Here is a 143,034-nt window from a genome sequence, read left to right as displayed (position 1 = left end):
GCATGTATTAGTACATCTTTTTTTAATAGATGAATCACATTCCAATGTCTGGATATACCACATTTCGTTTATCCATTCATCTCTTGATGGATATTTGGGTTATTTCTATGTTTTGGCTCTTGTGAATAATGCTGCTGTGAACATGCATGTACAGGTTTTTTGTGTAAATGTACGCTTTCCTTTCTCTTGGATATATATTGCTAGGTCACATGGTAATTCTATGTTTAACATTTTGAGGAACAGCTAAACAATTTTTCCAAAGTGGCCTCACCATTTTGCATTCCTACCAGCAAATATTCAGGTTTCCATTTCCTCAGATCTTCGCCAATGCTTGCTGTTGCCTGTCTTAGGACTGTAGCCATCCCACTAGGTGTGAAGTAATATCTCATTGTGGTTTTCATTTACATTTCCCTAATGATGAGTGATGTTGAGTATCTTTTCATGTGCTTGTTGGTCATTTGTATAACCTCTTCAAAGAAATGTCTACTCAAACCCTTTGCCCACTTTTTAATTGGCTTTTCTTTTGTTACTGAAACATGAGCTCTTTATATATTCTGTAAACAAGTCCCTTATTAGGCATATGATTTGGCAACATTTTCTCCCATTCTGTGGATTGTTGCTCTCATTTGCTTGATTTGTACATACTTCCCATCACTACTGTTGGTACTTTCATTTTTCCATTCACATGATTTTACAAGATGAGGTTAAGGTGCAATAAAATAATCAAGTACTTTCCCAGTCATTGCTGGGCAGATGGATATGGAGAACACCCATGCGGAAGCTGAACAGTTGGCAGATAGACAGTGCCACCCAGCCACCTTGTCATATGTCTTCCTCCTGAACATGCAGCAATCTGAATTCAGTGGGAAGCTTAGACATGTCAGCACGTAATGTATAAAATAAAAACCACCACTTATTGAGCACTTACTATGAGCAAGACATTGTGCTAAGTGCTTAATATTTATCACATTTGATCTTGACAAAAGCCTATGAGAGAGGTACTTGTATCATCTCTTATAGATGAAGAAAACTGAGGCTCTATAGTTTACATTGTCATTGATTCTACAGCTAATAAAGTGGCAGACCTGGGGTTCAAACCAAGGGCTTCTGAGTAGGGAGCCCTGCTCTTTTTCACAATGCCAAGAAGCATGATAGCTGTCAAGTGCCAGAATGCAGTCCACAGCCAGAGCCAGAGGAAGCCTTCATAGGTCCTCAGTGGAATGAGGAAAATAAGGACCACATCGTGGATTTTTCATTAAAGCTAAATTTATTCCATTTGGATGACAAGTTCCCAGGCTGAGGTCGAATCGGAGCTACAGCTGTAGGCCTACACCACAGCCACGCTGTATGTGAGCCGCTTCTGCAAACTGTACCACAGCTCACAGCAACACCGGGTCCTTAACTCACTGAATGAGGCCAGGGATCAAACCTGCATCCTCTTGGGTCCTAGTCAGGTTTGGTAACGGCTGAGCCATGACGGAACTTCTGGATGACTATTCTTTATTCTGAGTCTTCCTACTTTTTTGGTGTGCCTTATTGTCTGCTAACAGTACGAAAAGATGGTATCTTTCTTATTATAAGGGAAATGTAGACACACGGAAAACCATTCAAGTAGGAAAGGATTATTAACTTCGAATTCTTTCTACCTTTCCTCCCTTGACCTGCAGTCTCTACCATAGAGGCCACCACAATGACTACTTCCTCGTGTGTCCTCCATGTGTACATGTATGTATGTGTGCATAAAATTCTCTTGAACTACAAATGGAACTTATACTCTACATACTGCTTTCTATCTTTTTTCCCCACTTAATAACTAGCTCAGTGGAGTTCCCTGGTGGCTCAGTAGGTTAAGGATCTGGCCTTGTCATTGCTGTAGCTTGGGTTGTTGCTATGGTTTGATCCCTGGCCTGGGAACTTCCATGTGCCACGGGTGCAACCAAATAAATAAGTAAATAAATAAATATCTTGATATTGTTGAATATATTTAATTTATTGAAAAAGTGTTAACTGAGTCCCTACTCTGGTAGCCACCAGCACTGGAGAATTATTGTATGCACTGGAGCCACGGCAACAAATAATACAGACATGGTCCCTGCCTTCATGGAGCTTATAATGAAATGGGAGAGACAGTCACACAACCACAACAATAATAAAAGAGATGAATTGCATATTGTAATGAATGCTAAAGAAAAGACACTGAATAGAGAACAGAGATGGGCAAGGGGAAACCAGCTGCTCTTAATCAGGGAAGACTCTCTGGGGAGGTGACATTTAAATTTAGACTTGGGTGTTCTTGCAGTGACCCAGCTGAAATGAACCCAACTAGGGGCCATGAGGTTGCAGGTTCTATCCCTGGCCTCGCTCAGTGGGTTAAGGATGTGGCATTGTCATGAGCTGTGGTGTAGGTCACAGATGCGGCTCGGATCCTGCATTGCTTTGACTGTGGTGGAGGCTGGCAGCTGTAGCTCCTATTTGACCCCTAGCCAGGGAACCTCCATATGCCGAGGATGCAGCCCTAAAAGCAAAAAAAAAAAAAAAAAAAAAAAAAAAAAAAATTAAGACTTGAAGGATGGAGCCAGCCATAGAAGAGCAGGAGGAAGAGTATTCCAGGAAGATGGAACTGCCAATTCAAAAACTTCGAGGTAGGAAGGAGCTTGGCTAATTCGAGGAGCTTCAGGAAGAAAGACAGAGTTGAGGCAAGGAGATGGCAAGGGGCACTTTGAGAACACACTGGGAAGCTGGTGCACTGGGAAGCTGGCAAGGGGCCTTAAAGAGGGTGTGGTATGGTCTGCTTTGTGCAGAGGCTCCCTAGAGAAAGAGTGATTCAGGGACCAGGTCAGAGCCAGTGAAACACTTTAGGCAAAAGACGATGCTGGGCTGGAGTGGGCTGCTGGCTGCAGAAAATGAAGCAAAAGGGACAGATTGTAAATATCTACTGGAAATAAAAGAAGGTGCCTCGATGATGGGTTGGCTTGGAGTCGGGTGAGAGGAAGGGAGATCAAGGGTAGTGCAGGGTGCAGTTTATGGATTTGGGAGCCAGAGAAGGTTAACTTGAATGTCTTCTTGGTCTGTGATGCCTCTGGAGCTTTCCAAGCAAAGAGCTGAATGTTATCTGGAGCTCAGAAGAGAGGTCTCAGCTAGGATCTGTAAAGTTGGGGGTTATCGACCTGCGATTTTTTTCTTTTGGGCCACACCTGCGGCATGTGGAAGTTCCCTGGCCAGGGATGGACTACTCAGTGACCACACTGAATCCTTAACTGCTAATCCACCAGGGAACTCCTGATGTACAATTTTAAATATCTGGGGATAGGTATAAAGAATGTTATAGTTACTGACTCAAGTTGATCATTTTATTTGTTTATTTTGCCTTTTTTTTTTTTTTAAGGGCCACACCTGCAGCATATGGACGTTCCCAGGCTAGGGCTCAATTGGGAGCTGTAGCTGCTGGCCTACACCACAGCCACAGCAACGCAGGATCCCAGCTGCATCTGCGACCTGCACCACAGCTCATGGGAACACTGGATCCTTAACCCACTGAGCAAGGCCAGGAGTTGAACCCACATCCTCATGGTTACTAGCTGGGTTCATAACCTGCTGAGCCACAACAGGAACTCCAACTTGCTCATTTTAAAACCTAGCTTTTCTTAAAGGCTTTAGGTTCAACTTATAAATCTTGCTATTCCATTGCAAATCTAGTAATTTTTCATATAAAGATAAGAATAATCACTTTCACTTGTTCTTTGATTACTATTAAATTAATTCTTAAGTTTAGTAGATTCAGTCCTCAAACATTTAACAGACTTACAGCCTTAATTAATCAGATTTCCTTAGACATTTCAGGCTACAATTACGAATTTAATATGCCTGATTTTTTTCAAACACTTTAAATGCCCAACAGGGCAGACTTACACATCTAAACAGCCAGATCTTTCTAAGCACTTAAGCAATGGTTATAAATTAATTACCTAAACTTATAAATGTAGCAAGTCAGATTATCTGGGCCATTTCCAGGACTCTTAAATCCTACAGAAAGCAGAACAAAATCACAGAAGCATCTCTCCTGTATCCATTCCCTCAATATCTGAATATTTATTTATATCTGCTTTCTAAAGTTACAGATTTACTTCCCCAACAAGGGGATCAGAATTTTTTTCCCATATATTGCTACTTGGAACCAATCTATATAATAACATGGGAAAAGCTTATGATAAAACATTCCTTGAAGAAAGACTACAAAATTGTATGTAAAGGATGGTTAAAAGCATGTGTCATTCCCCCCCCCACCCCCGCCAACAAAAAAAATATGTAGAGGCTAGGCATAATTATGAGAGAAACCACAGAGTAATTTGAACAGGGAAAGGTTAATATAGAGATTTATTCATCAGAACAGGGGACTACAGTAAGGAGACACTGCCTGCTAAGAAGTAAAGAGAACTCCAGGTTCTCTTGTGGCACAGCAGTTTATGGGTCAAGGGTCACTGCAGTGGCTTGGGTCACTGCCCAGTTCTATCGCTGCCCAGAGGGAAAAAGAAGAGAACTCTAAAGAATACAGGAATAGCAGTTATAAGGAGCAGACAGAACCCCTGGGGCTGAGCAAGCATCCAAAAAAAGGCCCCCATCCCCCTCCACTGCCAGAGGGGTAGTGTGGGGGGAGTGGTGCTGAAGAAACTGTGTGTACTGCGGGAGTCTGGTGCTGGATGCAAATGCTGTTTTGAAAAAAATTTACGTGGGAAGTGGAAGGGCTCTTATCCATACCTCTCAACTTCGATACCAACATTGCACACTGCCTTGTATGGATACCCAGCTGTTTCCTGTGTGCATGTCTCAGCTCCCCTGCTAGAACATACACTCTTTTAAGGCAAGGATTCTATTTCATCTTCCTCCTGTGGCCAAGCCTGAAATGAATGTACACTATTTGCTCAATAATTTACTTTTGAATATATGAACGCTGAGGGAAGAATCCTATTAAACTTGCCTTTTTGCCATTAATTTTTTATTGTATTTTTTCCCTACTGTTAAGGGAAGAAATGCTTATTGGGGAAAATGCAAAGGTAGAATAAAAAGAGAAAAATATCAATCATATTTCCACCACCCCAAAATAATTACTGTTAGGACTTTGGCGTATTTCTTATGCACAAATAGTCGTTGTTTTTCTTTGTTGTTTTAAACGTAGATGTACACACACCATAACTCATATGCAAAGTTGTATCCTGCATTTCAAACTTAACATAAAGCATTTCTCCAACTCATCAACTCTTCATTGACGAGTCAATGGTGAATTGTCATATTTAGAACCTGTTCACACTGATGTTGAAGCTACCTTAAAGGTTGAAGGCATCATAAAGGGACTGCAAAATATCTCATTCTGAAGCTGTTAGGTTGTTGATTTAACCACTTCCCTTGTGGAACGTTCAGGCATTTACATTTTTTTTCCTGTTATAATTAATCCCATAACGAACATTGTTGTGTTTAAAATTTCCTCCCGCAGGCCAATTTCCTGAAATGGCTATCCCATATGTGAAATTACCAGGCTAGAGGGTACAAATACGTTTAAGGCCAGTGAGGAAAACTGAAGATCACAGGGCATTTGCTTCTCAACATGGAATCTGGTAGCTTCCCCTTTGCTACAAGACACAAACCAGAAGCCTCTTCAGTGCCTCCTAGTACCACCAAAATAGGGACACGTGCTTCCCTAACACTCCCGGTCACATTCCCTTTCACTCTCCTTCCCCCGCACAACCCCCGTCCCCACAAATGCTGCCCAGTCCTGAAAGACTGCAAGATCCTGGGCTAGTCTCCTCGGGCCTTTGGCCCTCACTTGTCCCCAGGCTACCAGTGGAGAGGTGGCCTGACTAGGCATTCTAGATTAGAGGCTCTTCCTGCGGCGCTGGGTGTGTGTGACGCCCTGAGCACCGAACCCCACGCACTGGGGCTCCTCAGGGCGCGGTCACCTCCCGGGTAAACCCGGAGGCTTAAAGCCATAGGAGCTACAGTTTACAGAGCTCCAGGGAGGGCCCAAAATACAGCAAGCACTTCCTCTCGCCGAGATTGGCCCATCCTTTCTGCATTTTCCTCCGCAGCTCCTCCTCTTACCGCGGTTCGCCTAGTCCACCCTCTAGACCTTATCTCGACTTCCGATTCTTCCCAGCGGAAGGGTCACCACAGCCCCTCGGGTTCCTTTCCCCCTCTCCTCTTTCCGAGCAGACCCAGCCAGTCCCTGTCTCCGCAGTGGGAGAGGGTCCGCCACCCACAAGCTTCTGACTATCTTTCAAGACCCGCCATCAGACACCCACCCACCTTCACCTCTTCCGCACGTCTTTCCTTGTATCTGCTCCGATTGTCCCCCTGTCTTTCCCGCCATGGCTGTCCTCTGTCCTGTTTCACGCACCCTAACTCCTGCCGCTCTGCAGGTCCTCAGGCCCTGGTCCTTCCGTTTTGCCCAGTCTGTCCCTCTCATGACAGTACCTCTCTTCCCTCTAGGTCCCCCCTCACATGCCCTCCGTGTATATGTCCCTCCGTGCCCCCGCCCACGTCTGTACTCTGTCCGCTCCCGAAGTGATCCTCTGTTTCCAGAGTCGGGCCCTCGGTCCAACCGGGACCCTGCTCACCATCCTCCCCGAGCCCGAAGAGTCTACGGCCCGGTTCCCCTCCCTCACCCGGGGAACTCTTCCCTTTTCCACTTTCTCTACTTTGAACCCATCCCAGCAGAGTCCAGGAAGTAGCCAGGCGCCGGGGACTGGCGGTGATGGCGCCCAATGGGACGCGCCAGCGGCGGCGGTGGCCCCGCCCAGATAGAGAAAGCCACCAATGGGCGTGCGGCGGCGGGACTTCCGCTGTCCCGCGGAGGGCGGGGGGAGCGAACTGTTGTGGTGCGGAGCGTTGGGCGGGCGGCGGCCAGGCGGCCCAGGGGCTGCCGCGGGACTCGGGGCGCAGCCGAGCTGCTGCAGGGGTGGGGCGGGCTCGACGCTCCGCGGGGCCCGGGCGCCGCGGGTTCGAGGCCGGGCCCCGCGCGGGGAGGCCGCGCCACCCCGGGAGAGCTGCCCAGTGGCGAGTTTGCCCAGCAGCCGAAAGAAGGCGGGAGCCGGCGGGGGCCCTCGGAACCCCCTGGCAGCCCCGGCCCGGGGTCCCCGGGGAGCGGCTTCTTCCTGGGACGTTCTCTCGGACGTCCTCGCCGAAGGGTAACGGTTCAGGGCCCCCGGCAGAAGGCGCCTCCGGGTGACTCCCGGCGGGGCCCTGCGAGCCGCGGGAGCCGACCCCGGCGCCGCGAGCGGAGAGGAAGGGGCTCGGCGGAGACGCGGGGCCGGGCACCGAAGGACCCGGAGCGCGTCGGAGCGGAGCGGGGCCTCCCTGGCGCGGGGCAGGGCAGCGCCTCGCCTGGAGACGGACTCTGGGACCCTCGAGAGCGGGGGCCTCGGCGACCTGCCCCGCGGGGAGCGCGGCCGCGGAGTGGCCTGCGGGGGACCCTCCCCCAGAGGGGCCGGCCCGGGGCGGGGAAATGAACGGCTTTAGCACGGAGGAGGACAGCCGCGAAGGGCCCCCCGCCGCCCCCGCCGCCGCCCCGGGCTACGGCCAGAGCTGCTGCCTCATCGAGGACGGCGAGCGCTGCGTCCGGCCCGCGGGCAACGCCTCCTTCAGCAAGAGGGTCCAGAAGAGCATCTCGCAGAAGAAACTCAAGCTGGACATCGACAAGAGCGTGAGTCCACCCCCGCCTGGGCCCCCGCGCCGGGCCGCTCTCCGGCCGCTGCCCGGGGCTGCGGGCGGGACTCGGGAGCCCTCCCCGCCCTGGGCCTCGCCGCCCTTTATCTGCACGCTGAGGAGTTGGACTCCGGCTTGCAGAGGCCGCTCGAGCTCTAACTGGGGCTCTGCCCAAATCCGGGAGGTTGGTGGCGGGAGGCTCGGAGGACCCTTCCCGCCCGAGAGGATCTGACACCAGTTTTTAGCTCGTTTATTTGGTTTAGATATGGGAGCAGGAAGAGGTGGCTTCATTTCGTTGGCCCCTGAAGGAGCAGGTATGAGGGAGGGGTGATGAAGGGAGCCGGCTCTCCTCCAACTTCTCCCTTCTTCCCGGATCCCTGTGATTCCTTCCAAAACGGAAAGGTGGCAGTTCCTTCCCTGTATGCGGCGGCCTCGGTTGCCGCAGAGGGTCACCAGGCTCGCCGCTCCGCAGGCTGCGGTGGAGAAATGGGATTTTCAAGGATGTGGCAGCACTAAGGCCGAGACCTGCTCTTGGGAGGTGGCTCTGGCAGTCGAAGTGACTGCAAGGAAGAAAATCCATGTTTATAGGGTTCACTTCTTTAGAAATGCCGGGGAGGGTGGGGTGGGTAATTTAAATTTGAATAGAAAACTTTTCCTGTGTGATTCCTCCACTTCACCAGTTAACTATTCTAAAGATGTGCCTATTGTCAACCAATTGAGAACTTTTTAGTTTGACATCTGTTGCTGCAAGTCTTCTGTGTCTGCCTGGTGATTAGGAATTGGAAATGAGTTGGAGGGGTATTTAATATTCGGGTTAGACCAGCTAAGTGCTTCACATCCATTCTCTTCTAGAACCAAAGTGTCTTCGCTCTTGGGGGGATCAGAGATTGTTCCTTAAACTGAAAGCACCCTCACTTGTCCACCTCTGATTTGAAACTGAAACTGAGGCTCAGAGATAGGAAGTGATGGTGCCAAAGTCACACAGCACCTGTGAGGCTGGTTAATTTCTTAACTCCATTGTCTGATTTACCTGCAAGCCCAATGCATAACTACATCTTTAATGAATAAAAAAAAATTTCCCTGCCCTTTCTTCTAGACTCTTCCCTTCCATCCCCCATGTTTTTTTTAACAATTATATTTGCAACTCTTGAATGGAAAGATGCTATTTTTAAATGATTGAGGGTGAGTTGATCGCTTTCTTACTACAAATCTCTATCAGTAAATGAATAAATGAATGAAAGTAATTCATCTGCGTGAACGACTGGCTAGACCCTACAGTGGCCTTGATTAGGACATGTATTGAAGTGAAATGCTTAATTCTAAGACAGGAATGAATTCATCCTCATGGAAACACTGCCCACCTACTGTGTAGGTTGTTGGGAGCCTTTACTTGAGCAGCTTATAATAATATTTTACAGTCTTAAAAAAGAAAAAGAAATTCCCTGTTCTTTCAAACCCACCATTCAAACAGTTGTGCTGCTGTAACTGAGGCTCCATTTTCCCGGTGACCCCACTGGAAAATCTTTGTCGGGTCATGTTGACCATTTCACATGTGCTGGAAGAGAGGCAGCCTGAGCCTGGCACTAGGGTTCCCAAAAGGTAATGCTTTCGAAGGAGTAGGGTTTTGAGGTGGAATCACTCACAGTTTGTTTCAAGGTGGTGTTGTAGAGTCATTAATTCTGAAAGGGATTCTATTTCATTCTCACAGGCTTGGGCAGGAATTCAATTCTAAGTAACTGCTGTGTTACAAGAATTTTTAGCTGTTGCAGAAAGTGAAACAGGAAAAAAAAAACCCTGGAGCCTTTTCCACCACCCTCCTCCCTTCCTCCACCCCCACCTCCCAAAGGCCATTGAGCTCTGAAATTTCTGAAAGCCAGTATGTACTTGAAAATGGTTAGGGAGGAATAATGACTATTTATCTTGTAAAAGGGTCTAGGAGAGAACCTTTTTAAATAATGGCACCTTAAATACAACTCAGTCCGTTTTAACTCCTTTCACGTAGGTGTTGGCAGTGTTCTGTGATTTATTAAGATGCAACATGCTTTTGGGAGTTCCTGACGTGGCTCAGAGGAACGAATCCGACTAGGAATCGTGAGGTTGGGGGTTCAATCCTGGCCTTGCTCAGTGGGTTAAGGATCTGGCATTGCCATGAGCTGTGGTGTAGGTTGCAGACGCGTCTCAGATCTGGCATTGCTGTGGCTGTGGCATAGGCTAGCGGCTACAGCTCCGATTAGACCCCTAGCCTGGGACCTTCCATATGCTGAGGATGCAGCCCTAAAAATCAAAAGCAAAAAAAAAAAGATATAACATGCTTTCAAACATCCCTTCACTTAACATAGATCTGCTTTTATCTGGAGAGAAAAGTGGAAGTGGAGAACAGTATGAGGAAAATGTTGCAGTAGGGAAAGGACCTGTGCCAGGGGTCAGAAGGCCTGGATGACCTTGGCCAGGTCATTTCCTCACTCTGGGTGGCTTCACTTTACCCCTCTGGAAAATGAGATGGAAGCCCAGGGAGTTTCCCTGGTAACTGGTATCTCGACCTGGAATCTCCCAGCCTCAGCTTTAGGAGTCTCTTCTTCTGCCCATTCTTTTTCCAAGTCTGTCACTCTGTGAATCTGAGGGACAGCTTAGTCTCTCAGCTTTTACATGTGGAACTAGCTAACATGAGAGCCAGCTTCCTATCAGGGATGTGGAGTGTGCTGTGAGTGTGCTTTCTTCCCTGATAAAAGCATGTCCAGTAGTTTGTACATCAATTAGACGGGGTTCTTTGAAACCATGACACATGCTGTGTCTGAAAGTCCTTTGACAGTGGAATCTGGCAAAGCTATTCCAATTTGTCACCATATGTAAATGGGACTTTTCCTGGCCTAAGCTGCTTGGAGGTGCAACAGCATTTATTGGATACCTGCAGTCTCTGCAAGACACCGTCACAGAATAAACTTAAAGCTACTCCTGACTCACTAATCCAACCACATGAAAGTACTAATTCGTCTGAATAAAAAGCACTTTTCATTATTTTCTCCATGAAAAGGCCTGAATTAATTACACTGGTTTCCTATCAGCTTCCTTTTATCTTTAAGCATTTGAGGAAGAAATTCAGAAGTCTCTCAAGAACATTTGTGCAACATCTGGTTCAGTGTCAACAACCCCAAGTCATTTACACAGGCATTCAGTTTGCTAGGTTTTTGAATAGCTCCTCCAGCCACCCCGGTACTTTATTCTTAATAAAAACATGTTCTTCCCATCTCAGCTGTTGTTGCCGCCTTCACTTACTATCACGCCTCCAGCCTGCATTAGAAAATCAGTGCTAGTTAGTATCCAGGTTCTTTTCTGTGGTTCCACTTTGTGACAGTTTCTGCACCTCTTCCCACTTCTCTGTGGATCACTTGTGTGATGATGCAGGAATTATAAATTGATACACAGAGAGAAAGTTGTTCAGAGAGCTGTCATCGTAGCTATTGTCAACGTGAAGTAGGATGTCCCGCCTACCCTTACCACAGTCCCTTCTTTCATGCTCCCAGGGCCAATGTGTTCCAGCTCGTTGGAAGTTCACAACTCCTCCAGATCTGAAAATGTTGCCTTACGCCCTTCTTCAAAACCCTGGGGGGCGAGGGTGGGGACTCCGTCTTGTCTGAATGTCTAAGCTCTTCTCATGGCCCCCACGCCTGGATGTCTCATGATGCTCCTACACAGGCAGTCACCTCCACCTAAGTGACACGCATTCTGCCAGCCTCGTTTGAAACTTAAGTCTTGGCTCTTCCCATCTGGGATGCTTCTTGTCTACCTACGACCTACAAAGTCAGGCCTCCCCCCGGGCTAGCACAGCTGCAGGGCCCTTGCCCTTGGCCACGTCGGCACCATTTGTTGTCCTTGCCATTCGGGGGGCTTGGTTTATGGTGCACCGCCTCGTGTGACGGTAGCCTTCTCTTGGAGGGGGTCTCCTTGTGTAACCCTGTAGTAAACTTGTGGAAATGATGGTTCTCCCGTCTGTTTCTCCACTGCCTCTCGAAGAAGAGAAGCTCCAGAATTTGACAGGTACCTGGTGCTGTTTCCATGGGAGTGACAACTCTGACTTTAATCTGCTTTCCATCAGGTAAGGCACCTATATATCTGCGATTTCCACAAAAACTTCATCCAGAGTGTACGAAATAAAAGGAAGAGGAAGACAAGTGACGATGGTGGAGACTCTCCTGAGCACGACACAGACATTCCCGAGGTAAAAGCCCGACACGGCAGCTTGAGAAGGCAGGAAGGGTGGGCTCTGATCTGATCCTTCCCTCGCCTGGGCTGTCTACGAGGTAACTCTAGTCCCCTGGTGTTGCTGTGGCTTATTTGAAAAGGGAATCGTAGAATCCCAGTAATATGGAGTCTGAGAGCTGGAAGCTTAGAAATCAGCTGGTCCAACTGCCCCACCGTATTACAGACACTCAGTCACACAGTTTGGGGGCTCTAGTCTAGTGCCCTCTCTAGTAAGCCGTGCTGCCTTTCTGCAAGAAGCCCCTGACAAGTGCTTAAATACAACCACCCTGTCCAGATTTGTTTAACTTTGTTTTCCCCTTAAAGTTGGAGACTGTGTGTCTGCGGATTGGGGGAAGTCACTTCCCTCTCTTTTCTGGTCTGTGAAATAAAGTGTGAGTTGTCAGGTTCTACCAGCTCTGATTCTTGCTCTAGGCTTGTTCCCAAAGACCTAGTCCAAGGTCAGTTACACTGGCCCAGAGTTTCTCAACCCTGGCACTGTCGACACTTGGGGCCAGATCATTCTTTGTGGTGGGGCTGTCCCATGCCTCATAGCATCCCTGGCTTCTGTCCATTAGGTACCAGGCACACCACCCCCTGAGTCGTGACCATCCAAAAATGTCTCCAGACATTGTAAGTGTCCTCTGAGGGACAGAATCATCCCCTGCCGAGAACCATTGCACTAGACCATAAGCCCTTGGCTTCTCAAACCAGAAGACTGCCTTTCCATGAAGGTGCCACTCTCTATTAAGCAAGGCTACAGGAAGGAATATCAGATTTTTTTCTCTCTAAATTGTTTTCACTTAAGACTCAGCAAAAGAAGAACCGTTTATAATGTACATTGAATATTTGACGCATGAATATTTCATAAGGCAACCGCCTGTTAGCACGCAGAGTGAAAATGACTGTGTGGGAATAGAAAGAGTAGGCGGGCCTTTGTCTGCAGAGGCCAAGGAAACCTTTGGAAATACGGTCCTTTCCCTCTGCCCCTCCCTGTGTCCCCTTTTCTAGCATTGGTGTACCGTATCTTTCTAATGCCTTTAGCATTATTATTATTTTACAAAGAAATGGATGTATTCACTTTCTAAGTGCTTTTCACCAAAAAAAAAAAAAAAAAAAAAGATTTGAGGAATGTTTGAAAAGAATGAAGGACTTTGGTCCCTCATATTGATCATTCATTTTGTTTTTTAAGTGCTCTCCACCTGCCTGAAGCAAGAACATCTCTTTTAGAGGCAGGTAAAGGCAGCCCAACTTTCTGGGCCTTCAATATTTCATGACTGTGCAGCTTTCCTCTCTTCCTTTGTTAGAAAAAAAAAAAAGAAAGGAGGGCCCTGTCCCCTCTGTTACCCAGTCATCGGCAGAAACCCTGACCCCAGCCTGATTTTTCCACTTGCTGCGGTAGCTCTGAGCTTCTCTGGAGGGATGTTAAGGATTCTCGTACTGGAAGGTTGCGCCTAGGGGAGAACGGTTTGAGAATAGCGGCGCTTCCCTCAGTCCTCCTTCATGCCCCTCTGTCCAGTCTGCCCAGCTCTGGCCTGTCTTCCTCCAGGATGTCCGTCTGCTTTTACCTTTGCCCTCTACGCCTGCTGCCTGCCACTAGCATCACCACCCCTCCTGAGCTCAACTCCACCGTCTCATTTCTGGATCATTGCCATAGCATCTTCCTCTGCCACACCCTTCTCCCCCCCTCCCCCCGCTCCCCGCCCTGTCCCAATCTTCCTACAAACCACAGCAGATCCAGCCCTGGAACAGCACCTCCAAGCTTGGATAGCTCCTGCTTGTCAAGACGTGCTCCTAGCCTGGCTTACCTTTAAAACCCATCATGAGTGCCTCTGACCCCCTAGCCCATCTGTTCCCCTCCTGGCTTTCTGCGTGCATGGCCTTCTCTCATTCCCTATTCTAGCTCTGTTCCTCTCTGCCTTTCTAAGCACTGCCTCTCCTTAGTGAAAGCTTCATCACTGCCATCAGCCTTCTGGGACCACCCCTCCCCGGCCAGAATTCTGTTTCCACTGTTCTGTCCTCCCAGCCTACTAGTCAGCAGTGGCCATTTCTAAGACTTCTTTGCAGTCCTCTCCATCCCCACCCTACCTGGTGTAGTGCTAGGCACATAGTGGGCTCTCGGTGCGGCCTGGCTGGTCAGGCGATGGATCATGTGTTTCTCCTCTTCTTTCTAGGTTGATCTGTTCCAGCTGCAGGTGAACACTCTCCGACGTTATAAACGACACTACAAATTGCAGACCAGACCAGGCTTCAATAAGGCCCAGTTAGCAGAAGTAGGTGGACAAAATTGCCCTCAGAAGAGGGAGGGAGAGCCAGCATTGCGCTTCTGACGGTGACCTTGACTCTCCCTACGGCTCTATGTGTTTGTTGATCACAACCCCTCCAGAGCTCTGGAAGCAACTTCCTCTTTCCTCTTTTACGCAGTTTGGAATCCCCCAGCTTTAGACCTAGAATGGCCTGGTTTCCATAAAAGAAACCAGGGCACAGAGAAAAGAAAGGACTTGCTTAAAATCACACAGCAGGTTGATAGGTTGGAATCTCAAGACTCCTGATTCGAAGTCCTGGGTGTTCTTTTGTTTGTTCATCTATTTGAATCTTGTTTTGCAAGATTCTTTCTAGATATGTTCCATTCTCCACATGGGGTGTGTCAGATTAATCACCCCGGAACCTTCACTCGTGTTCTCTAGAAGCTCTTTTTCTTTCTTTGTTTTTTTTCTCGCTTTCTTTTACCATGATGTTGGTAATGGAAGTATTTATTGTAGTGAAAGGAGTGCAAGAATGTTTTCTCCTGCGCTGAATCCTTAACACAGTTCTGGGCGTGGGGTGGTAGTGCTCCTTTGGCCTTTATTTTAATAGTCTGACATCGAGCCGAGTTACTTCCGTCCTCTTGCATTTGTGGGGGTTCCTCTCATCCTTCTTTTCTAAATGTGTTTTTCTGCCTTTTGTAGAAAGCTGGGAAAATGATGAAAAGAAAAATGCAACCCTACCATCCAGAGACAACTGCCCTGTAGTTCTAGTTCCCTGACTCCAGGTGTCATCTGTGCTATACACCTCGGGCCATCCAGAGATTTTCTTAAAGCCTCACTGCCCCACTGGTTGTTGGTCTTTCCTTTAGAGGTTTCTTGCTGACCCATCATTTTTTCACCAACCTCTTTTTTTTTTTTTTTTTTTTTTTTGTCTTTTTGCTATTTCTTTGGGCCCTGTGGCATATGGAGGTTCCCAGGCTAGGGGTCGAATCGGAGCCGTAGCCACTGGCCTATGCCAGAGCCACAGCAACGCGGGATCCGAGCCGCATCTGCAACCTACACCACAGCTCACGGCAACGCCGGGCCGGATTGTTAACCCGCTGAGCAAGGACAGGGACCAAACCCGCCACCTCATGGTTCCTAGTCGGATTCGTTAACCACTGCACCACGACAGGAACTCCCATCAACCTCTCCTTAACCATCCAGCGTCCGGAGAAAACATAGAAGCACATAAGCCTTTCCTACTTGAAGATAGCATTACCCACTTGCCAGTGTGTCATCCTCCCGCCCCCAGTGGGTGGGATGGGATGAGGTGGGGCAGGAGGAGACCAACATTCTCAGGAGCTGTTAAGTAAATCAGAGCAGCGGGTCTGCATAGTAAATGGTGAGTTTTTCTTCAGGTCTGATGTGTCTTTCAAGAGGTAGTTATGTACTATTTAGATGATTTGAGGGGTCAGACATTTAGCATCTGTTCAACTGGCTGCTTATTTGACACAATTTTTAAAAGACACTTTTCGGCCCGATTCCAGGACCAGAGAGGTTATGGCAGCAGCTGGCCAACCAGAGCAGTCCCGGTCTCTTCCTCCACAGGGAAGACCTTGAGCCTCTGCCATGATGGACAGTTGGCTGCCTCTGAAATAGAACTGCACCTTGGGAGTGTTGTGGGTTAAAGTGCTGCTCTTGGCAGCCTGGAAACCACATCACCTACACCTGGGAAGGCAGGGCATGCTGAGCTGCGTGGCATTGCAGGAAGTTGTGCAGGGGCCGTCACCGCCTCCATTGCTCTGGAAGCAGCTCGCCCTTTCCTCTTGTGCACGATGTAGAATTTGTGGCCCTGACTTATACACAGTTTAATGGGCTCTCTCTTTCCCCCTCCCCTGTAGACTGTCAGTCGACACTTCAGGAACATACCCGTGAACGAAAAGGAGACCCTGGCGTACTTCATCTACATGGTGAAGAGTAACAAGAGTAGACTGGACCAGAAATCAGAGGGCGGCAAGCAGCTCGAGTGAGCGTGAAGCCCGTCTCCGGGGAATGAGGTGTGATGCTTAGTGCACAGGTGACATCTGCTACATCTACACCCATAAAGACTGTTAAATTTTATTGTAAATAAAAATGTTTGAATGGCGAATACTCTAAATCTTTTCGGTCAGGAGGCTTGTATTCTCATGATTCAGCATGTTATACACAGACTTTCTTTTAAGGCAACTACTGGACTGAAAAAAAAGAGATCAGAATGAGAAGAAAAGAAACGCAGTGTACTACCACATTCAGCAAAGCATTAAGTCATTTCTGCCGGAAATGTAGACGGACAAATACTTTGGTAGGCACCTTGCAGTCCCACGCTGCCACAGGTGAGGTGTAGCCCAGGAACGGCGGCAAGGTGAGGCTGGCAGTGGAGGTGTGTGAGCAGGCCCACGTCTGCTGGGATCGTAGACACCCCGCTTTGTTGCAGGCTTTGTCATTTATCAGCAAATCAGCTTGACACTGGTCCCCTCACCGGCCCTGTGCCTTGCATACAGTAGGCACTCAGTCAGTATTTGGTGGCTGGTCCAGCTGTCACTAACAGTGCCAGTCTTATAACGATCTGCTTCCCACCTCTAGGTATTGAGACCTCTGCTGTTTCTGTTGCTCACCACTTAACTTCCAGAGTGCGGAGGAAGTCCTAATGCACCGACAGGAGGTTTCAGGGCAGACGAGGACAGCAGGGCAGCCTCAGGCGCCAAACCGCATTCGTGGAGGCTCCAGAAACACTGGTGCAGAGGCCTTCCCCCTTCCCGCCCCTGGAGTCCTGGCCCTCTGTGTGCCCTCCACGCTTCATTCTTCGGGGTGAAGCTATGTATTTGACTTGAGCCATTCTCCTGGGCCAGAAATACTTATCAAAGAGAGAGATTTAGTGGTTTGGGGCTCATGTTTTCTGAAGTAATACTTAGTTCACAACCACAAGAGGCCGCCAAGGACAATGTGATTCCTGCTCAGAAGCCCAGCTCTGGGATAGAAAATCTGACCGGCCGTGACTTCTTGGACTTGGGGGTCAACAGCAAATCATGGGTTTGAGCAACAAAGGTCAGTGCCATCTAATTTTCATTTTTGTGAGCAATTTGCCTCTCTTTTAGGGGGAAAGATTGCTAAAATTTATTTTTTTTAAAGTATTAGGAATTACCTGATTTTGTGTGTGTGTGTGTTTAAAGACGCAGATTCTCTATCCAAGCCAAAGTATCCTTTGAAAACAAAGCTTTATATCCAGAAGTATGCTTTTGCAAAATTTTCTAGTCATTGTGTTGGGGGCCAGAGGGTGTGGACAGGGGTTGGGAAGAAAAGGGAAGAAAGGACTTGAATTCTAATTTCTGACCGTCTCCACACATACTGTGGTCAGAAGTATCACTGTCTTACTCAGTTTTAATTCTGAGTTCTTAAGCCTTAAAGAATATGAGCAGCAGTGGACAACCTGGCCTGGTAGGGAGTTTGAATATCTCACAGGCGGCTGAGTCTAAGGGTCCACAGAGAGAAGTCAGAACAGCCGCGCCCCCAGCAGGGTGGTGGGGTGCCCAGAGGTCTTGGTGCTGTGGAGCATGCTTTCCCTGCACGGAGACGGGGCCACCACTCGCACTAAAACGCCGTGTGTCCCATTGCAGCTACGCTTTCACCAGTGTTCACAGTGCATGTCTAGCAGATTGCAGCCTTTTAAAATACGTATAAATGAACAGAGAGAGAGCAAACTCTAGACTGTGAGGGGGTCTTATTTTCATACACCTGACTGAATGGCACATCGGTGAGCTCTCTGCCTGTTTTTAGTCATTGAGATTCAGTACATATTTAGAGAGAGTCTCACTATTTACAGCGGAAAGCTGTTGGTGGGTAGGCATCAAGAAGGCTCAAACGCCTGTGGCTTGTGTTGGTTTTTCCCTGAGAAGCTGAGTTAGAAGGGCTTTGAAGACATCCGACAGCAAACCCTCTTTGCCATGGGCAGTGTTTTCTCATCAGGCTGGCCTTTGGGGGCAGATGGGGTTAAGGCATTGGTAGCCAGCTCTCTGGAAATGTCCACATCTTACTGAGGGGAAAGAAAAGTGTATCTTTCTGATGTTTGAACCAAAACTGTGGGTGTGTAGGTCATGGCACTGCTTCTTTAAAAGCAAATCTGTGTTCCCAGTCGAGAGAGACCGCAGGGCATTTCTGCACAAGAAGCTGTGGTGTTCGGCCCCATCTCTTCCTGTGTGTCTGTACAAGTGCTTTTTTCCCGCGTGGAGCCTGGGGAACCTCTCCCGCCTCAGCCGGATGCTGTGTGCACTCCAGGCCCAAGCCCTCTTCCCTCTAAAGAAGTACTTCGGAAAGTGGAAGTTGTGGGTGTCTTTTCAACCTTTGAAAACATGTCAGGTGAGAGAAAAGACAAAGCTCTCTGAACTTATGTTTTTTTCTTGTGTGCAGAAATCTGTTCTTTGATAAGACCACCAAGCCACTTGCCTTAGCCTCTTCTGCAGTTTCCCACAGCTTCATCTGCGGGCAGGAGAGTTCTGCCTGTTAGAAATGGTGGGCCCTCCAAAGCAACCGGGTCTGGCTTCAGGGAGCAGTGGGGTTTGGGGAGGGCGGCTTTGTATCTCACCTGTCAAGGACTCGCACTTCGCTCCACCTGTAACATTGCAGCATTGCCTTCTCTCCTCTTGGTGCTCCTGGGCGAAACTGGAATATAAACTCCAGAACTGGTGTTGGCGCCTTAAGAGCACGGCTCCTGCCTCCGTTCCGGCCTGGTGTGGTTCTTTCATACGCTCCGAAGCTTGTCACTCGGAATTGTCAATATCCTGCTATTCATGATGCTTCCTTTTTAAGGTCTTTAAAAAACAAGTGGACAAAACTTCTTATTTCAACAAATGAACCCTTAGGTTGGCAACAGTGTGTGAAAAAGATTTTGGCTGAATCCCTTGAAAGAAAGCAACTGAGAGATTCAAGATCGGTGGTGTTAAAGGAAGAGGAATTTCACTGATGTGATACAGCCGCCAAGTTGTTAGATGTTCCTGTCATGGCTAAACAGTCACAGCTAGTCTTCCAGAGAACAGATACTCAGAACTGTTTATAGCTGGAATGTTGCAGCTACCTTGGCATTTCAGCTGTTTATTTTGTGGGAGCTTTTTGTTAATATCCCGCAGGGCACCTGCCTGGTGGAAAGCAGAAAGTAGGAGAGGGCTCTCACCCTGGGACCCGACCACGGACCCCAGAGCTGTTGCTGCGTGGAAACATCTGAAGGCTCTCAGTCATTACCGTGACTGGCAAGATCCAAAAGTTGGGAAAGGGCCTTTAAGTCACCCAGTCCAGCCTCCCCATAGGTGCTGACATTCTGCTGACAACCGCCCACCAAGGGTTTGAGCAGCCTGGGCTTGAACACCTCTGAGGACAGAGAACTCACTACCTCCTGGGGAAGCCTGTTCTATTTTTGTAAACCTCTGGCTTTTCTGTGTTCTCCATAACTTCCATCTGAGTCCTCTGCCCAGTAGGGGGCCACGTTAGTTGGCCAAGGACCTCATTGCTGGCACTGTCCCAGGGCACAGTGCTTATCTTTTGGAAAGAGCAGCTAGCAGATAGATACCTTGGTGTCCTGGCTGTCTGTCCTTCCCCTGAGTATGGGCCCATTCAGTTCCTTGTTGGAGACGTCACGGAACCCCCATCAGGCTTGTTACACTCCCTTGACCTTGCTGAAGCTGATGGGGGAGGTCGGGGGGAGGAAGTGTTATCTGCCTGCTAAGACTTACCTGAAGACAGAAGAGGCCTTAGTTTTGTGCTTGGCTCACAAAAACCGATGCTCTCATCTCTAAGGAAAAGTTTTAGCGGGGAGATTTAAAAATGTGGTCATTGCTCTGTGTGGCGTCGAAAGGATACACGGCCACCGAGGGCTTGTATCTTAAGATTCCTGCAAGAACAACTTCACTTCATTGTTTTTATCGAGAAAACAAAGCTTAGGAACCTGGGGGGACCACATGTCTCAGGGTCAGAGAAGTACCGTATTTCCAAGCTGGAAAGTCCTTTAAGGTTGCCGCTGCCTAGTCGTTAATTTTTAGGGATAAGGAAACAGAAATTCGAAAAGATTTACCTGAGTGCGGTGGCACCACCTGGGCCAGCCTCTCCTCCTGACTTGCCGGGCACTCATTTCCAACTTGCAGCATAGCTGTAACCCAGCCTGAAATGAGCTGCCCTCGGATCCTGGAGACCTTGCCACTGAGCAGAGTTTTGCAAGGCCAGCATGGCTCTCAGGGACTGGGAACCAACTTGTAGGACGCAAGGTTGTGTGTAAAGACCAGGAAGGCAGTCAGGTGAGTTTGCCAAACCGTGGGAGGGGAGAATAGAAGTAGCCTATAATTTCAGACCAAGGTTCAAAAGTCCTGGCGGGAAATGTGGTGTTGTCCTAGAATCTAAATTCTCATGAAATACACTTGCTGTGTGGTCAGTGGCCGCCTTTCAGGTGGCCCTTGGAGGTTGGGTAATTCCGGTGACCCTGACTTGGACAGACACAGCTCTGTGGCCCTGCCATCCGCAGCCCTGTCCCTGTGAGGGAGAGAGGCCGTTGAACTGAAGGACAGGTGAACTCAGGATCATGCCCTGGGAAGCATGGTGCTTTAGGGGTGCCTTTGTAGTCCTCTCCTTTCATGACAGATTGTTTCCAAGCTTATGGTCAGGAAGGGTAAATTGATCCCATGTTTTGAGGTGGAATCCACCCAGGGGCAAGGTGGGCCCTTTCTTCGGGCCGGGTGGTCTACCCTTGTTGCTTCACCCAGCTTGCATCTTCAAGCACAAGCCTTTCGGTTGCTCTCGCCTAATGAACACATCTTCGCTGATGACAGAGGCTTGTACAGAATCCCTGTTTCACGTGTCTGTTATGTGTTATGCCCATCGGAGTGTTGGCGGGGGTGCGGTATGTTTTTATTTTTCCGTTTTGTAACTGCCTTATCGAAAAGCAAGTGCCCTTCCATTCCAGGCCTCCTCATATTGTACGTGTTTCCTGCCAAATCGGGGGGATCATTTGTATTTTAATTTTGTAATCTATGGCTCTGTACTGTTGAAAGGCTCTCGATTCTGTGGGGTCTCCTTGGTATGTATGTGACTTTTCATGTTGCAATATCACACAGATGGGACGGCCCGACTTTTGCTCTTAATAAACGATCTGAGTGAGAAACAAGAGACACACTCTGTGGTTCTCTTTGAATGTCCACTTGGAGTTGAGATGCTCTACTTGTGCATGTGGCCCTGGCTGTGCAGGACAGTGACTGACGACAGCAGTCCTTCCTCCGGTGCCACGTGCCTGCTCCCCCTTCCCCCTCCACTCCCTGGATGCACCGCACAGGTCCAGGTCACAGAGGTCTGGCCCTGGCCTCCCACTCACTCGTATGCCTCCCACTCACCCTGACTGCAGGTCGACCACCTGAGTCTTGCCCTGAGTGCCATGTGCCATACCAGGTACCCTGGCCACATAGCTTTACTCTAGGTCTCCAGTTATCCCTCTATAAGAGTTCCAGAGTTCCCGTCGTGGCTCAGCAGAAACGAATCTGACTAGCATCCATGAGGACGCAGGTTCGATCCCTGGTCTTCCTCAGCGGGTTAAGGATCCCATGTTGCTGTGGCTGTGGTGGAGGCTAGCAGCTGCAGCTTTGATTCAGCCCCTAGCCTGGGAACCACCATATGCCACAGGTGCGGCCCTAAAAAGGCAAAAAACAAAAACAAAAGTTCTGAGTAAATTGGATGGCGGGTTGCAAATTGAAATGCCGGGGGTGGGTGGGGATTAGTGTGCTTAAACTAGAAAACAGGTCCCTTCCAAGGGCAGCTGCCACTCAGCTCCAGCTTCCTGTTGCCCCAAAGGAATGCCAGCCCTGAGTGACTAGCTGTCAGTTTCTCAAGAGAAGCTGGAAATACAGAAAGAAATTCATATAAATATTCCAGTGTTTAAATGTCTCAAAAACTTATCTTTAACAGTGTAAGGACTCGCATTTCTTCACCTGCAGTAGAGCCCTGCTGCTTAAGGTTGGTCCATCATCCGAACGCTTATTAGAAATAGAGAATGGCTGCTCTGCCTCACCTGCCAACCAGCCACCAAATCGAAGGCCCCAGACAAGTCACATGCTAGTGCCAGGCTCTCTGAGTTGAGCTGGAGGCCCTAAGGCCTCTGGGATGAAGCCCCTTGCCCAGCCAAGCTGCAGACGCAGGGCTTTCATTTCCAGTCTGTCTCTAGTGTCACTTTACTCCACCTCTGTCCTCAGCAGAATGAAAGGGAAGAAATGCGACAAACATTTCGCTTCACGTTAGTGCACTAGAAGTAACGCGCGCTAGCTCTTAACGTTTTAAACAGCACCGAGCTTTACGAGTGCGAGTCCTCCCCTCAGCACCCTCACCCTCTCCTTCCACTCCCACGTAACTAAAGGTAGAGGGTGACTTTAAGGAGGCATTTTGGGGGGCAGAAGGGTGAGGAAGCTCAGCTGCCACTACGGGCCCATAGGGTCAGTGGTGGATTGTTGCTGAATCTTTTAGAGGATCCCTGAGCTGACTTCAGGAAGCAAAGGTCCAGTCTTCATACCATGCTGTCCCTTGATTTGAGGTATACCAGAAATCGTTCCTACCGCTCCTGTCTGCTGCCCTCCTTTTCTTTCATAGGTGACCACAGAGGGCTGCCTCTAACCCATCACACGCTGCGCCTCAGACAGGTGCTTTGTCACCAGGCTTCCCACAAACTGGCTGGCCTCTGCTGGAGTCATGATGGAAGGATAAACCGACATCTTACTGTAGCATTAGGACAGAAGTTCCACTAGGAACCAGATACCTTTTTCCAAAACAGACCTCTAGGATATTGACTATGAGATCCGTCGAGGCCCAGCCTTTCGGAAAGGCGGCGCTTGCCACCTTCCACCCTCATCCAGATCCCCTAAGAACTCTGTCACTATGCCGGTTCCTGGGCTCCCCTCCCAGATTCTCAGCATGAAAAGTCCAGGGGCTGAATTTCAGGAATATGAAATTTTAAAATTTTCCCAAGTAAGATGTAAGCTCAATAAAGTTGAAAAGTACTAATCTGATCCAGAGGCTTCCCAGTCCAGCAGCTTCAGCCTCATCAGGAATGCTGGTTCACAATTCCCAGCAAGACCTACCTACTTTTACAAAAACTCCTGGGGAATTTGCACATCAGGTTTCGAAACCACTGAGTCTAACCCCCTAAGGCCCGAGGGGGGAAAGTGTGGCTGTGTTCAGTCTCAGACGGCTCAGAAAGTCGAGAGCCCGAGCAAATGTAGTGACTTGCACAGCTGCAAAGACACTATTCAGACGAATGAATCATCAGAATAGATAATCTTCACTCTTGGGGGTGGGGGGTGGGGAGGAACAGAATGAAAATAATCTTTGGTTCCTAGCACGGTGCCTGGCATGTAGGAGGGCACTACAAATGTCTGGAATCGCTTCTTCTGTTTACTCAACAGTCTTTCGGTTTATAAGGCTCTTCCACGTCCAGGTAGAACAGTAGCCATCAAGTGCAGCGTCCATGCATCCAAACTCTGCACAGTCACAGCAAGTAGGAACCGTTACCAACTCCAGTTTATAGAGGCTAGATGCAGGCTCAGAGAGGTTGAGGAACTGCCCACAGAACAAAAAGCCCTCCTGGGGTTGGATCCAAGGGGCATCTGATCCTGGGGACACTTGTCAACTCCGCCGTCAAGAGTCAGGAACATCATGCGCTGAAGCCTTGCAGCCGCAGGAGTTCCCCTCGTCCTGGTCCACTGCATTCAGTAAACTTTAATGAGGAATTCCTAGAAGTCACTGAGACTCTAGTTGGGAAACGTAATAGGGTTTAATGGAGGTTAACAAGGTACATCCCGCTTTGTAGTCAGATTTTAGTTTACTAGAACTGAACAGAGATGAACAGACCCAGGAGGTGTAAAGGCACCTGTGCGAGTTAATGGGGTTAATGAAACTGTCAGAGGTCGGCCAAGAGGGGCAGAGCTGGAGCACGCCTCCGTTAACACGTCAACCTGGCTGAGGGCAGCAGACATGTATTAAACAGCAGGAGCCTACCCAGGCTTGCCTTGGGCACCATGGGTAGCAAGGAAAAGGAGGCCACAACCAACATGCCAACCAGGGTAAGTCCTAGTTGGTGGGATTTGGAATTGTACTTTCTGCCTTCTGCTTTCTTGGTGTTCTCGAAATTGTTTATTGTAGACGTGAACCATTTGCACCAAAACTGTAAAATAGCAAAGCAGTTTTTGAAGTGTTCTCCCATCACTTACTCTCTGCTTGCATGGTTTGTTACACATTCCTAAAACCTGTTGAAAACATTAAGAGAATTGAAACAACAGCAAGACGACCTTAAGTTGGGACATTCCTTACTGTTAATAGAGGGCTGTCATCTGCTACCTCCGTGGGTTTTTGTTGCACACCATGAAATAGTAACGTACAAAGTCACAAAGTGGGGAAGGCAGATCCTCCTCTTCCGCTTCCCAGACTAGTGCAGTTTTTTCACTGAGCACTTAGGGTGTGACAGGGCCACCATTAAGGACTTTGCTGTAAGTACAATTATTCTGTGTTATAGACGAACGTGAAATGGCTTGTCCAAGGTCCAAGAAAGTGGTGGGGGTGAGTCAAACCCAGGTCAGTGTGACACCAGAGCCTCCTGTGCCCTTTTGCCTACTAATGAGCTGATTTCTCACAGGAGCTTTGTTTAGAACAGTGAAGGACTGTCGAAGAATAGGGGACTGATTTTAAATTATTGTACATACATCAAAATTATAAAATAATACTTAATGACAGGAAGATATTCCTATCAGTTTAGAAATACAGATATGGATGCATGTATGTGTATGAGTATATATATGTGTGGATGTACATATCTATACATTGTATGTATACATTGTATATATACAGATATACAGATGGCCCTCCAGGTCCATGGGTTCTGAACCCAAGGATACAAGAGGCTAACTGTGCTAGCTATTTTATTTTACTTTATTTATTTTATCTTTTTAGGGCTGCACCTGCAGCATACGGAGGTTCCCAGGCTAGGGGTTGAATCAGAGCTACAGCTGCCTGCCTACACCACAGCCACAGCAATGTCAGATCCAAGAGATGTCTGTGACCTACAGCACAGCTCACGGCAGCTTTGGATCCCCCACCCACTGAGTGAGGCCAGGGATTGAACTTGCATCCTCATGGCTACTAGTCAGATTCATTTCTGCTGCCCCAAAACAGGAACTCCCATGTACTAGCCATTTTATATGAGTGATCTGAGCATCCACAGATGTTGGTATCTGCAGGGGTCCTAGAACCAATCCCCTATGGATACCAAGGGAAGACTGTACCTACAGTATGTGTGTGTATGTGTGTGTACAGTTATCTATTTTATTTGCCTGTAAAATAGAATAATAGCACACACACTTGTACTTGCACACACACATACCTGCATCTGTGACAATGGCCGTATCTGTAGGCATGTCAAAGCACCTATCTCCCAACTCCATGTATAGGCAGCCATCCTCCATCTGTATCTACGATTCAGAGCAAGGGCAAATGTCAGGAAGGAAAGGTTTTTCTAAAGATCAAGGGAGCTTCCTGGAAGAAGAGGCTTCTAAGCAGGCCCTTGAAGGAGTAAAGTTTTGACAGGAGACAGGTTGAAGGGAATTCCATTGCAAAGCCTCACATGTCAGAGCGACGAGCTTAGATTGGCATCAGCAAACCTGCTCTTACGAAAAACCAAACCCAGCAATGAAACCTGGTCAAGAAGATATCTGAGCTCTGCCATGAGCCAGGTGGCTGGGGGAATTTGGAAATGGACTTCATCTTCCAGGAGCTGGGAATTTCACAGGAGTTCATACCCCGACAGGGGTGGAAAGCAGTCCTGCTGAAATCCCAGGATCCATGAGGAAGCCTTGGAGCCTTTTGTGTTCTGATGAGGAAACCGGGCATAGTGAGCTCATGTCATCTTGGAGAAGCTGTAAGGCTTAGCATTACATTTGCTTAAGTTGGCTAAGGCAGCTAATGAGACCTCCTGAGGGCTCATGGCCACCAGCAAGATTGCACTGTGCTAAGAGAGCAGAGGAAGGACACCTATGCCTGGCCAGACCCCTCTGAGGCTCTAAGAGGGAGGGAGTAGAGCCAGGGGGTCAGCCAGCCATGTCAGTAAGCTACTGCCTGAAGTGAAATCATATATAATGAAGCTTAATGCTGCCCAGAGAACAAAGACTGAGAGACTCCAGCCTGCCTACGGGGTGAAGCTCAAGTAGTGAAGTTGAACTTGGATAAGGCAATTTAAACTGTCCAAGGACGTTCTACCATCTTCAGTGGTAAGGGCGATTCCTTTCTGGTTGCCACATTATTTTCAAATGCATACTCTTCGTGTTTCTATCCAGGAATACTTCCAAAACTGAATATGAAAAAGTGGTCAGGATGACATACCTGCAGCCATATAGCTATTATTTATTAAACACCCACTAGGTGCTGGACACTGGGCTAGAATAGGTGCTATTCATTCATTAGGTGCATGGTTATAACCTCACATAGACCTGCAAAGAAGCTATGATCAGTTTTCAGATGAGAAAACTGAGCCACAGAGAAGTTAAAACTAGAACTTTATAGTGAGCTGGAATTTGAACACACGTCAGCCTGACCTCCCATGCACAGTGCAGCCTCTACCATGGACAGAAATACTATATGCACAGTGTGGAGAGGATGGGAGGGTAATAAAAGCTGTTAGAGAAACTCAGGATCCCAGTGGTCTGGGGCATTGAGGGGGAAAGAGCCCACTGCATTCCATTAGCCCAGAGCATTAGTGACAGAAGGATTACCAAGAGATTATGTTTTGTTCAGTGGTTCCTATCCAAAGAAACAAAAAATGGGTGATGCATTTTGGACTTTACACAGTAGGGAAACAAAGACCCCTGCCCCAAGGTACCTTCAGAGGAGGAAGACTCAGAGATTTTAGACTGCAAAACCCTAATGTCTCTTGGGAGTTAGCCTCATGCCCAGGACGCCTGGCTCTGTGAACTCTGAGCCCCCTCGCTGCTCCTCTGAACTGCTAAAGAAAGCTAGAAAAAGTGTGCCCTGGGGCGCTGGGGTTACTGCCTAGGGGAGTCTGGAATCTTGGCTAATTTCTCTACACTGAACAGAGGAGGGGTGTGGCCACCAGGTGGCGCCCTCCCCTTAGTGGCAGCCGCAGGCCACCTGAAGGAAGGCGTAGGGTTATTTTCCCTGACCGGTGCTTGGCTCCTGTCTGGTAAATGCCTTGATTCAAACCATTGTGAAAATCTGGACAGTCGAAGCAGAAAGCGATCTCTGGTTCCACCCCTCATTTTACAGATGACACCAGGGCGAGTGGGAGCCAGGAAGTACCCAAGGTCACACAGTAGGCCGAACCCCTTCTCTTGACCTCTGGGTCTAATGCTTTTTCCACCACACTACTGTCTCGCACTCCCACAGACAGCTCCCACACTCCACCCTGGGACTGCTAAAATTCTACCCTGAGCCAGAGCTGGCTCTCAGGGCCCCTTCGCCTTCCCTGCCATTCCCTGTTGCTTCCTAACCAGGCCCTGGAGTCCAACCCCCACCGCCTCAGCAGTAATAATAGCTCATGTTTACCCCTGCCTACTCTGGGCCAGGCCAAAGTTTCCCAGTCATTATGTAATCATTGCTGGATCTTCACAACATCTCTCTGCAAGCTCTTCTGCTTTCCCTTTTACAGAAGAACACTCAGAGAGGTTAAGAAACCTGCCCGGTGTCACACAGCTCATCTAACCAGCTCATCTAGCTGTGAGTACAGGTCTGTGGGCCAGTCCAGACCTCACTGTTGACATTCACCCAGTCTCATACTATATTGTCTGTTTCAAAACACTGTCAAATAGCTTCCCATTTTTGCCTGACCACAGTTCAGTTTGGTGAGGAAAGGAAGTGTTAGCCCATCTTAGAGATTAGAACACTGCTCAAGAGGATGAGTGGTCACCCGACTCATAGGATCCTTGGATCTGGAACCCAAGGTCCCACCCCTGGGCAGGACACTCCACATCTCACTGGCCAGCCAACCTATATCCCTGCTGATGTCCCTGAAAGTCCAGGAACTCAGCAGTTAAAAGTGCAGGTTTGGGAGCCAGCCGGGTCTGGGTCTGCCTGCCAGCCCTGCCATGTAGTAGTCATGTGACTGTGAATAAATTATATATATGCCCTCAGTGGTTGTTGGGACAAGTAAATGAGCCAATATAGGTTGAGCACTGCTGCTGGGTACATAGGAAATACTCAGTGAGTGGCTATTTTTTTATAGTTTTTTAAATAATTCAATTAACTTTGTTATTTTTATACTCGTACAACCTGATTTTAGAACATTTCCATCCCAACCCCCCAGAATGGTGGCTGTTTATTGATACGATTAACTAAAGCTCCATATTTAATATTTCTGCTATGTGAACTATAAGACCTATGCTGTCCAAATGGTAACACTAGCCATGTGTGCTGGCTTTTAAATGCTTGAAATGTGGTCCAAACTGAGATGTGCTGTAAGATGAATAAAACTAAGGCTGATTTCGCTCAGTATGAAAAAAAAGGGGGGGTGTAAAATACCTCATTAATAATTAACTACATGCTTAAATTATATTTTAGGCATATTGAGTTGACTAGACATATAAATAATATAAAATGTTACTAAATTTAATAATAATTTCACCTGTTTTCCTTGATTTTTTTAATGTGGCTACTAGAAAAATTGTATTTACATACATGGCTCCCATTGATGTCTTGCATTAGGAGAAATGTACTACTATATTCATGGATCAAGAGCACTATACTACTGTATAGTACTACCTTAGACAGTTTTAAAAACTCAAGCGCTGCAGCCTGCTGCTCTGGGTTTACCTTAATGATGTGGAATGTAAGTGCTTTGATTCGGGAATCCACTCCCCTGTCTGTGTGCCCATAGGCAAGTCATTGCAACCTCCGTGCCAATCTTTCCAAAACAGGCAAGCAAAAGTAAATCCTCCATGCCTCCCAAGGCTATTGCAAGGATTCAATGAAACACTAAGTAGGTCTGCTCCCGACACCATGCTAAGAGCTCTGCATGCCTTATCTCATTCGACCCTCACAAACCCCAGGAGGTTGGGGCAGTGATCTCAGCCACTTTGGAGACGAGAAACTGAGGCTCAGCAGTGTTCAGTAACTTGTGCAGGGTCTCCTAGGCACTGTCAGATTCCACACCCTGCCCCAGAAGTAGAGGGGTTAAGTAGACAAGAAGAAAAGAAGTGCCACTCCCCGTGTGACCTTGGGCAGGTCCCTCTCTCCTGCCGGCTCTTTTTTTCCCCTTCCAGTAAAATGGGAGAGGGATTGCCCTGACGGGTAAGGATCTTTGGGGTCCCAGTGTAAGGGGCTGCTTTAACATTTCTCCTCGAAAGTCTGATGTCTTCCGTTGTCTATTCTGTGGGGATAAATGTGCATTTCTGTTTGTTTTAATAACATCTGTAGGAGCTTTATATAGTGTCTATGTCTGCTTACATTAGACGCTGTGTATTATAGTTAAGAGTCGTTCACTATTTCCCATATAACCCTTGTTTTTTATGGGTTTGGGAGAGCTCAGCTGTAAAAACTCTCTTGGCTGAAAAAAATTTTTTTTTCAAACATATTAGGTTTAAAGCAGGAGGCTGGTTTCAAACACTTTAGAGCCTGCATATTTTTCCTTAGCAGTCACTTTTCATTTAAAAATTAGACTGGCTGATTTCTTAGTTTTGTTTCTTTATGAAGATTTAGCAAAAACCATAAGCTTCACTGCTGGCTCCCTGAAAAGAAAGAAGGTCCCAGAGCCTTTTGCAAGAGAGCCTGGGCCTGAAGTCTGCAGACTGCCAGAGAGTCCCAGCTCAGTCTTTGACTGCTTTGTGACCCTGAGCTGTTCATTTCCCTCGCAGGGTCTTCCTTTCTCCTTCTGTCCATGAGAAGCATAATTCCTGCCCTTCTCCCTTCTCGTCTCGAAGGAGAAACATGTGCCTGTAGAAGTGAAAGTACCATGGAAAGGTGAATGCGCTATACACACACTATGGACTGCAAAGAACAACATGCTGAGTTTTTCACCAGCAGAAAGTAGGTCGTTACAGCCAGTGTTACAGTCAGGAAAGAACCTAGAAGTTGAGGAGCAGCCCCCTTCCTCATTTTACAGATGGGACCCACTCTGAGCCAGAGCAGAGGAAGCGGGTTCCAGGGCAAGGCTGCAGTTAGACGCCCGGATCCCTTCAAAACCCCCCTTCTCTCGTTCTCTACTTACTTTGGGGACCAAAGAAGATCAGAGAAGGAGAGGCTGTATTTGTGCACGTACACACACACACACACACACACACACACACACACACACACGAGATGCTCCAAGATGTGGGGAGAAACTAGGTCTCTGGAAGCAGACCGACCTGCCCTTTGATCCGAGCCCAGCCTGCCTTTTACCGTGTATGTGACCTTCAACAAAGTTCTTCACTGCTCTGAGCCTCAGCTGCCTGTGTATGAACCTCATACAAGCCTTGTGAGGCTGAAATGAAATAACACATGCTAAAGGCTTAAATAATTTCCTTAATAAAATTTAGCTTGTTATTACTTCATGTATTAATAGGTTTTAAATGTAAGAAAAAGCCGCATGTACTGTGTGGAAGTAATAAACCCTTCAAGACAAATATTTACTATTGTATGTTAATTGATGGTGATTATTAGGATTATTTCTTGCTCATTATTTACACCCACAGAGCCTAGCACAAAGTGAGCACTCAATTGCTGCATGTTGAATAAACAGTCTACTAAAGTAGTGGCCACAGGGGAAATTCGCAGGATATTGCAGCTTAATCTTTTATTGCAAAAGTAATACTTAGTCATTGTTTTATATACATAGCTAAGCAGGAGGAAAACTCAAAATTATCCTTATTCCCACAGCTCAGAGGTTGAGGTGTCAATGTTTTGAGGTACATCCTTCCACTTTGTCTCCATGAATGATATTTATTTATTTATTTTTACGTGAAGCCCGTCGCTATGGATAGTCTTTAGTAACGGGAGAGGGGTTTTTTTGTGCCCCCTCACTTCTATCGTGAACAATCTACGTATCAATTCCCATATTTTTGGTAAGGGCTGAATAGTAACCCACTGAGAGATTTATTTAACCAGTTCTGTCATTGTCACACTTTGGAGGTCCTTTCACACTTTTCACTCTTTAGTAAAACAGTCCTATAGTTAAAGTTTCGTAACATCAGTATTTCCTTGCCATAAATTCCTGGAATTTACTGTGAAGTTAGTGATCATTCCATTTTCTCTCCTAGATTTAAAAAAAAAAAAAAGAGAGAGATGTCCTTACTCCAAAGTTAATAATGAGGCCGCTCTCTGCCACAGCCAGGTGGAGGTAGGTGTCTGATTAAGCACGCTGCACCCTGGGAGAGAAGAAGCAAGTAAAAGGCGGTCTCTAAGGCTGCTCCACGGAGGGAGGGCCAAAGTCGGGTGAGAGGCCTGTGAGCCCTGAGCGGGGAGAAGAGCTGGACCCCCGAATCTGGAGCCCCGACGACGACGACGACGACGACACAGGCAGGTTTGTGAAACCCCGGGAGCAACTCGCAACTCCGTTCTGCTCCGGGGTTCGGTTTTTGCCGCTGGAGGGAGGGCCGGGACTGGGGCTCGGCGGGCGGGCCTTCTGGGCGTGGAGTAAGGCTTGGGGGAGATGGGAGGACGTCCGGACGGGCCCCTCCACGAGCACTGGCCCCCTGTCCCTGCTCACGAGTGCTCGGATTGAGACGGGACCCGGCGTGGTTGGACCGAATGCGAGGCTCCCCCTCTGTCTTCTCTAAGAGGGTCTGCGCCGGCCAGATGGGGTTTTCGGAGGAGGCCAAACTTGGCGCGTTGTACCCCTCGGTACCCTCTCTCCTCTCGCTGGCTACAAAAAAGCAGAACCCGGGTGCGCATTCTTCCCATGCCTAGGATACTTCGTCGTGCTAAAAATAGTCGAGGGCGGGGTGCTCTGCGTAGCGCCAGAGAATGGTTCGTAAATTAAACTCGAGTCCTGGGTTCGAATCCAGAAAAGGTCCCCTCCGCGCTGGCTGCCCTCAATCGGCTTGCTCCCTGTCTCAGTTTCCCCGCGCGTGTCTGCATTTCTAAAGGGCTCCTCAGCTCTTGGTAAGAAGAAGAAAAAAAGAAAACTCGATTTTTCTTTTCTGCTTCTCCCCGAGGGGCCGTGGGGCCCCAGGCCAGGTACTGAGGCCGGGGAGGGGTGTGCCGGACGGCTCATTACCGTGAGGTGTTGCCCTAGTTAAATCTCGGCCCGTTTGATCTGGCAGCGGGTGGCGAGAGGGAATAAAGAAAAAAGTAGGGGGGTCAGCGTAGAGAGAAGCTCACACCTCCTCGGCCGTTTCCTCGCGCCCATAAAACACCTTTTATTAACTCCTTCGCGTCCGGAAAGGCCCGCGTGGTCACTCAGCCCTGCCAGGGTGTTTACAGCCCAAACGAATGGGGTCCCGTATTCACCCCAATGCCAAGACGAGGCGCCTGGAGCACGCCTGGCTCCGGAGCTGCCCCTTCTCGGCCCCAGGCGAGAACACTCCAAGAGACACGCGCGCCTCCCGCGCTGCACGCGGAGGACGTATGCCAGCGCTGCAGACCGTGCACTCCCTCGGGCGATCGTGTGAGCTATTAGGAGACATAAAAGCGCTTAGCAGAGAGCCTCACAAACCAAACTGGTCTGTATGCTATTATTCAGGGACACATAAACGCCTACATTCCGCCCGCCCCAGTTCGGCCCAGCACGCACCCGAGCCTTTTGCTAAATGTACCCACTTTTATCTCCACACCCTGCCACAGGTGCTCACGTGGAGGCACAGAGGCTGGCTGTCCTGCATAAGTGCCGAATTAGCCTGCACAAACCGCTCCCCCATCCATTCGCACAAATCCATACGCTCTCACAAATACTTGAGCTCTTTGTTGCTAGAGAGAAACCTAAATGCCTCACTTTGACCACAGGCACTCACAAGCATTTTTCACTCACTTACGTATGAAAATAAAAGCTGCTACACCTTGCCGAGTCCTAAACTGTGTGCTGAGACCGTGTTAAGTAGACCCTCATTGCCCCGCCACGGGGCTCTGTGTGAGTTCTTGCACCATTGCATGTGCCATTGTAGGCTCAGAATTTCACATCCGTGAAAGTATTACCAAAAGCATTCCCCTCTTCCCAACGTCCCTTGCCCTCGAATTGCCATTCGTTTGTGTGACAGACCCCCTTCCCATTAGCCCCAAACCTCAGCCTGCAGACACTGATGTGCATACTATCCCATGGACAGGCCCAAATACTGACCCACATAAATCCTAGCTGGTCTCCTCTGTGTCTCATTCATTTGCAGTTTTCTTTACTGTGGGGTCATTAAAGCTATCCTGTACTTGAGTTCCCTTGTGGTTCAGTGGGTTAAGGATCTGGTGTTGTCACTACAGCAGCTCAGATTGCTGCTGTGGCACAAGTTTGATCCCTGGCCTGGGAACTTCCACAAGCTTCAGACGTAGCCAACAAAACAAACCAAGAAACTATCCTGTCCCCCCAGTATCTTCTAAGGAGAACTTTGCTCCTTGTTTCAGGAGTACATCCTTTGTCTATTCCCTTCCTTTGACTTCATTTCTAGTTTGGTTTGGCGTTTATCAAAAGAGAAGTAGGAACAGGAGACTTTCCACCCAGCAGAAATGATGGAGTCGGGAGGGGATACCTACTGAAATATCACACAGGCTTCTGCTGATTTCAGAAAATGTTTTATTAGTCAAAAGCATAGACACTGCTTTGGCAAAGGAAAGGGGCGGTGACTGGTCATACAGATTTGAGGTAGAAAAAGGGTGAGGATGGGGGATAAACAAACACCTGAGCTCAGCAGGCACGGTAGGTAGTTTAAATCCATAAAAACTTTTCAACATAGGGAAAAGCTTTTATTTAGGAAGGAAGGAGGGAAGGAAGGAAAGGGGGGGAAGAAAGAAACGAGAAAGGAAAAAAGAGGAAAGAAAAAAGAACGAAAGACGGAAGGAAAGAAAAGTAAAGAAAGAACATTTCCCTCGGAACTAAGAAGGGAGTGCAGTGACAAAAATAAAATAAAAACATCACGTCTGAGGGAGAAGAACAACAAAGGCAGCCCTCCGTCTTCCTGGTTTGGTTCTCTTTCCCCGGCAGAAAACTATTGATTCCTCTTATTGCATTTTAATTAGGAAGGAGAGCCCATAGAGGGTTTTGACTTGAAGCTGAGAAGAGAGTGAGAAAGAGAGCCAGAGAGCGTAGTGGGGAAGGCGTTAGGGGTTCTAAATTCGCCCCAGAAGGGTTGGAAGGGTACATCTTAGCACGTTTGGGTCCTGCAGTCTCTCCTTCTCCAATCGTGCAGCCAAGTGCCGCCCTCTCGGTTGCCGGTTGCCGTGGGGTGGGGTGGGGTGGGGGGTGGGGGTGGTTATATATATATTTCTCTTTCTCTTCATGTATTAAAAACAATTTCAAATGACATTGCACGTGTGATCCAAGTGTGTAGTTGCGGCCAGTGACCTGCCTGCTCGCAATCAAGGCTGGGCAGTATGCTCCCCTACAAGCCCCTGGCACCCAGGGCCTGGCACTCGCCACAGCCTTCCTCTTTTCCCGGAACTCCAGGGTCGGGCAGCCGTGGCGGGGTCCTCGGCGTGGGCCTCCGCTCACTGGTTTAACTCCAGCGCCCAGACTTGCTGCGGCCAGCCTGTGCGCCCTTTAATCCTCTTCTCGCCCGGGCCCAGGGCAGGAGGAAAGCCTTCGTGCTGCTGCTGCCAGAGGACACACACAAGAAAAGAGGCGAGAGAGACAGGTTTTAATGTTTCTGCTCCAGTCGCCAGGGTGTGGGGTAAAAGTGGGGTGGGGATGAAAGGTGTCGGGAGCAGTAACTGGGAGCCTTTAAATAAGTGACGAATTTCTGTTTGCAAAATAGGCAAACAGGCTCATAAATTTGCCTTTATGCGCTGAGTTCCTGGGGGCCCGGTTGGGCTGGGCAGCTTCTAGGGGTTTGGTGATGAGAATTTTCTGCCTCTGGTGCTGGTAGGTTTGGCTTTATGGTGACAAAGGGAGGATGTGCTTCCCCCCCGACGTGTCACACTGCTTTCCGACCTAGTTTAGTGCCTGGGCCCGGATACAGGGTTGGGTCCCTCCAACTGGCTCTGGGACTGGGCTCTCAGAAGGCTATGTGAAAGGAGGGGTAGGGGGGCCGTCAGCACCCCCCTTCCCACTACTTGAAGGAGGCTGAGACATGCTGGGGGTGGGGATATGCCCAATAACTGCTTCCAAGGAGGCGCCGCCCTGCCCAGGCCTGCATCTCCCCCAGCCCAGGGCAGCGGTTTAGAGATTCTGCGACTCTGGTCTTTCTGTCTCCCTAGGTGATCTCCCTAGTTTACCACAGCCCTGTGTGGGTCAGATAAAACCCAGGAGCTCTCTAGTCAATTCCAACATGCCTCGGCCCTGAGCACACCAACCTAGAGAAACGAGTTCAGTTCACTAGCCTGGGAACCACACTCTTCAGTGGTCCCAGAGCCTTGGGCCAGCGAAACCAAGCTCCAAAAAGGGTCACCTCATTGGAGAGGCCAGAGAAAGCCAAGTAGGGACCACCACCTCCAAAGCCAAAGAAGCGAGTGACTTGCTTGTGTGAGTTTGTACACAAAACCGCCAAGGTGGTCCTCAAAACCACCCTCGGGGAGGTGGAGCGGTGAAACTGTGCTCTGGACAGGGAGTAAACGCGAGTTAATAAGTCCTCTACTAGGTGGCCTTCCCCTCTTACCGGGCTCTGAGCCTCAGTTTCCCTATCTGTACAATGACAGAAGTAGACCAACCTCTCCAGCAAAGGCCCTTTGAAAACAGTAGCTGAGCCCATATGCATACATTCACATTCAGGCAAATGAAAACTACGAAATCCTAGAGCATTCTTAACCTGGCTTCCAGCAAAGCGGGGAGATGAATCGGGACCCCTTGCAACTGGAAGCGAAACATTATGTGTGCATTTTCTCCTGATCTGAATCTTCCAATTTTAAGAGACCCTACGACCCGGTAAAAAAGGGTTAAGATTCTGTCCTTATTCACCGTCTTACAAATGCTCTCCATATTACAAATCACTTCAAGGACGAATGTGCCTCCCTTCACGCACATCACCCCATATTTCAACCATCTCAGAACTCCCCACAGCCTCTCAAAATCGCAGGCACCACGACGCAGCCTCTTCCCCCTTCGCACTGGGCCCGCGGGTGCTCACCGTGCCCATGCCCTTCGCTAGGGCGCACAGACCCCCGGACTTACCAGCTCTCTTTTCCGCTTGCTCTCGCGGCCGCCGTCCGCCTTCTTGAGTTCGGCCTTGAAGGCCTCAGGGTCGCCGGCCTGTGCGTCCTTGGCCAGCACGTCCATCAGGTAGGCGATGTAGCTGGTGGCCAGGCGCAGAGTCTTGATCTTGGAGAGCTTGGTGTCCGCCGGCACATTGGGGATGCACTCGCGCAGCTCGGCGAACGCGCTGTTAATGCTCTCTGTGCGCCTCCGCTCCTTCTTGGGTCCTGAGCCTTTCCGCCGGCCCAGGCGGCCGCCAAGTGCCTCCAGCCGCCCGGGGCTCTGGCCGGGCCTCGCGTCCGGACCGTAGGAGGCGGCGGCTGCTGCGGCTGTGGGAGGTGGCCCTCCAGCGGGGAAGTCCGGGGCAGAGTCTGCGGGGCTCAGCAGCCAGCTCTGGAAGTAGGGCCGCTCCTGGTGACAGCGCGAGGCAGGACCAAAGAGGAAGGGCTCGTGGAGCATGGGGTGCGCGGGGTGCGGATGGTGATGGTGGTGATGGTGGTGATGGTGTGCGTAGCTGCCCACGAGGTTCATATTGGAGCGGGCCCTGGCCTGCGCCGCCAGCCCGATTAGCGCCGCCCCATGCGCCCCAGAGACTGCCGGGCCCACCCGTGGGCTCTGGGGCGGCGCTCTGGCGGGCACCGGCTTTGAGAGATTCTTGGGCAAGGCTGAAGATGAGACGCGCAGCCCGCCGACTTCCTGCCTGTTGCTGTCGCAGGCGAGGACGAGGAGGTCTAGAGCCCTGTTTAACCCTTCTGCGGCCTCCCCTTGAGGGTCTGGCTTATATAAGGCCGCGGCTTTGATGTCAACCTCTCTCTGGAGCCAATGGCAGGGGGGCGGGGCGGGGGAAAGGGGGGTGGCGGTCCCTGGTTTTAAGCTCTGCTAGCGCCACTAGACTCTAGGCCGCCTGAGGGGACAGGGAGGCGGCCCCGCCTTCGCCCCTCCCCCAGTTCCGGGCTTGGAGCGAGGCGAGGGCTCCGTACTTGAGCCACAGGCCTGTCAACGCCCAGGACCGCGTCTGCCACCCCCTCCCCTGGGCGCAAGGAAAGGAATCTAGAATCGCTAGAATGGTAGAGGGGAAAGGCCTTCACCTAGATTGTACAGATAGGGAAACTGAGGCGCAGAGAAAAGAAGGGCTCTTGTTTTCAGACCCTCCAGAATCCAAAGTAGGAATTCCAGGCCTGAGCTCCATCTGTGTGCGTGGCTGCATACAGGGTAGGTCCCTAGTTCGTTCCTAAGCACCCGCAGCCTTTAGTCACTGGCCCATCCGCTGGGACTGCAGCCGTTTCTGCACCCCCAAGAGCACCCGCCACCTCCGGCCAAGTCCTGTGTTCTACCTCGCAGGAGGCCACCCACCCCCAAAGAAGCCAGGGACAACGGGTGATAGGAGAATGCGGCGAGGCAGGCTCCAAGCTCACAGGCCTTTACCAGTTTGTCCCGAGCTCCAGGGCCTGAGACCCACTCTTCTTGTCTCCCGGGCGCCTCATCCAGTCCAAAGGCCCGACGCGCGGACCCAGAGGCAGTTTCCTCCCCGCAAGGGCCCGGAGCTCGGCTACATTGGGTCACTCCATGCAGGTCACCACCACTTGAAAAGGAAAAGGTTCGGTTCTCGGTGCCAAAGTTCACAAGGCGAGAAATCAGCGTTTGGCGGTAAACACACACCCAGGAGACCACTCTTAGCGCAGCTCACCTACGCAGTGCGAGAAACCCAACGTCCGGCATCTCACACCCACAGGCGCGGAGACGCGGTCCTGGCGCGCAGACCTTCTCTGCTTCCGCTCCCGGCCAGGGCAGTTCCCGGCCGGTCCGATTCTGTCCGCAGGGGCTTTTCCCTGGGCTGGCGGCGGGACCTGGGAAGCCCAGGGTGGCCGCGCCTGCGGCTGGGGTTCTCTGTCTTACCGCCCGACGGGTAGCTTCCCCACTGACGTCCTCCTGCCTGGTCCCTCCATCCTCATCAACCTTACCCAGCCAAGCCCCTTCCCTAGCTGGGGTAGGGGGAGTGTGCGGTTCCCTCAAAAGCAACGCGGCGGTGAGGGGGGAAAGAAGAGAAATACACGACTGCTCTTTTTAGAGGGTGAAGTCATTCCTTTACCCATTTCGTCAACAAGTACTTATTGACTCCCAGTTACGTGTCTGGCACACTCAGCGGCCCAGAGGTACAGGAAGAAAGGTCAACTCGCTCATTGTACAGATGGGAAAAGTGAGGCCCAGAGAACGATTTTCCTGGGGGTCAGGTAGCGAGTGGAGATGCGATATTCCTCCCGTGTGCCAGGGAATACATGGATGGGATGGGGGCGCTGCAGGGGAGAAGCGGACAAACACTTAGTCCAGAGCCGGTTCCCCTTGCGGGAGCTCGGCAGGGCTCTGGGCCCTAGAGGTGCGTGGGGGGAGGGAGGTGCTTGTTTGCTGCTTGAGGCGGCTGGAAACTCGCCGCTCTCCCGGGCGCCTGGCGCCAGCAGCGCTGGGGTTGGGCCGAGCGCGGAGCCGGAGGCTCGCGGGGAGGGAGAGCCCGGCGCCCAGTTCAGCCGCGGCTCCTCGGGGTCCCGCGGCTCCGCGTGCGGGTAGAGAAAGTAATTACTCTGTGGAGAAGGACCTCAGGCCTCACACAACCCCGCCTTGGTCTTATCTTTCAAGATCTTCACCCGCCGCCCCGCAGGCCCACCATTGTACAAGCACTTATATGCGCACGTGGCCTCCCCCAAAATCATACGCATACACACAAGTCCATAAATTCACATAGACGCCACAGAATATGTGTATTCTCCTGGTTACATATTTACACCCATGCGACACACGGCATTTCAGCATTCATACATTCCTGGGATTTTACGCATTGTCTCTCTGTCACCCACAGGGCACACATCTCGCTTGAGACGCGTTACAGCTCTGAGCCACTCCCAATCCTCCATGCGGGCATGTGTGCAGATACCATCTTACAGCAGAGGCTCATCAATTCCACACAGATACCACAGCTGCAGGGCTTGACACATACACTTACTGTGACAATTGTGCACTGGTACAACTGGTTTGTTTGTTTCCTACAGTACCCTACAATTATATTGGCAGTACAAACCCTCAGTTCCCATAAACACACACAAGTCCACAGCCACAATGACTACTATATACGCACAGATGCTCAGAAATAAGTTTTCACATGTTTGTCCATTATCCGGAAGCACACAAATTCCAAACACTCAGACAAGCCGACATCTATTCTGTCTTACCTAAACAGCCACAGTCACAAACCCTGGAAATGAAATTGAACAAGAAGACATTTTCAGCACCCCCCCCCCATGAATGAGGAGCACCCCATAGGTAGGTACACACAATGACCCACATAGTCACAAAGTCACAGCTCCAGCATCCACCCTCATGTGTCCCAGATGTTTTCCAGGGTTACACAGATCACTCAGGGCTGTCTATACCATCCAGCCTGGTTAGTGTGGTGGGGAATGCACTATCAGTACTGGATGATAAATCCCAGTCCCACTGGATGCTTTGAGGACCCTCAGATCCCCCAGCGTTCCCCCAAGGGTGGTTAATGAGCAGGGTGCCAGCAGCCACTTGGGCTCCAGAAAGTGCTGCTCTCCACCCCAGCCAAGGAGTCCAAGTAATCCTTCAAGTGGTGCCCACTCTGGGAGTCTAGTCCCTAGGGATGGCATTGCTGGGGCTCCGGACTCAGACTTCTGGGAGACCCCAATATGCTTTTAGTTCCAACCTGGATCAGGTGCATTTGGAAAGACAGTGGGGACCTGGAGAAGGTGTTCTTTCTGCCCCAGACTATGCAGTGTAGGTGGTCTCAGACCCAGGAGTTCAGCCAAAATCATTCAAAGCTGAGAGGGGAAAGATGTGCCTTGAATTCTGGCTCTACCTAGTACCTCATTATGTTCCTGTCCATCTTTGAACCTAAGTTTCCCCATTTTCAGAAAAATCGAATAGGATGGAGAGTCAGGAGTTCTGTAATTCCCAGCTCCAGGCTGTTGCATGGGCCCCTGTTCTGGTTCCTCTCTCCCGGCTCACAGACTAGGCACTCCGAATGAAAGGACTCTAGCCTCCCCAGCCCACAACAGCAGACCAAGGACCTGGAGTCAGGGGCATCCTACCCACCAGTCTCATACCACCCCCACCCCCACCCCGCCCGGTACTCACCCAGACAGCACCTTCAGAAAGTCTGGCACTCAGAGCATTTTCAAATGCAGGTTCTTCCTCCAATTACGCTAGTGAGGTCAGGCAAGAATCCTCGCCCCATTTTACAGGGTAGGGATCTTAAGCACAAAGAGGTTCAAAACTTGTCTTAAAGGAGTGCTTAAAAGAGCCTGGAGGAAGAATCTTGGCCACCCCCTCACCCCCACCCCTGTGCTAGAACTCTGTCATTCTTCCATGTGAAAGTTCTCGTCCTTATTCTCCTCTGTGAATTGGGGTACAATAATACCCTCCAGTGGAAGTCTGGTTTAAAATTAAGTGAAATTGTGTATGTGAAGCTCTTAGCGCAGTAACAGTAGACCTGGGGAAATGGGGGCTGTTTTTAGGACTATGAATTCCATAGGAGATGAAATCAAGTTACCCACATGTGACTACATGGCCCAGGATAAGGAGGGAGTCCAGGCCTCCCCTTGCAATGCTCTGTTCTGATGGGAAGACCCCTGTTTCTGACCACATGGGGTCTCCTTCTCCCCCCCACCCACCATTCAGAACCTCACTGCCAGGAGGCCAGAGATGGGGAAGAGGAGCATCAGCATCCTGCCAGGTTCCTGGAGGATTATGTCGCCAGGGACCTGAATTCCAGTTCTAGGTCCCACTCCCTCCTACTTCATTTGCTGTATGGTTTCTGGGCATAGTTCCTGCCTCCTCCAGGACTCAGTTCTCTCATCTGTACAGTGGACCTGCTTTTATTCCGGCCTCAAACGCTCTGGGGTGACAATGGCCTCAGCCTCAGGCAGGGTCTCTCCCCTGCCAGCCCGCTCCTCCCCTCACTCCTCCCCCGCCCCGAAACCGGCAGGCTTGGGAGAGCCCGCGCCACGGCGCCTACCGCAAAACCTTCTCCCGCCGTGTCCCGTGACCTTGACGCCACCGGCAATCCCCGCACCGGACCCCTTATCTAAATAGGGCCGTAAATCAAGGATCTGTCAGGGCCCGGGTAATTACAGGAACTCCATAAAAAGGACCCGGCCGGCCGCCTGTTTATATTAGCACGGTGTAAAATATTCTCGCTGTCTTGGGGAATCGCGTCGCGCAGTAACGCGCCATAAATCAGCCCGCGGGCCATTTACCCCGCAGCTTGAGCGCGCAAATCCCTTAAACATTTCTCTGCCGCATCGAGAGTGCCTAGGACTTTCCAATTTGGCCCAAGCTGCTCCCAGGGCCAGGTGGGGGTGAGGGGTGGGAGAGAGTCAGGGCAGGGAAGAGACAGAAAGGGGGTTGATTTCCCCTAGAAGCTCGTGGGTAAGAGGCCTCCTTGCCTGCAAAGGTATGGGAGAGAAGCACATCTACTGAGATTCCCTGTTAGGACCTACAAGGAAAACGGCTCAGGGGGAGAAAGCGGCTTTGTAAGAACACACAGCCAATGGATGGCAGAAAAACAGCTAAAGCCCAAACATCTAGGGAAGACCTGGGTCCTATCAGCTGGGGCCTCTGTCTCCTCTTATGACCCCCCTTTCCTGGGATGCACGGTGGTCTGGCCAGAGGGTGTCAATGCCACAAGCTGACATTCCATTCTCTACCATTTAACTTTGAGAATCCCTAAGATTCCTGCAACTGTGCACTGAGTTATGTGTGAATTCGATTGTGTGCAGTGGGGGGGGGGAGCTCTAGTCTTGTCCCCCCTTGCTTTACAGGTGACAAAATACAGGTCCAGAGGACAGGGCACACAGCTAGAAACTGAAGACCCTCCTGCTATATAAAACAGTACATTCTAGTTTATCTCCCCACACTCTTTCTTAAAGAAAAACTAAATGAGACTGTATGTGTGTGCATGTCTGGGGGTGCAGAGGGGGGGAGTGCATCCCATACTTAGGTTTGTAACAGCCTCAAAATTACAAAATCGACTTAAGGTAAACCTTGATGCTGCCCATTGTCTAATTCGTAACACAAATCAAGCTTATGGAAAAAGAATATTAAATTTTCCGTGTTTTCCCTTGGGGCCGGGACCTGAGGATTCAAGGGAGAATTAAACATCTTCCTCCCCCTTTCCCTTTCTCTTCCGAAGTCCTTAAATGACAACGTGTTTACACAAGTTTTTATGTCGTCTGAGCTTCGTCCCGGCTCCGTTTCCTCCTCTGTGTATTTTCCGCACAGAGAGATGTCTGCTTCAGGACGCATTCAACCTAAACAGAACCCCGTCTGATTGGAAAATGTATTTATTTGAAAAATCGTAACTCACAGCTTTGGTGAAAACGGCCCCCAAATTTATGGGATCGCTTGGGGCGCGGCAGTCATAAATTAAAAAGCACTGGACAACCCCTCGCCTGTCCACCCCCACTACTCTCCATCAAGCCCCCGCGGCAGCACCAGTCAGGATCTTGCAAGCAGCGCAGCGGGGGAAGAGCGCCCTCTCCGCTTCACCCTGCTGCCCTCTTCAGCCACCCTGCTCCCCGTCCCTTGCTGGGGTTTAGTAGTGTGCTAGCAGGCAGGTGGATGTCATTCTGTTTCCTTTCACACAGGTTGCTTTGGGCAATTCCTTTCAGGTCAACCATACAGCGATCTGTTTCAGGTGGTCAGTTAAAGGTGCTCTGTCTGCGCCAGGCTGCTTTTGGTATATAGGGTTTTTGTTGTTGTTGTCAAGTGCTCGCTGGTTAGTTTCCCCGCGCTGGGTTGCTTGTAGCCCATCCCCAACCGACTGATCAGTTGTGTGCCAAGCTGTTTCATGCCAAGAGTTTTATCTCTGGTCAGTGTCATGAAGGTCAGTTTCACTGCCTGACTTGCTTCCCAGGTCAGGGAAGTTTTTTCTTTTAGTCCAAACTGAATCCCGCAGGAGGATGGAGTTAACTCGCTCCACCTAGCTCCTCGATCCTTCAGCCAGCCTATTCCAGCTGAGGACTGGAGGAAAACTGGAGCTGAGAACGGTACCCCCAGGACAGACGCGGCGGGCCCCAGAGGCTGGGAGACCTGTAGTCCAGGCAGAGGTGGAAGCGTGGGGCCTTCTCCAGCGATCACCGAGTCTGCTTTCTCCTGGAAACGCTGGGCTGAGCCCTATCTCTCCGTCCTTTTTACTAAGGATCAAACGCCAGTCTGGCAGCGTACCAAGGGGAGCAAGGCAAACTCTCCGCTCCAGGCTTGTCCGTCTAAGCGCTGCTATCTAGAGGAGAGGGCTTTGGGGATTCACTCTAAACTTCCGCGCTCCTTTCTCCAGAGGCGGCAAAGGAGCGCGCTGGAGCGACGCAGTTCTGCGCGCAAGTGGCTTGCAGGGTCTTGCGGGAATCCGAGGCGGCGGCGACGGCGCGGTAACCGATCCCGACTTGTCCGTCCTGCCGCGGCCACCTGCCTCGAAAGCCCATCCGCTAGCCGCTAGCCGCGCCCTCAGCCACTACCTGATGGGACCTAACTTTTTCCCTAAAGGACAGGAGAGCCTGCCAATTCCCCAGGCTCTCCTGTCCTTTGGGAGAGTAGTTAACTGCTGATACCACCAGTAGCGCGTGATTCCAAGAAACGCAGTACCTTCCGGTAGAGAAAACCCAGTAGGATCAACCTAGCGCCGCCGTTCTGGGAGATTAAAAACTGGTGCGACGTAGAACCGGTCAGAGGCGATGAGGGAACAGAGGGCTCCTCTTCCACTATTTTCCCTTAGGACTCGGCCTGGGTTGGTGGAGGAAGGATAGCCTTCCTTCCTAGGGCCTTCTTTCACCCAGTCTAAAATGGCCTTGCTGGAGTTCCCTGGTGGCTCAGCACCTTATGGATCCTGAGTTGTCACTGCTGTGGCTCAGGTTCTTCCGCATGCCGTTGGGGATGCGGCGGAAAAATGAATCAATAAAATAAAATGGCCTTTCTCTGATGAGCTGTGGGATCTGCACATTCTCCTGCACCCAAAACTCCCTAACAGGACAGGGGTGAGAGACAGGCTTTCAAAGTTGCTTGGAGACAGAGATATTCATCTTGGGAACTCTTTGCTTAGCCTTTCAGTAGGGGGCTGTGGGGCCTGGCTACACTTACTGGTGAATACTCAGTGTGGCTAACGACTCGACACTTAAGTTGAATACTCCTGGCACCCCAACTCTTCCTTCTGCATATAAGCATTCAGAAACCAAGCCTGTGAGCAAGAAACCATATCATTATTAGTCTTATTATTTTAAAGGGGGCCAGACTACATTTGTCATCTTTCCCATAATGGTTAATTGTAAACACACTTTACAAGAGAAAAACAAAAAAAGGATTTAATGTTGATGCTGGAAAAATGCTTAGCACTGGCGTTGCTGGGGAATTGGCAGGCTCTCCGTCCTTTGGGAGAGAAGTTAAGTGCTGAGTGTTTTTTTTCTTCTTCTTCTTCTTCTTCTTCTTTTTCCATTGAATTTCTCAGTCTCCTGGGGGTCTTCTTTGTCTCTTTAATTTAACAAGAGAAGTACTTCCTTAAAAAATCAAGGATGAGTCTAAGGACCTCAACTTGGGAAGAAGAAGTGAGTGGAATAGGAACCTGCAAATTTGACTGAGTCGTAATCGTTTTCTCTGTCCCTGTCAGTCTGTCAGTCTTCTTACCAGCACTGTTCTCAGTTTCAGCCTCTCTCTGCCCTACTGTTCCCCTTGCTGCAGCAGAGCCTTGCTGTGGAGGGGGAGATGAGACGGTAGGTGAATGAGGGGAGAAAACAGAAATCAGAAAAGAAAGGCAAGAGGCATGAAGGTGATTGGAGAAAGGGGAAGGACACTTGGGTTTTATCTCATTATCAATGATCAAAGTGGATTTCCTTCCAGAAAGTCTGAGTTTGACTACCTCTACCTGGTGTGACATTGCTCCCTAGCCACGTGGACACCCCCCCATCACCTCACCCCTACACACGGCAGAACACAGGATTGTCCCCATTAGCATCCCCAAACCATTCAGAACACAAAGCAAAGAACAAGAAAAAAGTCACAGTGGACCCCAGTCCCCAAACTCAAGCCAACTGCTGGTGGTTATTAAATTCATTTTCATCCATGCAGGCAAGGCATCCTCGAAAAGTCACTTTAAAAAAGGAACAGCAGGAGTTCCTGTTGTGGCTCAGCAGTAACAAACCTGACAAGTACCCAAGAGGACTCAGTTCGATCCCTGGCCTCACTCAGTGGGTTAAGGATTCGGCATTGCTATGAGCTGTGGTGTTGGTCATAGACAGCTGACCCTGCATTGCTGTGGCTGTGCTGTAGGCCAGCAGCTTTACAGCTCCGATTCGACCCCTAGCCTGGGAACTTCTATGTGCTGCAGGTGTGGCCCTAAAAAGACCTCCCCCCCCCCACACACAAAAGGAGCAGCAAAGGTGGCAGCAGAAAGAGAGAACAGAAAGGAAAGCCTAGAAACCAGAGCAGAAATTAATTTAATTCCCTCTTCTTCCTTGCCATAAATTCCACAGAGGAAATCAGATCTTTCTGTACATGTGTGTAAAACCAAACCCATTATGTCTGAAACTGGGTATCCTAATTGGATGAATCTGAATGTACCAGGCGACCAGGCATCCAGTGAGCCAGGATTTTCCAAGGGCGTTTGCCACGGAGCCAGAGAGGATAAACATTGGTTGGAACCACACACTCATCAGCTTGCCTGCTGAGAAGGGGAACCTTTCTGAGCCTGGGCTGGCAGAGGCATTGTAACATTTTGTGGCAGATTGTAATGGAATATTTCTCGTAAACAGCCAAGTGTCTCTCCCAGGCACTCACCTGACATGTTTCTTGTTGTTTAACTTCAGATCTGACAGATGATGATAACCTGGGAGAGAGAGAGCTTCTACATGCTGAGGGCTGTTAGGCTGGGCAGTGTAAGGGCACTTGCTCAGGAGCTAGGACAGGGCTGAGATTTGCAGGACCCCCGAAAACGTTGTCCCGCCACTCTCAACAAGCAGGGCCGGCGGCTGGGAGAGCGGATTAGCCCTGGGGAGTGGAGAAGCGCCCAGAAAGGAGAGCTTGGGCTGCCTGCTCCAGGGAAATGTGTCGCTAGTTTCACATTCACATTTGTGAGATGGGGACCCCCCCACCCCGCCCTCACCCTCCCCCCCTCCACCTCCCTCCCCGCATCGCACTCATCTCCCAGGCACACTGATTTATAGCACCTGTTAAAAACACGTAATGGACACAATTAGCTGTAGCACTAGAGGCAAAAAATGGGAAGAGTTGACTTTATTCCCAATAAAAGATAAATGTGTTTGTTTTCGTGAACTTAGTTCATTAATTTAAATTGCTGGGGCCAATTAAAAAAAAAAATCAGTACTCCTTTCTTTGCTACATGGGGATCATCCTAAGCAGGCAGTCATTCTCGAAACGTAGTGGGTATTACAGTCCCTTTGCTGAGCAGGTTTCTAGCACAGGGAGCCGTGTAGGTGAGGAGTGGGCTTGGGATCTGCATTTTCAATAAAGTTCACTAGCAGATTTAGAGGCAGGAACCATGGTTTGAGAATAGGACTTGTACAGTTCTGGTAGGGACTCAAGAGTAAGCTATTGACTGACATAAATTCATTTTCTGTTAGCTCTGTGACTCTAGCAAAAATATATATATATATATTCTATATATATATACATTTCAGCAAAGTCTATATATATATATATGTATATATATACACATAGTTAAATGTGATAACATGTCTATTGTGAGAAATTAAGAAGATATAGAAAAACATAGGAAGAAAAAAATCCAAATTTCCTTAATCCAGAGTTCTTGTCATGGCTCAGTGGTTAACGAATCCGACTAGGAACCATGAGGTTTCGGGTTTGATCCCTGGCCTCGCTCAGTGGGTTAAGGATCTGGCATTTCTGTGAGCTGGGGTTTAGGTCTCAGACACGGCTCTGATCCCACATTGCTGTGGCTCTGGCGTAGGCCAGCAGCTACAGCTCCAATTCCACCCCTAGCCTGGGAACCTTCATATGTTGTGGGTGAGGCCCTAGAAAAGGCAAAAAGACCAAAAAAAAAAAAAAAAATTCCTTAATCCTAACAATTTTATTAAGCTCCCTGGGCTGTAGCTTTCACCACCAAATCCCAAATCTTGTCTTCATCTGTCCTACCCTTAGCATCCAGCACACACTGGCCACACAGTAGGACCCCCGAAAAATATCTATTGAAAGAAATAATGAGTTAAACGAAGCTGTAGGACTGGATGCTCGCTAAAATCCCTTCCAACCCTAACATTCTATTTTTCATTCTCTGTTCTAGGAAAAAAAATGTAATTGCATAAATTCAGATATATTTGTTACTGCGTCTCTTGACATTTAGACATGTGTGTGTTTCTTCTCCATGTCTTGTCGCTTGGTCTGACAGCTTTCTGCTTGCTCTATCTGATATTAGTTTAGGGTTGTCCTTGCCTGAGGCAGCCCAGCCATCACTGTGGATTGGAACTGAGTACCAAACAGAACAGCTGGATTTTTGAAGACGCCAGCAAAATTGCACAGACAGCCCATGAAACAGGATGGTGGGGTGTTTGCAGTTCACAAATGTGCAGTTCTTGCCCCAAACCATGAGGCACGCTCCTCTCCTTGTGTCTCACAGTGTACTAACAGTAGCGACAGTGGCTTTAAGCTTTTACCATACGTCATGCACCTTACAGAGCCTTTCACTGAATCCTCCCGGCAACACGATTAACTCCACTTTATGGGTATGGAGTTAATGTCCAAGGCCTCTCTGCCAGGACACTGGAAAAGTAGAATTCAAACCCGGGTCTCCAGTCTCCTGGACTCCAAAGGCCTTGCTTTTAATGATGACAATGATGTGTGTTGGAGCAAGGTGGGGAAGGGTGTAGTTAAAATACTTTTATTTCTCCAACAGTATTTTTTAAATCTTTATACAACTTTTAAAGGTTACTTTCCAGAGTTCCCGTCGTGGCACAGCAGACACGAATCTGACTAGGAACCATGAGGTTGTGGGTTCGATCCCTGGCCTCCCTCAGTGGGTTAAGGCTCCAGCATTGCCATGAGCTCTGATGTAGGTTGCAGAAGCGGCCCAGATCTGGCCGTGGTGTAGGCCGGCAACTGTAGCTCCGATGAGACCCCTAGCCTGGGGTTGTGGGTGTGGCCCTACAAAGCAAAAATAAAAGTTACTTTCCATTTACAAAATATTGGTTCTATTTGCTGTATTGAACAAAACATCCTTGAGCCTGTCTTACTCCAGATAGTTTATATCTCCCACTTTTCCACCCCTGTACCATCCCTCTCCTCCTCCACTGGTAGCCACTAGTTTGTTTCCTGTATCTGTACATCTCCTTCTTTGTGTGTGTGTGTGTGTGTGTGTGTGTGTGTGTGTGTGTGTTTAATCCAAAATACCCTTATTTTTTTTTTAAGTCTGCTTATTTCTTGCTGTATTTGCTGCCTTGTTGTATTTCTTAGATTCCACAATATAGGTGATGTCACACAGTATTTCTCTTTCTCTGTCTGACTTCTCTCACTTAGCATAATGCACTCCAAGTCTGTCCATGTTGCTGCAAATGGAAAATTTTCCATTGCACGTAGATGTTTGCCACATCTTCTTTATCCGTTCCTCTGTGGATGGACACTTAGGTTGCTTCCATGTCTTGACAATGGTAAATAAGGCTGCTGTGAACAGCGGGGTGCCTGTATCTTTTCTAATTAGTGGTTTTGTTTCTTTGGGGTATGTACACCAGGAGTAGATTGCTGGTTCATATGGCAGTTCTGTTTTTAGTTTTTATGAGAAACCTCCATGCTGTTTCCCACAGCGGCTGCAGCAGTTTGCATTGCCAGCAACAGTGTCCAAGGGTCCCATCTTCGCCATAGCCTCTCTAACATTTATTATTTGTGTTCTTTTTGATAATAGCCATTCTGACAGGTGTGAGATGATATATCATTGTGGTTTCGATCTGCATTTCCCTGATGATTAGCGATGTTGAGCAACTTTTCGTATGCCTGCTCATCATTTACCTTTCTTCTTTGGAAAAATGTTCTCCAACAGTATTTTAACAATAATGTACTCTCATGAAAGAAGAATATAACCTGCCACCCAAACAATGCAACTCTGTTTCACTCCTTCACCCCCAAACACTATATCCTAAGAATCTTTCTTGATACAGCGTCCAAATTCATCAGTTTTAGTGGTATCATCAGGTAGGTGTTCAACAGGTAGCATCTTAAGAGATGATTCATCCTAATGAGGTTATAAACCCCATGAGGAGAAGAGTCAAATGTCTTCTACTCAGCAATGTATCCACAGTACTTAGCACGGTGCTTACACAGAAATTCCTCAAATATTTGTTGAATGAATGAATGAATGGTAACTTGCTTAATACAGACAATTCTGAGGAGATGCCTCTGGCTGTATGATTGCCGAGAAGTACAGCCCTGTCACATGGTGAGTGCTTAGGAAGACATGGTTGAAGGAACAATCTTTCAGGAGGAGAGCTGGCACGTGGAATTGTTAAAATAAAGTCTTGGAGTTATCTTGTGGCACAGTGGGTTAAGGATCCAGCATTGTCACTGCAGTGGCTTGGGTCACTGCTGTGGCACAGTTTGATCCATAGCTTGAGAACTTCCATATGCTGTAGGTGAGGCAAAAATAAATAAAATTAAAAAGTAACATCTTACCCAAATTAGTATAATTGAACTAAAATAGGTTCTCCACCTTAGTTAAGTCCCTTACTGCCTCCTTCACGGTTTCTGATCTCATTATGTAATTCCAGGCTCCAGATCCTTCCCAGGGATCATCCAGTTTGTATGGTCCTAAGTCATGTGTCCACTGCCAGGTCTGACACTGCATGGAGTCAAATCTCAGTCAAGTTAGTTGCAGTGATTTGAGGTTTGCAGCCAGTCCTTTACTGCAGAAGTCATACTTTGTACCGACTCCCAATTACACTTTTAGAATGAATTTTTGGGGAGAAGGTGAGCATGATCTAACATTGAGTAAAAAAAAAAAAGAAAAAGGATATAAAAGTAAACATACTGGATTTTTTTTCAAGATAAGAAAGCCCTCTTTTTTTTTTTGGTTGCATCCAGAGCTCATAAAAATTCCAGGGCCAGGAATTAAAACCCACACCATAGCAACAACCTGAGCCACATACCAATGACAACACCAGATCCTTAACCCACTGTATCACAAGGGGACTCCAAGAAAGGCTTTATTTTTAAGACAAAACAAATAGTGTAAACCTACATCTAAATGAAAGTGAGTGACCTCACTGGGTTTTGTTGGTTTTTTTTTTTTTTCTCACTGGGTCTTATAAGAGAAAGATGCACTTGGCCAAAAACCAGAACGATCAAATAAGCATACGAAAGAAGACAAACCACAACACTCATCGTTGGCAGAATCATTGAAATTATGGATGGTATTTTTGCCTTTTTGTAATTTCCCAAACATATTGTTTGTTGTATTTTATAATTAAAATTCTAGAATTAAAATAATTCATATGCCAAACTAAATATACAACCTAAAATATAACTCCTGTGGTGGGAGACAGTCAATAAGAAAAAGTACCAAGGCAGCTTTGGCAACAAAACCGACCACAACAACGACAACATTTATTTGTCATTCATAACGTGGTAGGCAATGTATTAAGCACTTTCCATAGATTATCACATTTCTTTCTTTCTTTAAATTATAGTTGATTTACAATATTGTGCCAATTTCTGCTATATAGCAAAGTGACTCCGTTTTATATATACACATATACAATCTTTTTTTATATTCTTTTCCATCATGGTCTGTCCCAGAAGATTGGATATAGTTCCCTGAGCTATACAGTAGGGCCTTGTTGTTTATCCGTTCTAAATATAATAGTTTGCATCTACTCACCCCAGACTCCGAGTCTATCCTACTCCCTCCCACTTGACAACCACAAGTCTGCTCTCCACGTCTGTGAGTCTGTTTCCGTTTTGTAGATAGGTTCACATGTGCCATATTTTAGATTCCACGTATAAGTGATATCGTATGGTATTTGTCTTTCTCTTTCCGACTGACTTCCCTTAGTATGAGAATCTCTAGTTGCTTCCATGTTACGGCGTCTCATTTATCTCAAAAGTACCTGATCAAAAAAGTGCTGTTATTGTTCCCATTTTGCAGATAAAGAAACAGGCATGGAGAATTTAAGTAATACGTCCAAGGTTCTCTAGCTGGTAAAAGGGAGAGTTGTGATTTTTCAAACCTATTGATTCTCGAAACACATTTACGAAAGGATGGAAAAAAGAGGGAGGGAGAGAGGAAGAAAAGACACGAGGAAAAACTTAGTCCCTTTACTAAGAGCAATCGGAACAACGGAGTGGATGTCTGAGGTATCAGTCGTCTGACCTAAGACTGGAATCACCTCAGGGGCTAGTCAGAAATGCACAAATCTTGGTTTCACCTTAGACCTGCTGAATTAGAATCTGCATTTTTAAAAACATTCCAAGATATTGTTTGTGAATTATTGGGATTCCAAGTTTGGGAAGCCCAGTAATTGAAGATAGTAAATGCAGAATCCATTTGCGTTTGTCTGGACAGATACCACCTTGTCAGAAATTGGGGCATAATTGTATGAACCAGTGTTGTAATATCTGTTTCATGGATTGGGAAAATACCTTAATGGATTGCAATCTGAAATTTTTTTTTTAAAGAAATAGAAAAAAAATATCAGCGCATCTCACAAAGGAAGGGCAAGTGTTAGTACATGAAACATTTATTTCAAGGGTGTGGGGGGGACTGGGTCTTGAGATATTATGTCTGTCTCATATACTCTCTGCCAAAAAAAGTTTTAGCAGCTGGCCTTCACACCGTGGCCTGAGGAAGCCATGAAATTCCAAGCTGACACTTGGAGGTGTGGTGGATCTACTTCCTATTTCTGATAAATGTAGCAACTCTGAATGAAAGAATTAGGTGGGTAGGAGGAAGGATGGATGGTTTAGAATTAGAGATTATCTATCTTCCTGTCCAGATGCAGGAACCCAGGCCCAGAGAGGGGAGAGACTAGCCCAAGGTCACACAGCAAAACGGAGACTTAGGCCTTGGGAAAGGGGAGCCGAACAATGTCAGATCTTTCATTCTTTTTTTGTCCCAACTATGAAAGACCTGGGAAGCTGGGGGAGGTCTGGCCAGGAGGCCAAGCTGCCTGGGGGACATGACTGTGGAATGTGTTGGGGAAACAAGACGCCTTTTCTTCCAGGCCCAACAAGCCAACAGGCCTATGTGTGGCTAGAAAGGGCTCTGGTTATCTGCCGCCCGCCTCTGTTTCGTTTGGTCTGTCAACTCCAGCAGCAAAGTGGCCCAAACGTGTGAGGCTTGATAAAAGTGGGAAGGTAAGAGGATGGAGGTGGCAGGACATCAGGGACCAGAGCTTGAGAGACGTTCCAGAACCTCCGCTTCTGCATTTCCTCCCAAAGGCTGGGAAAGCCAGTCGGACCCTCCTATCTCCCTCCACAGCCTCCCCTCCCTGGGAAGTTGTGGCTGAACCCCAGACTTCTCTGGGGGGCCGGGCCTTCTCAGTCTCAGGATGGAACAGGATGAACTCTGGAAACTTGGATGCTAGATTAGAGAATTTAGACTTTTAAAAAGAAATCTACCCTCTTAGTCTTCTTTCTTTCTTTCTTTCTTTTCTTTAATTCAAAAAATAATACAGGAGATCCTATCATGGCTCAGCGGTTAACGAATCCGACTAGGAACCATGAGGTTGTGGGTTCAATCCCTGGCCTCATTCAGTGGGTTAAGGACCCGGCATTGCTGTGAGCTGTGGTATAGGTCACAGGCACAGCTTGGATCTGGCATTGCTGTGGCTGTGGCATAGGCTGGTAGCTGCAGCTCCAATTCGACCCCTAGCCTGGGAACTTCCATATACCACAGGTGCAGTCCTAAAAAGCCAAAAAAAAAAAAAAAAAATTACCAGAAAATAAAAATACAAAAAATTTTTAAAGTGGTATACAGAGAACTTGGGAAAGAGAAGAAAGCACATAATTCTACCCCTCCAGATAACTTTATTACCTTTATGAAGTGCATGGTTTGCAAAATTAAAAAATTGAAAAGACCCCAAATTAAAAAATAAGTTAGTAATTGTTGATATTCTGCTGTCTACAAGGTTTTTTCAATATTCTTCTGTAATACTGGGTTTTTTTCCCATTTTGGTCACAGAACCCTTAGGCTATGCATCCATTTCTCAGAAAAGTCCACATTCCCCAACCACACCCACAATTTTAGGAGGTTCTCAGTCCCCTGAAACCCATTCTTTCAGTTTAGGTTAAGAACTCCTGACCTACCACTGGAATTTTTAAAAACATGACATAGTATTCAAGCAGATACATCGTAACTCACTTAACCAGTCCCTTTATTCTTGGAAATTTTTTACAATAATAATCATTAATAAGACATTCTATGACATATGTCTTTGCATGTGTATTAAATTCCTCCAAGTAGCAAAGGATACGCCTACTTTAAAAAGGCTTTTCTTACGGAATATCACATTGTCCCCAGAAAGTACAGCGAATGTCCTTGTCACTGGATTCCTGCCTTCTGGATTTAGCCTGGCCTTGGGGAAAATTCATCTTGCCTGTCTGGGTCTTGGTGTCCCCACCTGCAAACATGAACAGGTTAAGCCAGCTGACCTCTAGGATTTCCCACTCTATTCTGTGATTCTTCCAACCCAGGCATTTCTGGCAAACTCTGTGTGGTCCTCACAGGCCCTATAGTTCTGCCTTGGCTCACAGCGAAGATTCCATGTGCTTCTAACCCCTCTCCCTGCCCCAGATTCCACCCCCAATCCATCTCTGGCCACCACAGTGCTCTTCCTAAAACATTCTTAGGCGATGTGGCTGGCTTTCCCAGGCTTCTGAGTCAGACTTCTGGGGTAGGAATCCTGACTCCAACCGGGGGTAATTGTGGAGAAGCAGCTTCACCTCTCTGTGTCTCAGTCACTTGTTAGATGGATGTTTAACGGGGTCAAGCGAGGAGGGCTAATTGGGGTAACACACACTGAAGTGCTTTGAACAGCACCCAACATGGCAGAAAACACTCACCAAATACTTGCTGTTATTATTACACCTCTGGTTCAGGCAGCTTTTGCCTACAGGTGATGTCCAGGAGTCCCCATGCTGGTAGCCAGCCCTCAGCAGCTCTTGTCCACTCCTGCCCTGCAGCCTGTGGTCAAAGTCAAATGGAACAATCCCTAACTCCACCCCTTCCCACCCTCACGCTCCAACTGTTCCTTCTTGGTGCTTTGGCTGGAGTTCTTCCCTCCACTCCCGTTGTGTCTCCTCCTGGTGTTCTCCAGAGACGGTGGGCACCCAGATCTACTCATGCCTGAGCCAGACTGAGCCCTTTCAAGTCCCTGGCCCTACACTGGCCTGCTTTTCCCAGTCTGTAAAACGTTCTGGGAAACTGGATGGTTTCTAAGGCCCTCCAGTTCTGCACAGGTCACTGGTTCCAGAGTGAGCCCCAGGCAGTCCTCCCCTTGGCTTCTGGCTTCATTGATGCATACCTGGTGTCCGTTCCTGGGAAGTCCCGTGTGTCACCCCAGCACCATAACCCACAGATTCACTTAGAGCCTGTGATGTTGGAGCAGCACCATGGGAGCCATCGTGTCATGGCCAGGATTTGAGAATTCAGGGTCAGGAGACTGCAGAGTCCGCAGGCCTCTTCCATCCCAGCCTGGAGACCTTGGTGATATCATTTGCCCACTTGGACACTCCCTTCTCTCACCTGAGGGGTGTGATATGTCGAAAGGATTAGACCCTTTATTTATTTATTTGTTTCTCTTTGTAGGGCTGCACCTGCAGTACAGGGAAGTTCCCAGGCTAGGGGTCGAATTGAAGCTTACAGCTGCCAGCCTGCACCACAGCCACAGCAATGCAGGATATGAGCCGCATCCATTGCCTACACTGCAGCTTGTGGCAATGCCTGATACTTAACCCACTGAGCGAGGCCAGGGACCAAACCCACATCGACGTGGATACTGCTCAGGTCCTTAACCCTCTGAGCCACAATGGGAACTCCCAGACTAGACCCTTTAGAGATGGCACTCTACAGGTTTAGGGCTGTTCATGCCTGGTTGGAACCTAGGTCTCAGAGTGTAGGGCAACGTGGGGCTCAGGCTCATCAAACTTCAAAATGATGGGTCCGAGTTTTCCCAAGAGACCTTCAGGCCTAATATTCAGGCCCCGGTCTGCCAAAGCCACATATTTGAAATGTTGTTTACCGAGTTCCCGTCATGGCTCAGCAGTAAAGAACCTGACTAGTATCCATGAAGACATGGGTTCGATTCCTGGCCTCCCACAGTGGGTTAAGGATCCAGTGTTGCCATGAGCTGTGATGTAGGTCGAAGATGTGGCTTGGATCCCATGTGGCTGGGGTGAAGGTTGGCAGCTGCAGCTCTGATTCAACCCCTAGCTTGGGCACTTCCATATGCCACAGGTGTGGCCCTAAAAAGGCAAAATAATAATAATAATAATAATAATAATAACGAAATGTTATTTCCAATGCCTTTCTTCAAGTAGCCACTATTGGAACACACAGAACACAGGGTTTAACACAAAAGGAACTTCAGTTTTGCCCCCACTCTTTTGTTTGTTCTTTGGGGCTAGTGATGAATTCTTCTGCTCATTTTAGGCCCAACAACCACATCCAGTCACTAAATACAGTCTCACTGAGTCCCCCAAATTGTCTTCACACTAGACTCAAAGTGAAACCTTCTCCGTGTGGCCTCCCCCCAAAATGGGTTTGTTGCAGGTCTGCAGAAGCCTGCAGTCAGGGAAAGAGGGTATTTGGCCTCTTCTCTCTTTATCTTCCGCCTTGTGCATCTCCACCTCTGCTCAGAATTTGGCAAGCTTGGTTTTCAACACGCCAGGGTTGGGAGCAGGGGCCAGAATTCTTACGTGATGGGTCCTGTCCCGGTAGCTGAGAGTTGGGGTGCTGTGGACTGGGCAGGCGTCTACAGCAGACACCCTTGTTGGGCCTTGGCCTGGGGCCTTTGGAGACTCGCTCTTCCCTCCCTACCTCTGAAGCCCCTCACCTGCAGGTCCTTTGCAGGGCGGATGAATGTAGCTCTCTACTGGCAGGCGGCTCTCCTTCCCCAGCCAGAGGTACCCGCAGGACCTTAGCTTGCTCTCCTGGAATCCCTGTCGGACAGGCTCTCTCTACCTCGCCAACGTGAGTCCCCCCACCCCCCAACCCAATCCAACCCTTCTAGGCGCTCGTTCCAATAAACTGAGTGAGCTACCCAGCGCAGCCACCACGCCTCTGTTCCACGGTCAAAGCCATGGGCCAGCACTAAGATCGCCCTTTCAGTGGAACAGGCAGAGGTCAAGGAACAGCTCATTGTGTCCGCTGAATTGTAGGAGACACATTTTGAGCTTTGAGTAATTGCTCATAGGACCACCCTATCTTGAGATAAAGGAGAAATGTACACCCCCCCCCGTTACTCCTTTTTGAGGGGAGGAGTACTCAGAGCACACCAAGTGCTGTCTTCAAAAATTTCTCTCTCGTCCTCAACTCTGTCCAGTCCTTTAATGGAGCTGGGGATTGGGAACAGCCAGTTTTTGTCTGCTCTGCCAGTTGCGTACCATGGGCTGGCACCTCGCCCTGGGAAGCGGCGTCTTTGGTATGTTGGCCTCTCAGCTGCCACTTCCATTTTAACATCTTGTTGCACTTACAATAATAGTGGAACACCGTTCATTGGATGCTTCCATAGAGCAGGCTCAGGGCTGACCATTTGTAGTGAATTTTTTTTTTCAGCTTTCTGTGTTCGTTTCTCCTTCTTCCGCACACAGCATGCGGATTTCGTTTCAGGTAATCACCTCTCCTGGCTGTGTGTGGGCTGCTGGGGGTTTAGGAGTGGGTGTACCGCAGCGCTCATGATGCCCTGTTTAGACTCCCTTCCAGGCTGGTGTCCCCTCTCCCAGGTGCTGTGAATGTTGGGTGCGAATGGGTCGCAGCTGCCTCCTTCTCAGGAGGGTTGCACCTGCAGCTGCCTGAGGGGTTACAAGGTGGCGTGGTCCATGGCTGACGAATAGGGTAAACCCAGCCTCTCTGGCCTCAAGGGGAGGACAGACTCATGTCATCCAGGATCCAGCACTGTCCTTGGGGTCCGCTGACACTGGACTCCTCCTCATCTTTGACCAGCTTCTTCCCTTACCCAGTTCTGCCGGAGGCCTCCTCTGCTCCTGCAGGCCCGAGCATCTACTTCTCAAGCTCTGCTTCAAGAGAGCCTCGCATAGCACAGATAGGGGTAGGATCCCAGGCAGGCCAGTCTCCTGGGACACTGAGTAAAGGATGGGGGTGAAAAAGAGGTTAGAACTAGACCGTGCCAGTCGTGGCTCCCTGACTAGGTTGTCTGTTACTCCCGCCATCTTGACTCCTGGAGACCCTCTAGTTCTTCAGGGGTTTTTTGGATTCTGAGTGTTTCACATCCTTCTATCCCTTTTTTGCTCATGTTTCAGCCAGACTCCCTTTGTTATACCTCCCACCAAAGAACTGCATGCAAATACATGTTTGTGTGCATATAGATGCATATATGCATGAATGCAAAGATACAGCCTGTGAATGCACTCTATCAATCCTGCAGTCACCCTCAGTGGCAGGCGTTAAAATCCTTTCCATTTCATACATAAGGAAGCTGAGGCTCAGAGAGGTTTCGCCACTTGCTCTAGGTTACACAGCGGGTAAATGGTATTACTGGAAGTGGGGCTTTGAGCTCAGGTCTAACAGCAAAGCCCTGCTTTTAACCACTCTGACGTGCTATCTCCACGTGGCAGGGCAAGCTGGTATGGGCATGGAAATGAGCAAGTCACCATCGCTCCTCCAGGCAGTGGGCAGAGCAGTCTAAGTACTTGCGTGTTGGAGTTAGGTTGGAATTCAAGCTCAGCCTCTTGGAAACAGTGTCAACTGGGCAAGTGACCTACATAGGCTCTCTGAACCCCAGTTTCTTTCTTTCTTTCTTTTTTTTTTTTCTTTTGCTTTTTAGGGCTGCACCTTCGGCATATGGAGGTTCCCAGGCTAGGGATTGAATCGGAGCTGTAGCTGCTGGCCTACACCACAGCCACAGCAACGTCAGATCTGAGCCGCGTCTGCAACCTACACCACAGCTCACGGCAACGCCAGGCCCTTTAACCCCCTGAGCAAGTCCATGGATCGAACCTGTCTCCTCATGGATGCTAGTCAGATTTGTTTCCACTGAGCCACGACAGGAACTCCCTTAAAGCACATTTTTAATGCTGATTGGGCTAGACTCAACCCATCTGTGGCCTCCGTTTGCCACTCTAGGTTAAAGGCTTTAGTTGATGGTTGTGTAAAAGCAAAAGCTGCCCTCTCCCCACATCTGCAGGATCCATCTCCAGAGCCTGAGACGGGGCCGGTTTGGGGGCTGCCTCTGCCTTTGGCTGTAACTGGTTTTAGATGTTCCTTTAGAAGGAAGGTCTGGCTTCATAACGTGAGTTGAGCCCAGGTCGACTCACATTCCTGCTCTTGAAGGAGGTAGGTGTTTGTGTGCTGAGACTTCATGTTCACCAACAATGCAGGGAGAGGAAAGAAGGGGTGTGTGTATTTTGGAGGGGGATGAGTATGGAATGGTCCAGCTCAAAACTCAAAACTGGAACCCTGGGAGTTCCCTTGTGGCTCAGTGGGTGAAGGCTCTGACATTGTCACTGGAGTGGCCTGGCTTGCTACTGTGGCAAGGGTTCAGTCCCTGACCTGGGAAACTTCCACGTGCCACAGGCTCAGCCAAAAAACAAACAAACAAACCTGGAACCCTGTGGTTTCAGAGTAGCTTTCATTTTCATTAATTTCCATTCATAGAGGCAAGAAAGAAAATTAAGTATTTATTGAGTGAGTCTAAAAAGAAATGAAGTACAGTTGGTTATGTCCAGGATATATTGTCAAGAGAGGAAAAATAAGTTGCAGGCTAGTGTACGAGGTGATTTGATTTCAGTAAAAGCAACAATAAGTCAAATCGCAGAGAGACCATATACCAGGGTGCACATGTTTGTGTATGAACCAGAGAAACAGTGTGGAGTGATCCCCATCAGCTGTTAACATTGGTTACCTCGGGGGGAGGCTGGATAACAAGGTCTCATGTGCCTATAGGTGTGTTCTGTTGTTCACTTGCTTTGGTAAGCCTGCACTACTGTTGCACTTTCAAAGCCCTGTGATTAAGAAAAAAATTAAATACAATTACAAGAGCACATACCAAGAAGACTGACTATAATCCAAACTGTAGAGCCGTCTCATTTTCTACCATAATTATTTTTTTATTGAAGTATATATAATTTACAATATTGTGTTGGTTTTAGGTGTACTGCAATATGATTCATACATATATACGTATTCTTTTTTCCCCAATTCTATTCCACTACAGGTTATTACAAGATATCGACCATAGTTCCTTGTGCTATATAGCAAATCCTTGTTGTTTATTTTATATATAGTTGTGTATATGTTAATCCCATACTCCTAATTAATCCCTCCCCCCTTTCCCCTTTGATAACCGTAAGTTTATTTTCTATATCTATGAGTCTGACTCTGTTTTGTAAATAAGTTCATTTGTACAATTTTTCAGGTTCCACATATAAGTGGTATCACATAGTATTTGTCTTTCTCTGTCTGACTTCACTTTGTGTGGTAATCTCTAGATCTGTGTTGCTGCACATGGCATTATATCCTTTTTTATGGCTGAGTAATAGTCCATGTATATGTAGCACATCTTCCTTATCCATTCATCTGTTGATGGACACAGATTGTTTCCTTGTCTTGGTTATGTCAATAGTGCTATTATAACTCTATTTTTAATTTTTCTTCTTCTTTTTTTTTTTTTGGCCTTTTCTAGGGCCGATTCCCATGGCATATGGAGGTTCCCAGGCTAGGGGTCCAATCGGAGCTGTAGCTGCCAGCCTATGCCAGAGCCACAGCAACATGGGTTCCAACCCACGTCTGTGACCTACACCACAGCTCATGGAAATACCAGATCCTTAACCCACTGAGCAAGTCCAGGGATCGAACCTGCAACCGCATGGTTCCTAGTTGGATTTGTTAACCACTGCGCCACAACGGGAACTCCTATTTTTAATTTTTTACAGAACCTCCATACTGTTCTCCATAGTGGCTGCACCAGTGTACATTCCCACTTAACAGTGTAGGGGGTCTCCCTTTTCTTCACATCCTCTCCAGTATTTATTGTTTGTAGACTTTTGGATAATGGCTATTCTGATTGGTGTGAAGTGATGCCTCATTGTATTTTTGATTTGATTTCTCTAATAATTAGTGATGTTGAGCATATTTTCATGTGCCTGATGCCCATCTGTCTGTCTTTGGAGAAATGTCTATTTAGGTCTTCTGCCTGTTTTTGGTTGGGTGGTTTGTGATTTTTTGATATTGAGCTTTATGACATGTTTGCATATTTTGGAAATTAAGTCCTTGTCTATCGCATCATGTACAAATATTTTCTCCCAGTCTGTGGGTTGTCTTTTCTTTTTGTTTACGGTTTCCTTTGTTGTGCAAAAGTTTATAAGTTTTTACGTCCCTTGTGTTTATTTTTGGTTTTATTTCTTTTGCCTTGGGAGGCTGATTTAAGAAAATATTGCTACAATTTATATCAGAGAATGTTTTGCCTATGTTCTCTTCTAGGAGTTTTATGGTGCCATGTCTTATATTTAAGTCTTAAGCCATTTTGAGGTGGTTTTTTGTGTGCGGTGTGAGAGTGTTCTGACATCATTGATTTGCATGTGGCTGTCCAGCTTTCCCAATACCAGTTGCTGAAGAGACTGTCTTTTCCCCATTGTGTATTCTTGCCTCCTTTGTTGAAGATTAATTGACTGTAGATCTGTGTGTTTATTTCTGGTCTCTCTGTTTTATTCCATTGATCCATATGTCTGTTTCTGTGCCAATGCCATGCTGTTTTGATTACTGAGCTTTGTAGTATTGTCTGAAGTCTAGGACTGTTATGCTTCCTACTTTGTTCTTTATCCTTAGGATTGCTTTGGGAATTCTGGGTCTTTTATGTTTCCATATAAACTTTAGGATTATTTGTTCTAGTTCTATGAAAAATGTCAGGGGTAATTTGATAGGGATCACATTAAATATGTAGATTGCTTTGAGTAGTATGGCTATTTTAACAATATTAATTCTTCCAACCAAGAACATGGATATCTTTCTATTTCTTTCTTTCTTTTTTTTTTTTTTTGTCTTTTTTTGGCATTTCTTGGGCCACTCCTGAGGCATATGGAGGTTCCCAGGCTAGGGGTCTAATTGGAACCGTAGCCACCGGCCTACGCTAGAGCCAGAGCAACGCAGATCCGAGCCATGTCTGTGACCTACACCACAGCTCACGGCAACGCTGGATCATTAACCCACTGAGCAAGGGCAGGGATCGAACCCACAACCTCATGGTTCCTAGTTGGATTCGTTAACCACTGCGCCACGACGGGAACCCCATCTTTCTATTTCTTTGAATCATCTTTAATTCTTTACCAATGTTTTAAAATTCTCGGTCTATAAGTCTTTCACCTCCTTTGTCCATAATTATTTTTATCAGTTACACTGCTATCTCTGCATGTTCAATATAGAAAAATCAGCAAGTGCTGAAAAGTTAAAAAGAAAAAAGGAAACAGTTGAAATTACCAGAATTACTACCCATTAACATTCCAGTGCATATCCTTTTGACTTTCCACTCATAAGGACAGATAACCATTCCTGTGTGCCAGACCCTATGCTAACGTATGGGGACCACAGTGCTCTTCTGGCCCCATGATACAGGTCCTCCCAAGTCACACTCAGGACGTGGTGGTTCATGGGCCTCTTCCCCCAGACCCTTGGGGTCAGTAGAGTGGGACCAGGCCTAGGAATCTGAATTTAATAGGCTCAAGGGAAATCCTAATACAGGTACTCTTTGGACCACACTGGGAATCAGCCAGCTCTGGTTCAGTCTGCTCATCACCCGTCAGTGAGACTGAGGCCCATGGAGAAGGGTCACCCAGCCCGAGTGGCTGAGCCCAGACCTCAGACTCCTCCATCCCTGCCTCCTTGGGAGCAATTTCTGCTGGGCTCCTGCCACTTTCCTCATGCCGACAGATGTTATTGTTTTCTTATGCCTCCAATTAAACAAAAAATCCTGTCAACGGGCGACAGGCCTAATGCAGGGAGGCATTAACCAGACTCGCAACCCGACCCGGGCCTGCTCCTGTGGGTAAAGCACATTCCCTCCGCAGGCCTCCCTTGCCGGCGGCCTCCCGATAAAGGGCCCCACAGAGGCACCATCACCCTGCATGCAGGGTACCTCGACCCTGACAGAGGCCTGGGTGTAGGTCAGCTTGTCACCATGGCGCCGCTGCCGCCAATGGAGGCCCACTGAGAGAGCCTTTCCTGGACGCCAGGAAGGTCTGAGCTGGAGAAACTGAGGCCTGGAGAAGTGAAGGGCCTGCCTGAGGTTCCCCCTCAGATAGGGGGCACAGCCTCCCACCAGCTTCTTTTCAGCTTCGGACTGTTGAGAAGTGGAAGGGAATTGGCACCTCTGGGGCAAGGTCCCAGAGGAAGGTCCCAGGGAGTAGAACATGTGTCTGAGATCGAAGCTGGAGTCCTTCCTGTATCTCTGCTTCTGGTCCCAGGAGGCCACCTGTGGCCTCTCCAGTCCTCCTTGTGCCCACCTCCCAGAGTCCTGTGGGAGGCCAGGTCTCCATCTCAGGCCTGGGAGACGCTTAGGGAACAAGTTCTAAGTCCTGCCATTTGCAGATAGGGAACTGAGGCCTGGAGACGGTCATCCAAGGTCATAGAGACTCAAACCCTGTCCTCTGAGTCCCTAGCAAGTGCTCGTCCCACAAGGAAACCAGTTACTTCAGCCTATTTTACTTCTGCTTAGAATTTACCATCGTCATTTTTCCTTTTCTCCTACTACTCTGTCCTCTGTCTCCTACTACTTTTTAACGTGTAAACTCCATGAGAGCGGATGTCTCATGCATCCCTCATCCCCAGTGACAAATAATGTGGTGCTCAGGAAATACTTATTAACTTAATGAATAAATGAAAGAATGACCTAGTGTGTAGTGAGCGCTCTGAAAACAGTGAGATGCAAATGGAAGCTAGATGATTATCTGCAGCCTATTCTGTTGAGGTGGCATATGCCTTAGTCATGATTTTCTGCTTGAAAAGAAAATCATGGACATGGAGAAGAGACTTGTGGTTGCCGAGGGGGAGGGGGAGGGAGTGGGAGGGACTGGGAATTTGGGGTTCATAGATGCAAACTATTGCCTTTGGAATGGATAAGCAATGAGATCCTGCTATGTAGCACTGGGAAGTATGTCTAGTCACTTATGATGGAGCATGATAATATGAGAAAAAAGAATGTATATATGTATGTGTGACTGGGTCACTTTGCTATACAGTGGAAAATTGACAGACACTGTATACCAGCTATAATGGAAAAAATAAAAATCGCTATAAGATTAAAAAACAAAAAAAGATGCTATGCTTTCAGAACCCTGCTGTGGTGCATTTCCAGAGCACTAGGATGCAGGTTCAATCCCTGGCCCAGCACAGTGTGTTAAGGATCCAGCTTTGCTGCAGCTGCGGCCAAGGTCCCAGCTGCCAGGTTACTCCATATGCCATGCGCAGCCCAGGAAAACCCCCAAGATTCTCTGCTTTGGTCCTCACTCACTGTGTGACCCAGGCCAGAAGAGGTTACCATGCTTCTCTGAATCTCACGTTCTCCATGTGTAAAATGAGGGCATTTGTAGTACCTAATGCATAAGGCAGTCGTGATGATTGTATGAGATGCTCTGATAAAGAATGTAGCCAGGTCCTGGCAGGCAGTCAGCATTGCACAGTCGTCAATAAATTTTCTTCATCCGAAAGTCAGGTGTAAGGCATCGCTTAAAGACCGTTTCTGGCTGTGAGCCCCTCAGACTCTGACACGTGAACTCTTGGGTGGCAGCCACATGCACTTGCTTGAACACCCTTGACTGTGTCTCCCAACCACAGTCTGCACTCAGCAGCATCGCTGCATCATCTCTATGCCCCTGGTGCTGGGGATGGCCACATTGCTTCCCTCACTTTGCTGGCAGTGCGAAGAGGGCACAGAGCAGGCAGGGCCCAAGGCTCAGGATATGCCATCCCAGTGCCCACGGGAGGCAGGAGGGAGAGAGCTGTGTTTCTGCCAGAGTCATCAGGGAAGGCTTCCTAGAGGAAGTGGTACTCGAACGTCACATGGCTGAGTGGGCAGGATTGTGGGAAAGGAGGCAGGAAGAATGGGATGAGGGAAGGCCTGGAAGAAGGGGCGTGTTCATTCATGCACTCATTTCTTACTGGAATGTTTAACGAGCACCCTGTATATAGCAGGCCTTGGCAGGGCGCTGTGCTGGACCAGACGCCCCCCTGTCATAAGGAGTGGAACAGACAAATACGATAGAAAAAGAGATACAAGAATACACAGGGCCTCCTGGGTGTCCCTGAGTCGACCAGAGGTCAGGGAAAGTTTCCTGGAGGAAGCCACACTTAAACTGAGCCCTGAAGGAAAAGGGGGCTGGACAAGGGTTCCAGGCAGAGGAAACAGAGTGCAGAGACCACCTGCAGGAGGGAGGGATTTTTGTTCGCAGACCTCAAAAGCATTCATGAGGCTGGCGCTCAGTCGATGAGAGGGAGTCGGATCACTCTCTGTGAACCTGAGGCCGCCACCTTTATCCTGGAAGGGTGGGGAGTCGCAGAAGAGTTTAAGGAAAGGGCTGTGCGCATCAGGGTTGCCTCTGCTCAAGGGTCGGTGCACTGTGTGGAGAGGGGAGAATGCCGGGTGTGGAGGAGGCGGGAGGGAGAGGATTGGGTGGGATGTTGTCCAGGTGAGAGATTCAGGGCTCAGGAGGGAGCAGCCCCTCCTTCCGTTGGGCTGGAAGAGTCGGAGGGAGGGAGGTGGATTATCAAGGGAGAGTCACTCTGAAAGTTTGACTCAGAGATACTTAAAAGGCATCCTTGCTCAGGGACCCCTGGGTAGGAAAGCTTGTCCAGGATGGGCTGGGTAGTGAGTTCACCAGCTATTTTCTGAGTACCTACTGCATGTCAAGCATTGTTCCAGGTCCTGCGGATAGAGTGCTGAGTAAGGCAGACACAAATTCTGGTGGAGGCGAGAGATGAGGAAAAAAAAAAAACCAAAAAACATAAAACGTGGATAACTTGGCAAATGGTAGAAACGTGATAGCCAAGAACAAAGCAGAATGAGGCTAAGTGTGAGGGGCGCGGAGGGATTGCAGTTTAAATATAGGGAAAACTTCATTCATAAAGACTTTTTTTTCTATTTTCTTTTTTTTCTTTTTACAGCCATACCCACAGCACATGAAAGTTCCTAGGCTAGGGGTTGAATTGGAGCTACATCACAGCCACAGCAACATGGGATTCAAGCCGTGTCTGTGACCTACACCACAGCTCACAGCAGCGTCGGATCCCTAACCCACTGATCAAGGCCAGGGATCAAACCCATGTCCTCATGGATATTAACTGGATTCATTTCTGCTGCGCCACGACGGGAACTCTTGTGTACTTCTTTTTTAAAAAATAGCTCTGAGTTATAATTTGCAAGTCATACAATTCACTTTTTAAAAGTGTGCAATTCAGCAGGTTTCGGTATCTTTGCAAAGTCATGTGGTCATCACCACAGTCTAATTCCAGCATATTTGCATCACCCCAAAAGGAAACTCTGTAGCCAGCAGGAGTGTCTCCCCCTCCCTCCTCCTCGCCAGCCCCTGGCAGCCACTGAGCTACTTTCTATCTCTGTAGATTTGCCTCTTCTGGATATTTCATGTAAATGGAATCATAATGTGACTTTTTGCATCGGGCGTTTCCCTCTTAGCATTATATTGTCAAGGTTCATAAGTGGCTGAGTCTGGGGCACAGGCCCCTAGGAGCTGTGCAGGTGTGGGGGGATGGCACTCGGAGCAGAGAGGAGTGAACCCCAGGCTGCCCAGCACGGATGTGAATCCTTTGCTGCCGAGCTGTATGGGCCCTCACGGGAGGTGGTTAGACAGCCTCTGACATCCAGGAGACTTTGGAAAGCTCCCTGGGGCCTCAGTATGCTCATCTACAAAACTGGAGGGATTCATTTGTCTCCTCCAGTCACATGAAATTGGAATGACATTCCAATGCCTGTGAGCCTTTGTGCATCAAAAGCCCAGTATGGGTGAGAGGGGCTGATGGTGCTGGGCTGGTTTGGGCCTTATGGGGCTGGGGGGTGCGGTGGGAGAGGGGATTGGGGGGCATAGCTTGGCTCTCCATTGCCATCCTCTTGTCTAGAACTGGGGATGTCCTAAATCTGTACCAGACTCTCAGGGATCTGGACATGGCCTTTCATGGGACTTTTGCTCAGCCAGAGGGTGAAAACTGAAAGATAGCCCTTGGGTTCATGGGCAGTTCTGTATTTTTCCAGGCCAAGTCAGAGATGGAGCCTGGGAAGGGGAGGAGTTGCCCAGAGACAGCTGTGGTCTCCTGCTCTTAGCAGTGTAGAGGAGTGAAGGCAGAGGCGTCAGGGGTCCTTCGTGGGAGTCTCCACTCATGGGGACCTTTGGCAAGGCCCTTCACCTCTACGGTCCACAGACTCCCCCAGTTAGTTCACGGAAAACATAGACCACAGTCCCTCCTCACTTTGACCCCCCAGGACTCCAGACCCCCAGAATCACTGCAGGAGAGAAAACACATGCCTCAGGGGCACTGAGTTTGAATAGCCTCAAGATAGGACACATGGTTTGGCATATGGTCTGAAAACAGTGTACAAGTTTTCTCTGAAAATGAATTCACTTTTTAATTTGTAAGTATTTTCATTTATAACTCTAAAATGCAGTGTCTTCTGTTAAACCATCATACCATTGTTGCATCTGTATCCGTCAGCTAATGCCACAGTAATGCCGTGTAACAAAGCATCCCCACACTCAGGCATAGGAGACAAGCATGTGATTCTTTGTCATGCCGGGGCAGTTGGGTTTGACTGAAGTAGGTGGGCTTCGCCATAGGCTGCCACTGGGCTCAGATGTGTGTCTCTTATTCTCTTGGGGCCAGTGAATGACCCCAGGACGTGGACCTACACTGAGGGCAGCAGCTCAAGAGCAAACCCAACCATGCAAGTACATTTCACAACTCTGCTGGGGTATGTTCACCAGCATCCATTCACTAAAGCAAGTCACGTGGCTCAGCTTCAAGGTATGGGGTAGACCCCACCTCCCAATGGGAGGAGCTGCAGAATTCTCCATAGATTCAGGGAAGGGTGAAGAATTGGGTCCATTTTTTTTCTTTAAAAATCGTACTGACATATAGTTGACATACAATGTTGTATTAATTTCTGCTATATAGCAAAGTGATTCAATTATACACATATTATATGCATTCTTTTTTATATTCATTTAAGAGGATATTGAATATAGTTCCCTGTGCTATACAGTAGGACCCTGTTGTATGTCCATTCTATACGTAATAGTTTGCATCTGCTAATCCCAAACTTCCAACCCACCCTCCCCCACCCACCTTCCCTTTGGCAATCACATGTCTGTTCTCTGTGTCTGTGAATCAAAGATGAGTTCATTTGTGTCACATTTTAGATATACGTGATACCACGATACCTGTCTTTTACTTCACTTAGTATGATAATCATTCTTTTTTATGGCTGAGTAATATTCCATTGTATGTATGTACCACATCTTCTTTATCCACTCCTCTGGTGATGGACACTTAGGTTGTTTCCATGTCTTGGATATTGTAAATAGTGCTGTTATTAACATAGGAGTACATGCATCTTTTTGAATTATAGTTTTTATCTGGATATATACCCATGAGTGGGATTTCTGGATCATATGGCAACTCTCGTTTTTTGGGGAATCTTCATACTGTTCTCCAAAGGACCTGCACCCATTTACATTTGAAGTGGGTCCATTTTTGCCATTAGCCAAACCCGGCATCCTCCACAGGAGACCAATGAGGTATTTATTTGTTGGTTAGTTTATGTTTCTTTATGAACTGTAGATTTATTGCAGTTATTTATCCTTGTTAAAATTCCTTTTTCCCCCTCCTGTCTTTAAGCAGTGGGAACCTCTTCAGTTGAGCGTGACCCCAGTATCTCTGAGAGCTTTGCTCTTATTAATTACAAGATGTTCCACATTCATCTTGTACATTTCCTGCCCCTCGCCTGGAATCAGCCTATTAATTCATTTTTAAAAGCTTTGTAGCGCTAAGTTTTAAAAGTAAAGCCATTCTTTTTTTTTTCTCTTTCTGGGACATACCTATGGCATGTAGAAGTTCCCAGTCCAGGGACTGAATACAAGCTGCAGCTGTGACCTATGCTACAGCTGCAGCAATGCTGGATCCTAACCCATCATGTCAGGCTGGGGATTGAACCTGTGCTGCTGCAGAGACCATTCTGGTTCCTTAATCTGCTACGCTACAGCAGGAACTCCAGTCAAGCCATTCTTTAAAGTATACAACATACAACATACTCCCAACCCCCAACCCCTTCCCTAGAGGCAGTCTGTGAATCTTTCAACATACCACGAATCTTTCTAGAGGTTTTTCTAGGCCTAATTAAGTATAGGTGATATCCGTCTTAGTTTTTAAACACAAGATATAAGATCATTTTTTATTTTACATTTTACAGTGTGTAATAAGTTCATTTTATAGCATAATAATAGTAATGGCTACCACTTAGGTGGCATTTATCATGTGCTGGGAGAGCTGAAATGGAAATCTGCTTAAATCTGAAGGTATTAGCCACACCCTGAACTGCCGTCTCCTGGGCACCAAACATACCCACTGTACAATGATCGCATTTGACCAAATCAGTGTTTCTCCAAGTATGATAAACTAAATGATTTTACATTGTACAAAGTGAGCGTCTTTGTTTTAATAGTTATGAATATATTTTTATATGTAAGAGAAGAAATAAAAGGAGGGTAACACGGAAGCCTGCCATGTCCCATGATGGTTTGATGGGAGTTGCTGCTTCCATTACTTGAAGCTGAGTTTGTCTGCGGCCAGCCTCTAGCTAGCTCTGAACAGAAGGTAACTGAGAACTCTTGTTTCTCATCCTATCCCCATTGCTGCCTTTCCAGGTAGTTACAGGCAAGTCTTTCTATCTCCCTGCATCTCTGCTTCCTCGCCTACTGCAAAGACCCAGCCTCCAGGCAAATTCTGTAACTTTGATTAGAATCAAGACATCCCTGAGCATTACAGACTCATAGGCGCCATGGATTCCAAGCCTTTCCTTGTACAGACGGGGACACTGAGGCCCCGAGAGGGACGGTGCTGGCCAAAGGCCACACTGTGAGTCACACGGTCCAGCCACCTGTATTCCACACCAAACTGTGCCAGAGGCCTTGTGCTCCTGGGGGAGGAGGGCAGCTGTGGTGCTCTGATCTGATTGCATAAGGGGAAGGATTTGCCCCTCTCAACTCTATCAGAATTAAGGGATGAGAGCAGCTTCCAGGGGGAAAAAAAATGAATAAAAATACATGTTCAAACAGCACAGAAGAAAACAAAGTGAAACTGAAGTCTCTAGCAGTGACTCTCTTTCCACCCCTACCTGCCAGCCGCCCTCTCCAGAGACAACCCCTGAGAGTTTCTTGGTTTCCCAACTATCTTTCTAGAAAGATTCTGTGCACACAGAGATAGAGGGGTGCCTCTATGCATGGGTGTGTCCTGAAAGAAATGGTGTGCTTAGTGCTTCAGTTTGGGATGCTAAGAAAGTTCTGGAGAAGGGGGGTGGTGGTGGTGGTGGTTGCACAACAACGTGGATATTCTTCATGCCACTGAATTTTACACGTAAAATTGGTTAAAATGATAAACTTTACAGAGTTCCCTTGTGGCACAGCAGGTTAAGGATCCAGCATTGTTGCTGCTGTGACTTGGGTTACTGCTGTGGCATGGGTTCAATCCCTAGCTCCAGAACTCTCAGGCCCTGGAGGCACGGCCAAAAGGAAGGAACATTCTTTGTGTCTTTTACTATAATTAAAAACAAAATAATGGGAGTTTCCATTATGGCTCAGTGGTTAACGAGTCCAACTAGTATCCATGAGGACTCGGGTTTGATCCCTGGCCTTGCTCAGTGGGTTAAGAATCAGGTGTTGCCACGAGCTGTGGTTTAGGTCGAAGACGCGGCTCAGATCTGGTGTTGCTGTGGCTGTGGTGTAGGCCAGCAGCTGGAGCTCCAATTTGACCCCCAGCCTGGGAACCTCCATATGCCACGGGTGCAGCCCTAGAAAGACAAAAATCATAATGTGCCTACCATCCATATTTTCCTCCGTCTTTTTCAGTTAACTGTCTAGTAGGTTATTCTACCATTGCCGTATGTGGTGATGTGTTCTTGGTCATCTTGGTTAAGCTGCGAACTTTGTTTCCCAAAACAAAACACATACCACCTTCCCTGCGGAGTGTCTGGTTGGAGTCAGAAGAAGTTTGTGGAGACCTGGGAGGCAGGAGCCAAGAGGTCACCTCTCGCAAGGTTGTGGCGGTCAGATGCCCCGTGGGCAGATGCAGAGCTGGCGGTGCTTCTCCACCTTCTTTTCAAGTCCAGCTCCTCTTACCAGCTGGGGGGCCGGGGCCAGGACCTGCAGCCCTGCCAGGGCAGCTGAGCTTGCGGCTTCCTCAGATCAGGAGGAACTTACATCTTACTTAGAGGAACTTCTGCCTCTTACCCTCCAGGGTCCTCCCTCCTGAATCCCCTTTGCCCCAATTGTTCCCCCCACAGCAGTGCCTCATTCCAGAAATCACAGGGTTGTGTTTGCCTGAGGGAGCCTTGACCCTTTCACCCATGTCCCGCCTCGTCCTTTTTAATTGTGGCAGATCCTGCATAACATGAACCTTAGCGTCTTAAAAGTTCTGCAGTGCGCAGTTCCGCTGTGGTTGCGTTAAGGACAGTCCTCTTGCTGGGCGGCTTCTCTCCAGGGCACTCTTCAGTTCGTTTGCAGAACTGAAACTCTGCACCCATTAAACCACCCCTCACCCTCCCACCCCCTGGCGACCGCCACTCTACTTCCTGCCTCTGTGAAATTGACATCCGTAGATACCTCCTTTGAGTGGAATCGCTCAGGGACTGTAGTCTTTGTTTGTTTGTTTGGTCTTTGCCATTTCTTGGGCGCTCCTGCAGCATATGGAGGTTCCCAGGCTAGGGGTCGAATTGGAGCTGTAGCCACTGGCCTACGCCAGAGCCACAGCAGCTCGGGATCCAAGCCACATCTTCGACCTACATCACAGCTCATGGCAACACCGGATCCTTGACCCACTGAGCAAGGCCAGGGATCAAACCCGCAACCTCGTGGTTCCTAGTTGGATTTGTTAACCACTGAGCCCACGATGGGAACTCCTCAGGGACTGTCATCTTGTGACCAACTCATTTCACTGAGTGTGTGTTCAGGGCTTCTCATGTTGCCAAGGTGTCGGCATCGCCTTCCTCATTAAGGCTGAGTCCTATTCCGTTGTATGTGTGGACCACACTTGCTGTCCGTTCATCCGTGCATGGACACTTGGGTCACTTGCACCTCTCGCTGTTGTCACAAGTGCCACTGCCACCTCCTTCCTAGTGGCTGTACCAGAGGAGAGCGGCAAGGCTAGGAGCACAGGCTCTGGAGCCAGAGGGACCTAGGTTTGAGTCCTGCCTCTGCCCTGGGGACACCGTGGACCCAGAGGAAGTGTTCGGTGAAGGAGAGCTGTCACCCTTACACGGCCATCTCTAGGAGAGAGTTCTCCTTTCAAAACTGTCCTGCTCACCTCTTGGGTCATCCCACTCTCAGCAGCCCTAGCCACCCCCCGCCGTCTCCATCTCCTGCAAATGCCGCTGGCCACGGAACAGATTTCCCTTGTCATTTGGCCCTTGGCACAAGCTGCAGTGTGTGTGCACGTGTCTGCCCTACCCATGAGGGCTCCATGGGGGCCAGGTCACAGGTGGAGTCACTTGCCTCTGGAATGTTCCAGCCATCATCTGAAAGCATCAGTCTGATTGGCGGCTCTGCCCTGCAGCCCCAGGAGCCTCCGGCTGCAAAAGCAGTTTTCTCAGCTTGCCTGTTCTCTCATTGGCGTTTTCACATTCTGGGGTTGAGGGCACTGGACCGGGAGTCAACACACCAGCCTTTGAGCTCCCCCTGCGGCAGCTCATTCTGTGGAATCAGACGAGGCCCTTGCCTCGGTGGCCCCCCTTTCCTCTCTGTGAAATGCCTCAAGTGACTGGATTCAAAATGCTCCCCCAGAACACATGGGCTCTGATCTCCATCTGGCTCCTTTTGACCACATTCTGCCTACCCATCCATCAATCATCAATGGCTTTCCTTTATTTTTTCATCTTTATTGGCATTTCTTCTCATTTCAAGGTGTCCTGCTTGCACCTGGCAAAATTCCCAGTACAGAATCTGAGAAAGCGGACGTCCCTCCTAGTCATAAGATTGGTGGTTTTCAGTGGAGCGGGGTGGGAGGGGGTGCTCTTCAGGGGACACTGGGGAATATCTGGAGACATTTTTGGTTGTCACAGAGTTGGGGAGTGGGGGACGTGGCAGTGCCACTACTGGCATTTAATGATAAGGGAAGCTGCTCGGCATCCTACAGTGTGTAGGGCACCTCCACAGCCAAGCGTTATCCAGCCTATAATGTCAACAGAGCCGAGGTTGAAAACCCTGCTCTGGATATTGATGCTGTAAATATCTGCAGGTTTATTTTCCCTAAACTCTATGAATATGCACATATAAATGTGTGCATTTTTTAAAGGGAAATGGGCTCGAATTTCGGTTTATTTTGTCCGTACCATAAAATTAGCAGTGACGTCTCAGGCAGGGAGGAGCCCACCCCTCGGATCGACTGTCTAGGTGGGAATCCTGACCTCACCCCTTTCTGGCTGTGCGACCCTCGCCTCCCCTCCTCAGCTTTTTCACCTGTCAAGTGGGGATGGTAACAGTACCCACTTCACAGCAGGAGTTCAGTCTTAGCTGCTTATTATTGGGCGTTTCTATATTTGGGAAGAAGGCTGGGGTGGCATCCCCGCACCCACCACCCGCCCAGGTGGGGAAACTAAGACTTGGGTCTGCCAGTGACTTGATGCCGGCGGGTGCCCAGGAAGTCAGTGGCAGGGTCAGACTGGAACCCAGTGCTTGTTTAAGGTTAAGCAGCACTTCTGTTGGAGTTCCCATCATGCCTCAGTGGAAGTGAATCTGACTAGTAACCTTGAGGACGCAGGTCCCATCCCTGGCCTCGCTCAGTGGGTTAAGGATCCAGCATTGCCGTGAGCTGTGGTGTGGGTCACAGGCCCAGCTTGGATCCCGTGTTCTTAAGGCTGTGGTGTAGACTGGCAGCTATAGCTCCAATTCAGTCCCTAGCCTGGGAACTTCCATATGCTGCAGGTGTGGCCCTAAAAAGCCAAAAAAAAAAAAAAAAAAAGAAAGTGTACGTTTTTTGTTTATTTTATGTTTGCTTTATTCTGTTTGGTTTTGGTGGGAGGTGTGGGGAGGGGGCACTGGCCCTGTGCTTCGGGGTAGGAGAAAGAGTCTGGCTGGGGCCTCAGGGCTGGGGCCTAGTCCTCTCTACCCCGGCCGCCCTGGGGCTTGGCCTGGCTCTCCAGCAGGCTGTGAGCAGGCCCTGCCTTATCTCCAGACGCCTGTTATCTGCACACCCATCTGTGGACAAATGGCCAGCCGGCTGGCTCCTGGTCACCCCCAGGGAGGGAAGCCCTCCTCTCAGGTCTGTGTCTGGCAATTTGGACTGGAGCCCAAGGTGGGGGGTCTCACGATGGAGGCAGCCCAGCCCTGTCCCACCCCGGGGGCTTTCAACCCCAAAATGAACAGCTGCTTGGACATTCCGTTCATGGGCCAGGGCCCTAGGCCAGGAAACTCATCCCATCCCACCACCCTGTCACCCGTTTGTTTTTACGGCAGGCCTCATGATGGGCACAAGGGCTGTCATTGTCATTCCCATTGAGCAGATAGGGAAACGGAGGCTCAGAGAGGGCATGTGATTTGGTGCAGGCCACACAGCAAGGCTGAGGAATTGCTGGGGGGTAGAACCTGTCCTGGCCTCTGAGAAGGAGAGTGCACAGGCCCCAGGCCCCGCCGCCATGGAAGCCGGGGGCCAGGACACAGTCACTTCCCTCTTGGAGCCTTGGTTTGTTCTCCATCAGAGATAGAAGTAATGGAGCAGAACGGGCCGCTCTTAGCTCCCAGGAGGCCAGCGGAGTAAGGATTGGAGCGGGGCTCGTGGGCTCTAGACTCACTGCACTGGGATTCAAGTCCCACCGTCCCAACTACCATCAGCGTGACTCTGGATTATCACCTGGCCTCCCTCTCTTTGCCTTGGTCTCCCCATAAGAAAAGATAGGAGAACAAGGCCCCTTACTTCATAGAGTTGTGAGGATGAAACACATTAATCCGATAAAGCATTTGGAACAGTGTCTGGCACGTGAGGTCTCGGGAGGGTGAGTTGCTGTTATTTATTTATTATTTTTGTTTGTTTGTTTTTTAGGGCCATACTCAAAGCGTATGGAGGTTCCCAGGCTAGGAGTTGAATCAGAGCTACAGCTGCCGGCCTACACCACAGCCACAGCCACGCAGGATCTGAGCCATATCTGCAACCACACTGTCCCACAGCTCATGACAATGCCAGATCCTTAACCCACTGAGCAAGGCCAGGGATCAAACCTGCATCCTCATGGATGCGAGTCAGATTCGTTAACCGTGGAGCCACAATGGGAACCCCGAGTTGCTGGTATTTTTCTTACTAGTATACAGTAGGAGGATACTGGCTTACGCTTGTAGTAGCTGCTCTGACTCCATGACCTTGGGCCACTGATTTAACATCTCTGTGCCTCTTTTCTCACCTGCAAAATGGGGCTGTGGGTGGCGGTATGTCTCTGGGGCTCTCGAGAGGGGCTTGGCATGGAGTGTGGCCCCAGCGGCCAGGGTGGGGCAGGGTGCTGCCCATGACCCACTGGGAGGCGTGTCTGCCTGCAAAGCTGCGAGACAGCCTGTGGGTCTTTGTTTACAGAGCCCATCTCTCCTCTGATGGATGCAGCCGGCAGAAGTCTGTTTGCACGTTTCTCCTGGACACATGAATCAAGGTCTGTTTGGAGAACACGTGCACTCCTCTGTCAAACATTCCACCCGTGCTGGGGCCACAGAACCCCGGGGAGCCGAGAGCAGAGTGTGTCCCGGATTGTCCCCGGGGACCGTACTTGGGCCCAGAGATGGAGCCTTCCGGCCGGGCCTCTGCAGGACAGCCTGGGCTCGGTGACTCCGAGACAGACGCCGTCCCTGGCCTCAAGCAGCTCTCTAGTAAAGCAAGATAAGACCCAAACTCAACCAGAAAACAGGGGGGAGAGATAAGGACCCATCTGCTTCCACTCTTGTCCCCTCTGATCTCCCACAGCTGCACCAGAGTGGTCTTTCAAACATGTAAATTTCCGTCGCGCTCTCCTAACAACCCCTTGGTGGCTTCCTTTGCAGTCGAGTAAAGATCAGCTTCCTTAAAAATGGTCTCTGCCCCATGGGATCCTGCTCCTGCCCACCGTTGGCTTGGACCTTGGCTCTGGCATCTCCATCCTCTAGCACACTCTGTCCTCAGCCCCTCTGGCCGGCTGGCCATGTGTCTGTGCCAGCGCTTCCCCCAACCCCCTTTGTGCCTGTGGTGGACTCCTCTCCAGAGGCCCCGCCCTCACCCTGCTGTCTTTCCCTGATGGCTCCTATCTGTTCGGGACGGTATGTGTATTTGATTGTTGATGATTTCAGTGTCCACGTCCACAGGGGTGGGGACGCTGTTTTATGCATCAGCACATCCTCAGCCCTGGCAGAGCGCTTGCCACGTGGAAGGCTCTGAACTAACATTTCTTTAGTAAACCCATAACCCACCATGAGAAGGAGTGATGCTGGAGAAATGGCATTAAAGCCTGGTCTTGCTGAGTGGAAGGATTTTGGCGGGAGGAGAGGAGAGAAGGAGAGGGGATGTGCTTGGGCCCTGGGGTGGACACTGAGCTGAGGGCAGCCCAGGGGAAGGAGCACAGTGCAGTGCGGAGACCAAGGGCCGCAAACTCAGCCACGGTGGCCCGGTCACTTCAACTCTTGGAATCCCATTTTTTCCACCTGAAAAAGGAGGGTGATCCTACTTGCATCTACTTCACAGACAGATCAGATGCGAGGTAGAGGTTCAGAAAGCCTTTAATTGGAGCTCAATAAATAGTATCAAAATCACACATTTTCCTAGCATCACCATTCCAGTCTGAAGGAGGAGTTATTACTGTCTGAATTTTTTTTCCTGTAATACATTAATTTGATTCATTTTTTAATGCTACATATATTTTAAATGGAAACAATTTCAAATGTATAGAAAAGGTGCAAGTAAATGTCTAGAAGTTTATAAAAACTTTAGAAGTAAAAAAAAAAATACATAGAAGTTTTTCCCGTGAACCATTTGAGAATAAGTTGCTCATATGATGCCCAGTGTCCCCTGAACACTTGCTCATTTCTTTTTCACAATCATCCATCCTTTCCTCCCAACCATAATCAGCCATCACTCTGGGAGATTACCGTTGACGCGTTCCTACCACAGCATCATCACACTCCATCCGAGACTGTGCAAGGCACTAGAAACACGTGCGGCGTTCCATTCTTGCAAGTTCCCAGGTCTCCTTCAGCCTGGAACCATCTCTCAGGCTTTCTGTGACTCTCATGACCTTGACACTTGTGATGATTACTGGCCAATTATTTTGTAGAACATCCCTTAACTGGGTTCCATCTGATTCCATCTGATTCGGTTCAGGTTATGCAGAAGGAACACCAGAGGTGTGATGCTGTTTCTTCTGCAAGCATGTTTTTAAAGGAAAGGAGGACGAGGAGATGGGAAAGCAGGAAGAGAAAGGTCTAAAAAGTGGCCTCTGAATAGAAAACACTGAGGTGGGAATGTAGTGGCTTGCTTTACTTTAAGTCTTTCCTGCTGCAAGAATGTCCTCATTCACTAGAGGTGTATTGAAGCTGAGCTTGGCCAGAGTGATGCCTGCTGGCATCAGGTAAGATTCTGGAAGTAGGTAGGGGCCACCTTAGACGTATTTGTCACTTTCCACAAGGGATGAGGGTGCTGGGCTCCCAGATTCCTCTAGGTGGCGCACAATTCTCTGGGGAAAGTCGGGAACCGGGGTGAAAATTCCACAGGAAGGAGGGATGGTTTTAGAGAGGTAAGCCCTGCCTATCCAGGTAGGGTCCCATACCTGGGAGGAGTCAACACTGCACCCCCATACTCCTCCTAGAGGAAGGACCAGTGTTCTTTCATTTGCTCCTTCATTCATTTGTTCATTGATGTACATCAAGAATTTGTCAGTGCCTCTCTCCTGCTGACAGCCAAGGCTCTTGCCATCCGAAGGTCACAGCAGCAAAGCCAGGGAGGGCGAGGCTGTTGAACTTGGAGCTTGGGACACCTAGGTTCAGGCCCAGATTTTGCCTCTGACGTAGTGTGAGACTTTGGACCCCTTTCTGGGTTCCACCAGTTTAAAAATGAAGGTGTCAGCTTGACTAGCTTGGGGTCCTGTTTCATCATTCATCCTCTGTTCCCATCCCCCTCCATCCTGAACTCCCTAAAATCAGACTGGTCCTCTACTCCAAGCTTCTCCTCTTTCCCATGAAAAAGCAGCCAAGATGTGGGCTTAAAGTTATTCATAAGCAGGTGAGAATGAAGCTTGAAAGGGCCCTGGGTATTTGCACTTGTGGGGAGGGGGGCAGTGTGCTGGCTTGGCCAAGAAGTCTCCAGCCCTGGAAAGGCTGGCAGTGGTGGAAGGCAGGAGCTAGAAGGTTTGGTGGGGCTTATCTACCCCCCCACCCCCACCCCCACAAGCAGAACAGTTCGTTGGTCCCCATCCTTGAGGTGCCATCCTCCAGCTTGCTCACCAGGAGCATCTCACCCACTTGGACACCACAGCACAGGTGTCTAGGGACTGATGTATGCTCCCAGGTTCTCCCTCAGCCACAAGCTGTAACCTCTGGGGCTCTGAGTTACCTCACTGTGCCTCAGTTTCATCATCTGTTAAATGGGAGCATGAGCACTTTCTCCCAGGGAGGTGTAGTCACAACTGCAGATTAAAATGCTCCCATGTGCCTCTGCTCCTAAGAGCAGGACAGATGTAAAGGAAAGCTGGGCAGACTCAGCACCCTGACTCACAGGAAGATCCCGTAGGGATAGAGGGGGTCCCAGGGGGTCATCAAAGATAAGGGACTCTTTGGTACACTCTGCACTCATAATTCTTCAGTCACAGCTAGCAGCTCGCAATGTCCCATATCCATGACCTCCTGTGACTCTCATCTTCCACCTTGCTGTGATGTGGGTGGGTGTGTGCAGGGGTGGGGTGAGGGCTACAGGACTGAGCCTTGGGTAGAGAGGTGTGGCTCTCCTGAGATCCTGCATCCAGCTAGCAGCAGAGTCAACTTGTTGAGGAATCAGGCAGGCTGGGTTTGAGTCCCAAGCTGGGTGACCTGAGGCAAATCACTTCACCTCTCTGAGCCCCAGTTTCTTTATTCATCCAGTGGGGATAGCCCAAAATTATTTTGAGGGTTAACTAAGTTGAGTGAGATGCAGGATGCCATTCCAATTCTGCTAATTTTCAGAGTCAGAACACGCTTTTCTCGGTTCTAAGGGACCATCTTTGGGGAAATGGATTTTTCTTCCTCTCATCCTGCTTCTCATGTTTTCCCTGACTCCCTCCTCCCTCGTCCTCTCTTATCACAGTCTATCCCTGATGTCCTCCGGGTTCTGCTGTAAGCACCACGAGGTCAGGAATGAGGTGTGCTTCTCTCTTAGTTCGTTCAAGCTTCTAAAACCAAGTACCAAAGTACTGGGTAGATGATAAGCAACAGTCGTTTATTTCTCCTAGTTCTGGAGGCCAGAAAACCAGCACCAGGGTGCCAGCAGTGTTGGGTTCTGGGGAGAAGGTTTCTCCTGGTTGCAGATTGCAGGCTACCGACTTCCCCTTGCGTTGTCTTGTGCTGCAGCTCTCTGGTCTCTTTACAAGGGCACTGATCCCATTTGTAAGGGCTCCACCCTTATGACCTCATCGCCTCCCAAAGGCCCCACCTTCTCATACCATGGCGTTGGGAATTAGGGTTTCAGCATATGCATTTGGGGGAAGGGGCACAAACGTTGAGTCCATCACAGCCTCCTTCACCTCTGTAAGCCCAGCACACGGCACAGCCCCTTACCCTGTGTAAGAACTATTAAGAGCTGGCTTTAAATGTGTGGCGTTCCATGCTAAGCACTTTCTCCACCTCTTTTCATTCCTCACAGTCCTCTGAGATGGGAGCTGTTATTCTCATCTCCATCCCAAGGACGGAACTGGAGTTCTGGAGTTTACAGGGGAAGCAGGTTGCCACCAGGGCTGGCAAGAGAGGCAGCCAGGGTGTAAAAATGTGGGGGCCATTCAGTCACAGGGTTGCATTGCCTTATGTTTTGTATCCCAGCTCCCCCCTGCACCCACCTCACCCTAGTCTAGCACCACTGCACAGGGTCACCCACGAGGGAGTAGTGGTGCCAGGATTCAAACCCAGGCCCGTGTGACTCTGGGGCTCCTAACCACACAGTGGGCTCTGCAACTACTCACTGTTTATAAAGCCAGGAACACTGGCCACACTGAATCCAGGCTGGCTGTCCCATGACTGTCACTGTTGCCTTAGTCCCTCCTTTCAACACCCAGGGTTAGGGTGCGGCCACCTGTGACTTACCTACAGCAGCCCCTTTAGCTCTCCCCAGCTGGGCGGAGGGACCCCTGTGCTAACATTTTCCAAGTTCTCTTGCTCAACTCTTGTCAATGGCCAACTCCTGTGCACTGTGCATCAGAGAGAAATGGCTGCCCCCTGAGTTTACTGCAGGCTTCTTTTGTCTATTTATAGGAAGTGGGGGGCCTTACTGCTGTTTCTGTCACTATGGCCCACTGCACGGGAAAGCTACAGAAAGCTTCAGTCCCACCCAAGAGAAAGCCTGAGAAATGTCTTTCTACGAAGGCCGCTGAGAAAGCAAACTGCTTCAAGGGGAATTTTGAGGGTCAGCTTGCCCCTTCCCTGCCCCCATCTCCTCATCTGGACAGTAACAGCTCCTGTCTCCGGAGACTGTTCTTGCAAGTTCCAGCTGAGCAGCAGGATTTGACTGCAGGGGGGCAATTAGCCTGATAAGGCCATAACCTCATCGTCCTGCTTCTGGCCAGAGCAGAGAGACCAGCTAGCTAGAGCCTGCCCTGGCAGACACCCTCCCTGAGACCTCCCACGCTGGACAGCTAGAGTCAGGGACCCTAGTTCAAGGCCTTGGGCAAGTCTCTTTCCTTCTCCGGGCCTCTAATTGCCCATCTGTGCAATGGACCATATTCTGACCTTTGTGGGCTTGGGGGGTAATAAGGGAGAAAGATGCTTTGGAAAGAATCCCTGGCAGCAGTGCCTTGCTGACCACAGACAAACATACAGCTGGGGCCTTTTCTGGAGTGTTCCTGAAGGAGCCCAGGAGAGGGCACTGGCCAGGGAGCCGGATGGACCTGGAGTTCTGAGTCCCAGCCCCCATGTTCACTAGCTGTGTGCTCCTAGGCTGCTGCCCGCATCCTTCTCTGTAAGAAGAGGCAGTATCTCTGCCTTGCCTTCCCCGTACGCAGTTATGTGAGGCGGGGACACATGAGGCTGGAGCCCCTGGCAGTTAAGATCACAGGCTGCAGATCAGAGGGACCTGAATTCAAGTGCTGCCTTGACCCCCTACTAGCTGTGTGCCCTTGGGCAAGTTACTTAACCACTCTGAGCCTCCATTTCCCCATCTAAAAAATGGGGAGAATGGCAATTCATACTTAGAGACTTGTGGTGGTGGTTAAGTGAAGCAAAGCACAGAAAATGTTTGGCACAATGATGGCAAGTGGTGAGGGGATGGAGCACAGCCGCGTGATCGTGAGCATGTTCCTAACTTTGCCTCCTTGAATTTGGTCTCCTCATCTGAGAGGTGAGGCCAGGCAGCACAGGCAAAGCTTAGGCTTCCAGAACATACCATGGAAGGGCAGAAGGGCTCTAGCAATTCTCAACCCAGTGTCAGATGAAGGAAGACGTCTTTCTGTCCACAAGCCTCTATTCCTCCGCTTAATGTCGAAGTAAAGAATGTTGGCCGTGAAGCCAAGTCATCAGCTGTGTGACTCTGGTCAAGTTAGTGAACCTCTCTGTGCCTTGGTTTCCTCATCTGGGAAACAGGATAATGATGTATCTGCTTCTTAGGGTTGCCTGAAGATTAAATGTGTTCATGCGTTTAAAGTCGTGCCCCATTTCCAATGAGTACAGTGCTCAGTACACGTGAGCTTTTCTGTGAATTAGTTTGAAATACTTCTTTTCTCCTCCCGTTGACTTTGGCCGACCCCCAGAAGCATGTGGAGAAGATGCAGAGGGTCAGGGGACTCCTGAGGCCTGCCCTGCCCCTCGCATGCTCAGGGTCTCTGGCGCGTCTTCCCCCCACTCAGGGCCTGTTTCCCCATGGGTAGGATGAGGGGTGAGACAAGGACCATCCCAGAATTCCAGGTCCCAGGAAGGACTCCCGAGGGGCCCGCTTTGCTGACTGGCCCTCAGGAGATGGGGCGGGGCCGCGGGGCCTGTCTTGGTGGCCCCCCTTGTCTCCCTCACTCCGCAGCTCCGGCCCTGAGAGAAAGCAGACCCCACCCGGGCGGTCACGTGGGCTGACCCCAACCCAGGCCCGGAAGGAAGGACTGTGGTGGGAGCGCAGGGAAGAGGGCCTGTGGGCTGGCGTTCGCACAGAAACGCGTGAGCTCACAAGGACAGGCACACACGGCAGGCACGTGGGCTCCAACACCGGCATCAGCCAGATGGCACGCAGCTGTGCCCACCTGCCCCCGGGGACAGCCCCAGGCCGGGCCCAGCACCCCACCCGGATGTGGTCCTGGCCTGGTGCTCTGCACATCGCAGCCCTCAACAGACACTGGTTTCTTGATGGGACACGTGAAAGCTCCATGGAGGGGTGTCTGTCCTCAGCCAGCCCCAGGCCACAGCTGGCCTCAGCACAGCCCCTCCACTGCCAAAGGGATGAGGAGATTATCACTAGCCCCCAGGTGAGCCCAGCTGTCTCAGAGAGATAGGTGTTTACTAAAGGGTGTCTTATACTCAGCCCTAAGGACAGAATAATGCCATTGGCAGCAACATGGATGGAACTAGAGACTCTCATACTAAGTGAAGTAAGTCAGAAAGAGAAAGACAAATACCATATGATATCACTTATATCTGGAAGCTGATATACGGCACAAATGAACCTTTTCACAGAAAAGAAATTCATGGACTTGCAGAATAGACTTGTGGTTGCCAAGGAGGAGGGGGAGGGAGTGGGATGGACTGGGAGTTTGGGGTTAATAGATACAAACTATTGCCTTGGGAATGGATAAGCAATGAGATCCTGCTGTATAGCACTGGGAACTGTATCTAGTCACTTATGGTGGAGCATGATGGAAGATAATGTGAGAAAAAGAATGTATATGTGTATGTGCGACTGGGTCATTGTGTGGTACAGAGGAAAATTGACAGAACACTGTAAGCCAGCTATAATGGAAAAAATAAAAATCATTTAAAATTAAAAATAAATACAATGTGTCAGATAAAATGCAGCTAGTGGTTACAGTGGAATGACAGGCATAATAAAAATGTATTTCCTTATTTTTATAAGTTTCTTTTCAAAAAAGCGAATTTAAAAATAAAAGTAAGTTATTAAAAAGGTCTTTAGGTGTTTGCTGGTGGCTCAGCGGGTCCCTCATTGTCATTGCTGTGGCCTGGGTCACTGCTATGGTGAGGGCCAGTCCTTGGCCCAGGAATGTGTGCACGCTATGGGGCACAACCAAAAAAAAAAAAAAAATTTTTTTTTAAAGTAAAAATTTAGGTCAGTAATAATACAAATGGCACTCAGGTATAGCAACACTTGGGTGCTTGAAGTCTGGGGCACTATTGATACCATTCCAACCAAACCCCTTGTCACCACTGAGGCAAAGGAAAGAGTCTCTCCCAAGATGAACTCTTACTTGGGGCCCCAAAGAGCAGGGCTCTTGGCTCTGCCTCTGACCGACTCTGTGGCCGTGAATGAGTCACCTCATGCCCAACTTCAGATTTCTCTGTAACAGGGGGAAATTTATCCCCACTCTGCTTGCCTCCCAAGGTGGCCATGAGGGTTGTGAGACAGAAGCAAGGAAGGGGGAGCACCTTGCAAATGGATTTAGGGCATTGCCTCAACCAGAGGCAGAGCTGGGTCCAGAACCCAGGTGTCCTGAAATCCTGACATCCTGTCCCAGGCTTGCTGCAGGGCAGCACACAGCCCGAGGAGGGGAAAGGGCAGGTTTCAGAGGCAGGTGGCAGGTGCCTGAGGTCAGTTTCTACCTGCTTATTCATGCCTTCAACCTTTTTTTTTTTTTTTTTTTTTTTGAGTGCTATGTGTGGGATGCAGTGTGAAATCCTGAGAAGGGCAGAGGGGAGCTGGGAGACGCAGAAATTAGCCCAAACATAGAGTTCCCTCCTGGCTCGGCAGTTAACAAACCCGACTAGAATTCATGAGGACACGGGTGTGATCCCTGGCCTTGTTCAGTGGGCTCAGGATCCGGCATTGCCATGAGCTGTGGTGTAGGTCACAGACACAGCTAGGATCTAGCATTGCTATGGCTGTGGTGCAGGCCAGCGGCTTCAGCTCTGATTGGACCCCTAGCCTCGGAACCTCCATATGTCACGAGTGTGGCCCTAAAAAGATAAAAGACAAAAAAAAAAAAAAAAAAGAAAAGAAAAGAAATCAGCCCAAACATTATATGTGTGTGTATGTATATTTGTCTTTTTAATGGGTTTCATTACCACTAAGCCCCAACAGGAACTCCCAAACATTATATAAATAAATGTAATATTACCAGTGTAGAGTGGTGGAGGTTCACAGCATGGGGAGGGAGATCGGCTCTGGTCAGGGAGGTCAGCATAGGCTGACCAGGAATGATGATCAAACTGAGGTTAAAGAAGAGGAAAAGTTAAATTGACAAGGGGGATGAAAGCATATTCCAGGCAGAGGACACCATCAGTACAAAGGCCCTGGGGCAGGAGGGAGCAGGAGCACTTGAGTAACTGTGTGCGGTTGAGGTCCAGAGTCCAGGTAAAGCCTCTTCGGCCAAATGAGGCTGGAGAACTAGGCAGTGCCAAGCATGCAACACTCAGGAAGGGCCAGTTAGGATTTGGGCTACAATTGTAAGAGCATTGGAAATCCATTAAAGGCTTTTAAGCAGGGAGTGATATCCATTTTGATAAGCCCACTGGCTTCAAGTCAAGTGTGGAAGAAAAGAACATGAGGGGGGGCTTCCTTTACAGAAACCAGAACAGGCAATAAAGTCACTGAAGTCAGATCACTCTGGTATTAGGAAAGGCATAGACAAATAGATCCGTGGAACAGGATAAATAATCCAGAAAGAGATCCCAAGATATAAGTGTTAATATTTGACAGAAGAGGTATCTCAGCAGAAAAAGGAATAGTTTATTTCACGAATGATGCAGGCCCAATAATGTAGCCCATTGCAATAAGTAAAAATGAACCCCCATATTATATCATCAAATACTGAATTTCAAGTGGATCAAAAAATTTAACGTAAGAGCTAAAATAATAAAAAATATTGTCAGAGATTCTAGGAGCCTGCATGTGTTGAGCAGGGATCAGCAACTAACTGCTGCCCATAGACCACATCCATGGCTGCCTTTCACTTTTGTTTCTGTTTTAATAACAGCTTTATTGAGATAGAATTCATATACCATAAGTCATTCATTTAAAGTGTACAACTCAGTGGGTTTTAATACAGTCATAGATATGTGCAGCCATCACCAAAGTCAATTTCATAACATTTTCTTAACTTAAGAAACTCCGTACCCATTAGCGATCAACCCCTATCCCCTATCCTCTTCCAGCTCTCAGCAACCACCCAGTCTCCTTTCTGTCTATAGATTTGCCTGTTCGGGACATTTCGTAGAGTGTGTGTCCTTTCATGTCTGACTTCTTTCACTGAGTATGTTTCCCAGGTTCATGGATCAGCACTTTTATAGAGGAATCCTATTCCATTGTGTGGCTCTTGATCCATTCATCAGTTTATGGCTAGTTGGGTTGTTTCTACACTTTGATTATTAGGATTAATGCTGCTATGAACATTCATGTAGAGGTTTTTGATGAACCTAAGCTTTAGCTTCTCTTGGGCAGATACCTAGGAGCAGAATTGCTGCCGCATGTTTTTGTAAACAATGTTTCATTGGAACATGTTTGTTGATGTATTGTCTCTGGTTGCATTCTTGCTACAATGGCAGCGTCATGTAGTTGCAACAGAGTCTGTACATCCCACAATATCTGAAATGTGTACTACTTGGCCTTTTACAGAAGAAAAAAGTTTTCCAACTCCTGATCTAGAGGCAGGGAAGACCTCACCTTTCAAGGCTGAAAATCAAGATGCTATAAAAGAAAGAGATATTATTTAAAAAATAAACCTGGCTATATGTATGATCATATGTATCATATATACATTTGGTGTGTATATATGATACATATAATATATACATATAAGATTATATAATGTATATAAATCTATGTAACCCAAATGTTCCTTAAGGATAAATGGGTAAATGTGATCTAGCTATACAATAGGATATTATTATATAATATATATATTATATATTAAATAACATATATATAATCTTTACTATGGCAGAAGACACTAAAAATAAAGTCAGTGGGAAAAAAGTTGAACTTGAAAATAGCAACTGTAACACTGACCATGGAGAAGGGATTCCTATCTTGTATCACTTGGGGTCCTGCTAAGAGGTGGGTGGCACACTAAAATTGTGTAGTTGAAGGAGCTGTCATGAAGGGACAACACAGAGGCATCATTTTCAGAGGTGCAGGCCGAGCGGAGGAAGCACACGCAGGGAGGTGAATGAGAGCTGGTGTCAGAAGGGAGTTGTTTCTACCTAGAACCTGTGCCCAGCAGGAGGATAGGGGAGAGCTTGGGAATAAACACCCCAGCCTCTCTTTCCTCTTGCCCGGTGACCTCCAGCTGTGCTTCCCATTGGCCAAATCCAACTGGAAGCTGAGGACTGGGAGCTCTGTATAGTCCCTATGGTGTAAGAGGCACAGAACAGATGGAGAAAGGCAGAGAGCATGGATCTGGAGGGGCAAATGGAAGATTTTCAACATGTAGCCTGAAGGGAGAGAACATCCCAATAGAAAAATGGGCAAAGGTGATGATTAGATGGCTAATGACTGAACAAATTAAATGCCCAAAAAAGATTACCAAAAATGCATGTATGCTACTGGTCAGGAAAATGTGAATAAGTCTAGCAATATTATAGAGTTTTGTGTCTATCAGAGCTGTAACCCCTATTGCTGGTGGGGCAGTAAGAAAGGTCGTACTCCCGCACACTGCTGGGGGAATGTGAGGTGTGACAGATGTTTGGAAAGCAGCAGTTCAACTTTTAGGAATCTACCCCATAGGAATAAAGATGCTACTAAGGAAGGACTTATGTGCAAGAATATTTATAGTCGCCTGTCATCTTTTCAATAGCGTCTCTCTAATGTTTGGGGAAATCCTCGTGTTGGAACTCCACCCCCGCCCCCATTTGAGGAACCTTAAAGTTGCTGCTGAGATGTGCCATCCCAGCAGGCTCCAGCAGTCAGATGTGCCCAGTGAGATTTCCCTCATTTTGTGCTGGCTCAGGGACAAACGGGGAGTCTGGCTCTGGTGGTCGTAGCACCAGTGGCAGACTCCTAGGGGCTTCAAGGTGGAATTCCAGGTGCACAGTGGTGTGGGGTGGGGTTAGGGGAAGGCTTCGTGAAACCACAGCTGGTGGTTTCACTATTCCCTAATCTATGATATGGTTTAAAGCTTTGATCATAGAAATTGGGCCTCCAGCTGAAACAGGATTGGCTGCTTCTTAGACACCTGCCTAACACTTACTGCAACACGTTTCCCAGCAGTTCAAACCTGGAAGCGGGAAAAGACCATCAACAAGACACCTACAGAATAAACTGCATTGCATTACATCCATGCCATGGAATATTAAGCAGCCATCAAAAAGAATGAATTAGGAGTTCCCATTGCGGCTCAGTGGTAATGAACCCAACTAATATCCATGAGGATGCGGGTTTGATCCCTGGCCTCGCTCAGTGGGTTAAGGATCTGGCATTGCTGTGAGTTGCGGCATAGGTTGCAGACATGGCTCGGATCTGGCGTGGCTGTGGCATAGGCTGGTGACTGCAGCTCCAATTCAACCCCTAGCCTGGGAACTTCTTTGTGCCAAGGGTGTGGCCCTAAAAAGACAAAAAAAAAGAAAAAAAAAGAAAAAAGAAAGAGGAGTTCCTGTCGTGGTGCAGTGATTAACGAATCCGACTAGGAACCACAAGCTTGCGGGTTCGTCCCTGGCCTTGCTCAGTGGGTTAAGGATCTGGCGTTGCTTTGAGCTGTGGTGTAGATCACAGACGCGGCTTGGATCCCACGTTGCTGTGGCTCTGGCGTAGGCCAGTGGCTACAGCTCCAATTCGACCCCTAGCCTGGGAATCTCCATATGCCACAGGAGTGGCCCAAGAATTGGCAAAAAGACAAAAAAAAAAAAAAAAAAAAAAAAAAGAATGAATGTATTAGAGTTACGCTAGGTGACTTGGAAAGATGTCTGTGAAGTAATGTTGGGTGAAGAAGGCAAGGAGCAGAATACTATAATATGGTCCCATTTTTTAAAAAAAGCAACAGTGATGTATAAACTATGTGTAAATGTGAATATGCATGCATGATTAGCCACAGCCACTGTAGAAGCAACGCCAAGTAGTTATGCTGCGAGCCACACAGGAAGTGCCGCATACATGCTTAGAATTGAATGAGTCTGTTTAGGATTGAATGAGTTGATAAAAACACAGGACACACTTTGGGTTGTTGGCATGGAGTGTGGGGTGTTTTGGTAAGAGGAGGAGCTAGAAAAAGAGGAGCCAAATGAAAGAGAAAAGAAAACTGTACTAAGTGAGCTGTACTTCTGAGCATTTTAAGGTATTCACATAAAAATTATATGTGTATGTTTTTATATATGTGTGTGTATGTATTGTGGGCGTAAGCATAAAGAAATCAAATTTCAAAGGTTTTTGAAACAGAAGGTCTCTGACTCCAGTGTTAGGACAGCCTGGTAGCAGGATGATCAGTTGGGAGGCTATGCCCTCTCACAGGCAAGGGGAGATGGTGGCATGGACCAGGGGGCTGGCGGTGAGCATGGAAACAAAAGGATGGGCTTGGGAAACACCCAGCAGATCAAATGGCCTAGCCAGGGAATGGGTTGACTTGTGGGGTGGTGAGCGAAAGAAGAATCCCAGGTTGCTCCTAACCGAGGGATCTTGAGTCCCTCCATTCTCTCACCTTGAAACTGGGTCATGATAGCACCTGTTTCACTGAGTTGTGGAGGTGAAATGAAGGAACATACAAAATGCCCATCACCCCCTTCATGCCCGAGTAACTCAGCCAGGAAGCAGCCACCTAACAACCAGAGATTGCTTGGTAGGGTCTCACAGTCGCCCTGAAGACCACATGTTCTGGGGGTTTACCCCGGGGGTAGTCAAGGGCCTGGGATGCGCTGATCATCAAGGCGAGGTGGTCCAGGACTGCGTGGGGGACGAGGCCCTCCAGAGGAGACTGGGACTGGACATGTGCGGGCAGGGAACTCCATCCCAAGGACCTCTGGTCTGGCTTTGGTCTCAGCGCCCAGATTTGGCCATTAGAACACACATGTCCATTCAGTCCAGTCCAGTTATTGAGTACCCACTGGATGCCAGAGAGGACCTCAGGAAGTTTTCCTTAAAAAGCCCCAGAAATGCATGAACACCAGATAGTAGTGGATAAGGGCCCAATGAGCTGGGCAAATGAATGGGATTTCAAAAGAGGAAGGAAGGGACACTTCCATTAAGGAGTGCTCCTGAAAGCCTTGGACTTTTGAAGGATGAGGAGAATTTGGACAGGTAGCCATGGGCAAAATTTTTTTTCTTTCTCTCTCTCTCTTTTTTTTTTTTTTTTTTGTAAAAAGGAAATTCTTCCTATTCTTAGAGGATCAACTCAAGTCAGTCTTCCTGCTTACTGGATCCTTCTAGTTGGAATTATTCATGTTTTCCCTGAACCCCCATTAACAGTGTCATTAACAGTGCAGACTGTATGCTGTTTGCTCAGTGTCTTCCTGTCTCACTGGGAGGTTTGACCAGTCTTCAGAGTTCTTGCCCTAGACCCAGGCAGCCTGCACTTTCATTTAGTATTCAAAAAAAAAACGGCACTGAATAAGGAAGTGTAACCAGTCTTTACAGTAATATTTATTCGTGGCTAGTATTTATTTGACCATTCATAGTTTTGGTGAAATCCACATTTTTAATTTCCTTTTTTCAAGAACCCAGTGAGCATTTCCCAGTACTTTATTTCCCAAATCAAGCCATGAAGATGTGTGGCTTGGAAATAAGGAATAGTAGCTTGTGTATTAAGCCTTTACCATATGTCAGGAACTGTACAAAGTGTTCTGTAAACTTCATCCATATAACCCTCAAACCAGTCCTTTAAGAGGCTTTCGACTGTGCCCATTTCATACCTGGAAAAACTGAGATTTAGCAACCCAGCAGTTTCTACAGTAATAGCAAGGGTAAGATCAGAACCCCAAATGCTCACATACCATGTAGCACTCTCTATGCATGCACATGCATGAAAAGTTCCAAAATGTGTAAAATTAGCAGTTGATCTGCGTGGCCTGGGACGGCACCTCATGCCCTGCCAAGCCAAGGGCTCAGTCGATTCCATGAACACAGAGATGGTCATTTAAACTTGAGCTCCAGGTGACCCTCATTTGGCAGTGGAGAAAACAGCCTCAGCAGGACCCTGGGACTGGCACAAAACACGGGCTCCTTGGTGGTGGAGCTGGGTCCTGGGCCCATCTTTTCTGCTTCCCAGCTGTCTTCTCCGTGCCTCAGAGTCTCTTGTCCCTCTGCCCTGACCGTGGTCTATGTGGTGGCTGCAAGCTGCATGGCCTGCTGCGGATCTGCTCTTGCATCCTGCAGAAAATAGGGGTCTGTTCCCCGTTTCCTTTTTAAAGAGTTTTAAGCACCATGTCTCAGGCACTGTGCTAAGCACTTTACACAGAGCAGTGCTTTCACCTTTAGTAAAATCCCACGAGGTAGGCATTATCACCATTCCCATCCAGTTCTTGGGGCACAGAGGCACAGACAGGTGGAGGGGCTTGCCCTATTTACTTAACTGGGGAGCAGAGGTGCTGAGATTCCGTCTTAGGTCTGCTGGATCCAAAGCCCAACTTTCCCAAGTATGCCCACAGCAGCCACAGCTCTGCGGGGGCCTCTGCTAAGGGCATGAGCATTGGAGGGCATCCACCCCTGGGGCCTTGGAATTTAAACATTTATTCCTTTGCCCAAAGGCTTTGGGGGTGGCGCACTCTTATTTGTGGCAGTTCTAGGCTATGGTGAAGATTTTATGGGACGAAGACATTGAAGAGGTGAGCAGAGAAGGATTTAGCAATAGATGTAAAAGTTGCTAGCACTTTGCAAGTATTCCAGCCCTTCCATCTTTTTCCCCCTCCCCCTTTCCTTTGGGTGATTTAGAGCCAGTCTTTGAAGTCAGGCAGACCTAAATTAAAGTGCTGGTTGAGCACCTAGCTGTGTGGCCTTGGACAAGTCACTTAACCTTTCTGGACTTCAGCTCCCTCATCTGCAGAATTGGGACAGTGAATGACACTGTCTCATTGCTGTTACGTGAATCAGGAAATAGGCATAAAAGACTTGGCACAAGAGTGTCCGCTGTGGCACAGTGGGTTAAGACTCCAACTGCAGGAGTTCCTGTTGTGGGGCAGTGGTTAACGAATCCGACTAGGAACCATGAGGTTGCAGGTTCGATCCCTGGCCTTGCTCAGTGGGTTAAGGATCTGGCGCTGCCATGAGCTGTGGTGTAGATCACAGACGCGGCTTGGATCCCACGTTGCTGTGGCTCTGGCGTAGGCCAGTGGCTACAGCTCCAATTCGACCCCTAGCCTGGGAACCTCCATATGCTGCGGGAGTGGCCCAAGAAGTGGCAAAAAAAGACTCCAACTGCAGGGGCATGGGTCACTATGGAGGTGCAGGTTTGATTCAGTGCCCTGCCCAGTGCAGTAGATTAAAGGATCCAACGTTACTGCAGTGGCAGAGGCTTAGATTCAGTTCCTCGCCTGGGAACTTCCATGTGCCGTGCACGCAGCCATTAGGGAAAAAAAAAAAAAAAAAAAAGACTTGGCACAGTGCTGAATGCATAGTAAGTGCTCAATAAATAGGAAGCCATTACTGCTAACCTCTTATGCTTCCAGTTCTTCCCCTAAATAGCTAAGGGACCCTGGATAAGACTCTTCTCTATGAGCCTTAGCCTCCCAATTTGTACAGTGAACGTGTTCGACTGGGTCACTGTCTCCCCAGCTGTGATTCCCTGGGGTAAGCTGGACGGTTTGAAGTGACACAAAGCCAATGTGTGTTATTTTTAAGTCCTGAATATATTTGAACACGTAAGAGGAAAAAAATAAAACCCGGATACCAAGCACGTGATTTCACGGATATTGTTTGGAATGCAGCTAAGTAAAAAGGGAATGATTTAAAGTAAACGCCAGTCAGTAAATAATAGATCAGGGGGTACTTGGATGTGGCAGAAATTGAGAAGGTGGTCCTTGAACAGCCAGGCATGCAGAAGACTAGCCTGGATGATCTGGCTTTGATTACACGGCTGCCCAAAGAAACTGTGGCTCGCAAGTGACTTGCCAGAGGAGCACTTGCTCCCCTTCTATTTTTAGGTGGCCAGGTCCCTGTAAAGCCCCATTGCCAGGAGTGTAACACCCTTTCAGTACACATTGCAAGAACGATGTAAATAACTCATCCTGGGACTTCAAACACGCCATCTCAGATGTATGGTGGGAGATTACGGGTTCCCAAGGCGCAGCCCCTCTGCCATTCCCGTGGCTTAGAGGCTTGCTAGAGAGTAGAGATCAATGCTTTGATTTTATGAGCAGCCAGGCCACGTGACCAGGCCCCAAATCCTTTGCTTTATGGGTTGTTTACACATTCCTGGTGAGAAACGGTTTACATTCTGGGCCCTGAACACACTCCTAAATCAGCTGCTGGGTTCTTGCCGTTGGAGGTGAAAGAGATCTGTGTGTCGGTGGGCACCAGGAGGCGAGGGGGAGAACTGAGGGGCAGGCGAGAGGAGGGCTGGGGGCCCCCTCAGTTTTCTGCCAATGGCACCTGGAACCCATTTCTGCATCAGTGGAGGGCACTGTGCAGGCCTAAAGCAGGGAGGACCCCGAGGGGTTGCAGATGCACAGTGGCTGCAGGTGTACTGGGTTCCACTCCATGTGAGCGTATGCACTAGCTCACTGGTTCCCCCCACAGCAGCCCTGGGAGGTTGGAATTATTCTTGTTTTCAGATGAGGAGCCAGAGGCTCAGAGAAGTGAAGCAGCTTGCTCCCTGTTACACAGCTGGGACGGGTCAGGGAGGGTGCAAACCCACTCGGACAGAGGACAGGCTGAGGTCTCACCACTGCGCTTTCTTGTCACTGGGGCTCCCTTAGAGCCATCTGCAGTGGAATTTAGAAAGTGTCCCCTGGCTCAGAGATGGAGGATTAGGAGATGGCTCTTCCTGTCTGGGTTCTCCCCCCGCCTTGGTGCAGTCACTGTCTGAGAATCTTGTGTCACAGAGTTGACCTTAAGGGCCAATGCACAAGATGCCCTGGGAATTAACTGGCCATGTTCGGGGTACCTGATGGGCTTCTGTTCCCACCCCTCTGTCCTCTTGTTGTGCTGGGCCCCTTCCCCTTCTACCTCCTCCACCCTGAGAGGGTCCTCACGTGTCTCCTTCTTCTTGGATCTTCCTCCTTGTGCTTGGCACCCCTTGGCCCAGCTCTTCCCTTTGCCCGGGCTTCTCCTAGGAAAGCACTGTGACTTGGGGGCGCCCCTCAGCGCTGAGTCTTCTCCAAGCCCCTCAATGCCTTCATCAGTTCCCAAAACCACGTGGACTCTAGGCCTCCCCCTCATGCTGGCTGCTGCCTTCCTAGGTCAGGGCGGAGAGGGACACAAAGTTGGAGAGTGGAGTTAGCAGCAGCCTGGGTTAAGGGATCTTTCCCTCTGGATGGAGAGAGAGCCAGGTCTTGGAGAAAGCATTGGGCCCCAAGGTACATGAATTAACCCTGGTCTGACGTTGGGTAAGCTCCCTCAAGGCACCTAACCTCTCTGAGCCTCCATTTTCTCCTCTGTAAAACAGAAGTAATGAACACAGCGCACAGCTCGAATTTTGCTGCCCAGCAGCCTTCCGCCTGTTCCCCCAGTTTCCTGTAGAGCACCGTTTCTCTTCCACCCTCAGCCCATATGGTCTGCAGGCAATCCCACCCTCCACTCGGGGACTCAGCCACCCACACTTCCCTCACCCCCTCCAGTGATTGGTTCAGGAATGTACACGTCATCCACTTCTAGCCAATGAGAGACCAATGCCATGAGAGGCCGATGCTGTCTCTTTTCGGAAGCTGTAAAGCTGTGAAGAAGTGTGACGTGAAGTCACTTTCATAGTTTGGTTGTCCTAAAGGAAAAGCACATCTGAGAAGGGAGCAACCCCCAGAGCAGAGCCAAGCCAGGAGATGGTGATATTATTCGAGCACCTACATTAAGCTGTGCCTGAAGCCAGCCTCTTTTGACTTTCCAGACACACCAACGAATACATACTTTGTGGAAAATTATTTACAAAAATGGCTATACGTCCCCACCCCTCTCTGTATCCACATTCTTGTAATATGGATTTGTGTTAATTCTCATCAAGGAGTTCCCATCGTGACACAGCGGAAACGAATCTGACTAGGAGCCATAAGGTTGCGGGTTCAATCCCTGGCCCCACTCAGTGGGTTAAGGATCTGGCGTTGTAGCTCTGATTTGACCCCTAGCCTGGGAATCTCCTCGGGTACAGCCTAAAAAGCACACACACACACAAAATTCCCATCAGAGGTGGAGTCTTCTTCCCCATTCCTTGTATCTGGAATGGTCATCATTCCAGACTTGCCTTGGCCATCAGAACAGGGCAGAAGTAGCGGTGGGCCAGTTCCAAGCTTATATCTCAGTGGTCTTATGCAGTTACACTCATTCTCTTGGACCCATGAACAACCCTGGGCTGTGCTGCTGGAGGACAAGAAAGCCTGTTATCCCAGCCCTGGGCCTCCTGGTCTAGCCTATGGCCTATTGGCTGGAAATGCATGAGAGATTCCAGCCAAGATCAGCAGAGCTGAGCCCAGAGGAACCAGAAGACCCATGGAGCTGACCTGTAAACTCATGAGCCATTAATAATTATTTTAAGCATTGCATTTGGGGGAAGTTTATTATGTAGCAATAGCTGATAGGTTTCTTTGATTTGCTTAAATTAGTCCCAACTGGTTTTTCTGTCATTTTTAATCAGAAAATTCCAAATAACATAGCCCTAATGCCTGCCTCATAGGACTGCTGTGAAGATTAAAAATGATACTGGCAGAGTACCTGACACACTCGAGGTGCTGCTCAGAAATGATAGCTGTTGGCACTAGTCCCTGTTCTTCCTCATCCACATACTCCAACCAGAGGCAGAAAGTTCTCTGCTCGTGTGGAGAGCAGAGGCAGGAGAGAGGACAGAGTGGTGCTGCAGGTGGCCGTGGTGCGGGGTATCCCAGTTCCTTGGCCATCCTCTTCCCCATCGTAGAAGCATCTAGACCGACTTCGGTCTCCACCTCCCAGGACACCTCAGAGTGACTCATCTCCCTGGCAGCAAACATGGAACTCAGCTTTCCGAGCTCTGTTTCTCTTCAGAGCTTCAGTTTCTCTGTTACCTCGAAAGAGAAACCATTACCCACCACAACGGCCATTGTGGATGCACTTTCTAAGCTACGTGGGCATTCTGTTTCTTCCACATATACTTACCAAATATATATTAACATTTAAAAGTATGCTATATATTTAATAAGTCTACAGGGACTCTCCTATTATTTGAATATTCATTATAGAAGGTTCCTAGGGTTACAGGTTTGCAGGAGGAGCAGTTGTGCATTGAAACATGAAACGACTCACTAATGGAACTGATACTTTTAAAAATCAGTCACCTTTCTTCACATGCCTCCTTAGTACAGATTTCTATCTCTACCCACTGCTCCAACTGTTTCTCCCTGGTCAATACAAAAATAAATTAGTGTATATTGGTCATTGAGTGATACTGCAAATATTGTTTGTATATATATATATATATATATGTATATATATATGAAAATGAAGACAATGGTCATGAACTACTCAGATTCTTGCAATGCCATGGACAAACTGGGACAGAGCAGTTAGGCCAGTTACCATTGTTAAAGAGGACATGGTGATAGGGGTTTCCAAAGAGGACAGTTTAACTCTTAAAAGATTACAAGAAACCCTTCGGGAAACTGATAAAACCCTCGAATATTTTTGCACTAGTGCTTTTCTTTGTAAATCATGCCGAGACAAAAGTAAAGCAAAACACATTGTCATATGATTTGATTAGAAAAGCAAAAGTGCCACCAGAGCTCAAACAAGCAGCACTGGATTTCTTCGCTCATGTTAAGCATGAACACATAGTCGCAATTACTCAAAATTTGATTAAGCGTATTTCTGCAATGCTTGGTTTCGTTTTCCAGGGGAGAGGCCCAATCAGTCTCTGCCCCACAGACATACACACTTGGGTGTGAATTTGTGGCCCCCACTGTTAGAAGATTCACGGTAAGCCACTCTTTCCTGTGTCATTCATCCTGCATCCTTCTATCTCTGAAGAAACGAGGAGGCCAAATAGTTGCTGGGCAAACCGAGCTGTGGGAGAGCCAAGCAGGGCACATAAGCCTGGTAGAGAGGGTACCTCCCTGGCTGGTAGCGCTTGGGAGGAGACCGGGGACCCAGGTTTGCGTCTCCATCTCCTGGAAGTGATCCCCTAAATGCCTCTAAAGACAAGAATGAGATGCTACGCCAGGGCCGAGCTGAATTGCTGAAGCTGAATCTTCACCGAGGTTTCCCTATGTTTCAGCAACTCCATTTTCTCTAGCTATATACCCCCATCAAGGAACTTCACCTCCCTAAACTTCAGTTTCCTTGATGATAAAATGGGGATGCAAAATAGTAACCACCTCGGAGGGGAGGCTGAAGATTAAATAGGATAGCGGGTGAAGAGGGGTGCCCGGGGCCTGGCACAAGGCAAAAGCACAGAAAAGGTTAGTCATCACTGGGAGCACGTTATTTGGGTGCTGCGTTTTGTTTGCTTAGCAACAACTTTGTGGTGACCGCAAAAGCCGTGATGTTTACTGTTCAGCACATCTTTTTAAAAACCCCAAAATGCAGAGTTCCCATTGTTGCACAGCAGAAACCAATACAGCTAGTATCCATGAGGATGCTGGTTCAGTCCCTGGCCTCGCTCAGAGGGTCGGGGATCTGGCATTGCTGTGAGATGTGGGGTAGGTCACAGGTGCAGCCTGGATCCCTCATTGCTGTGGCTATGATTCGACCCCTAGCCTGGGAACTTCCATATGTTGCAGGTGTGGCCCTAAAAAGCAAAAAACAAAACAAAAACAAAAATTCCAAACAAAAATTTAAAACCCAAAAATGTGAAATAAAAATCTTGTATAGGCGTTCCCATCGTGGCTCAGTGGTTAACGAATCCGACTAGGAACCATGAGGTGGCGGGTTCGATCCCTGGCCTTGCTCAGTGGGTTAAGGATCCCGCGTTGCTGTGGCTCTGGTGTAGGCCGGTGGCTGCAGCTCCAATTAGACCCTAGCCTGGGAACCTCCATATGCCGCGGGAGCGGCCTAAGAAATGGCAAAAAGACACACACACACACAAAATCTTGTATAGGATTGTTAGCCCCTTTTCTATATACATATATACATTTTAAAAAAGTATGTCCATACCATGCATAACTTGCCCACTTCCCTCCAGCAGCAGATTGCGCAGAGCTCCCAAAGGATTATTCTTAAATGCCCATTAGGGTCCTGCTTTTCTGGAAATGGGGAAAGGAAAACTAAAGTTGCGAAGAGAACAGTCCTGCTCTCTTTGGGGTAGCAGCCTGCCTCCCTCACTTTAGGGCATGCAGCCCTTCACACCCCTCCCTGGAGGTACCAGTGGGGAGGATCACCCCTTCTCAACCCTTCCCTGCTCACCTCCCAGCCACCCCCCTCCACCCACCCCACGTGGCTCTCCTGCCCTGCCCCTGCCAGGTGTGAAATGGGGGACCTTTCAGTCTGGAGTGTATTGTTTACAGCTTACTTGCAACCTTTAAAAATAAAAATTCATCATAAACTGACAGATCCTTAAATTTAACTGCACCAACAGTGCCACTCTAATATTTAAAGCTCCGCTTGAATGGATGTTCTATCAAAACCACATGGGCTCCCACCTGGCTCCCTCCCTCTGATGGCTGAATTTGAGGAAATGCTGGTGGGATGTTTATTTGGGCTGAAGGCGCAGACCCTGCTTGCTCTGGGTTAAACTTTTTTGCAGAGGCTTTTGCATTACTTGGTGGACCCTTGGGCTTAGACCTCAAGTTCTGAGTGTCCTCCCTGCAGTCACACACAGGAAGCACAGAGAGACAGAGCCAGCCGTTGTCAGTGTGGGCTTCAGGCTGGAATCTAAGTTCTGCAAGTGACAAGCTGTGTGACCTTCAGAACCTTACCTAACCTCTCTGTGCCTGGGTTTCCCCATCTGTAAAAGGGGGAATGATGACAGTAGTTCTTTCTTATTATGGAGCCTAAGTGAGTTAATTTATGTAACATACAACAATAACTGCAATAGAGCATGTCCATAATAAATGTGTGTGTGTGCCTGTACCTGTGTGAGACTTTAGGTACAGAGGGTAGAGTTAATACAACTCCTCACTGTTGAATTGCCTTCCACTCTGCCCCCCAAACAATATGACCTTGAACATAGTGGAACATATCCTTTATGCACCTGTGTGAAAATTTCACTAGAATCTACAGCCAGGAATGGAATGGTCATATAATATATATGCACTCTGATTTGACTGAGAACTATGAACTGCTAACTCAAACCCTTGGTCAAGTCAGTTTTCTGTCTTTTTTTTTTTTTTTTTTTTGCCCACTTCGTGGCACATGGAGTTTCCAGATCTGAGCTGCAGTTGCAACCTACACTGCAGCTGTGGCAATGCCAGATCCTTAACCCACTGTGCCAGGCTGGGGATCAAACTTGCATCCCAGCACTGCAGAGACACCACCAATCCCATTGGGCCACAGTGGGAACACCCAATTTTCTATTGAGTCATTTTATTGCCAATTGTCAAGAGATCTTTTTTAATTCTTGCTAAGTTTTGACAATGCAAGTTACCTTCCTTCAGTCTGTCATCTCTTTGCTACATCTATGTTTTTCACCGTTTAAAAGGCTTGGAGTTCTCTCTGTGGCTCAGCACGTTAAGAACCCAACACAGTCTCTGGGAGGATTTGAGTCTGATCCCTGGCCTTGCTCAATGGGCTAAGGATCCAGGATCCAGCATTGCCACAATCTGCTATATAGATCACAGATGTGGCTCAGATCCCACATTGCTGTGGCTGTGATGTAGGCCCAGAAGCTGCAGCTCCCATTTGACCCCTAGCCTGGAAACTTCCATATGCCACAGGTGCAGCCTTAAAAAAGAAAAAAAACTTAATTTTGATATATTAATATCCTTTTGTTTCTACTGAATGCAAGGATCAAACACGCATCCTCACAGAACAATATTTGGTTCTTAACCCACTGAGTCACAATGGGAACCCCTTGAGTGCTTTTTAGTTCTACCTAGTTTTTATTTATTTATTTATTTTTAGGTTTTTAAGGGCCATACCTGAGGCATATGGAAGTTCTCCGGCTAGGGGTCAAATTGGAGCTGTAGCTGCCAACCTATACCACAGCCACAGCAATGCCAGATCTGAGACTTATCTGAACCTACATCACAGATGGCAGCAACGCCGGATCGAGGCCAGGAATGAAACTCACATCCTCATGGATGCTAGTTGGGCTCTTAACCCACTGAGCCACAGTAGGAACCTCTGAGTTTTACTTAATTTTTATTACATTCTAATGTATACACAAAAAATGTGCAGAGTTTAAACGTATAGTTGGATGAGTTTGGGCAGGTGTGTACACTCATGTGACACTACCACAATAAAGATATAAAACATTTCCATCACCCCAGAGAGTGCCCTTTGCCACTGGCCACTCAATCCCCACTAATGGCAAATAGTGTTCTAATGTCCATCACTGTAGGTTAGCTTCTCCTGTTCCAGAACTGCATGTAAATGGAATCACACATGGACTCTGATGGCTGGTTTCTTTCACTCAGTGTGTTTTTCAGATTTATTTATGTCATTGCATGTTTCAGTAATTTGTTCTCTTTTACTGCTGAATAGTATAACATTGTAAGAAATTGTTTATCCATCACCTAATTATAGATGCTAGCGCCATTACTAGCTTTTGGCTATTATGAACAAAACTACTATAACCTTCACATACAAGCCTTCTTTATGTTATGTGTACATATGTACATATGCATATTTCATTCTTAAAAATGGGATTGCTGAGTCATGGAGTATATTTTGCCTTCAGAAGAAACTTCCAAAGAGTTTTCCAAGATAGTTTCCGCCAGTTTACACTCCAACCAGAAAAATAAAAGGGTTCCAGCTGCTCCACATCCTCACGAACATTTGATATTGTCCATGTTTTTAATTTTAGCCATTCTGGCATGTGGTATCTCATGTTAGTTTTCATTTGCTTTTCCCTTATGTGTAATGATGCTGAACACCTTTTCACCTGCTTCCTTTTTTTTTTTTTTTTTTTTTTTTGGTCTTTTGTCCTTGTAGGGCTGTACCAGAAGCATATGGAGGTTCCCAGGCTAGGGGTCTAATCGGAGCTATAGCCACCAGCCTACGCCACAGCCACCACCACAGCAGTGCCAGATCTGAGCCGTGTCTTTGACCTATACCACAGCTCACAGCAACACCAGATCCTTAACCCACTGAGCGAGGCCAGGGATCAAACCTGAAATCTCACGGTTCCCAGCTGGATTCTTTTCCACTGCGCCCCGACAGGAACTCCTCACCTGCTTCTTGACCATTTGTCTATCTCTTTTGTAGAGTGCTTGGATCTTCTGAACTTCTGCTTTAAATTGGATTGATTGTCTTTTTATTGTTGAGTTGTAGGAGTTCTTTATATAATTTGGATGAAGGTCCTTTGTCATATATATTGAAAATATTTTCTCCCATCTAAGCCTCATATTTTCATATATTAATGATGTCTTTCGGTAAGCAAAAGGTTATATTTTTAATGAAGTCTAACTTACCAATTTTTAATAGACTTTTTTTTTTTTTGGCTCCACCCATAGCATCGGAAGTTCCCAGGCCAGGGATTGACCCCACACCACAGCAAAAACAATGCCAGATCTTTAACCTGTTGCCCATCCAAGGAACTTCTTTAATAGACTATTTTTACCTCTTTTTTGCCCTTTTTTTAGGGGTGCACTTTGCAGCAATTGGAAGTTCCTGGATGAGGGGTCAATTCAGAGCTGCAGCTACCAGCCTACACCACAGACACAGCAACACCAGATCTGGGCCCCATCTGTGACCTATGGAGCATCTTGAGGTAATGCCAGAGCCTTAATCCATTGAGCAAGGCCAGGGATTGAACCCATATCCTCATGGACACGAATCCACTGATCCGCAATAGGAACTCCCTAATAGACTATTTTTAAAGAGCAGTCTTTGGCTCACAGCCGCCGCACTATCAACCTTTCCCATCAGAATGGTATATTTGTTACAGTTGATGAACACACAGTGACACATTGTCTCCCAGAGTCTATAGTTTATACTGGAGTTTCACCCTGGGCGTTGAACATTCTATTGGTTTAGGCAAATGCATAATGACATGTATTCCCCATTCCGGTTTCATACAGATGGTTTCACTGCCATTAAAAATCCTCTGTGCTCTGCTTATTCATCCCTTCTTCCCCCAACCCCTGACATCCACTCATCTTTATACTGTTTGCATTGTTTTCCTTTTTTTCCAGAAGGCCATGTGGTTTGAATCATACAATAGGTAGCCTTTTCAGATTTACTTCTTTCACTTAAATGGAAATCCATTTAAGTTTCTTTAAGTAATGTCCATCTAAGTTTTTCCATGTCTTTTTATGGCTTGATAGCTTGTTTCTTTTCAGTACTAATTTCATTGTTTGGATGTCCCACCATTTATCCATTCATCTACCGAAGGGCATCTTATTTGCTTTCAAGTTTTGGCAATTATGGATAAAGCTGCTATAAACTGCTGTGTACAAGATTTCCCTGGTGGCTCAGCGGGTTAGGAATCCAGTGCTGTCCCTGCTGTGGCTCTGGTTACTGCTATGGCACAGGTTCAGCCCCTGGCTGGGGGACTTCCGCATGCTGCAGGCTCAGGGGAAAAAAAAACCTGTGTGCAGGTTTTCATAAGGACATAAGTTTTTGATTCGTTTGAGTAAATACCAAGGAGCGCAGTTGGATCATATGGCAAAATCATGTTTAGTTTTATAGGAAACTGTCTTCCAAAGTGGTTGTAACTGTTTTGCATTCCCACCAGCAATGAATGAAAGTTCCTGCTGCTCACATCCTTGGCAGCAACTGGCATCGTCAAGTGTTTCAGGATTTTGTTGTTGTAATAGGTGTGTCACTGTTGCTTTAATTTCTGCTTCCCTACTCACATAGGATGGCAAGCACTTTTTCATCTGTTTATTTGCTACCCGTATACCTTTTGGTGAAGTTTTTCAGCCCATTCTTTAATCAAGTTGTTCCCCTGCTTATTGTTGAGTTTTAAGAGTTCTTGGTACATTTCTTTTTCTTTCAAAAATTCAGAATGCTTTGTTTTTAAGCATTATATGTACATTTATGGGAGTTCCCATCATGGCTCAGTGGTTAATGAACCCGACTAGCATTCATGAAGATACAGGTTCGATTCCTGGCCTCACTCAGTGGGTTAAGGATCTGGCGTTGCTGTGAGCTGTGGTGTAGGTCACAGATGTGGCTTGGATCTGGCATTGCTGTGACTGTGGTATAGGCTGGCAGCTACAGCTCCGATTTGACCCCTAGCCTGGGAACCTCCATATGTCATGGGTGTGGCCCTAAAAAGACAAAAAACAAAACAAAACAAAATACATTTATAAGTACACATGTGACATATTTTATGTACATGGACTAAATAGCTAAGGACAAGGTCATATGCCTCCCGAAAAATTATTTTCTACAGATAAACTTAGGGCAAAAAATAACAGATCAATTTAGGAGACTAACGTTATACATGGATACACAAAGTAGATAGAAGGGTTTTTTTTTTTTTTTTTTTTAATCAAGGACAGTATTCTCACCCTCTCCTACCACTGACCACCTCCATCCTAGGGCAGAAAACTTTATTAATTAATCAAGGGCCGTGCTTCAAGGTGCTGGCTCCCAGACCCACGATGGAGAGAAAGGAAAAGCCACAGACAAAGAGATAACTTTAGTCGTTGGTTAAAACCTTGCATACCCACCAAACCTTCTTCCACCGGGAGTGGAGACATTCTGTCACTGAAAAAGCAATGACTTCTCCGAAGTGAGCTTAGTCCCCTTGTCCCACTAGAATATCAGAAAGATCTCTGTTCCTCCCAGCTTGAGATTCTTTCCCCTGGCTACACATAGGAGACACGCAAAGGCCAGAGGTTCAGAGAGGCTCTAAGACTCCAGGAGAGGCAAGCCTTCTATAGAACTCTGGGCCCCTTCTTTTTCACTTTCACTGTGGTTTACCTGTATTTGCTTGTTTTAAAGCTCTGAGAGCACACGCTACATACTCTGCTTCAACTTCATGTCTAGCTTTTTGGGCATCACCAATGAGTGTCCTGCAATTTGCCACAGATCTGTAGTTAATAGGTGCAGAGCAAGGAGGTCGGAGGATCTTGAGACACTCCAGCCCCAGGGGAATCAGCTGGCCTGTATGATGTAGAAATAGACTTTCTCTCCAGGGAAGAGGTCTGTGTCCTGGGTACCTTTTCCTGTCCTGGAAGGAATAGGTTGTTTGATTCAGTTAAGTCCAGCTGGAGAAAGCCGTCTGTGTATTATTTTCTCTAAAATATCAAACAAAGTGGGCAGAGGTACAGTGATAAGTGAAATACCACCTCTAGCACGGTTTTATGGACTGGTCATCTGGTCTTAGCTCTGAAGTTTTACATGGGATTCAGAGTCTGGGTCTCCTACACACAAGCTGTGTGAACTTTATTTTATTATTTTTTTATTTTTTGCATTTTAGGGCCACACCTGCAGCATATGGAAGTTCCCATGCTAGGGGTTGAATTGGAGCTGCAGCTGCCAGCCTATACCACAGCCACGGCAATGCCAGATCTGAGCTGCATCTGTGACTTGCGCTGCAGCTTTCGACAATGCCACATCCTTAACCCACTGAGCAAGGCCAGGGATGGAACCCGCATCCTCATGGATACTAGTGGGATTCTTAACCCACTGAGCCACAATGGGAACTCCCCGTGGGATCTTTAAATCTCAATTTCTCTATGACTCAGTCTCCACATCAGTCACTGCCAGATTATGCTCTGAGCCACAGGAGACTTTTTAATATATCCTAGTCATTCTTCCGAGGGCTAGACTGGATAATAGCTCCTTATCAGATAGTCCTTTTGCACATATTTTCTCTGAGTCTGTAGCCTGTCTTCTCGGTCTTTATAAATTGCACCTATCGAGATGTCTCCAAGAGGTATTCGTCTCTCCCAAGGTGGAAAACATTCTCCTGTTTGTTCCTAGAGGCTTTATAATTTGAGCTTTGGCAAGTAGCTCTCTGATTTCATCTGAAATTGATTTGGGGGTAGTATGGGGTAGGCATGGAGATCATTTTTTCCCCTCCCAGATATCAGTATGTTAAAAAGTCTTTTCCCCCCCGTTGAATTACCTTGGAACTTTTGTTGAAAAGTAATTGGCTGTATATACGTGTGGATCTGTTTCTGGACAGCATCCTTTTTCACTGACCATATATCCATGCTTAGGCCACTCCCACGTTGTCTTGATTATTGTGGCTCTATAGTAAGTCTTAAAATCAAGTAGGATAAGTCCTTCAACCCATGATTTGAATATTTGAGGATGTTTACATTTCCATATACATTTTAGACTTAATTTGTGGTTCAAAACATCCTCCAATAAGTTTGATTGAGATTATGCTAAATCTATAATAAGTTTGAAGAAAATAACAATGTTAAACTCTCCAGTCTATGACCATGGTATAACTCTCTCTTCGTTTATGTTTTTGATTTCTTTAGCCAGTATTTTGTAGCTTTTCGCACACAGAGGTTTTTTGTTTTTTTGTTTTTTTTTTTTTTTTTTTTCCTTTTTAGGGCTGCACCCCTATTGAGGTTCCCAGGCTAGGGGTCAAATCGGAGCTATAGCCACCAGCCTACGTCACAGCCACACAGGATCCGAGCTATGTCTGTGACCTATACCACAGCTCATGGCAACACCAGATCCGTAATCCACTGAGTGAGGCCCGGGATCGAACCTGTGACCTTGTGGTTATTAGTCAGATTAATTTCCACTGCGCCACGATGGGAACTCCTTGCATACACATTTTTTGATGCATTTATTTCTAAGAATTTTATAGATTCTGTAGCTATGATAAATAATATTATTTTTCACCTAATTTTTAATTGTTTGCACTACTATAGAATGAAAATTAATTTTTTTTCTTTTTATAGCCATACTTGTGGCATATGAAAATTCCCAGGCTAGGGGTGGAATAAGGTCTATAGTTATGAGCCTATGCCACAGCTACAGCAACACCAGATCTGAGCTGCATCTGCGACCCACAGCGCAGCTCACAGCAAGGCCACATCCTTAACCCGCTGAACGACAATAGGAACTCCAAAAATTAATTTTTTAAATATTGACCTTGTGTCTTGAGTTTAATAGTTTCTTTTGTAGATTTCTTATGTTTTTCTATGCATATCATCTATGGGAAAAAAATTTTACTCTTTTCCAGGCTGTATGTCTTCATTAGTTCTTCTTTTCTTTTTACAATGGCTAAAATAACCACTTTAATGTGGACTAGAAATGGTGAGAGTGTTAGCAAACCAGACTTGGGTCTGCTCACCAGTGTGCAGAAAAGCCAGTCTACTGACACTGGGTTGTGGTAAGGTTCAGTGCAGCATTTGTTTCAGGGCACCAGGCAAGGACTCCAGGGCAGCTCAGAGCACCCAAGCTCCCCGCTGGGTTTCAGGAAAGCATTTTTTCTTTTTTAAACTTTTTGTCTTTATAGGGCCGCACCCAGGAGGTTCCCAGGCTAGGGTTGAATAGGAGCTGTAGCTGCCTGCCTACCCCACAGCCACAGCAGCCACAGTCACAGCAACTTGGGATCTGAGCTACATTTGTGATCTATACCACAGCTCATGGCAATGCTGGATCCTTAACCCACTGATGGAGGCCAGGGATCGAATCCGCAACCTCATGGTTCTTAGCCGGATTTGTTAACTACTGCACCACGACAGGAACCCCCAGGAAAGCACTTTTAAGGGGCAGATGAGGGAGGGGAATCCTAGGGTATGTGATCAGCTCATGCACAGTTCTCTGATTGGTTGATGGCAAGGTAACCAGGTGATGTCACAGGGGTTACATTTATCAATCCTTAGGTGCCAGTAGGTCTGGGGGCTATGCGCACGTGGTCATCAAGTAGTTAATTTCTTCCATTTGGTGGGGGTTTTAACATCTGTAAAACAGCTCAGGAAATGTGTATCAGATACTATTATCTGGCTCTTCAGAGAGAAGCTAATGCAGAGGGTATGGGGGAGGGGGTCTGTCCCAGGAAGGCCCCATAGTGTCCATTTGGGTTACAAAAGGGATATCTTAGCTCTCTCTCCCTCTCTCTCTCTCTCTCTCCCTCCCTCTCTCATTTTTATTAAATTTTATTGGCATATGGTTGACTTACAAAGTTATGTGAGCTTCTGGTGTACAGCAAAGTAAATCAGTTATACATACACATATATCTATTCCTTTTCAGATTCTTTTCCCATATAGATTATTACACAGTTTTGAATAGGTTTACTCTGTGCTGGAAGAATAAATTAGTGTGTTTGGATTGGCTTTTTTCTTCATTACTTCCCAGAGACTTTATAATATTTTTTACCATTCATGAATGTCCTGTATTTTAAAATTATATCTTCTGGGTAGTTATTAATTTTCTTAGGTTCAGCTTGATTTTTTTTGAAGTCAATAAACATAGTCACTGCAAATAATGCTAACTTTATCCCTTTCAAGCCTTACATCTCTTAGTTCTTTTTCTTCCCTTATATTTTAGTTTTGGCCAGTTCCTCCAATATACATCTAAGAGCAGGTCTGATTAAAGTGGAGGGACTTGAAACTGTTTTTATCTCCCTTTCAAAAATGAGGAAACTGGCCAAAGGAAGTCAAGTTATTTGTCCAAGATCTCATAAATAACTGCTGTTTTAAATATATAAATTTAGTTTTTAAAGTAAGTAATTTAAGTTCCTTGAAGCAAATTTAGGAAATTGAGGCAAAAGAAATAAGATACCTGCATAGTGTCCATTTGGAGATAAGTGCTATTAATATTTTGGGTTATAGCTTCCTAGATTTTTTTTTCTTTTGCTATTTTAGGGCCGCACCTGCAGCACACAGAGGTTCCCAGGCTAAGGGTCCAATTGGAGCTACAGCTGCCGGCCTACACCACAGCCACAGCAACTTGGGATCTGAACCTTGTCTGCGACCTATGCCATAGCTCATGGCAACACCAGATCCTTAACCCACTGAGCAAGGCCAGGAATCAAACCCACATCCTCATGGATCCTGGTCAGGTTTGTTAACCACTGAACCATGAAGGGAACACATCTAGACTTTTTAAAATGCACCTGCAGGAGTTCCCGTTGTGGCACAGTGGAAGTGAATCCGACTAGAACCATGAGGTTGCGGGTTTGATCCCTGACCTCGATCAGTGGATTAAGGATCTGGCATTGCCATGAGCTGTGGTATAGGCCCCAGATGCAGCTTGGATCTGGCATTGCTGTGGCTGTGGTGTAGGCTGTAGCTTCGATTAGACCCCTAGCCTCGGAACCTCCGTATGCTGTGGGTGTGGCCCTAAAAAGCAAGCAAGCAAAAAAAAAAAGAAATAAAATGCACATGCAGATGCTTGAACAATGTGAAGGCAATGGGTGCTGACCCCCATGCAGTCAAAAATTTGCATATAACTTCACAGTTGGCCCTCCAGTATCCATGATTCCCTATCTAAGGATACAATGAATCATGTACTGTCACATGAATTTTTTTTTTTTTTATCTTTTTAGGGCCGCCCCCAGGCGTATGGAGGTTCCCAGGCTAGGGGTGGAATTGGAGCTGTAGTTGCCAGCATATGAGACCTACACCATGGCTCACGGCAATGATGGATCCTTAACCCACTGAGCCAGGCCAGGGATCAAACCCGAGTCCTCATGGACACTAGTTGGGTTCATTAACTCCTGAGCCATGACACGAACTCCCATCATAAGAATTTAGTGGAAGGAATTTGTGTACAACTGGACCTACATGGTTTAAATCCATGTGGTTCAAGGGACATCTGTATGTTTCAGTAAAACAAAACATTAGAATATAATGCTGTTTTATAATGTGCTTTTCTCACTAAGCGTTATCATAAGTACATTTTCAAGTGGATTAATACACTTAATATTTGCATGGTATCCCACCTATGGCTGTGCCATAGAAGCATTATTTGATGGCTACTGTGGTTCCAATTTTTTACTGTTATAAACACACTATGAAGAATTTCATTGTGGCCACATTTTTACCAAAAAACTGTGACTGTTTCCTCGTAAAAATTCTTGAAAGTGGAATTGCTAGGTCAAAGTGTATACAGAATGTTCAGGCCTTTGATATCTGTTGGTAGGGTACAATTTTAACAGGTATATGGTAGATATTGAACAGTTCTCCGTTGACTTTTTTCCTTCTCCTCCTATGGGACCCGTTAATCTTCTCACTGGCTCTACCCACTCTCTACCCTTTTTAAAAAAATTATAGTTGATTTACAATGTTCTGTCAATTTTTGCTGTACAGCAAAGTGATCCAGTTATACATGTGTATACATTCTTTTTCTCATATTATCTTCTTATCATGTTCTGTCACAAGTGATTGGATGTAGTTCTGTGCTCTACAGCGGGACCTCATTGCTTATCCTTATCTAAATGTAATAGTTTGCATCTACCCTTTTCTAATCAGAAAATTCCAAGCCTAATCTTTCCTCACCTCCCTTTCAGTCATTCAACAACATTCAGCAACTATGTGTGGACTACCTACTAAATTCCAAGTTCCGGAGACACGCTGATGAACAAAACAGAGCCTTATGCTTGCAGAGCTTGTGTTCTAATGGAAAGATAGAGAAAACAAACCTGGAGTTCCCATCATGGCTCAGCAGTAGCAAACCCAACTAGTATCCATGAGGATGCGGTTGGATTCCTGGCCTCACGCAGTGGGTTAAGGAGCCGGTGTTGCCATGGCCTGTGGTGTAGATCGCAGATGCAGCTCGGATCTGGCGTTGCTATGGCTGTGGCAGACGCCAGCAGCTACAGCTCCAGTTTGAGCCCCAGCCTGGGATCTTCTGTATCTTGCAGGCACAGCCCTAAAAAGAGAAAAAAAAATTTTTTTTAATTTAAAAAAGAAAACAAATATAACAGTTAAGTACATTTTATGGCATGTTAAAAGAGGACAGGTAATAGGAGGAAAAGAAAGCTAGAGCAGGATGATGGAGACCAGGGGTGGGGGGTGAGAGATGGGGAGAGAGTTTGCAGTTTTACAAAGGAGGGTCAGAATAGGTCCTACTGAGCAAGAGACCCTTGAGTAGACCTGATGGAAGGTGAAAAATGGAGGGGGAGGAAAAGGCAGAGGGATCAGTAAAGGCCCTAAAGCAGGCGCTCTCCTGGTATATCACAGAGAAAGGAAGTCATTGTGGCTGGAGCAGAATGAGCACTGGAGAAAAATAGGGAGATGAGGTCAAGGGGTGAGGGTGGATGACACATGGTATAGGAACTTGTGAGGTTTTGTAAGGACTTTGGCTTATACCCTTCCGTTGAAGTTTCCGAGCAGAGGAGTGTCACGGTTTGATGTGCAATTTGCAAGGATTGCTGACTGTAGAAGCTGGGAGATAACTCAAGAGTCTATTGCAGAAAGACAGCCGAGGGATGACACTCATACCAGGGGCTGGCCGTGGAGGTGATACAAAAGGGTGCAAGTCTGAGCATGTCTGAACGAGATCCAGTGTTTTCTGTAGAATAGAGAGGTATCTTCTCCCTGCCTCTCTGGATTCAGTCTCTGGCTCTCCCCAGCCTGCTCTGTGCCCTGGGAAGCTGAGCTGTATGAACTCCACCAAGAGCCTTCTTTGCCCTGTTTCCCATGGGATTTGGCCAAAAGATCAGCAAGGGATCTGCTACTAGCAAGGGATCTGAGGGAAGGAGGAGTGTGAGGTTGGGTTATCCTTCCTCAGCTCCCTCCTTGGAGGTGCTGAGCCCTGTACCAAGGGCACAGGTCTAGTCAGGCAGCCCACTGAAAAGTGCTTCCACCCTGGGGTGGATAATGGCTCTTTCCTTTGCCCATCAGACCTGGGTGGTGATACCTCCCTGCCTTTGCCAGCCCCAAAGCACTACAATGTAACTGGTTGCTTTTTCCACACCCTACCTGTAAATTTGTGCATAGTCCTTTTATTAAACTCCCCTCAATCACCCAATTTGCTTGTGCCACCTGTTTCCTGCAGGAACCTTGACAAATAGACTGGATGCTGGTCATGAATGAACGTGGAATTGAAGTTGGCTCCTTTGGCTGCAGGATGCCAGGTTCCCCAGGTTCTCCCCTTCTAGACAACTCAGTGCCCCACACCTGCTGAGGCAACTTTGGGGGCTTCATTCTCCTTGGAAGTAATTAAACTGCGTAGAGCTTCAAAAGAATGGAAGGTAAGAATAAACATGGCTGCATTCTCCCACCTGCAGATCTTCCAGGTGAAGCCTGGACTAGAAAGAGGACTGGACCTGGAGTCAGGAAGCTCCCTGGTCTGGTCTCTGTGGAATAACTCCCTGAACAACCATTAGCAAATCACTTGACTGCTCAGAGCCTCGGTTTCCTCATCCGTAAAACTGGGAATAGTAAAACCTAACTCGGAGAATTGTGGGGGGAAATCAAATAACAGTGCTGGCCTCAACAGCATGTGATCTGGTGTGTGTGTGACCTTGGGAGCCAGAAGGTCAGGACTCCTATCCCAACCCTGTGGTTTATCAGCCACATGACCTTGAGGAAGTTTCAGAGCCTTCCGGGCCTCATCTGTAAAATGAAAATAGTAATAGCAGATGCTGCAGTGCAGGGGTGTAGAATTTAAATGAAATGAGGACAGGCTTGGCAAGTAAGTATGCTGAAGTGTTACAAAGCTAACAAATACTGAATTATTTTCTTCTCCTCTTCTGTGAAATAAGGGAATTGAACTCAATACATAAGATACATTTCTTTGCTGATGCTAAGTCTAGGATTTTTTGAAAATTTTATTATGTAGCTTTCTAACATTATACAAAAAGGTTCACATGCTGGAACAAAAATCCAGGTACTCACTACTAGGTTAAAAAGTAAACTTTACCAGAGTTCCTCTTGTGGCATAGCAGAAATGAATCCGACTAGGAACTATGAGGTTATGGGTTCAATCCCTGCCCTCATTCAGTGGGTTAAGGCATTGCCATGAACTATGGTATGGGTTGCAGACGAGGCTTGGATCCAGCATTGCTGAGGCTGTGGCTGTGGCATAGGCTGGTGGACCCCTAGCCTGGGAATCTCTGTGTGCCTCTGGAGCAGACCTAAGAAAAAAAGGAAACCTTACCAAGGTAGTTTCTATATTTGCAAGTAATGATTTTCAGTGTTTTAAAATTTTATTTAAACAAAATAAAAAGACAACCCACAGAATGGGAGATGATATTTGCAAATGAATCAATTGATAAGGGATTCATCTCCAAAATTTCTAAACACCTCCTACAGCTCAATACCAAAAAAAACCCAAACAACCTCATCAAAAAATGGGCAGAAGATCTAAACAGACAATTCTACAAAGAAGACATACGGATGGCCAAAAAACACATGAAAAGATGTTCAACATCACTCATTATTAGAGAAATGCCAATCAAAACCACTCTGAGGTGCCACCTTACCCCAGCCAGAAAGGCCGTCATCAAAAAGTCTGCAAACAGTAAGTGCTAGAGAGGGAGTGGAAAAAAAGGAACCCTGTTACACTGTTGGTGGGATTGTAAATTGGTGCAGCCACTGTGGAAAACAGTATGGAGAGTCCTCAGAAAGCTAAAAATACAATTACCATTTTGATCCAGCAGTCCCACTCCTGGGCATCTATCCAGAGAAAACCATGATTCACAAAGACACATGAACTCCAATGTTCATTGCAGTGCTATTTACAATAGCCAAGACATGGAAACAACTTCAACATCCATCGACAGAGGAGTGAGTGGATAAAGAAGATGTGGTACATATACACAATGGAATATGACTCAGCCATTAAAAGGAAAGAAATAACAGCATTTGCAGCAACATGGATGGACCTAGAAATTATGCTAAGTCAGTCAGACAATGGGACACCAACATCAAATGCTATCATTTACATGTGGACTCTCAAAAAAGGACACAATGAACTTCTTTGCAGAACAGATCCTGACTCGCAGACTTTGAAAAACTTACGGTTTCCAAATGAGACCAGTTGGGGGGTGGGGGATGCACTGAGAGTTTGGGATGGAAATGCTGTAAAATTTGGTTGTGATGATTGTTGTACACCTATCAATGTAATAGAATTCATTAAGAAATAAAATAAAATGTTGTTGAATTGGTATTATTAGATGAATTTGTCTGCAACTGTTTTGGTTTCTGCCCTTAACAGGCTGTCTGTGAGACGCATCCATTTCACGTCTGTGTGGTATCGTGGCCACAGTTTTATTTGTCCACTCTCCCGTTAGAGGCATATGCCTTGTTTCCAGCTTTGGGGATTACAAACACTGCTGCTCTGAACATCCTCATAACTGTCTCCGGAGCCCACATACACATTTCCCAGTGTGCGTTTGTGCGTTTCTTTTCAGCGCTACCAGATGCTGGTGTGAGCCCCGGTCCAGATGGGGAAAGGGGAGGGAGACGGGATTGGCGGCGGGGGCTGGGAGCAGGAGTTAGGGAGCTGAATCTTACTTAACAGGTTCTGAAGGCTTTGCAAGTAACAGCTCTTCGAATCCAGTATTTTGAAGATTTAAGTGTAAATGAATCAGAGCCATATGGATCACATTTGCCTTAAATGCCACAGGATTTAGAGGGTGGAGGCAGTGCTGGGCAGGGGGGATGGTGCCAGGGGTTTCTGGGTTATCTCCTTTGCTCGCCAAAGACCTGCACTTTCCTGCCCTATGGTTGTGTGCGGAGGAGGGCAAATGCTAGTTGCCCAGGTGCCCTTCCCAGCTGAAGGGGGCGCTGTGGAGGCTCAGAGTCTGGGCCTCGAGGTGCTCAGTCTTAGTTCCTCCTCTGCAGTTGCTTGGCTCTGTGGCCTCGGGCCTGATCCCCGGGTTCTTGGGGTTCTTAGTTGCACTGTTTGTAAATGAGACGCCTAAGGGGTGGGATAGCATAGGAATTAAGAGCCTGGTTCAAAACTATCTTCTAACCTCATTTTGGCTGTGAGCCCTTCAACAGATTACTACTCAGCCCCCTTGTGCCTCAGTTTCATCATCTGTAAAATGGGAATACTAATAGTATCCCCTCATAGGTGGTTATGAAGAGTAAATGGCTGGAAGGACACCTAGAAGGTGCCTGGCTCTTCGCACTCAACTGGCACCACTTCTGTGTCATCGTTATGGTCCTAATCAAAGATCACTCCAAAGCTGACTTTCCCTGGCACTTTCAGGCAGAGATGATGGAAGCGAGCCTGAGAAATAAGAAAGGGTTACCCAGTGGCCAAACGTTTCCTGTCCTTGTAGCAACCACATCTTCGCCATATGTTTATTAATTCCATACTGTGTTAAACGTGAATATATACACATATCCTCACAAAACAGATCATGTTGCATTTGCACTGCACCATATATATATTTCCTTGTCATTAATATTTACCTGCAACATTTGTCCGCATCTGAACCAGTGCACAGCAAACCACCACTGACCCAGCGCTTGCTGGGCACCAGGCATATTGTTACGTGTTTTCTGTGTGTGTCCTCATTTAACCCTCAAAACAAGAGAGGGAGTTTGGTGTTAGGATCATCCCCACTTTACAGCTGAGGAAACTGAGGCTTGGAGAGGCTAAATAACTTGCTTCAAGTATCCTTCAAAGCCAGACCTGCCATCTCCTGCCCATAACGGCTGACCCACTCCCAGGCGCTGCCCGGAGGATTGAAATACAGCACGAAGTGACCTCAGGGCCCTATTCTTGGACACTTGGATTTTCTCTCTGGCTTCTCACTCTTATCACCAGCATGTGGTGAACATTCTTGCAGGAAGATCTTTGCCTCCATTGGATGGCTTCTCTGGGATAAACTCCTTGAAGACGTGGATGGCCCAGTCTTTGGGGCTTTTGTTTTAGAGATGAGGAGAAACAGAGGACCCCCGCTGGGCAGGAGGGAGAGGCAAGAAGCCCTCTAGGAGGTGGGCCCAACTGGAAGGCCCAGATGCCTGACTAATCCGCAGTACGCGCTGCTCTGGTTTATCTGAGGGCTGGTTGCCCAAGCTCCCCAGGCTTACCCTGAAGCCCTTAGGAATCTAGGGGTTTTTTCCATTCCAGTTTTGCTGACTTGGCTGAAGTTTTTGCTCAGTGGATCAGCTTCAAGACACAGTCACACCACACGCATACACACATACCCCACAAACACAGACTTCCAGGAATCTGGCATGATGGAGACACTTGCTGGGCAGAGGCTAACCTATGGAAAGTGGGAGACCCTACCTTACACAGGAGGAGAATTTCCTGGGAAAAGCTGTTTACCAGATTTACAGAAACCATTTCTTCTCTGAACTGGGCTGGGTTCTTTTAACATTTTTCTAACAGCTTTATTGTTTTGAAAAAAAATTCCATGCTCATTGTTTTTTAAAATTCCTAAGAAATCTGTAAGTGTAAGTGAAGACGGAAAAACATTTAAAACTCTTGTGTCAGACTGGGCCGTATAAATCAGCTTTTCAAGTCCTCTGGGCATCTTGTTAAAAGGCAGATGCTGGAGTTCCCATCATGGCGCAGTGGAAATGAATCCAACTAGGAACCATGAGGTTGTGGGTTCGATCCCTGGCCTTGTTCAGTGGGTTAAGGATCCGGTGTTGCCATGAGCTGTGGTGTAGGTCACAGACACGACTCAGATCTGGCATTGCTGTGGCTGTGGCATAGGCTGGCGGCTGTAGCTCTGATTCGACCCCTAGCCTGAGAACCTCCATATGCCGCAGGTGCAGCCCTAGAAAGACAAAATTTTGACCAACAAACAAAAAGGCAGATGCTGATTCAGGAGATCCGAGTGGGGCCTGAGAGTCTGCATTTCTCACCTGTTCCCAGGTGAGGCTCATGCCGCTGGTCCATGGCCAAGTCTGCAGGTGGGGAGGAGCACAAGACTGAGTCAGTAAAACAGAAATTCTTCTGTTGCGGAGTTGAAACTCTGAAATGTTCTTATGTCAGAGCAAGGGATCTTGAAATCGTGTGGTCAGAACCTCTGCTGACAAATCAGGAAACTGAGGCCCAGGGAGGGGAAGCGCCAGCCCAAGGCCAGGGAGCTGGACCCAGAGCATGGCTGGGGGCTCCAGGCTCCTTTAGCTTCCACTGAACAGGGAGCCTAGGCCGTTCTGACTGCGGGACCAGAGAAGACTCTGAGACCAGCTCAGGGGAACGGTGGGTCCTGCAAGGAACGAGACCACCAGAGTGCAGACTTCATGCCAAGCACCATCTGGATGCTTTCACATGTATACACACTCCGAAAATCTTCACCAGGTGCAGTACATGGTCAGCTCCATTTTACATGGAGAAATTGAGGCTCCGGGAGCAAAGCTATCAGCCCGAAGTCACACAGCAGCAGAGAGCAGAGCTGGCGTGGGTCCCGCACCCAAGATTCCCCAGCACTGCCTCCCCAAATCTTCCTTCAGCTCCTGCCTTCAGCATCTCCACCTTCCTGTGCTCCAACGATGGGTCACTTTCTGTCCAGGGAAGACCAGTGTTGTTTGAAAGAGACTGTAGGAAATAAATACAACGAAAACAAAGTGCTGTTATCAAAATCTAGCTAGATCCGATGCTGCAGAGCCCAAGGCCTGCTCTCTTTGTTAAAAGGGGAGATCAGCAGACAGGAGAGCCATGTTAGAGACAGATTAGACGACACTGAGGCTTTCTTCAGTGAAATCCAAAGGATGGAAAGAGAGTTAGGAAAGAGACTGGGCAGGACGGGCTCCCTGCTCTAGCAGCACCCGCTATGCACTCCACTGCTCTTCCATCTGTCTGGCCAGCTGTCTCACACTGCGCTATGCTACCTTTATGCCCTGTGTGGGGCGACATCAGTCAGGGTTGGCTTCCTGGAAGAGGCATCCAAGCCAGGTTTCACATCTTAGGAGGCTTAAGCCTGTGATGTCTCTATATCAAGCTCCTTGCATCCCAGGGGGTGCAGTCCTCCCTCCCCCAAGGGCCCGGGAGTCAGCAGGCTGCCTGGAGCCAGGGCATGTGTCCTCCCAAAAAGATGACCCACCAGCCTGTTTGCCTAATGTGACCACTTTGGAAAAATTGTTTGTTCTCATCCTGCTAAAAACAGCATCAAAGTGATTGCTGTCTAGACTGTGCCAGGATGGATTATCAGATCCCTGACCTGATCCAAACCACAGGGTGACACAGTCATTTGCTTTAATGCAATTAAAGCAAATATAATAATGTATCCAGACCAGGGACAAGACCAGGGCTCCCTGGAAGGTGGGAGGAGAAACCAGCTCTGGATAATTTCTCTCCGGCTCCAAAGAAGTGAGTTTAGACTTTTCCTGCCTCTGTCTCCCAGGCAACCTTGGGCTCTGGACTGTCCCTCGCTCTGCTGAGGGCCACCAGCTGAGGGTGGCCTGGAGGATGGGGAATCGGGAGGAGGCAGTCCTGGGGTGGGATGTGGGTGAGCCCAGTCCAGGAAGAGGGGGCGCCAAAGAAGAAGGAGGGAAGGAAGAGACAGAAAATGACAGAGGAGGAGATGGATGCAGCTGGCTCAGTGATTCCTAGAATCTCTGACAAATCCCCAGTCCCAAGAGGACCAGAGCAAGCCCGACAGGTCTTCCCAGAGGACAGCAGTCAGTGACGTTAATCCAGCTGCCACCAGAAGGCACCAGGAAAATGGGTTTTCAGTTCTCAGGCAGCCACAGGGAAGAGGAAAATCACTGCGAAGTTGCTGGTGTGGCGGTCAGATGCTGCCAAGCCTGCACCGTGGTTTCTGTGCCACACCCCAGGATTCTGGAGGGGAGCCAGCCTCTCCAGGACGCAGAGAGGCCCTCGGCGCATCCCGTGGGGCACGCCACCAAAGCGCCACAGGCTGTTGACTTAAATGATGGTTCTGGAGGCTGGGAAGTCTCTCTCTCTCTCTCTTTTTTTTTTTTTTTTTTGATAAGCAAGAAAAGATTTATTAAGATAGGATGCTTGTGAGAGATGCAAGTGGGCAGGCAAAGCGATGCTGCCTGGGAAGTCCTAAATCGGGGTGTTGGCTGGGTTGGTTCCTCTGGAGAGCTACGAGGGTCTGGTGCAGGCCTCTCTCCTGGGTTGTGGACACCTGTCTTTTCCCTGTGTCTCCTCCTATCATCTTCTGTCCAGCCAAGCTCTGTCCAGATTTCCCCTTTTAGTAAGGACGCCAGTTGTCCTGGATGAGGGCCCGCCCTAATGACCTCATTTCAGTTTCATTACCTCTGTAAAGACCCTGTCTCCAAATAAGGCCATAATCTGAGGTGCTGGGAGTTAGTATTTTAACATCGGATTTTTTTTTTTTTTTTTTTTTTCCTTTTAGGACCACACCCATGGCATATGGAAGTTCCCAGGCCAGGGGGTTGAATTGGAGCTGCAGTTGCTGGCCTGCACCACAGCCACAGCAACGCCAGATCTGAGCCATATCTGCAACCTACACCACAGCTCACGACAACACTGACTCCTTAACCCACTGATGGAGGCCATGGATCGAACCCACATCCTCAGGGATACTAGTCAGGTTCGTTTCCACTGCACCACAGTGGGAACTCCCAACATAGGAATTTTAGAGAGGGGACACACCTCTAACCCCTAGGCCTGTCCATACTCCTGCCTTGTAGGGGTGAGAGAGGAGACAAGCTCTGGGGGTGCCCTGCTCCCCCTGCTTCTGACTCTTTGGGGCCTCTCATGCTCATCCGTGTGTGTGTGTGTGTGTGTGTGTGTGTGGTAACACTCCCCTGACCGGGGGAGGAAGAGCACTAACTCCCAGCACCTCCCCTTCCACGTTGACCCGACTCTGAGCTGAGAAACATCTTTGGAATCACGTGTGCTCTCCTTTGCCAAACTCAGGTTTCCCAGGACCTGAGGACAGCTTCCTACCCCCAGAAAGTACAGCTCTGGTACCCTTCCTTCTCCCTCTCCTTCCTCTTCCTCCCCCTCCTTTTCGATTCCCCACGATAATGGTTATTTTACTGTGGCTTGTTGTTACTGGCCGCTCCTTATCACAGACTTCATTGTGCAGACGTTGTGTCGAGGGCTTTACCGTCTTCATCTCATTTTATCCTGCCGGTAACCCCATTTTATAGACGAATACACTGAGGCTCAAAGAGTAGGGCTAAGGCCCAGAGGACGGAGCTGGGGACTCTCCAGAAGGAAGGCCTTCCTCATGGGCCCCCTGGGAGGTGGGGGGGGGGTCCCCTGCCAGGATCCTTCCTAGGAAGAGGCTCAGGGACCCTTCAAGTCTTAGGCTGAGAGGGATTTGAAGGGTTGCCAAGTCCAAATGCCTCTTCTGGGCCCCATGCAGGAACCCTTCCTTAACACCTCAAAGGTTCAGCCAAGGAGAGACCAGAGGGAAGAGGTGGGGACTCTTGCAAACCCTCCCAGGCTGACAGGCCAGTTGCCCCGCCAACAACTGCTGAGCAAGAGCAGCTACTCGACACACGCGGAACAATCAGATGATGGCAGTGATTCCTTGCAGTCACAAAAATAGCTACCTTTGGTGCAAGATCCTGTCTACCATGCTCAGGCTAAGCCTTGACCTACAGTTTCTTAGTTCATTTCCTCCTCTGCCAGTCCCTACGGGATAGGAAGGAGTATCACCCTGGTTTTACGCTAAGAATGTTGAGAGCCAGGGAGGTTGAGTAACTTGCCCATCTGCCTGACACTGAAGCTCTAGATCCCCACATTAGTAGATCTCAGACCCTGCCCACAGGAGAGGGCATGTTCATTTAACCTTGCCAACAGTCTTGGTTTTCCAGAAACTCCCAGCACACAGTGGGTGCTTAATAAATGCTGAATGAATGAATGAACGTATGCAGTTATCAAACTGAGTCCACTGAGGTAGACATTTAACCTAATGACAGCAAAATCTCTTTGTGCCCATAAGATTCCCCCAACCCAGTGCCTGGCACATAGTAGGTGCTCAGTAAATATTTGTGGGATGAATGGTCCTCTGGCACCTAATGTGAACAACTCTGCCCATAAATTTCAGCTCCAGGCACTTTGAAGTTCCCCCAGGGGACAGCTGCTTTTCTTGTTATCAAGGCCCCCCCTGCCCCCTCCCTACCCCCCCGCCCTCCTGGCCCCCTGGGCTCATCCAGGCCAGGGACCTGGGGCCGCCAGAGCCAGGAGATAAGAATGATGGATGGCCAGTCGCCTGGCTCCACTGAAGCCTGGGGTTTCCTGGGAGCGGGAGACAGTCTAGTGATTCCAAAGCCCCTCGGAATTCGAGTGGAGAGAGCTCAAGGAGGGGGCGGGGGCAGCGGCCGAAGTGTCCCTATCTCCCAGAGATGCTGGACCCGACAGGAGGTTTCAGCACCCCCCCGGCCACCTTGATCTCCTTCCATGTTGACAAGGCTTCCTTTCAGCATGTGCTGGACACCAGGACTCATCATTGGAGCTTCCAGGGGGAGTCTGGACAATGGCTTCTCCCTCCATCCCATCCTGTCCCTCCTCCCTGCACTGGGCCCAGGATCTGCAGACAGGGCAGGCTTGCTCCCTGCTGTATAATCTGGGTTCTACCATTAATCGAGTCCTTGGCAAAATGAGAAATCATTTAACATTTTGCACACCTGAAATTTACACCATGTTATAGATCAAATATACTCAATAACTTTTTTGAAAGAAATCACAAGTCTGGGCCTAGGTTTCCTCATTTGTAAATTAAGTCCTGGGGTGTTCTTGTCCAGCAATGCCAAGATGGGATTTTAAGCAGCTAAGGGAGGATCAGCTGGAGCTGAATATACTGGATGCTGCCTCGATGACAAAGCCGGCTTGGTCTTGGATCCAAGCAGTAATAGTCATTGATTCATCTAATTTAAAATAGAGTTCTTGCTGTGGTCCAGTGGGTTAAGAATCCTACTCTAGTGACCTGAGCTGCTGCAGAGGCACAGGTTTGATCCCCGGCCCAGCACAGTGGGTTAAAGGATCTGGCATTGCCGCAGCTATGGCTCAGATTTGAACTCTGGCCTGGGAACTTCCATATGCTGTGGGTGCAGCCATCAAAATAAATAAATAAAATAAATCTCTGATCCCCAAACCAAGATGCTTTCTAGCATTGGGTAGGTTGTAGAACCTAAGCGTTACTAGATTTTGAAGGACTCCTTGAAACTGAAAATGGCAAGTTTCTTTTTGTCCTTTCTTTCTCTCTGGACTGATAAGTCTTTATATGTATAATTGCAAACAGTATTTGAATATGTCTCCCTTGCTTAGAAAAATACAGATAAAGTGCCCTAGACAAGGTGCCCAGACTCCCCCCGTTCCTGAAGTGGCACCATCACTTGGAGACACACCTGCAAACCCTCCTCAGCACCTTTTCATCTCTCTGTCCACCTGTAGCCAGACATCCAGATCTATCCTGTAGAAGGTGGTGGTTTGTATCAAAAGAATCAGCCCACCCAGGTCTTGGTACTTGTTTCCTCCACTCAGCCCTGTGGCCTGGAGAGCCACCCATGCTGGGAGGGAACCAGGGTCTGGCAGTAGTTACTCTCTAACTATTCTGTGAAGGAAAGAAAAGATACATGACCTGATGCACAGAACCCACCCTCTGCTGGCCACATGGCAGTTGCTTCCAGCTTCTCGCCAGCATACCCAGTGCTTTGATGAGCATCCCCAAACGTGCCCCCGTGCTCAGTTTTGGGGAACAGTAACTTGTGGGGGTTCCCTGTGGCCCTGAAGAGCACAGTTGGAAATTTGGTTCCACCAAAGCCTTCATTTTATAGATGAGCATGGGGAATGCAGAGAGGGCCAACCACTTGCCCCAAGGTCCCCTAGCACATCAGGAATTGAGTGGAGCTTTGGGGGGTAGTTTGAATTTCTATGTCTGGACTCTCTTAGCACCTCTGCTTTCTCTGACCCCCAACTCCAGCCTGTGTCCCTCAGGAGGGTGACTTTAGGGACAGAAGGTCTGATTCATTCAGCATAGAGAAGACACCTTCCTTCAGGATCAGGAGGGTTTCATCCTGGGTTTCTCATCCAGTGTTGAATTCTTGAAGGATCTGGGTAAGTTAGGTTTCCTCCTTGAGCCTCAGTTTCTCTAATCTGTTAATGATTCTTGCCTGACTCTTTTTTCCCTCCTAACTCTTGAAGTAAGGATGACAAGAAAGAGCTTGTAAAATAGAGAAGAGGCATAGGAATCTAAGAGAGACCTCGTTCAGTTTACAATGTAGATTTTTTTTTTTGGCTTTTAGGGCCATACCTGCGGCACATGGAGGTTCCCAGGCTAGAGGTCCAATTGGAGTTGTAGCTGCCGGCCTACACCACAGCCACAGCAACGCGGGATCTGAACCAAGTCTGCAACCTACACCACAGCTCACGGCAACGCCAGATCCTTAACCCACTGAGCAAGGCAAGGGATCGAACCCATGTCCTCATGGATGCTACTCGGGTTTGTTAACTGCTGAGCCACAACGGGGACTCCTACAATGTAGAATTATTAAAAACAATTTTCAGATTAAAGATATAGCATATTTCCACTTTTATGAAACATGAAAAAATTATGTATATACAGGAGTTCCCTTCATGGCTCAGCAGATAACAAACCCAGTTAGCATCCATGAGGATGTGGGTTCGATCCCTGACCTCACTCAGTGAGTTAAGGATCCTGCATTGCTGTGAGCTGTAGTGTAGGTCGCAGATGCAGGTCAGATCGGGTGTTGCTGTGTCTGTGGTATAGACCAGCGGCTACAGCTCCAATTTGACCCCTAGCCTGGGAACTTCCATATGCCACAGATGAGGCCCTAAAAAGCAAAAGCAAAAAAAAAAATTGTATATATATGTGTGTGTGTGTGTGTGTGTGTGTGTTTGAAGAAATTTTTATAAATACAGAAAATGAACAGCATTTACCCAGCAAATGTTAATTATAAGTGGCTTCCTCTGGAGTTCAGAATTGCAGAGGAAGGGAAGAGGCTCTTTTCTTGCTACACCCAGTTTTGTCTGATTTTGTAAATGCTTGACAACATAAAAGATATATTTACATGTTAAGTCACCTAAAAACTCAAAAGAGAAAAGATAAATACCGCTAATAAGAAAAAAAAGTTTAAACAAAGGCCACCAAAGTAAAAATACACATAGCAAACAGGAAAAAGGCCAATTCTTGGAGTGATCAAATAGATACACATTAAAACAACAATGAAATTTCTTTCTTTGCTGATCAAATTGTGAAGAGTGATAGGACCTAAGGACCAAAAGGTTTTGGTTCCTGCCTAGGGAGAGGGTAATCACGGGGGGGATTAGCAGGAAGGTGGGGACGCCCCCTCCCCTCACGGCGATGACATGCCCATCCTGCCCTGCTCCCCAGTGCCCTGATAGAGCCATCCCCAGGACGGGGGAGATGACAGGACAGTCGCCGCTTCCTTCAGCTCCCCCCCCTCCCCGTCATAGAGACCAGCTGCTGGCGTCTTCTGACCCACTGCCCCTCACCAGGGTCACGCCTCCCTCACCAGCCCTAAATCCCCCTCTTCTGATAAAAGGAGACCTGGATCCTGTGACAAAACCCGAAATGAGCAGGAAGGTGCCTGATGCATGCAGACCCCAGTCTTCTCTTCCCAAAGGACTGGCTGGGTTCGGGACAGAGACTCCCTGCTGGGGGATCAGTGGTCATTTCTGTGAGGTCTCTGCCTCTGAGCAGAACTGCCCCCAAAGTCTTTATTTTGGTGCATTTTCTATGGGGATGCACTACCATACTTAGAAGAGCCATTAGCAGGCATCTGATCCAATAGCTCCATTTTATAAGGGGAAACTGAGACTCAAATCACCCAATTGGTTAGATGGAGCTATTCCAGAACCAAGGTCTCTGGACTCCTGGTTCGGTATTTTCTCTGCTCAGATTCATATCTTTTATTTGTGGACCGAATCAGTTCTTTAACCCTATATATCGAAATCTATTAACTCCCTGGTTCACTTGGGGAATGAAGTGGTGCTTGATATTATACATTCACAGTGGAGATCGTATATTGAAAAGGAGAAAAGATGGGAGTTCCTGTTGTGGCTCAGCGGTAAAGAACGCAAAGAGTATCCATGAAGATGTGGGTTCGATCCCTGGCCTCACTCAGTGGGTTAAGTGGGTATTGCTGTGAGCTGTGGCGTAGGTTGCAAACATAGCTGGGATCCCTCATTGTTGTGGCTTGTGGCATAGGTCGCAGCTATAGCTCCCCTTGAACGCCTAGCCTGGGAACTTTCATATGCCGTAAGTACAGCCCTAAAAAAGACACAAAAAAAGAAAAGATGCAGTTCTGACAGTTATAATAAAAATAAACTCTAAATATCCATCAAGAAGTAAGTAATATAGGAGTTCTCCTTGTGGCTCAGTGGTTAACGAATCCGACTAGGAATCATGAGGTCGTGGGTTCAATCCCTGGCCTTGCTCAGTGGGTTAAGGATCTGGCGTTGCCGTGAGCTGTGGTGTAGGTTGAGGATGCAGCTCAGATCCCGCGTTGCTGTGGCTGTGGTGTAGGCCGGTGGCTACAGCTCTGATTGGACCCCTAGCCTGGGACCCTCCATATGCCGCAGGAGCGGCCCTAGAAATGTCCAAAAAAAAAAAAAAAAAAAAAAAAAAAAGATAGTATAATTAAATATTTTAAATAATAAAAAATTTAAAACTAATCCCCCGATTATACCATAATACAGAATAATACGGAGATGCAAAACACAGAGCATTGTTGATCCTCTAGACACAGGATTTGGTCTTTGTTTTACTCAGCGCATCCCCTTTGACCAGAGGATCTGCCTATGGAGAGATGGAGGAAAGGTGGAATGGTCAGTAATTCAGTCTCTAATTATCAAAGTGTTCATGTCAGTACTTCCCACCTGCCTAAAAATGCATCTTGGGAGCTCCTGCTGTGGCGCAAAGAGATCTTCGGCATCTCGGGAGCCCTGAGATGCAGGTTTGATCCCTGGCCTAGCACAGTGGGTTAAGGATTCAGTGTTGCCATAGCTGCAGTTTAGGTTGAGACAGCAGCTTGCATCTGATCTCTGGCCCAGGAACTCCATATGCCATGGGGCCAGAAAAAAAAAAAAAAAAAAAAAAAAGGGTCTTGGTATTTAGCACCTTCTCCTTAAATTCCCAAGAAGAGACTATAAAATGGTGTGTAAGAGTGGGGCTAACCTGGAGTTCCTGCTGTGGCACAATGGGTTAAAGATGCTGCTACAGTGTTGCTACAGCTGCAGCTGTGGCATAGGTCATAGCTCTGGCTCAGATTCAGTCCCTGCCTGGGAACTTTCATGTGCCCTGGGTGCATATGGAAAAGAAGAAAAAAAAGAGTAGGGCTAGGCAAATTTTTCTGGTAAATAGCCAGATAGTAAATGTTTCAGACTTTGCAAGTCGGATAGTCCATTTGCATTAACTCTCCCTGCAGTTGTGCCAGGAAAGCAATCTTAGGCAATACATAATCAAACGAACGAACAGTGTTCCAATAAAACTTTATTTACAAAAACAGGAGGTGAGGAGGATTTGCTCCTCGGGCTATAGTTTGCCAACGCCTGGTTAAGACATTGGGCTTGGGAGTCAGACTTGAATTGGAATCCCAACTCTGCTGCTTCTTCATTTGTGAGACCTTGAGCAACTGGCCTAATTATTTGAGCCTCATCTGTGGAATGAGGATAATGATTGTACCTGGTCACAGAGGAGCTACTCAGTGGCACACCACTTAGTTCAGGCATTTGCAGATTCTCAGTAAATGGGACCAAAGCAAGCAGGACACAGCCCACTGTGCTAGAAGAGAACTGGGCTCCCTCCTACACTGATCGCCCCACCAGCCATTGAACAATGGCCAGGCATGTCACTTAACAGCTCCACACTCTGTTCCCTCCCCCTGTAAAATGGGAGGAGAAACTCACTTACAGTATATAAGAGTTATTATTAATAGTAGGTTATTAATCATGTATATTATTAACCCTTATATACATTCTTATTTAACGCCCACAACAGCTGTTATGTTTCTTACTGTCCTCATCTTATAGAGAGGAAACTGAGTCACAGAGAGAGGTGAAGGCTCTTTTAGCAGTACAAACTGGGATTGAAACAGAGACTGTCTGACTTCAAAGGCTGAAATATTCCTTTTCCCTCGACTATGTTGCCTCCCTAGAAAATGAGAAGAGAAGAGGCATCGTCTTCATAAAGCCCTCCAATCCGTAAAGCCATGGATTCCTGCATCACCCGTCTGGTACCTAAATCTCCTCCCAGCATCCCTGTCCAGCCTCTGCTTCCACGTCACCAGTACATGGGGGCTCAGTACTGCCCTAGACAACCCATTTCCTCCTTAGTCAGCACTGATGGTGATAAGATCTTGAATTGAATGGACCGCTACCCTGTCACTTCCACGAAGAGTCAAAATCCTCTCTTTGTGGACCGCCCCCCCCCGCCAACTTTTATCACCCTTCTTCTACAGGATGCTCTCCCAGGATCTGATGACAGCTTTACACACCCTGACTCCACAGCCCAGTTCCTGCAATTGTGCCTCTTCCCAGGGGACATGGCGTGGGGGCCCCTGGCCTTCCTGTCGCCCCACCCTGGGACTGCTCCAGTGTGTCTCTACCTCTGGAAGACTGTGGCGCCCAGAACTGCGTTCCTGCCCAGCGGGCTGAGCTGTCACGAAGGTGAGTCACCTCGTGTTCATGATAACATCTACGCAGCCAGCCTGGGAGGCAAGTGCTTCTTGTGCTGAAAGGATGGGTTTGGGACGCGGAGGAGCCTATTCTGTACTGGGGCGGGGAGTCAAAGAATGTGAAGAAGAAAGGTTCCCCTTTCTGAGAACAAACTTTTGAGAAAGGAGATCTCAGTCTGATCCTTACAGAAACTGATTCTTCGGGAACTTGCATGGCCAGGTGGGGTAGGAAGGGCGGACCAGGAAGGGGGCACAGCCATTGTAGAAACAAGCTTTGTGCTCTCTGACATTGACAGGATGAGGAAGACTAATGATGCTAGTGGAATCATTCAGAGGGTGCTGCTCTTCCCCACTGCTGGGCAGGGCCCTGGGCTGCAGCCAGGATCCGTGGATTCTGTCCCCAACTCTGTGATGCTGGACCAATCATATCTCCTCTCTGGGCCTCAGTTGACCCATCTGTGGGATGATGGGATGGGGTTCCCTCAGCCTCTCGGAGAGACAGTTGTGCCTCCTCCCAGGGGCCGTGGCATGGGGGCCCCTGGCCTTGCTGTCGCCCCACCCTTCCACCCTGTAGGGGTAGGAGCATAGAGCTCTGGAGGACGGACCTGTGTGAATCCAGCTCTGCCTCTTTCTGGCTGTTTGACTGCAGGCAAGTTATTTAACTCCCTGAGCCTTGGTGTGCTCATCTGCAAAGTGGGGTAATGGTGAAGTGCTCTGTGTGCCTGGGCGCCCTCAGTAAACAGGGGTTGTGGTGGAGGTTATCTAAGGGCTCATCCTTCTCAGCATTCTGAGATTCCACAAGTGGAACTGGGAGACATGAGGTGCATGTCTTGAGGCTGGAGGCTGTTGGCAAGACCCTGAATGACCCCCAGGTCCAGCCTTGAGGGGCACTGGAACTCTGGCCCCGGCTGCTGCTGGCACGTGTCCTGCACAGTCCTCCTGCCAGGCCTTTGCCCTCTCTGATCTTTCCTGGGTCCCGATGCCTCTTGTGCTCCATCAGTTCAGTCCTGTTCCCTCTCCAGGGCGCTGCTCAAGAGCCATCTCCTTCCCTCCCTGACCTCTTCCTCCTCTGACTCTTAGGGATTCTCATTTTGAAACCCGTGCTTGCAGCCCTAGATTATGCATTATCTGGTGGGTAAAGCTGAGCCATGGGCAGGGCTGTAATAATGTTTAACAGTGCATTCAGCCTGGATTATGGTCATCGTTATACCAAGACAGGAGTACTTTAAAATGTTTTTTGATGGAGGAAAAGACTCATGAAGGCAGAAGCACCCGAGGCCCATGGCAGCCCAGCCCTGGCCACGGGGCTGGGGCTGTGCCTTGCTGGGCACCCAGGTCTGGCATGGATCTGTGCCCAGAACAGCCAGACTATGAGCTTCATGAGGGCAGGGACAGGGTCAGTCCTGCTCATCACCATATGACTGGTGCCTAACACAGAGTAGGATCTTGATAAAACATGTCTGGCAAAGGAATGGCAGTCGGCCAGCACGCATGCGCCTTGGGTCTGTGTGCACGTATGTGTGTGTGCACGCTTGCACTTCTAACATTGACAGGTGTCTTTGCTGTGTACCTTTGTCCCTGGATGCAGAATGTGACTTCAAGCCCAGGCACCTAGAATCCTAGACTCATAGGAGGTGAGAGTGGGAAGGGACCATCTATTCATTCTGCAGACATTTCTGGAGCGCCGACAGCGTGCAGGCTGCGTGCGGGACCCTGGTCACCACCACCAGGGCCCCTACCGGCCGGTCCTCAGAGGGATTTCCAGGGGCCTGAGAACCCTCGAATGTGTAAGCCGAATTTGGAATCTGCACCTGTAAGACGTCCTTCCTAGAGAGACACTCTCACATCAGGCTGCCAGAAGGCCTGGGTCTCCAAAATGTAAAGAACAGGCTCTTCTGCAGAGCTGGGGAAACTGAGGCCTCGGACAAGGAAATGACTTGTTCAAGGTCACACAACTGGCCGAGGGCAGCGGTGGGCCCCTCCAGACCTTGACCTCTCTGAGAGGAGACCCCTTCCTTCTTTGGTAGGAGTGGATGGAGCAGGGCCGGGAACCGAGCTGATGCGACAAGTCTTTGGATTCCAAGGAGCCCCTCTTCTGAATCCCCACCCTCTACCACACACACACACACACACACACACACACTCACACACACACTCCCAGCCATCTTTCACAACGTCCCCAGTCCACCCATCATAGGCCTGGTTTGGGGCCTGTCTCAAGTCAAAAGCAGATAACCTCTTCTAGGGATGTATAAACATCTAGTGGGCGTCCAGGGCAGAGTATGTGGGGATAGATTCTTTTCCCTCAGAGCACCAAACATCTTCTGCCAAGAGTGCTTTGGAGTTGCTGTGACCCCGTGGATCCCGAGGCCTTTTGAGGGTCCCTCTGTGTCCCCCAGATGGTTTCCCACTGTCGGAGACTTCTGCAGCCTCAACAAAGAGGGCTGCTCCAGAGGCCGAGATCCCCCACCCCCTCTCCACACGCCTTCGTCCCAGCCCCACACCTTCCATGGCTTGCAGCCCACGAGCCAGAGGTTGCCAGCTGTGGGCTGGCCCTTCCTTCAGAAGGGTGTTAATGGAGGAAACTGCGGGAGATTTTATGTGGAGACAAGTGGTTTAAATTTAAGGAGAGGGCACAGGGGAGCTAATTAGAAAGCCTAGTTGTGGTAAATAGATATTTGTTTTATCTTACTTTTAAAAGAACCACATCTTAGAAAAACAGAACTGAGCTTGAAATTAAGCAACACCTTTTCTCCCCTTTCAGTTACAATTTGTTTCCAAGTTAAAAAAAAAAAAAATCTCCACAAATCCATCAAATGAATCAAGTAGAAAGGCACTAAAGCGTCATTCAGACCCAGAGCCCAGAAAATGTGGCAGACGAGCCCCGTGTAAGTCCAGGGTCCTCGGGTTTGGGTCTCAGCTCTGAGTAGGTGGGAGGGGAGCCAGCGCAGGGAGGCCTGGAGAATAGAACCCTGCCACCTGTCCGCAGAGTCCTGCGTGGTTGCCAGTGTGTGGAAAGAGAAGAGAAATGCTTCCCACCCCATCTTTCTTTAACCTCCTTGTTGCTTTTTGCATGAATTCTCCTTCTTGTAGGAGAAGCAGAGGGATGATTTCTGGGTGTGTTTGGAGTGGCCTGGAATCCATTTTTAGAAATGAGGACTGTGTCACTGAATTGCGTAGTATTGCAGGCATGAACAGCAGGGCCCGTGCATGTGCCTACACACACACACACACACACACACACACACTCCTGCTCTGCTTCAGAACTTGCAGAGAACTTGGCAAGGTCTTCGCTTCCAGAACTTCCTAAGCTCAGCCTCACAAATGAAAATGCAAATGAAAACCTGCTCAGGTCTTTGGGGGAGAATTTAAAGCCCCCCTCCCACTGACCGCAGAGCTGACAGAATCAAGGTTCTTAGGGTCAGCGACACTACAGAACCTCTCACGGGGCTCGCATGAGCTTCCGTGCCTCCGGGTGGGCCCACAACACAGTGCTCAGTGAATATTTGTTGAAACCCTTGACGGCAGGCAGGAAAGGAAAGGCTCGAGGCTGTTATTTCCAGGCCATACTCCTTCAGGACAAATCTGAGACCGGAATGTGTTGGGGACCCTCCTCTCACATCTGGGGGCCCAATGACATGCCTTTTCGGGGGGTCCACCAAGCAGTTCACAACCGTAGAAAAGGGGAGTCGAAGGGACCATTGGCTCAGTCAGGAGTTCAATTAGTACTTAGTAGTTACGCTGCTAATCTTATGGTTGGATCCTAAGTCCTAAGGCTTCAATGTCATGGACTCCTAGTTGGACAGTATCTCAGAACTTCACCTTCGCTTCTTACCCAGGCATCTCCTTGAATACCCCTGGCAGTGGGCCTTCACCGTGGACGCAGTGAGGAGCAGAAAGCACGTTCCGGTGCGGGGCTGAAATCTGCCTCTGCTGACCCACTTGTGCCTTCGTCTACTGTCCTCTTCCGCAGGGGCCTCTCACTTCTCTGAAAACAACTCTCCTCCCTACCCCTCTCTCTCCCAAACCCCAAGTCTTTCCAGGGCCGAGGTGGAAATTTCTGGAAAAGGCAAGAAAACCCTCCCATGTCACTGTGCTTCTAGCTACCTCCCAGGATGCGTATGCATCTTGGGTTTTTATCTGGCAAAAATAGCCTGGCTTGTTCCCCAAACCTGAGTCCTTGGGCTCCAGTGGCATGATTGGGCTCTGGTGGCACATCCCCAAGGCATATGGGAGCCAGAGTCACCAGGTTTGTGCCACCTCCCTCTCATCCAGTTCTCCCAAGGCCATGTCCAGATGAGACAAATTTCCATTTCAAAAAAGAAAGGGGCGATCCCGTTGTGGCTCAGTGGTAACAAACCCAACTAGTATCCATGAGGATTCAGGTTCGATCCTGGCCTTACTTGGTGAGTTAAAGGATCCAGTGTTGCTGTGAGCTGTGGTGGAGGTCATAGATGCGGCTGAGATCTGGCGTTGCTGTGGCTATGGTGTAGGCTGGCAGCTGCAGCTCTGATTCTACCCCTAGCCTGGAAACTTCCATATGGCACACCTGCAGCCCTAAAAAGACAAAAAAAAAAAAAAAAAAAAAAGAAGAAGAAGAAGAAGGACAGACTCTAAATGAAGTTGAGGGAACTGCCATCCCCTATGGGCAAATAGTGACATTAGAAAGGCCTTGCTCAGGACTCAGTTTCCCCATTTGTGTGATGGACTCAGTGATCCCAGGGGGTACTTTCTGGAAGTAAAAGTTCAGACAAAAGGTATATAGGGGTTCCTGTTGTGCCTCAGTGGTACCAAACCCAACGAGCATCCATGAGGATGCAGGTTTGATCCTTGGCCTCACTCAGTGGGTTAAGGATCCAGCGGGTTAAGGATCCAGCATTGCCATGAGCCGTGACACAGATCAGCGACACGACTCAGATCTGGTGTTGCTGCGGCTATGCTGTGGGCCAGCAGCTGCAGCTCTGATTTAACCCCTAGCCTGGGACACTCCTTATGTTGCACATGCGGCCCTAAGAAAAAACCAAAAGAAAAGGGATGTGATCCCTGCTGCTGCTGGGCCTGGAGTTGCCATGGCAACCACTTTCTCCATCTCCCAAGTTCTCCCACGGCAGAGGACACTTGGCTCTTTGCCGTCTGCCTGGAAGGCTTGTCCTTCTGCTTTTTACAGGGCAGGCCCTTCTCATCCTTCAGGCCCCTTTCATCCTTCAGGCCCCCTCTTAGACGGCACCTTCCCTGAAGGCCTTTCCTGGCTGTCTCCAGACAAGATGGTCTCCCTGCACCCTGATTATTTCATTTCATGGTTATTTGTAACATCAGTCTTCTGGGAGATGTCAGCTCCGCGAAGACGGGCGCCCTGTCTATCTTGTTTACGGCTGCATCCCTTGTCCCCAGCACAGGGTCTGGTACGTCTAAGGGTTCAGTACATGTTGAATGAATGAACACGTGAGTGAATCAGTGAATGAGGAGATGGGCCTGGTCGGCAGCGCCCTGTGCACGATGCCCTCCCACGAGCCACTTCCTTCTCTTCGCCCTGTTGCCTCCCTTCTTCCCTTCCCACCTTCTTCCTAACCCTGCCCTTTCTTTGCCCTTGTCTGTCCTTTTTATCCTAGCTGTCAAATGTTTCGCTCCTGTTCTTCTTTCTCCTCCTGTTTGTCCACTTCACGTGGGCCCTCAAGGCCAAAGTATGCCCTGCTGCCACCACCTCCATGAAGCCAACCAGCATAGGGGAGCACAGGGCCCTCTGCCCTTTCCAACATCTAAACCCCATATTGACCTTGGGCTCTGCATTCACCGTGGAATTTTCTGGGTGACTTCTGGCCACAGCCTCTGGAGGAAGCAGAGCCACCATGTATAATAATAACAAAACACAAAACACACTACACCTGGCATGCAGTGTTACTAGACCCATTTTCCTGACAAAATAACTGTGGTTCAGAGTCTCTGCTACTCTGTCCAAACACAAAAGGGAGTAAGTGAGTAGGCACAGGTGAGCCTCTGGCCCCAAGTCCCCTGGCTTTCCTGTGCTCTGTGAAGTCCAGCCCTGAAGGTTTACCATATTAACTTTTATTTTGAAAATTTCAGGATTCCCGTTGTGGCTCAGTGGGTTACAAACCCGTCTAGTATCCATGAGGATGTGGGTTCGATCCCTGGCCTCTGTCAATGGGTCAAGGATCCAGCGTTGCCACGAGCTGTGGTGTGGTTCGCAGACTCAGTTTGGATCTGGCATTGCTGTGGCTGTGGTGTAGGTCGGCAGCTGCTGTTCCAATTCGACCCCTCGCCTGGGACCTTCCATATGCCACGGGTGTTGCTCCAAAAAAAGAAAAAGAAAATCTCAGACATAAACCAAAGTTAGTGCAATGGAAATCTATACACCCACTTTGTAACCTGGTATTTCAGCCTTTATTGTCCACTGTTCTGTCTCTAGGATGAGTTTACATGTTTGTTTCTTAGACCTCAAATTCAAAGCACCGAGTTAATCACCCTCCCGTGTTCATGACATGTTACCACCATTGGTGCTTGCTGCCTGGATTTTACATATTTGTTTTCTGTATTCCTTTTTTATCATCATTGCCCTTCTATCCAACACACACACACACACACACACACACACACACACACACACACACACTCTGTACATACAAAGGCAAATAGAATTATTGGTTGAATGCACCCATTTTTTAGAGTGAAATGTGCATGATTGTTATGTGTATGTGTATATTTATTGTGATAAAAGAGAGGTAATATAAAATTTACCGTTTTAGGAGTTCTCTGGTGGCCTAACAGTTAAGGACTCAGCATTGTCACTGCTGTGGCTCTAGCTACTGTGGTAGTTTGGGTTTAATCCCTGGTTTGGGAACTTCTGCATGCCATGGGCTCAGCAAAAAAAAAAAAAAAAAAGTTTAACCATTTTAGTTATTTTTGTGTATAGGATTCAGTGATGTTAAATGCATGCATGATGTTGTATAACCATCACTACCTCCATCTCCAAAACTGTTCCATCACCCCAAGGAAGCTCTGTACTCATGAGCAATACACCTCATTTCTCCACCCCTCTAGCTCCAGGTAACCACTATCCTACTTTCTGTCTCTATGAATTTGCCTATTCTAGGTAGTTTATATAAGTAGAATCATGCAATATTTGTCCTTTTGTGTCTGCTTTATTTCATTTAGCATAATGTTTTCAAGGTTCACCTGTATTGTAGCCTATGTAAGAACTTCATTCTTTTTTATGGCTGAATAATATTCAATTGTGTGTATAGACCACCATTTATTTGTTGATTGATATTTGCCTTATTTCTACCTTTTGGCTATTGTGAATAATGCTGCTGTGAACATCAGTGTCTGAGTATCTGTTACACGTCCTGTTTTCAGTTACCCGGAGTATGTATCTAGGAGTGGAATTCCTAGTCAGATTGGAATTCTGTGTTTAACTTTCGAGGAACGGCCAACAGTTTTCCACAGTAGCTGGACCATTTTACATTCCCATCAGCAATGCACAAGGGTTCAGATTTCTCCACACCTTGGTCAACACTTGTTATTTTCCTGGTTTGGGTTTGGTTTGGTTTTTTAAAAATAGCCATCCTGGTCAGTGGGTGTGAAGTAGTATCTCATTGCGGTTTTGATTTGATTTCTCTGATGACTAAAGATGTTGAGCATGTTCTCATGGCCTTATTAGCCATTCGTTTATCATCTTTGGAGAAGTGTCTTTCAGGTCCTTTGCCCATTTAATTGGATTGTTTGATTTTTTGTTGTCAAGTTATAGGAGTCCTTTATATATTCTGATATTAATCCATTATCAGATATACGATTTGCAAATATCTTCTCTGCCCTGTGGGCTTTCATTTCATTCTTTTGATAGTGTACTTTGATGTAAAAACTTTTTTTTTTTTTTTTTGTCTTTTTGCTATTTCTTTGGGCCGCTCCTGTGGCATATGGAGGTTCCCAGGCTAGGGGTCAAATCAGAGCTGTAGCCCCCGGCCTATGCCAGAGCCACAGCAATGTGGGATCCCAGCCGCGTCTGCAACCTATACCACAGCTCACGGCAACACTGGATCCTTAACCCACTGAGCAAGGCCAGGGACCGAACCCGCAACCTCGTGGTTCCTAGTCGGATTCGTTAACCACTGTGCCACAACAGGAACTCCTGATGTAAAAACTCTTAAATCTTGAAGTCCAGTTTGCCTTTGTGTGTGTTGTGTGTATAGCCTGTGCTTTTGGTGTTGTATTGAAGAAATAATTGCCATGAAGACTTCCCCCTGTATATTCTTCCAGGAGTTTTGTAGTTTTAGTGCTTAAGTTTAGGTCTTCGATCCATTTTGAGTTAGGTTTGTACATGGTATGAGGTAAGAATCCAACTTTGTTCTGTTGCATGTGGCTCTCTAGTTTTTCCAGGACCATTCGTTGAAAAGACTCTCCTTTTCCCATTGAATGATCTTAGCACCATTGGAAAATCAATTAACCATAGATGTGAGGGTTTATTTCTGGGATTTTTTTCTGTTCCATTGGCTGCTAGGTCTATGTCTTGTGGCTTTGTAGTATGTTTTTCAATCAAGAAGTGTGAGAACTTCAACTTTGTTCTCGTTTTTTTCAAGACTGCCTTTGGCTATTTGGGATTCTTTGAAATTCCATTTGCATTGGAGGATGGGCTTTCCTACTTCCGCCAACAATGCTATTGAGATTTTTGTACGGATTGCATTCAGTCTTCGGGTGATGTATCATTGCTGTATCTTTGTTGCCCTCTACGTTCAAGCTCCACCCATGTTGCTGGGTGAAGATTGGGTCTGCCTCTGTCATCTCTAACTTCTGCGGAGCCCTCATGGGTCCCCTCCTCTGCCCTGTGAGTGAGGGACTTCTGGTTCCTTCCGGTTCCCCAGGAACACAACAAAGCTGCAACACACAGCTCAGGCCGGTCCCCTCTGAAGGCACTTTATATGCATTCTCTTATTGTATTATTCCATTAACACCTCTGTGGGAAATATATTAATATTATTGCCTCTTCAGATCTGAGGGGAACTAAGGCTCAGTTAGGAAACATCCATACCAGAATTTGAACACAGCCCAGCCCAGCTCCGTCACCCCTGAGCTGCATCCCTGTGCTCCAAAGCCTGTCCCCGCCGTGGCCCTCCTTACAGTTCCTTAGCTTCTCTACTGCCGAATGCATATACCAGCCGCCCAGTGAACACCTGGGCTTTGGGGACCTGCAGCCCAGAGAGGGAAAGGCGCCAGTGCGACCTCAGCAACAGCAGCTGAGGGAGCAGAGGGAGGCCTGGAACCCAGGCGGCTGACCCCCGCCTGCCAGGGTGCTGCAGGCCAGCGGTCAGGAGGAGGGTCACGGGGTGCACATCTCCCTCGGCGAAAGGCCCTTCTGGCAGCCCATAAATCCGGCTGGACCCAGCTTATCCTGTTTACTGGATTAGCGGACTGGGCGTCTCCCTATAAATCATCCAGGGTGATTTACGGGGAGGCCCTGGAAGGTCTGAAGGCCCTACTGACGCGGGTCCCTGGGGAGGGGCAGATAAGTGCCGCCTGAGCCGGCTCAGCCGTCTCCCCTTCCCCACGAAGGCTGGTGCCGGGTGAGGGGGTGGGGGAGTCCTTGCTCTACCCCTCCCACGGGGTGGGTCACATCTGCTCCTCTTCTGGCAACCTCCTGGCCTAGTTTAAGAAAAGTTCCAAAGGCAAAGCTTCTGGAGCTTTTAGGGACCTTCCCTATCCAATAGTGCCAAGTAAGAATGATAAAATATGATAGGCAAATTGCGAAAGAAGAAAGAAGCCAAATTGTGTGAGAACTGAGGTTGCAATCTTTATTAGATAAAATGCATTGCTAGGGTCAATGGGTTGCTTACCATGTGCCAGGCACCCATCTGCCTTTTTTTTAACGGGCATCATCATCTTAAGCCGCAATAGACCTATAAGACCGCTATTGTGATTTCCCTCATTTTATTTTATTTTATTTTATTTTGGTCTTTTTTTTTTTTACGGCCGTACCCATGGCATATGGAGGTTCCCAGGCTAGGGGTTTAATCGGAGCTGTAGTCACTGGCCTACGCCAGAGCCACAGCAAGGTGGGATCCAAGCTGAGTCTGTGACCTACATCACGCCAGATCCTTAATCCACTGAGCGAGGCCAGGGATCGAACCTTCATCCTCATGGGTACTAGTTGGGTTCGTTAACCACTGAGCATAATGGCAAGTCTGTGATTTCCCTTGTTTTAAATGAAGCCATTGAAACCCAGAGAGGTGAATCGAGTTGACCAGGGCCAAAGTCACAAAGCATGAATCCCAGTGAAGGTGCAGTCCAAACCAGGTGGTGTGCGCTCAGATCAGGAACTTAGTTCTTTCTCCTCTTCACTCAGCACCTTGGGGGATGGTGGGGAGTGGTTTGATGGGTGCCACTAAGGTAGGAAGTGGCGCAACATTTAAAGGATAGACTTTGGGGAGTTCCTGTCATGGCTCGTTGGTAATGAACCCGACTAGTATCCACAAGGATGCAGGTTTGATCCTTAGCCTGGCTCCGTGGGTTAAGGATCTGGCATTGCCATGAGCTGTGGTGCAGTTCGCAAACGTGGCTCAGATCTGACGTTGCTCTGGCTATGATGTAGGCCAGTAGCTATAGCTCTGATTGGACCCCTACCCTGGGAACCTCCATATGCTGTGGGTGCGGCCCTAAAAAGACAAAAAATAAATAAATAAAGGATGGGCTTTGGGAGTTCTCACTGTGGCTCAGCAGGTTAAGAATCCGACTAGGACAAAACTCTACTTAAAAGAGACACATGCACCCGCATGTTCATTGCAGCACTATTCACAATAGCCAGGACATGGAAACAACCCAAATGTCCATCGACAGATGATTGGATTCGGAAGAGGTGGTATATATACACAATGGAATACTACTCAGCCATAAAAAAGAATGACATAATGCCATTTGCAGCAACATGGATGGAACTAGAGAATCTCATACTGAGTGAAATGAGCCAGAAAGACAAAGACAAATACCATATGATATCACTTATAACTGGAATCTAATATCCAGCACAAATGAACATCTCCTCAGAAAAGAAAATCATGGACTTGGAGAAAAGACTTGTGGCTGCCTGATGGGGGGGGGGAGTGGGAGGGATCGGGAGCTTGGGCTTATCAGACACAACTTAGAATAGATTTACAAGGAGATCCTGCTGAATAGCATTGAGAACTATGTCTAGATACTCATATTGCAACAGAACCAAGGGTGGGGAAAAAAATGTAATTGTAATGTATACATGTAAGGATAACTTGATCCCCTTGCTGTACAGTGGGGAAAAAAAAAAAAAAAAAAAAGAATCCGGGAGTTCCTGTCATGGCACAGTGGTTAGTGAATCGCACTAGGAACCATGAGGTTGTGGGTTCGATCCCAGGCCTTGCTCAGCGGGTTAAGGACCCGGTGTTGCTGTGAGCTGTGGTGTAGGTCGCAGACGCGGCTCGGATCCCGCGTTGCTATGGCTCTGGCGTAGGCCAGCGGCTACAGCTCCGATTAGACCCCCAGCCTGGGAACCTCCATATGCCACGGGAGCAGCCTTAGAAAAGGCAAAAAGACAAAAAAAAAAAAGAATCCGACTAGTATCCATGAGGATGCAGGTTCGATCCTTGGCCTGGCTCAGTGGATCCAGCATTGCCACAAGCTTCCACATAGGTCACAGATGCGGCTCAGATACCACATTGCTGTGGCTGTGGCGTAGACCAGCAGCTGCAGCTCTGATTTGACCCCCTAGCCTGGGAACTTTCATGTGCCACAGGTGTGGCCCTAAAAAAGAAAAAAAAGAAAAAAAAAAGATAGACTTTTCCAGGTTCCAGAAAGACCAGGTCCCAGCTTGGCCACTTACTAGCTTGTAACATGGACAAGTCGCTTTAATTCTCTCTGCCTCCATTTCTCCTCATCAGTAAAATGGAGATAATGATAGCAAGTCCCGGAGTTCCCATTGTGGTGCAGCGAAAACGAATCCGACTAGGAACCATGAGGTCTCTGGTTCGATCCCTGGCCTTGCTCAGTGGATTAAGGATTCGGTGTCGCCGTGAGCTGTGGTGTGGGTTGCAGATGCGGCTCAGATCTGGCATTGTTGTGGCTCTGCCAGCTGTAGCTCCACCTCGACCCCTAGCCTGGAAACCTCCATATGCCATGGGTACAGCCCTACAAAGACAATAATAATAATAATAATAATAATAATAATAATAATAATAGCAAGTCCCTCCTAGGAGGGAAGGTCCCCTTCTGTGTATTTTAGGTAAAAAATAAGATAAAAGTATTCAAAATATGCTTTGCACAATGCCAAACATGTAGTTAAGCATTCAATAAACAGTAGCCTATTGATTGATTGATTTTGGCCCTGATCATAAAAAGTTCATGAGCCAGTGGTGGAGACTCAAATTTATGCAAAGACCTCCAAAGAGAATGAAGAATGTAGTGCACAGTGAAGGTCCAAAGTAGAAGGGGTAGTGAATTTTAAGAGGAAGGATCAGAAACTTTCTCACAGAGAAGGTGGCTGGGACTTGACCTGTGAAATCCAAGCAAGATTTCCTAAAACTTTCATAGTTTGGAAACACTGAGAGAGCTCCCTCAGCAAAAAATGCACAGTGATTGATGGAGGACACACTGTCATTGGCCAGCCCACACTCTGTTTGCCCCTGTCTCTCCACGTCAGAAGAGGTGGTGTCTAATTTGTCAGAAAGTCTCCCTCATACCTCCCCATGATTGATTGGTGACAGAGCCCCAGTATATGTTGGATGGATGGATGGATGGATGGATGGATGGATGGATGACAGATACATGGATAGATGGATGACAGATACATGGATAGATGGATGGGAGAGGCAAATGAATAGAAGGATAGAGAGATGGATGAATGGGTAGGAAAATTGAATGGACAGGTGAATAAGTGGGTGGAGGGATGGATAAATAGATGGACAGATGAATAGGTAAGTGGATGGAAAGGCGGATGGATGGATGGATGGATGAAAGTGTGGCTGAAGATCAGGTGCCTAGATGGTGTATGCCTAATGAGTTCCTACCTTTGGGCCTTTGCCAATGGGGTCTTCTCTTTGCCTGCATTATTCTGTAATATACTCCCTGGCTTACGTCTCATTTAATTTAGGGCTCTAGGCAGATGTCACCTCCGCAGGAAAGCCTGCCATGACTGTCTGGTCTAAAATAGAACACTCTTCAACTCTGTGCCCGCCTGTATTCTTAATAGTGCTTCTCACTCCTTAGTGTAGTAGATATGTGCTTGCTTGTTTGTTCTCTCTTGTCACATGTGAGCTCCACAAGAGTAGATGCTTTCTCTGCTTTGCTCACTCCTCTATCACCAGGACTAGTACAGGGTCCAGCAGACAAGAGACCCTTGATGACCATTTGTTGAATGAGTTGAAAGATGTACTAAGCAGCTAGGAGGAAGGATGAGGTCTGATCCTGGAAATCTCCAAAATCTCTTTGCAAAGTGGAAAAAGTGCTCTACCAGTGATAATGCTGACATTTTTCTCTCATTTGTTTCACCATTTACATGTCAGAAAGGACTTTCTCACCTATTTGCCTACCCATGAAGTAGGCAGGAAACAGATGAGTAATTTTTTTTTCAGAAAAAAATATCTTTGCAGATCACAAAATGTTGCCAGTTTTCCACTTGATACTGACAGGTAAAAATATAAGGAGAAATTCTTCCCACCAGCCTCTCACCATCGTCTCTACTGTGAGATAGTTGTTGTTAAGAGTTTGGGGCTAGGCTTATAATCCTCACTTGAATGATAAAGGAAACTGAAGCTCGGAGAAGTTAAGACACTTGCCCAGGGACATATGGCTACTCAAGAGCAGAGCCAAATGTTTTGTCCATTCCACCTCAAGTATCTATTAAGTCCCAACCTTATGGTGTGAATCCAAGGTGGATTGAATTGTATGAATCTAAGATGGATTGAATGGTGTGAATCCAAGGTGGGTTGAATTGGCTCTAAGCAGAAGCACTTTTTTCTCGCTAATCCCACCCTGGTTAAACATGCTTTATGACTCCCAAACAGCCAAGGTGGAGAAGGATGCCAATCTGAGCCAACTAGAACGTTCTCAACACTTCAGCCAGGGCTTCGCAGCTGCCTGAACATCCTCTTATCCTCTCCGATTGACCCAGGTACCCACTGTGGGCAGGCATAATGCAGGGTTCCATCAGTATCCTCCCTCATGCTCACAATAACCCATGACCTATTATTCTTCCCACTGAACAGGGATGGAACTGGGTCTGGGGAGCATAAGTTGCTTGCCCAAGGCTACAGACTAACCAGCGAGAGCTGCAACTTGAACTCGGAGTCTGTAACCCTCTGGCTCTAGAGCCCGTGCTCTACCCTGTCCCGAGGTGCCCCATCCCTGGGTCCCCTGCTCCTCAGACCCAACCCTGCTCTGCCCATACACTTGGTGCCAGGGCCTTGGGCTTCTGCCTGACCAAGGAGAGGCCTTGGCCCAAAGCAGCTGCTACTGCCCTCCACCTCTATGCAGGACTCCCCTGCTTCTTCACCTGCTCCCCTCTTCCTTCTTGACTGTGCCCCCTCAGCCACCCACCCCTCCCCTTCTCCCTCTTCTTCTACAAACTCTTCCCCCAAGAGCCACAAACATGCTCCCTTTCTCCCCATTCTCCAAAGATCCTCTCCCCAGTTCTTTTTCTCCTTCAAGCTACCACTTCTTTCTCCACTTCTTCTACCACTTCATATTTCCCCACCAAATTTCTTCAGGCAAAAAAGGATTCTTATTGTATGTAGACAGAATATTTGTTATACTTGAATTAGAACGGTCAAAGTCAAAATTAAATATTCTGATATTCTTTGTCTTTTAAAAAAAACAAGGATTCTATGTGTCCTGTCCAGCCTGTGCCCTCATAAAGACTTTGTGGTCGGACGGATCGGAATTTCATCCCTCCTCCCCGGATTATGGTGTGACCTCAAGGAAATCACAGCACCTCTCTGAGCCTCGCTTCCTCTTCTGTAAAATGGGACTATTGATAATGGGCTCTTCGTGATCACGAGACGAGAGAAAGAATTTAAAGGGCTTATCGGTACCACTGGGCACATGGCAGCAGGAGTTACCTTTGTTGTTCACTGCTCCTCCCCAGCCCTAGCACAGTGCTGGCTCATGCCGGCTTAGCATTAAATATCCGGTGGGTTGATGAGTTCACTTCATCCACAAGAGGCCTTTCTTCCCCATCACCCTTTGCTGCTCAGCCCTCACTGCCTGTGATGCTTAATTTTTTTTTTTTTTTTAATTTTTAGGGCCATGCCCGCAACACATGGAGGTTCCCAGGCTAGGGGTTGAATTGGAGCTGTAGATGCTGGCCTACGCCACAGATATAGCAACGCCAGATCTGAGCCTCGTCTGCAACCTATACCACAGTTCATGGCAATGCCGGATACTTAACCCACTGAGCAAGGCCAGGGATCAAACCTGCATCCTCATGGATACTAGTCAGTTTTGTTGACCACTGAGCCAAGATGGGAACTCCTTAATTTTTGTTTTATTGTGGTAAAATACACATAACAAAAAACTTACACTTTTAACCGTGCAGGGCCACTAAATACATTCACATTTTTCCTGTAACATCTATCACCACTATTCCTCTCCAGAACTTTTTCATTATCCCAAACCGAAAGTCCGTACCTAGGAAATAATAACTCCCCACTTCTCCCTCCCCTGGGCCTCTGGTAACTACCATTCTGCTTTCTGTCACTGTGAATTTGACTATTCTAGGCACCTCATGTAAGTGGACTCATATCATTTTTGTGCTTTCTGATAGTTAATTGTATGTGTCAACTTGGCTAGTCTCTGGGTGCCTGGTTGTTTGGTGAAACACCAGCCTAAATGTTGCTGTGAAAGTATATTTTAGATATGCTTGATCTTTACATCAGGAGACTTTGAGTAAAGCAGATGACTCGCCATAATGGGAGTAAGCCTCATCTAATCATTTGAAGGCCTTAAGAGGAAACACTGAAGTTCCCCAAAGAATTTCGCTTCCAGGCTGCGATAGAGAAATTCTCCTTGAGTTTCCAGCTTCTAGACTCAGGATGATGGATAGCGACAACAGTTGTTTTGTTTGTTTGTTGTTTTGTTTTGTCTTTTCTAGGGCCGCACCCGCGGTATATGGAGGTTCCCAGACTAGGGGGTCCAACTGGAGCTGGAGCTGCCAGCCTATGCCAGAGCCACAGCAACGTGGGATCCGAGCCGAGTCTGTGACCTATACCACAGCTCACAGCAACGCAGGATCCTTAACCCACTGAGCGAGGCCAGGGATCAAACCCGCAACCTCATCGTTCCTAGTCAGATTCATTAACCACTGTGCCACAGCAAGAACTCTGCTGTTTTGGTTTGCATTGTACTTTTTTGTTTAGCAACATCAGTTCTTAGCTGCCTTTCCTGCCCGCGGGTTTACCTTACGGATTTCAGCTTTGCCAGCTCCCACAGTCATGTGCGTATGTGTGTATGTATACACCTATGTATGTGTGTGTGTATACATGTATATATAGGATATATACACATCTCTGGAGAATCCTGACTCCCTCTACATAGACCTTATCCCCGTCTCCTCAGCCCAGGTATCACCTCCTCCAGGAAGCCTTCTGGAGCATTCTCTCATGGGAACTTGCCACACAGGGAGTTTAATCCTTGTGAGTAGGAACCATTTTTGCTCCTTGCTTCAAACACTCATTTGACTCAGCAGCGCTGGGATTCCTGGGCTTTGTGGGTATACATAGTGTTTGTGGAGTTTGGACAGTTTGTGTAGTGGCCCCAGGGAGCCTTTAAGGAGAGAGTCTTCCCATTGTAGGCAGCCGCTCTCTCCCTCACCAGAAGTTGACGTGGGGCAGGACTCTAGCCAGAGGGCTCAGCCTCACACCGCTGTCCCCACACCTGCTGGGGCTATCCTGCTCTCAGCCAAGAGCCAGAAAAAGCCTTGGGGACCACCTGCGTGAAAGAGACCCTTCCCCTCCCAGACTTGGGCAGGCAGCTAGATGGAAGTCAATTGCCTGCCCCTCCACTTCTCCCCCTGACCCCAGGGAGCCTCACGTTCCCCAGTTGGAGGGTCCCAGGATATGCCAACAAGTCTGGTCAGGCCGTGACAGGTACGAGGACAGGCTGCCCCTCAGGACCCAGTCCCCAGTCCCCAGTCCCCAGAGAGCACCCTGTGCAGTGGTTGCAAGCCAGGTTTAGAACAAAAGACCTGCTTTTAGTGG

At 48.0% G+C, this 143,034-nt stretch overlaps 2 protein-coding genes and 1 long non-coding RNA gene across 10 annotated transcripts; 2 read left to right on the top strand and 1 right to left on the bottom strand.

The window, feature by feature from the left end:
- SAP30L (SAP30 like) lies at positions 7,281-21,341 on the top strand. 6 transcript variants are annotated; one of them, XR_002339527.1, is made up of 6 exons: positions 7,281-7,693; positions 11,789-11,911; positions 14,106-14,204; positions 16,061-17,243; positions 18,328-18,551; positions 19,055-21,341. XR_002339527.1 is itself a non-coding variant. In XM_003134123.4 (4 exons), exons 1-4 carry the CDS (start codon positions 7,496-7,498, stop codon positions 16,187-16,189), a joined length of 549 nt encoding a protein of 182 aa, XP_003134171.1. In that variant the 5' UTR covers positions 7,281-7,495; the 3' UTR covers positions 16,190-21,341. The 6 variants fall into 6 exon arrangements, 1 of the variants encoding a protein (XP_003134171.1); XR_001301938.2 differs by having other exon boundaries at positions 16,061-16,531; positions 16,782-21,341; XR_001301940.2 differs by lacking the exon at positions 18,328-18,551 and having other exon boundaries at positions 18,603-21,341.
- On the top strand, positions 30,959-125,798 carry LOC110257270. Of its 2 annotated transcripts, none has more exons than XR_002339673.1 (3): positions 30,959-31,710; positions 110,295-110,490; positions 111,554-111,594. It is a non-coding gene; the product is annotated as an uncharacterized LOC110257270 (long non-coding RNA). The 2 variants fall into 2 exon arrangements; XR_002339672.1 differs by lacking the exon at positions 111,554-111,594 and adding an exon at positions 125,597-125,798 and having other exon boundaries at positions 30,961-31,710.
- On the bottom strand, positions 33,887-37,256 carry HAND1 (heart and neural crest derivatives expressed 1). Of its 2 annotated transcripts, none has more exons than XM_005672594.3 (2): positions 36,436-37,256; positions 33,887-34,922 (listed from the first exon to the last, which is right to left on the bottom strand). In XM_005672594.3, the coding sequence occupies exons 1-2, from the start codon at positions 36,985-36,987 to the stop codon at positions 34,818-34,820; spliced, it is 657 nt and encodes a 218-aa protein (XP_005672651.2). In that variant the 5' UTR covers positions 36,988-37,256; the 3' UTR covers positions 33,887-34,817.

The sequence above is a fragment of the Sus scrofa genome, chromosome 16 (genome assembly GCF_000003025.6).
Source record: "Sus scrofa isolate TJ Tabasco breed Duroc chromosome 16, Sscrofa11.1, whole genome shotgun sequence".
NCBI classification, from domain to species: domain Eukaryota; kingdom Metazoa; phylum Chordata; class Mammalia; order Artiodactyla; family Suidae; genus Sus; species Sus scrofa.
This window is presented reverse-complemented; position numbering and strand designations above follow the sequence as displayed.

Excerpts from the sequence above, each read along its gene's own strand:
- SAP30L (XM_003134123.4), top strand. The coding sequence starts at position 7,496 with ATGAACGGCTTTAGCACGGAGGAGGACAGCCGCGAAGGGCCCCCCGCC. Across the intron at positions 7,694-11,788 it reads AGCTGGACATCGACAAGAGC|GTAAGGCACCTATATATCTG; the intron begins GTGAGTCCACCC and ends GCTTTCCATCAG. Across the intron at positions 14,205-16,060 it reads ATAAGGCCCAGTTAGCAGAA|ACTGTCAGTCGACACTTCAG; the intron begins GTAGGTGGACAA and ends CCTCCCCTGTAG.
- HAND1 (XM_005672594.3), bottom strand. The coding sequence starts at position 36,987 with ATGAACCTCGTGGGCAGCTACGCACACCATCACCACCATCACCACCAT. Across the intron at positions 34,923-36,435 it reads GCAAGCGGAAAAGAGAGCTG|CAGCAGCACGAAGGCTTTCC; the intron begins GTAAGTCCGGGG and ends GTCCTCTGGCAG.